The sequence below is a fragment of the Aquarana catesbeiana genome, linkage group LG06 (genome assembly GCF_042186555.1).
Source record: "Aquarana catesbeiana isolate 2022-GZ linkage group LG06, ASM4218655v1, whole genome shotgun sequence".
Lineage (NCBI taxonomy): Eukaryota > Metazoa > Chordata > Amphibia > Anura > Ranidae > Aquarana > Aquarana catesbeiana.
In genome coordinates, this window is record NC_133329.1 from 98,260,944 (window position 1) to 98,382,839 (window position 121,896).

Below are 121,896 nucleotides of genomic sequence, written 5' to 3' on the forward strand. Positions count from 1 at the left end.
GGTTAATTCTCCTTTAAGGGGGTGTGGCAGGGGGCGTGTCCTATGCCTACATACATTTGCTAGTATGTGTCTTTCCTTCCCATCTCAAAATGTTGGGAGGTATGCAAATGCAGGGAACATGCTACAAACATGCTTCAAACGCACTGCACCACGTTTCTTTAGCCAAGCCCAAAAAACATATAGAAAAATGCATTGAAAATGCAGCCCAAAATGCATGCAAAAACGCGTCAAGCACATTTTAAATGCATGTAAACATGCAGTGAAAAACGTGCAGTTATGTGCAGATTCTGGTGTGAATGGGCCCTTTAAATGTTCAAAGTGTCATAACTTTTTCCTAATTTTGTTTCTATTTTCTGTCTACCTCTAAACGCATCTTACTGTCTACCCCCTAAACGCAGCAAGAGAGCTGCAGAGATCAAAAGGCTCTTTATAGTTCAGGAAAACATAGAACTGTCTCTCCTTTCTCTTGTTTGGTTGCCTGTACAGTTAAAAGAAAAAATTGCTGCATATAAAGTAGACCCCATGCTGCTTCCAATAGCACATGCTAGCATTAGTTTTAGTAAAATAATCTTATAGCACAAGGCTTGAACAAAATTGTGACATCATACAGATGTGTTTGCCATGGCATGATGATCAAAGAACTGTGGACTGAATGTTTCTTTTCCCATGGCGGGGGGAGGTCTGTGCCCGCACTGCATGGGTTAAGCGCTCGTTTTGTTCAGGAGCTCAAGGAAAGCTATACTTATCCGATCCTTCGATCCCCTAGAAAACCGTGCTCCCCCCCGTCCAGCGGTGGACTGTTCCTGCCGTCCTCATGTCCAGAGCCAGTCTATGGGTGTGAAGATATCAGGAACAGTCCATTCACAAGGCCACTAGCATGTGGGGGGGGGGGGGGGGGCAGAGGTGGCAGGGAACAGTCTTGCGCTTGGAGCTAAGTATGTCTCCACTCTGCAGTACCCTAGACAAAAACAAGCAGTTAACTCATGCAGTGCGAGCAAAGCCCCACTGCATGGGAAAATAAAAATGTTGCCCGGAGTTCTTCTTTACATACAGCCCTGGGAGTGTGTTCTCAATCCAGAGCACTAAGCCCTTGGTACAGTGTGTTCTGCAGAAATTATTTAGAGGTTTTACGGCACCACGGATTGGATTTCCATCACTGAATCCTGGTGCTCAAAGTAACAATCCCTCTGCTAAGTTCACCCTGTTGCCCAGAACATTCACCCAAAAGGGAAGTTCTGCTTGTTTGCATCCCCCCTCCACTGCCACATTTGGCATTTTTTGGGGGGGCGGAGGGAACGGGTACCTGGTTTTGACAGGTACTTGCTGCCACTTCTGGTCGGATCGCTGTAGTTTCCTTGAAATAAGGAAACTACAGGATTTGTTTTGGACTTTGTGACATCAGAACACCTTCTGCTGCCATTAGTAAACACGGAGCCCCGTAAAGCCTACCTGACAGGGATACCCCCACCCCCCGAATTACAAAAATTACCATTAATTAATTATAATTTAAAAAAATATTTGTATTTATTTATTACATTTTTTTTACAACACTGTTTGTGGGGTGGGGGGCTGGGGGGGGGGGGGGTGTTGGAGGAAATATCAGGGGTCTAAAGAGACCCCTAACATCTCACCTTTAAGACAGAGAAAGGAATTGAGGATCCCGATTCTTCAATTCCTCTCACTGAAGATGAATGAATAAGAGACAGAGGCTCCTGTTAATTCATAAACTGAAGCATAGTAAACACCGTTTGCTATGCATAATTATGAATGGACACAGGAGTGATCCATACCGATCATTCAGTGTCCAATTCAGAAAAAGAAGGCCCAGTAAATGACATGCTTTATTCATTTGCCCCTTCCCCCACTCTCCATCTGCCTGTGTGTCCACAGCAGCTGGCGGGAGAGGGAAGCCGACAGTGCTGCAGGGGGACGAGGTGGAGCGTACAGGCGGGAATCAAATGTGGGCAGCACAGGGAGGGGGATCTGTCTGGTGGGACAGGAGGACAATTACAGAACAATGCACTGTGATAGGGAGGCTACTGATAGGGGGGTACCACTGGGCCTTTATAGGGGGCCTGAATAGCAGGGGAATTAGTGTGACAGGATAGGAGGGCAATTACAGAATGATGCACTGTGCCTGTGTCTCTATCTCCAGCAGCTGAAAGATACTGGAGAGAGAGGAGGAAGCCGGCTTTTAGCTGCTGGAGACACGGACACAACGCATCATTCTGTAATTGTCTTCCCATCCCACCACACCGATCCCCCTGCTGTCCGGGCACCCCTGTGTGCCCGGGCCCCCTACAAGAGGCCTGGTGGTACCCCCTATTGGCGGCCCTGCCTTCTCTTAGAAGAAGTTAATGCTTTATTTGGAAGGATCTTAAGGGATGCTCCAAGAGCTGTACATGTCAAGAAAAGTATCTGAAATGTGAAAATCTGTTCATTTAGGTTTAAAGAAATGTCCAAAAATATATAACAATGATTATCTGGAATCTCAGAAAACTGCTGTAGTTAAAGTATATTAATTTTGCATAAAGTAGAGAATGCTTGAAACCCCTAGAAGGTCTTCATTTTGCTGTCTGTGCTTCTTTGGAGAGAGTTGTCTTCAATTCAATGTCTAGAGACAGAACAACGAGGAGGAGAACACTCCAAAAGAAGTTTGGAAGGTTAGAGAGGAAATCTATTAGAAACATAAAAGACAGATTGCCAAGAAACACCAAGTGGTCCATTGAGTCTGCCATTTTTATGCCTCAGAACAGACCTATAATCCCACACATACTTAAAGTCGTACTGTATTTAAGAGCCCTTGCACACTGGGGCGGGGGTGGCGTCGGCGGTAAAACGCCGCTATTATTAGCGGCGTTTTACCGTCGGTATGCGGCCGCTAGCGGGGCGGTTTTACCCCCCGCTAGCGGCCGAGAAAGGGTTAAATACCACCGCAAAGCGGTATAGCCGCGCCGTCCCATTGATTTCAGTGGGCAGGAGCGGTAAAGGAACGGTATACACACCGCTCCTTCACCGCTCCGAAGATGCTGCTAGCAGGACTTTTTTTACCGTCCTGCCAGCGCATCGCTCCAGTGTGCAAGCCCTCGGGGCTTGCACACTGGAATGAAAGCAGCGGCACTTTCGGGGCGGTTTGCAGGCGCTATTATTAGCGCAATAGCGCCTGCAAACCGCCCCAGTGTGCAAGGGCTCTAACCCAAAAGCAAGCATTTATTATATTGCAGCTTACCAATTCTTTGATGTGGTGACTGCACCAGTTTTCTTTTTATGCATTCTTTCTTTTATTTTCACCTAGTGATCCAACCAGTAAAGCTGGCCACACATGGATCGAAATTTGGAGGGACCGGCTGCATTTTGATCCATGTATGGGCAGGCTGGTTGTACACAAGTAAAATCTAGCAATGACCTAGACTAGCTCAATCTCACTTTATCCGAAATGGCAAAAAAATTACTTCTGGCTTTCAGTAACTTTTTAGCAGCTAGTAAAATATGGCAATGAACATTAACATAGAAATTGGAGTTCACATGTGTCTTTTGCTGTTGCTGCAGATGACATTTCAGGATGAACAGATGAGCTGTGCCCCACGTGAGATTAGCACTACCAGCGACTCAATGGGCAGCAGTGAAGACGGGAGTTCCCTCACCTATTCATCAGTGTCTGATCACATCCCACCACCACCTCCCAGCCCCCCTCCGCCTCCTCCACCACCACACCACCCCAGGGGAGAACTCAAGAGGGAGATCTCTAAAGGAGCACCCCCTCCCTACTCCCAGGCTTTGGGGAGCTGTATACACCCCTTACCCCCAGCCCCTCCTCCTCTGCCTATTCCTCCTGTTCCTCCCGTTCCTCCTGCACCACCTTTAGAGCCCCTGGCACGTCGCAGCATGCACCGGCGGAGTGAATCCAGCCATATGAGTGTGAAACGGCTACGTTGGGAGCAAGTGGAAAATTCTGAAGGAACAATATGGGGCCAGGTTGGTACTAACAAATTTCATCTTTCTATTTCAATAATATATGATGGGAAGGCTAATATTGCAGGTGTGTTACTGTACTAGTAGTCCTGAGTCTTTCCCATCTGCTGGTCCTTAGTACTACTGCTCAGTTCATGCTACAGTGCACACCTGCCCTTGTCAAGAGTGCTTAAATAGACTTTGGCACAATCAGCTTGTACATTGTTAAGGGTTCTGTCTGATATTTGTTTGGCCACCCTGCTATTTGGATTGCTTTCTGTTTATGACTTGGACTGTATTCAGGCTTTGCTTCTGCCTGCCTTCTACCTTGGCCTTTAGCATGTCTTCTGACCTCATTTGCCGGCCACCTGCCTCAACCATCTGCTTATTTGTATATGAAGCTGGCTAAGGCTCCTGGTAACAGATGAGTTCCACCAAACTAGAGTTAGATGAGGAAAAAAAAAACACAGTACATAAAGAATATATGCTGTAATTACTAACACTTCTAGTGTGAAGTTGAAGCCTTATTTAGAGAAGAGTAACACCAGAAATGTCAAAGGGCAAAAATTTGCAAAATTGGCAAAGATTCTTAGCAGCCTTGGAATAGCGGCATTACCATGTTAAAAAAAGGCATTGCTTGACAAGAGTGTTGGCAATTCATGTGATCCTTTTGGAACGTGATTGGGCCACTTAGTTGATTCCTCCACACCTAAATGCCTAAGTTTCAGTAAAGTGTAAGTTTGTGAAGAATCCTAGTTATAGTCTTACTGAGAAAAGTATATATAAAGCAAAACTTTAAAAAAAAAAATTTTAAAGTAGGAAGGAGCTAAAACTCACCTCTTTGGGGGAATTAAATTCACTTACATCTCCCCCGAACACAACAGGAAGAACTATGTTTTCAGCAGTGGAGTGGAATGGTGCTATGCCTGGGGAAAAAAAATTGAAACCCTGAGCAAGTAGACTGTGCTCTATGTATGCCTTTCAGGGTTTACTGTTATCACTGACCGGAATCTAACCCCACATCATAAAAAAACTATCAATAAATGCCGTATTACTGTACATGCTGTTCATACTCACTCAGTCACTATGAGATTTGTCTTCTGTATTCTGCAAAATACCTGGTTGATCCTGCTTTTCTTTATCTCCCCCTTCTGCTCATTTTCCCAATTCAGCTAGGGATTTTGCAGAGCAGTGTTGGCAGCTCTGCACATGCTCAGATTTCAGTGAGTTTCTATGCTGAGCATCTCCTCCCTATCACATCTGAGCAGCCCATGTGGCTATAGAGTCACACATGTGGGCGTATACACCTTGATAAATAACAGCCCACTCCATCCCTCCTCCTTCAGCTGACTAACCAGCTAAACACAATAGGGGTGGGATATTACATGTAGATTAATGGAGGCTTCACCTCCCTTTTATTCTAAGACACAGGCTGGAGGAGCGTGACACAGCCTGTGACTGGGAGAAATCCACCCACACCATGTTATTGCCAAAAAACAATAAAGATTTGATTTTTAAATATATAAGGTACTTGTATGACAATTTAAAATAGTTAATGATAGGAAGTATTTATTTTTACTCTGTATTCCAAAGGATTTTCTATTTTATTTATTTTAAACATTTGACCAGCAGCAGAGGACTAGAAGTTCCTCCTGCTTATGTTTCCCTGCAGACAGGCTGGGAGAGAGCTGGGTCATGTGAAAGCTAGACGTGTGCGGTTCATTTCATTATGAATCGAAATTCGGACAAATTTTTTGTTATTCGGAAAGTCAGATGTAACCAAATTACAATAGTTAAAAATTTAAACAAATCTGAAAAAACTAAATTAAATTCAAATTCAAAAACTAGAATAGAATAACAATTCATAGAAAATATAGGAATAGATTAGAGAAGAATAGAATATAGTAAAACAGAACAGAATAGATAATATAAATATAAAACAAAAGAATAGAAAAAATATAATAAAGAAATAGAATAAAAAAGAATAGAATAGAAAATAAAATAATAGAATAGCATAAAAAAGAATATAATAAAATAGAAAAGAATAGAAGATTTTATAGATAGTATAAAATAGAATAGAAATTAAAAGAATAGAATAGAAAATAATGGATTAGAATTGAGTACAACAGAATAGAACAGCAAATAAAAGAATATAATAAAAAATAATAGCAAATAAAAGAATAGCGTAAAGCAGAACAGAATAGAAAATAAAAGAATAGCATAAAATAGAATCGAAAAGCATAGAATAGAAAAAAACAATAAAATAGAATAAAATAGAATATAACAATCTTCCAAAATTCAAATTTCAAATAGAATTAATTCGAATTTGAATGCCAATTCACATCAAATAGAATTAGAAAATGCTTAAAAGAAACTAAACAAGTTCCGAAAACAAATTAAAACAAATTTAACTAAACAAAATGATTTAAGTAATGAACTGAAATGAAACAAAACACATTTTTGCATGTCTAGCTGCGTGTTTAGTATCTCTTTAGGGTACAACTCAAGCAAAAGCATTTTTTAGATTAGAATAGTGGTGAAAAGTTAGAACCTCTCTTAGATTTTTATAGCTTCCCATTGGGGAGATTTCCCTTTACTTTCTTTTTTCAGATAGACAACAAGGAGTAAGTAGAAATCTTACTAAAGTGAGGACAAAGTCAATCTTTGACAGTTGTCCCCACTGGAAGATTTCCCTTCAATTCATGTTCCAATGGTCACCGTGATAATATAGGTTAGGTGACCTCATCATTACAAGAACGACCAGCTTAACATCATCACATAGCACCACCTAAAGGATAACTTTCTACTCTTCTCTGCAGCTGGGGGAGGATTCGGACTATGAAAAACTGAGCGATATGGTGAAGTATTTGGACTTGGAGCTGCATTTTGGAACACAGAAACCTACACGTAAGTTTGACCCATATATTTATTCAGACCAGAAACCTTCCGGTGTGTCAGTTTTGAGATTACTTGAGATCGGAAATAATATTTTATTGGAGCAGAAGTCTTTTGTATGGGGGGGGCACCCTGCCTGCCCCACCCTGCCCCATTTCGCTGCATAGAAATTGTCCATAAAAGACTGGACTTCCTCCAGACCAACTGGTCAGCATCCTGAAAGAACGGTGGGACTCTGCTGGGCACACATAGATGTAAGGGGGTACTTTGATGTTTACTTCTGGTAGTAGGGGGGTGCTGTTTGTATTGTAGAGATGGGGGGGCACCGTAAATTCCTTCTACTATAAGGCTGACGAGAGTAGTAACAGTGGCATCACTACTTCTGTCAGCTCAGCACTGGAAGCGGCAAGGAGAGGAGGAGAGAGGTGAGAGGAGGTACGGGCTGTGTTCTCTCTCCTCCTCCTCAAAAGTTTGCACATAATGGGGGGGGCGCAAATTGGCATCTTTGCCCTGGGCACTGGATGGTCTTGTCCCAGCACTAGATTTAAGGTAGATATTAAGGCAAAAAACATATTTCTTAAAATCTCCTGTGTTGCGCTGTGCAGCAGAGCTGTGTAAATCTCAGGACTGGCTAGGCAGAAATGCAAATGCTTTGGCAGGTAAACCATCTCTGAACTATGGATTTTATTTGTGTATTTAGCTGTTGCCTGGGGTTCCGATTTAAAAGGGTATATTCAGAAAGCACATATTTTGTTTTTTTTTAATTGCAGTCTTTGCAATAATTTTTGTTGTGACTTTGAGATTTTTACATGCTAACTTACCTTTATTTTATTATCATAATAAATATAGAAAGTTGTAGATTAACCCTTTGCAGGAGCTTTGGCTCCCAGTGCTTAAAGTGTTACTAAACCCACAACAGTAAAATCGGTGTGTATATGCAGTAAAGCATGCTTGTTATACTCACTGTAGAACCTCTGCATTGTGTAAAAGGCTGTTTGATCCTGTCTTCTCTGATCCTCCCCTTCTTTTGCTGTCCCCAATCCATCTCCTGATAGGACAGAGCCTTGGGGACAATCTGCACATGCTCAGTTTGGTGTGTATTGTTAGAGATTTATTTTTTGGGGGGGAGGTGCATGTGATGATCAGCACAGGACCAATCAGCACTGTCCAGAGGGTCATGGGTTCCTGCATCCTCATAGGACAATCCGAGTAGAATGAAAACTCCTCCTATAAGCTTTAATCAGACACTGATAGAAGTCACAAGACTGCTATATACTGCTGATGAGAAAGGTATTTAACAGTTTACATTTGCTAAAACGGTTGCATTTCCATGTTCTGTGTACTGTGGGAGACCACATATAGTGAATGAAGGCTCCTAAGTTTAGTAACACTTTAAATGAAGGTTCCCTGAGCCCCATGAGTTAAGTAGAAGAGGCCAGGTATATTTACACATTTTTGGGAGCAGGTGGAGTAAGCCTTCATGCTGGAGCATATGACAATTCAATTAAAGGTCCGGGTCTCTTCTTCTGTATCTATCCAAGGGGACAGACCAGAACTTGAATTAATTTGATAGGACCTCAGCAGTAATCCTCCATGCTACAGCTCCTGACAAATAAGTTAAAGTTGTGGCCTGTCCTGTTGAATTGATAGAGAAGAAAAGGCACAGACCTTTAAAATGGTTGTAAACCCCTTACCCAGTGACTGACCTCAGGTGATATACAGAGATCCTCCTACTTAAGTTGTGCCTGTTTATCTGCAGTGGTCTCTTTTCTACATCTGTTCAAAGTCCAGAATTTATAAAGGTTGTTTGAGCCTCCAGAAAGCAGGGGGCGGAGAGCTGAATTCACACTCTGCAGAGCTCAGTAAGGAGACCTCTGAGAGCTCATTGGAGGTAAGGGACACACCCGCCTCCACACAGCACACAGGAACAGAGCTGAGTCACTCAGCTGGAGCTCCTTCCCTGTCACCTTTTTTCTCTTGGTGTCAAGAAAACTTGTCAGAAGTGACTCATACAGATACTCTTGCTGATAGAAGAGTAACAAAGCAGCATACAGAAATGACACTTAGAGCTCCTAATAGAGACAAGTACACACTATAGAGGGATATGCTTTGTACATTTTTTTATGTCTGAGGTTTAAAACCACCTTTAATTTAATTGTTGGGTGTCACAACATGGAAGCTTATTCAGCATGCTCCTGAAAATTAGTAAATAGTTACCTCTCTATACCCAACCCCCTCTTCTGAACTGATGGGGTCCAGGCCATGGCATACGTAGGGAGGTGTCAGGGGGCAGTTTCATTTTTGTGTTGCTGTCCGACAGGCAGAAACGGTGCTGCATTGCTGCGCTGTCAGCCAGGCTGTATGGGACCCCATGATTTCTAATGGCAGCCTTGGCTGTAAAGGACATGCTGTAAGTGCATTCGACAATAAACTGGATATTGATCACTCCTTGTGCTGTAGACTCATTATGAATTGTCGAAGCCATTTTATTCCAGCCTCTCCAAAGCCTCCTCATTATCTTCGATCTACACTGAGCAGCATAACACACTTTATGTGACAAGGCTTTGTTTAACAGGTTGGTATGCTTCTAAAACTATAGCAAAATATGAATCTGTTCAAATAGCTTTCATTTGGGGGGCTGCATAGCACAATCACCTAAGAACCGAGCCTCTTTTTAAGATGTGTTGTTTACAAGTTAAAAACAGTTTTTTTTGCTAGAAAATTACTTAGAACCCCCAAACATTATACATTTTTTTTCTAACACCCTAGAGAATAAAATGGCGGCCGTTGCAATACTTTCTGCCACATCGTATTTGCGCAGCGGTCTTACAAGCTCACTTTTTTTGTAAAAATTTTTTTTTAATTAAAAAAATAAGACAACAGTAAAGTTAACCCAATTTTTTTATAATGTGAAAGATAATGTTACGCCGAGTAAATTGATACCCAACAAGTCATGCTTCAAAATTGCGCTTGCTTGTGGAAACTTTTACCCTTAAAAATCTCCATAGGCGACGTTTAAAAAATTCTACAGGTTGCATGTTTTAAGTTACAGAGGAGGTCTAGGGCTAGAATTATTGCTCTCACTTTGGTTTCAAACGGTTTGAACACCGTTTTCATATGCGGGTGCTACTCACGTATGCGCTCACTTCTGCACGTGAAACTCGGCGGGACAGGGCGCGTTTAAAAATTGTTTTTTTCTTTTTTATTTTAACCTTTAATTTTTTTATTTTTACACTGTTTTTTTAAAGAAAAATAGTGTCTTTTATTCCTATTACAAGGAATGTAAACATTTCTTATAATAGAAAAAAAGCATGACAGGTCCTCTTAAATATGAGATCTGGGGTCAAAAAGACCTCTGATCCCATATTTACACTAAAATGCAATTTAAAAAAAATAAAAATAAATTTGTCATTTAAAAAAATAATAAATAAAAAATGGCCCTTTAAGAGCTCTGGGCGGAAGTGATGTTTTGACGTCGCTTCCGCCCTGCAATGTTATGCACAGCAAGGGTGAAGATCCGATCGCCTCCGCCGCTGCCGACGGCTCCGGTAAGCGGTGGAGGGCACCGGAGCATGGCGGGAGGGGGGCCCCTCTCCTGCCGCCAATAAAAGTGATCTTGCGGCGAATCTGCCACAGAGACCACTCTTATCGGAAAGCGGACCGCCGGCCGAAAAAGAGGATACCGGGGTTATGGCAGCTAGCTGCTGCCATAACAACGATATTCCTCTTCAAAGTAAGGACGTATATTGGCGTGCAGCGGTCCGGAAGTGGGTGACACTATACTAGATGATTAAACATGCAGGTGTTAAGGTGGCAGAAAAAAAACTGCTGACTGGCATGGTGCATTTCGTCAGCGACTACTTTCTAAACCGTCCACATTATTAACACAGATGCAGATTTACACAGCTTTGTATTCATAAATACATAATTAAATTAACTATTTTTTTTTAATGAAAGACCTGGTATCAGCCTCTTGCAATTCTGTACAGCAGAGCTCAGAGTGGGAGAGGAAGAAGCAGCACAAGGAGCCATCTGTTCAGATGCTGACAAAGAGTGTGCTTATAGGAGGAGAAAGCAAAGCAGTGTGATAGAGATGGCCTTATCACGGTGCTGCTACTTCTTTATTGTCCAATCACAGGCTGTGGGTGGAGTCATGACAGCCTGAGCCTTAAGAGAGCGGGTTGGTTCAGCCCGCAAGACTGAGTAAAGTAACAGAAAAAAAAAGTAATGTGACAGTAAAAAAAAAGCTGTTGGGGATAGCTCAAGTCCGATCATAGATATTGCAGCAAAAGCTGTTTTATTTTATGTTGTTACACAGTTACAGTTACTAGGTGAGGTTGAAAAAAATACACAAGTCCATCAAGTCCAACCTATGTGTGTGATTATATGTCAGTATTACATTGTATATCCCTGAATGTTGTGGTCGTTCAGGTGCTTATCTAATAGTTTTTTTAAATTAGCGATGCTCCCCGCTAAAACCACTGCCTGCGAAAAGGAATTCCACGTCCTTACCGCTCTTACAGTAAAGAACCCTCTACGCAGCTTAAGGTTAAACCACTTTTCTTCTAATTTTAGTGATTAGCCACGTGTCTTATTAGATTCCCTTTCGCTGAAAAGTTTTATACCTATTGTGGGGTCACCAGTACGCATAGCTCCCAACTGTCCCTGATTTTGAGGGACTGTCCCTGATTTGGAACAGAGTCCCTCTGTCCCTCTTTCCTCCTCATTTGTCCCTCATTTGGGTCTGACAAATACAGTTATAAAATACACTATTTACCTTTCAAAAAGTGTTTCCCAGCTAAAACTTTTATCCATTTATTTCTAAATTGCTGCGTTTGTAAATGTCAGAAGCTAGTATAAAGGAATAGAAATGGTAAAAAAAAAAGGGTTTAATGAATCTTTTTTTTAAATTTTCCTTTAAGGGGGGCGTGGCAGGGGGCGTGCCCTATGCCTACATACTTTTGCTAATAGGTGTCCCTCATTCCCATCTCAAAAAGTTGGGAGGTATGAGTACGGTATTTGTTCACTGAAATCATATCCCCTCTCAAGGGTAAATGGCTATCATTTTTATTTTTGGAGTCCTCCTTTAAAGTGTTACTAAACTCAGGACCCTGCATTCACCATATCTAGTCTCCTACAGTACACAGAACATGGACATGCAATAGTTTTAGTAAATATAAACTGATAAATACCTTTTCTCATCAGCAGTATATAGCAGTCTTGTCACTTCCATAAGTACCTGGTTATAGCTTGTAGGAGGAGTTTTCATACTGCACTGAGCCATCCTATCAGGATGCAGGACCCTTGACCCTTGGTCTGGACAGTGCTGATTGGCCCTGAGCTGATCACATGCACTCTCCCAAGGAAAAAAACTCTCTAGCTGTACACATCAAACTGAGCATGTGTAGCCTGACTCCAAAGGCTCTGCCTTTACCGACCTGTTCTGGAGTCGGTGGAAGAAGGGGAGGATCAGAAAAAACAGGATCAAACAGCCTTTTACACAATGCAGAGGTTTCACGGTGAGTATAACAAGCATGCTTTACTGCATATACAGACTGATTTTACTGTTGTGGGTTTAAGAACACTTTAAGTTTATTTTGCTTCTCACTGGGAAGATTCACCCTTTGTATTCATCCTGATGGGCATTGTGCCCTGGGGGGGGGGGGGGGGGGGATGTAATGGGAAACCTAAAAGTTATAGATCCCATTTTTTAACATTAACTCCCTCCTGCTTAGCCCTGGTGTCCCTTTCATAGGGTCTGCATTCCCGGGGTTAAGGAGGCATCGGTGATCATGTGACCACTGTGATTGGCTGTCACAGTGGTCACATGATCGGAAACCGGTCCTGATAGTGGGGACTGAGAGCTATCTTTGACAGCTTGGTCTCTGTGCTGGGAGTGTGCAATGAGTGCACTCTCAGCACAGAAATGTTGCTTACCCTGTGACGCATATGTGCGAATGTGGGCATTAACGCCCACCCTTTTGCAATTGCACATACTGTATGTGTTATGCAGGTGGCAACTGGTTAAGGAAGAGTTAGAGCTACCAGTTTTAAATAAAAGTATTGATTGGTGCTGTGCTTTAAGTTATATAAACTGTCTCTAAATACTGCAATATATTTTACAAATGTAAGCAGGAAGGGATTTTTGTTTGCAACTACAGTTCCATTTTAACTGTAATCAGACCATCTCAAGCTAAATATGCAAACTTTCAATATATTTTGGTATGTCTTTTTATCTTTTATTAGCTGAAAGGAAATGAAGATTTCAGCTAATATTTATAGTTTTCCATCATTAGAAGAAACACAAGATTAAAATGTATTTGTAATGTGTGTTCAGTGTTTCCTTCCTGTGTGTATGTTGCAAGTTTTGGAAATTTGTCTTTACTTTTTAGCATCATTTCTCTTCCTCTCTTTTTCAGTTCTTCCAGTATTGCCAGAATCCCTGAAAAACAAAGGTTCGGTCCAAATATTGTCACACAAGAAAGCCTATAACACAGGTACGAGGTGTCCATTCACTGCTTTGAGTTTAAACTTGTAGTACTAAATTATATCACCCCCATACTGTCCTTTTAATAGCATTATTATTATTCTTATTCGGGATTTATATAGCACTAACGTTTGTGCAGTGCTTTACAATATAAAGTGAGACGGTACAGTGACAATACATTTCAATAGTAGAGGGTTAGAAGGGCCCTGCTCCTGAGAGCTAACAATCTAACAGGGATGGGCAAGTGAAACAAATGGTAATAACTGTGGGGCTTGAGCTGATTGGAAAAATAAAAGATTTGGGTGATAGATGATAGGTAGGATAGGCTTTCCTGAAGAGATGAGTGTGATGGAACTGTCCAGCACCCAGCTTGGGTGCCTCCGTCAGGATATAACTACCCCCAGTTTGGAGCCAGGAACCAGGTATTATAGCTGAGCACCCAAGACTAGATGACACTAGCTTAGATGAAAACTGGAACTCTTTATTGTAAATTCACACAGAATATATATCGTGCAAGGTCAAATAAGAGTTTGATCACATTACTCTAACAATACAAACTGTAAACAGGAATATAATTGGCATAGCTAAGGAACAGCCAACATAAACATCAATTGAATTAAAATACCAGGCATCTACACAAGCCTAGGTGACTCAGTGCCCATCCAGATAATGCTTTAAATAATCAGAGATCCCACCCCAGCTCAGACTGTCCGGCACCATACTACACAAAGTACATTACACATTATCATAAGCATAAGCACATAACATCGCAAAATGGTTTGATAACAAGGTAAAGTGGACACAATATTAATCATATAGATAAAAAGATTTGCTGGACAGATTCTAGGGACAGAATGTCACGTCCACATCCCTATTGGATCAATAGAAAAGATAAGAGAGATGATCGCTCTCTCATGGGGTGATGGGATTTTAACGGATATGTTTGTCTGTCACTGAGGTAAGCAAAACCACAAGGGTATTAATAAAATTAAATTTATTACAAGGTATACAAAATATAAAAATGATGCATTAACCTCCCTGGCGGTATGATTATTTCAGATTGTTGTGTCTCAAAGCGGCACAATTATTTTGCATAGAAATTTGGCGTTTTATATTGTAGGCCTGTAATTCTTAGCAATAACACACTTAAAGAGGGAGTCCACCTAAACCGCCTAAAAAAAAAAATATTAAAAGCCAGCAGCTACAAATACTGCAGCTGCTGACTTTTAATAAATGGCCACTTACCTGTCCAGGGTCCAGCGATGTAAGCAGCCAACGCCGAGAACCCGCTCGGTTCTCGGCAGCTGCCGCCGCCATCCTAGGTGAGGGAATCAGAAAGTGAAGCGTTGCGGCTTCACTTCCCGGTTCCCTACTGCGCATGCGCGAGTCGCACTGCACATCGTTACTGGTCCCCGCTATCTCCTGGGAGCTGTGTGTTTCCCAGGAGACAGCGCGGAGGGACAGGAAGAGGCATAGACTCCCATGGGAGTCTATGCCGGAAGTGGGTGCAAATACCTGTCTTAGACAGGTATCTGCACCCCCCTCCCCCCTGAAAGGTGCCAAATGTGACACCGGAGGGGGGGAGGGTTCCGAAAAGCGGAAGTTCCATTTTTGTGTGGAACTCCGCTTTAAATCTGTCCACCAAGAGTCTAGTAGATATCCCGGGTATGTTGAAGTTTGAAACACAAAATCATCAATTATAATATAATAAATAAATATAAATGATTATAAAAAATAATAATATAATAATAATAAAATAAATTTCCCCACGATTCACTATCGCTTAATTCTGCAAGTGTTCTAATTTACTATCGCTGTTTTCTAGCTGGTCTAAAACCACTTTTGACGTAAAAGGACACTTTTTGGTTGCTACGGACAATCTCCAGTTTCCAGGCAGAAAGAACAGTATATATAATATAAAACTGCATGCAGGGCACTGGACAAAGCACTGGGGACAAAAGGAATGTGAAATGATTTCATACAATAATGTAATCTGTAAGATTACAGTGTACTGTATGTGTTATGTATTTTCACTTTTTTGAATTTGCCGCCAGGCTCTGCCCCCTGTGCGTCGCGCCGCTCGCAGGGAACGGAGCCCGGCACACAGGACATCGGGGCGGAGGACACAGCCCGCAGACACAGCGGGGGGACAACGCTGGATCCTGGGGACAAGGTAAGTACACTGCACCAGGATCCTGAGATGTAATCCCGAGTGTGGCTCGGGGTTACCGCTAATGGTGCTGAAATTTAACCCTGAGCCACACTCGGGAAAACCGCCAGGGAGGTTAAAAAAATTCCATTATATACACATTTGACCACAGTTCTATATCAATGTCTAAGTTACAAAAAATAATAACATTAGTATTAATATTGAATAGATTTATTTACATTTTTAGCAATATATGTACAGTTACTATGGGTGCTCACCAAAACTTTTTGATACTGACAATAAAACGTCTGCAACATCAGAGAGAGCAGAGGCGAGTCACCATCCAGTGATATAGATTATGGCTTAAGCCCCAGATAGATTAAATTGCATAGTACATAGAGTCATATCATAAACCATAGAGGGGCAAGGACGGTCATCATATAGCTAACCATTCAATATCCCCATGTATTTAAGGTTTAACATATAGGGCTGTAGCATAGGTCATAAATAATTATTTATGACCTATGCTACAGCCCTATATGTTAAACCTTCTATGGTTTGTGATATGACTCTATGTACTATGCACTTTAATCTATCTGGGGCTTAAACCATATGGTTGCATGCTTCATCTATATTGATATATGCCATCATGCTAACATATTGATAATACTACTGCTATATTCGCTCCTCAAATATGTGGTGATGTAAAGTGTTGTGCATCTGAACACAAATGTTTGGTATTTTTAGAATACTATTGGTTCAAACAATCGCGCCTTTCATATGGTCCGACGTCCATCAGGCCAAAGCTGGTGATTCTGACATCACCGCTATATCACCCATAGTAACTGTACAAATATTGCTAAAAATGTAAATAAATCTATTCGACATTGATACTAATGTTATTATTTTTTGTAACTTGGACATTGATATAGATGCATGTTGAGCTGTCCCGAAGAAACAGATAATCAGTCTGAGAAACGCGTTGGCTATCCGCATATACAAGCATCTGTTCAAGCTTTCTGGACTGAGTATCAACTGTGGTCAAGTGTGTATATGACTGAATGTTATTAATGCATCATCTTTATATTTTCTATACCTTGTAATAAATGTATATTTTATTAATACCCTTGTGGTTGAGCTTACCTCAGTGAAAGACAAACATATCCGTTAAAATCCTATCACCCCATGAGAGAGCGATCCTCTCTCTTATCCTTTTTCTAACAATATTATTTATATCTCCAAGAGATGAGCAGACAGACAGAAACAATAGGTGACTGGATTAACAATAGGAATTCACACCTGGGAGGCACACAATGGGAGAGACATACTTAACACTAAACACATAACACCTTAATAAACATACTACAGCAGGAGACATATTTTTTAATTCATTTTTTAAATTGACCTTGTCCCAGGAGCCTCTCTAAACATTTTGGGCCAAACGGTGCTTACATCAGGTGCAAAAAGGGAATTGACATTCCTCTGTCCACACGGTTTAGCATGGATGGAACAATCAATACATTTTAAATTTAAAGTGTGCACGCCCAGCTTCAGTGCCCAAGTCTAGCAACTTACAGATGCAGGGTGCAAATGCTAGGTGCCAGGGTGAATATGGATGTGTGGGAGTTATGTTATTCAAGCCCAGCCAATCAAAGTGGTTGAAGACTCAAGATCAGAGAAGAAATGGAAGCACCAGCGACGTGTGAGAACATGGACATTGCAGCACTGGAGGGGGAGCACTTTACATGTAAGTTATTCATGGTATAATGGTGACCATATAGAACAAGTGGGGCAAAGGTCCACTTACCAGTTCAATGTGGACTAGAGTGGCACTGTCCCTCCAACAGAAAGACTTTGTTTCAAGAGATTCCCGCTTTTAAGGCTACCAGGATGAGCATCTCTAACATCTGTGGGACATTACTGTCCTAATAAGGAAATTCTCTACTATATTCTATTTTACTATTAGGTCAGTGAAGTCATAGACAGAAAGGAATCTTGTCCCATAAGCCCAGTAAGCTGAAACAGGGATCCTTATTGCATTCCATCAGGTTATGTACAGGCTTTCTGTTTGGGGCACCCACTGTTCAATGTGAACACTGGGAATGAGTTGGTAAGTGTTTTTTTGGACCATTCTGCCTGCGTGAATTGGATTTGCTGATGAAGCTGATTGCTGCTTTCTGACTTGCACCAAACTAGCCTGATTCTCTGTAGGTACTACAAATTTCAATCCAAGCGCAATCTAGAGAAGCCATATCTATAGACATGGGATGCTGTTTTCTTTTGCAGCTATCCTTATAGCGCACTTGAAGCTCACGCACCAGGAATTGCGCCACATCCTGATGACAATGGAGAATGAGCGTCTGGAGCCCTCACACATCAAACAGCTGCTGCTCTACGCACCGGATGAGGAGGAGAAGAAAATGTTTCAGGCCTACACTGGAAGTCCCACCAAGCTCAATGAGCCTGATCAGTTTGCTTTGCAGGTATGGAAGGAAGGCAGATATTTAATAAAGCAGGGTAGATATGTACCAAAGTACAGTCAGATGAAGAAGTAAGTACACCCCATGGAAACGGTTGACTTTTTCAACATATTTGAACAGGTAAACATTAGATCATTCAAATGGTACATACAGATACTGTAAAACTGATACATTAAAGTACGTGAATTATAGCACAATGATAATTTGCCGATGCAATGGTGTACTGTGGAAGTGAGCATACATTTGGCCTCAGAAGCTGCTATTGCCCCCACCCCTTTGCAGAAATAGCATACTTAGTAAGCATTTTGCAGAACTGCGTACCAGTGCATATTGATTTTGTGAAATTTTTGACAATGCCAAAATTCTTTCAGTTACAAAATGTTCATGGGTTTCCATGCATGAACTGCCACATTCAAATCCCTGCACAAAATGTCAATGGGATTCAAATCAGGGCTTTGACTAGGCCAGTCCATGACCTTCCATTTCTTTTTGTGAACCATTCTTTTGTGGATGTTCTATTGTTATGTTAAAAGACCCATTTCCAGTTTAATTTCACCTCCCAATAACAGTTTTACCATCACATTCTCATCAAGCAGTGTTCAAATAAAGAAAAAATAAATATATATTGCACTCTCATGGCATCAAGTAAAAGAAAGTCAGATCAGTGATGGCGAACCTTGGCATTTGTTTTGGAACTGCATTTCCCATGATGCTCATGCATTCTGCAGTGTAGATGAGCATCATGGGAAATGTAGTTCCAAAACATCTGGGGTGCCAAGGTTTGCCATCACTGGTCTAGATTTAGGGAGAACCAACAGAAAATTCCAAGGTTATCTCCCTGTGGTTGTCAGTCTTAATGCAACCAAAAAAGTAGAATGGTATGGACCACTGTGCAGCAAGTGATCTTGGCTCCTCCGTTTCCAAGGTCGGTAACCAGTTGAAAGGCATTTTAAGGGACAAAATGCGTCCAGACAGATTACCAAACCTGGAGGAGCCAAGGTTGCTCTTTGCACTGCCACTCTTTATTCTCAGCCTCAGTGCAGAATAGGTTGTGACATTAACCAACACCAAGAATGTAAAGTGGTCCACTGTGCAACTCCTGCACATGTGTCCTCATTGAATGATTTCCCGTTACCTTCTATTCTATTCTATTCCTTCAGGGACAACTATAAAATTGTGAATGTCCTACAACTGTCTGTTCTGTTGACAATGATCAGTAAATGACAATTAATGTTTAAAGCAGGAATAAGACTATAGCTACATTCTGATATTCTCATACACTAACAGTAATGCCGCGTACACACGGTCAGATTTTCCGACGGTAAATGTTTGATGTGAGCCTGTTGTCGGAAAGTCTGACCGTGTGTATGCTCCATCGGACATTTGCTGTTGAATTTTCCGCCCACAAATGTTTGATAGCAGGTTCTCAAATTTTCCGCCAACAAAACTTTGTTGTCGGAAAGTCCGATCGTGTGTACACAAGTCTGCGCACAAAAGTTCACGCATGCTCGGAATCAAGTACGAGCCGGAAGCGCTCGGCCTTGTAAAACTAGTGTTCGTAATGGAGATATCACCTGACTATTGAACTTCCTTTTTATCGGTATGTCGCACGTGTTGTACGTTACCGTGTTTTCACGTTCGGAATTGTTGGCCAACATTTGTCTGACCGTGTGTATGCAAGACAAGTTTGAGCCAACAATCTTCAGACAAAAATCCACGGTTTTGTTGTCGGAAAGTCCGATCGTGTGTACGGGGCATTAATTAGTTTTTTACTCGGAATATCTACTGTATGAGAAAACTGCATTGGATGACCCTCTTTTCTGTATATGATGTGTCGTTATAAAAATAATCCAGTTTTATGAAAGGAGAAGACGTGTCCTGTTATTAGAAGTTGCTGTTGTTACAGCTGAGTGCAGTATGATTCTGAGGGCACTATGTAATGTATGTTGAGCTCTCTTTCTACATCCTGCAGATGATGTTGGTCCCGGAGTATAAGATGCGCCTACGAAGTCTGCTATTTAAGAGCACCCTGCAGGAGAAGACTGAGGAAATTCGGGCCAGCTGTGACTGTGTCCTAAAGGCCTCAGTTGACCTCAGAAACAGCAAGAAACTTGCCAAGATCCTTGAGGTTTGTAGACTCAGAAATCTCATATAACCTATGAAGCATGCCATAGCTATGCAGATTGAACAGTAAATATTTATATTAAAATACAACTTCACCCTTGAAAACTGTGCAACCTGTGCCATTTATGTTGAAGGGTGGGCAATGGTTCGGATGTAGTACAATACCATTTATGTTGAAGGGTGGGCAATGGTTCGGATGTAGTACAATACCATTTATGTTGAAGGGTGGGCAATGGTTCGGATGTAGTACAATACCATTTATGTTGAAGGGTGGGCAATGGTTCGGATGTAGTACAATACCATTTAAGTTGATGGGTGGGCAATGGTTCGGATGTAGTACAATACCATTTATGTTGAAGGGTGGGCAATGGTTCGGATGTAGTACAATACCATTTAAGTTGATGGGTGGACACAGTGCCAGATTCAACTCTGTGGAGGCCCCTAGGCAGTCAAAAACTTGGGACCCCCCCCCTCAGGTTTCTGGAGGTTTCTCGTGTGGGCGGTCTAGTGGGATAACCAGGGCTTTTTTTTCTCAGAGAATAGGTGCAGGAACTCTCCCCTTCTGAGTCAACCTTCGTCTCTGCCCCCTACCCACCTCTGAGCCTGTCTCTAGGCTCCACCCCAACCCACCTCCCTTTTAGAGAAAACAGAACCAAGTATCATTGTGTGCTACTAAATAATTTGTATGGAATTTGATATACCCCACCCCAGCAACAACAGACCCCCTAGCAACAACAGACCCACCACAGCAACAATAGACCCACCACAGCAACAATAGACCCACCACAGCAGCAATAGATTCCCCACATAAAGACAGACCTCCCCCACCCCAGCAACAATGGGCCCTGCGCAACAAAAGACCCTCAGCAGCAACAACAGATCTCCAAGCAGCCATTATTAATAGACCCTCCAGCAGCCAGAAACAATAGACCTCTCCCTCCACAAAAGATCCTTCCCAGCAACAACTGACCCTCCAGCAACATAGGAATCCTCAGCCAACAAAAATAGACCTACACAGCAACAAAAGACCCCCACAAAAAATACATCCCCACCAGTGACAACAGATCCCCCAGCAGCCAACATCAATAGACCCACCAGCCAGGGCCGGGACAAGGGTTGGGCGAGAGGGTCGAATGCCCTGGGTACAATGGTTTACTGTAGGGATGGGGGGCCTTCCTTCTGTTGCAAGGCTGCCAGGTGTAGTGATAGCAGGAGTGATTTTGACTAGTGAGTGACTGCTGAGCAGATTATCCTCTAAGCTTGCACATAAACGGGAGGGGGGGGGGGGGCGCAGTTTGCAATGTTTGCCCTGGGCGCTGGATGATTTTGTAATTACGATCAGTGTTGGAGCTGCTGGAACTGTGTTCCCACTGAAAAAAAGTCCCGGGGATAACATTGAACGAAGTAGTGTGCATGTTAGCCACTAGATGGAGATGATCATCAGTACCGTAGATTACATGTATGTACTGTACACAGACAGATGTAAAAATCATGGATTTTTACAAACTGTCTGTGAATTTACTGAAGGTTGCCAACTCTGGTTCCCTCTAGGATTACTCTCTCTATTAAAGAGGAAGTAAACGCTGCCTCTCCTTTTTTTTTTTTTCTGACCGGCAAAGTAAAGGCGTAATGTGCTAGTATGCATCGCATACTAGCACATTATGTCAAATTTAGCTGCAAACGAAGCCCTCCATCGATGCGTTGTCACCACTGGTGACCGCATCCAACTTCTCTCGTCTTCCTTACGGGTCAGCTTCCTGCCAGCTCCTCCTAGTGGCCATGATCTGCCTGCATTGTATAGAGGAGAACAGAAAACCAGTAATGACATCACTGGGTCTAAATGAAGGCATGTAATGAAAACAGAGCGTTTTATGGAACATTTTCATTAACATTTTTTCACTAGTATGATGATGAGGAGAGGGGACTTATCTGTTCAAGTTACTGCAATGAAAATATCCATTTGCGCAGTGTCTTTTGGCTTCTTACAACACGTTTATATTTTATTTCCATTGCATCAGAAATTCCAGCTTGGTGTTTTTTTTTCAATCCCGTTTTAATAAGGCTGTTAAGCTTGTGTAGAAGATAATTGCTTGCTTTTACTGGATGGTCCTGGAAGTTCTTTTTGTTCCAGCAGTGGGAGTTCATAAAAATCCATTAACTGCTGTTTAATGCTCTGCTCCATAAAAGTGTATCGATTTTATCCAGAGTAAGAAAACAAATGCTGAATGTGCCATTATTATGAAGTTAACTTCAAGAAAAGTTAGAGGAGGAATGTTCATAGAGCAAATGATATTGGAAACAGCCTTACATTTATAATAGCTTTACAAAGGAAACTATAAAAAAAGAAGACACCCAAACCATAACATTTGTAAGTTTTGAAGCTAAACTCTTGCATGTATATGTGTGTGTGTGTGTGTGTGTGTGTGTGTATATATATATATATCTATAGCTATCTCTAGAGATATAGCTATAGATATCTATAGATATATCTACATATATCTATAGATATATAGATATCTATAGATATATATATCTATCTATATATATGTATATAGATAGATATATATCTATATATATATATAGATATATATCCTGTATATACAGTATCTCACAAAAGTGAGTACACCCCTCACATTTTTGTAAATATTTTATTCTAGCATTTCATGTGACAACACTGAAGAAATGACACTTTGCTACAATGTAAAGTAGTGAGTGTACAGCTTGTATAACAGTGTACATTTGCTGTCCCCTCAAAATAACTCAACACACAGCCAATAATGTCTAAACCGCTGGCAACAAAAGTAAGTACACCCCTAAGTGAAAATGTCCAAATTGGGCCCAAAGTGTCAATATTTTGTGTGGCCACCATTATTTTCCAGCACTACCTTAACCCTCTTTGGCATGGAGTTCACCAGAGCTTCACAGGTTACCACTGGAGTCCTCTTCCACTCCTCCATGACCACATCACGGAGCTGGTGGATGTTAGAGACCTTGCGCTCCTCCACCTTCCATTTGAGGATGCCCCACAGATGATCAATAGGGTTTAGGTCTGGAGATATGCTTGGCCAGTCCATCACCTTTACCCTCAGCTTCTTTAGCAAGGCAGTGGTGGTCTTGGAGGTTTGGGGTTGTTATCATGTTGGAATACTGCCCTGCGGTCCAGTCTCCAAAGGGAGGGGATTATGCTCTGCTTCAGTATGTCACAGTACATGTTGGCATTTATGGTTCCCTCAATGAACTGTAGCTCCCCAGCACTCATGCAGCCCCAGACCATGACACTCCCACCACCATGCTTGACTGTAGGAAAGACACACTTGTCTTTGTACTCTTCACCTGGTTGCCGCCACACACGCTTGACACCTTCTGAACCAAATAAGTTTATCTTGGTCTCATCAGACCACAGAACATGGTTCCAGTAATCCATGTCCTTAGTCTGCTTGTCTTCAGCAAACTGTTTGTGGGCTTTCTTGTGCATCATCTTTAGACGAGGCTTCCTTCTGGGACAACAGCCATGCAGACTAATTTGATGCAGTGTGCGGCATTTGGTCTGAGCACTGACAGGCTGACCCCCCACCCCTTCAACCTCTGCAGCAATGCTGGCAGCACTCATACGTCTATTTCCCAAAGACAACCTCTGGATATGACGCTGAGTTCTTTGCCATGAGGTGCTATGTTGAACTTCCAGCGACCAGTATGAGAGAGTGAGAGCGATAACACCTTCTCCCCATTCACACCTGAGACCTTGTAACACTAATGAGTCACATGACACTGGGAAGGGAAAATGGCTAAATGGTCTCAATTTGGACATTTTTACTTAGGGGGTGTACTTACTTTTGTTGCCAGCGGTTTAGACATTAATGGCTGTGTGTTGAGTTATTTTGAGGGGACAGCAAATTTACACTGTTATACAAGCTGTACATTGTAGCAAAGTGTAATTTCTTCAGTGTTGTCACATGAAACATGAATATATATATTTAGACAATGATGGGGATCCTGCGAGTCACAGAAAACTTAGTAAAGCACTACTCAGCTGCGTGCGTTAAACACGTCTCATATGCGTGCAAAATGACAAATGTAAAAAGGATTACGCTGCACTAGAGTGTGTTAGACATGCTGCTAAATTATAGCATGATAGAACAACTGTGTCTAAATAAACGCATGTGGATGTGGGAAACACAATACCTCTACAAGGTAAGCGGACCTAATAATAGATAAATACTCTGAATACAAATGTGAAAATTGACAAATGCATTTAAACGCATCAAAGTATAAATGCAAATTCAAATATGAAATATGACAGATTAACGCATCAAAGTGCACAGGTACCAATAAGCATAACTGAATCACAGCATTACTAGATGCAATGAATAAATGAATGTAAACGCATCAAAGTGCAAATGTGCCAATATGCATAACTAAATGACAATATTGCTCAAATGTGCAAAATATAAACGCATAAAGGGCAAATGTGCAAATAAACATACTTATTACAATATAAATATATATATGAGCATGTAAAAAGTGCTAAGTGCAAAAAATACAAAACAAAAAGTAATTTGGTGTCACACAGTTCATGTGCAAAAAAGTCCTCAATGCAGCCAAAAAATATAGTTCACTATGAAGTCCCACAAAAGGTATAAAGGTGCCTAAACGTGATGTCCACTGGTGATACAATCAACTTGCTAGTAACTCTCAAAGTGTCACAGACCATGCAATGGTCGATTCAGTGACCCCAAAGGTAATGCGCTCACCTCAGAGCATGTGACCAAGTCGCCTAGACAAAGTCAAACCACGCTTGTGAACCACCCCGGGTTCTAAGTAGATCACAGGATCCCAGGCTCCAATGCAGTAAAGAGTATATAGATGGGAAGAAAAAAAAACGACATAGTATAATACCGTTTTCAAATTTATTAAAAGATATAGATACTCTCCCCAAAAGGAGTACTCACAATATATAGGTGCGTCAGTGCACCGCTCTAAACATTGCAAGTATGATATTTTTCGTGAGGGTATTGTGTGCGTCTCCTCAATAGGCAGCTCAGCTGTCTCTCGCTCCATCCTTTTGGGGAGAGTATCTATATCTTTTAATAAATTTTAAAACGGTATTATACTATGTAGTTTTCTCTTCCCATCTATATACTCATTACTGCATTGGAGCCTGGGATCTTGTGATCTACTTAGAACCCGGGGTGGTTCACAAGCGTGATTTGACTTTGTCTAGCGACTTGGTCACACGCTCTGAGGTGAGAGCATTACCTTTGGGGTCACCGAATCGCACCATTGCATGGTCTGTGGCACTTTGAGAGTTACTGGCACTGTAGCGCAGCGTAATCCTTTTTACAAGAATATATATATTGTGAGATACTGTGTGTGTATGTGTGTGTGTGTATATATATATATATATATATATATATATATATATATATATATATATATATATATATATATATATCACACTACACCCAGCAGTCAGAGGCAGCAGTGCCTTAGATGGTCTCCACTTCAGATATGAGGCTACAGAACAGGAGTGTCTAAGCATTAGGAGTGAACTGATGTTTTCAGTAGGCAAAAGGTAAATCATTCAGGATACTGCCTGGTTGCAATTAACCTTTCTAAATGTACAAACCTTCACTTCTTGAGTGCATATCTATTTTATGCCACGCTGAATTATAGCATCTTTTGTCCGGCCTGCGTAACTTTCTCAATGCAATGATGTAATTCCTCTTATTAATAAAATGGCCTTTTGTATGACCAGTTGCGTGCCAGCTTATATATTAGGTGAGATCTTGGGCATGCCATTGTGCTGCAGTGTGATGCTGAGTACCTTAAAAATTATTAATAACAAGCTTGGGGATGTTGCTGAGCGAGCACAATAGAAGACAGGGCCTAGCAGGTAACAATTAACTGGTAGACTGGGGAGTAGATGGAAACATTCCTGTTTAATGAGTCTTATCTCACAAGTCAGCACATTCTGAGTAGGAGTTGACACCTCGTCCTCTCACCTTTTTTTGCAGCTCCTGTATACAAAGACATAACGCAACAAGGGAAACTGATATTTTTCAGTTTTCCATAGTTTAGGAGTCAAAAAACATGACACCCCTCCATGTACAATAACTCATCCCCTGTCCACTTATCAGTGTGACTTGTTAGCATTTGTATGCCATTTTATTTTCAAATATATGGCAAAAAATACATTAATACATGTTAGCTTAAACTAAAATATTTAGTGACTTAAATTTGCTATTACTGTATGTGGTTGAAACCATTAAAATTCAGATTTAGAATACTTTATTAATCCCAAAGGGAAATTATTATCAAACGGTTACCTTCAACAAAGATGATACAAGATCACAATAATCAACAGAACAAGACACAATGACAATAACATTACCAATAACCGCAATTAGCACTAAATAAAACAAATTAAAACTATTCTCTATTAAACCATCCATACTATTAAAATACAACATAGAATAAATAACAGAGATTGAAAAATAACAGAAAATCAACCAAAATGCAAATAGTACACCACTTTCTCTAGCAATACCCCAACTAATAAATAAAGGGGTTGTAAAGGTAAGTTTTTTTTTAAATAACAAACATGTTATACTTACCTTCACTGTGCAGCTCGTTCTGCACAGAGTGGCCCCGAACCTGCTCTTCTGGGGTCCCTCGGCGGCTGTTTCGGCTCCTTCCCGCAAGGACTCACCACCTTAATGCGAGCTCCCTTGCATGGTGGTTAGTTCTTGCGGGCACATTCCCGTGATACAGCCGGCGGCTATAGCCGCTCACTGTATCACTCGGCCCCGCCCCCCCGGCGTGCTGTGTCATTGGATGTGATTGACAGCAGCGTGAGCCAATGGCTGCGCTGCTTTCAATCCATCCACTGTAGTCAATCAGCGGCCAGGCTGAGCGTCGAAATCGATGTCGGGAGCGAGCGGGGGACTTCCGAGGGGTCAGGTAAGTAAAACGGGGGGGGGGGGCTGGGGGCGGCGGTATTGTCGGAAGTTTTTTCACCTTAATGCATAGAATGCATTAAGGTGAAAAAACTTTTACCTTTACAACCCCTTTAACATAATACCAACATACTTTAAAAAACTGCATAAAAATCCTGATCATAAACCAGATTAAATCTTCCTAATCTGATAAAATGCCAAGGAAAGTAGTATCTGCCTCTTCAGAATTAAAGGATACATAATAACTTAATTTATTATTACAATTAAGAAGAACCTATTTTCTAATATTGGACTTAATGCATAATAATATTGTTCAGTCTTCTGTCCAGCTAGCAGGTGGAGCTCTAGTCTCCTTTTTACATCATTTTACTTAATGTTATTGGTTTTGAACTGTGCTAAAAGAGGCTCATAGCAGGGCTTCCTACATGTCTAAACCAAAGACCCAAAAAAGGAACTTGTTTCTGTCATTGGAAAATTGTTACTATCATGACCTAATACTTTGTTTGTGCCTACCTTAAAGAGAGCTTTATGAAAATGATCAGGGAATCCACCACTCACCTCTGCACCTCTTGTCCACCACTTACCCTTGCACCCCACTTCTACCACTCCTCATCTCTACATAGGGTTGCCACCTGTCCAGTTTTGACCCGGACGGTCTGGGTTTTGAATGATGTACCCGGGTTTCCTTCTGCCTGAGACCCGGACACCAGTGCTGCTGACAGGGGGTACCGGCCTTCTGTAGGGGGCCCCAGCACACAGGGGGACCCGGACAGCAAGGGGACCAGAGCGGCAGTGTGGGAACAATTACAGAGGAGACAGAAGGGAAGGAGAAATAGATGCCAGGTAGCCGCTGGTGCAGTAGTTTTTCTTAAATTAAATGTTTAAAAACAATCTGTATTGCACTCACACAGTGTGACAGAGTGGTAGGCATAGATCACAGTCTGTGAAGTCCACTGCCAGCCTTCTCCTGATCCAGGCTGTTGTGATCACTGAATCACTGAAGGATGCCGCTATAAGGATACAGAGAGCCACGGGAAACTCCAGTGAACTGTCAGATAGCCTGGGACGCTGTGACCAATCAGAGCGTTTCAGAGGCTTAACCACGCCTCCATAATCAGAGGCTGACAGCTCACTGGAGTTTCCCGTGGCTCAATTTGGCCACACTTACTGTTCATTGTGGCGCACTGAGCTGCATTACTACTCTCCTTGGGGCACCCAAAAGTATCCCAGGTCTTTTACATCTTATAGTGTATACCAAAAAAATAAAAAAACACGCTGTGCGCCACTAAAGTGTTCAGGTTTGGCCTGAAAAAAAAGATGGCAACCCTACCTCTACAACTCTTTTACACTGCTCACTTTTGCATCTCCCCCCAGCAATTCCTCTTACACTAATTACCTCTCCATCCCCCTGCATCATTTTTAAACTGATCACCACTGCACCCTTCTTACACTGATCACCTTTGCAACTCCCACACCCCTCATACATTGATCAGCCCTGCTTCCCTCTTACACTGATCACTTCTGCACCCTTCGAACACTGCTCTCTCTTTGTTCTAAGCTAGGCGATGCTAAGCCGGGTATTAGAAAATGCCATCACATTAGCTGTTTACTGCAGCCAAGCTATCTATGTCACTGGACTGCCTGTAACACCGTCAGGATGCTATGCTAGGGGGCAACTCATGCAAAACAGGTTCTTGACCCAATTTTTGTTGGGAACCATTCCTAAGTTTTGCCCTGGAGCTGCCTATGTGTTAGCCCAATATGAAAGCAGTGGGTATCCAAACCCTAATGCCCCGTACACACGGTCGGACATTGATCGGACATTCCGACAACAAAATCCATGGATTTTTTCAGACGGATGTTGGCTCAAACTTGTCTTGCATACACACGGTCACACAAAGTTGTCGGAAAATCCGATCATTCTGAACGCGGTGACGTAAAACACGTACGTCAGGACTATAAACGGGGCAGTAGCCAATAGCTTTCATCTCTTTATTTATTCTGAGCATGCGTGGCACTTTGTGCGTCGGATTTGTGTACACACGATCGGAAATTCCGACAAAGGATTTTGTTGTCGGAAAATTTTATATCCTGCTCTCAAACTTTGTGTGTCGGAAAATCCGATGGAAAATGTGTGATGGAGCCTACACAAGGTCGGAATTTCCGACAACAAGGTCCTATCACACATTTTCCGTTGGAAAATCTGACCGTGTGTACGGGGCATAATAGGGATTCTTCAGTCAAGGAGCAACTTCAGTACCTACAACAGTAACTAAGAATCCGGTTGATGGTGGTGCTTCCCTTGTGCCTTACTATATTTATTAAAAAAACTAAATATTTTATAACAGTTTTATTGTATAAAGTTTTCCCCTATGTATTGTGTTTTTGAACAACCCAAGTTCTTCTCCATATTGTAATTAGTAATTGTACACATTGATAAATTGGAGGCTTTTTATAATTGATATCAAACGTGTTTCTAGTTTGTTTTAGCTATGGGGAATTATCTGAACGATGGACAGCCCAAAACGAATAGAACGACAGGTTTCAAGATCAACTTCTTGACAGAGGTATGTACCACACACCATTATTTTAGCCATGGGTTTGCATTGCGACCAGAAATGGTGCTCCCTAGCAGGAGTACAAGAAGAAACTTCTAAATCCAGAATTATAATATTGACGTGCCTGTTTGTCAGACTTATGAATGGAAAGGGACATCACTATTTCTAAATTGGATATAGACAAGAAATAGAATCTCAATAACTGTGAGAGAGTGTTAGCTACTGAAAAACTCTATGGAACCTTTCAGTACATGCATACAAGACATGCATAAAAGGTCTAATGGATGTCCCATAAGCACCTTCTTCAGCCTTTGAAGAAAAGAAAAAATTGTATTGAGATAAATATGTAGGCTGCCATTGCTAACTTTATTTTGTAAATGATAGTTGTATGGCTGTTTGTGAGCCTAACACTTAAAGGAGAAGTACAGCTAAAGCTTGTTGGGCTGTACTTCTCCTGTGCATCACAGGAGTGCAGTTACTTTTGCACTCCTGTGACCCATTTTCAGCTGACAGTGGGTTGAAGCCTGCTGTTGGCTGACGTCACAGAGCCTGACCAGGCTCAGGCAAGATCGTGACAGTGAAGTCCGGACCCACCCTCATACCTGGAGCGGCATCCAGCTAAGCCTCTCAGCAAGCCACTGAGAGCCTGAGCTGGCAGCTCCCGCCCCCTCTACAACCCAGCGAGGTGGGGGGGGGGCAGAGCAGAGAGCCGGTGACAGACAGTCACCAGCTCTCGGCTCAGGGAGCCCTGAGAACCGAGCGATCTGCGTTGTTTGATAGTTTCTCACCTTCAGAGCTGGCGGGGGACAGATGCAGCATCCACCAACATAAGTATGAATCTGAAAAAAAAAAAGTCCATACTTCTCTTTTAACTGAATCACTGACCCAGAACCAGTGTGCACATCAGGAGTTCATCTGTTTCAAGTTCTAGGTTCAAAGTTGGGTTGAAAAAAAAAAGACAAAATTTGTTCCAGTGGGGGAAAATTTAATTCCTTCCTGATCCCCCAGAAATCAATCTGGATATTCCTCATTTAAAGAAAGCATTATAGTCAGAGCAAGCCTGAAAAACTGCATTTTCAAAAAGAGACCAGCAGTAGAAGACTCCATGTTTCACTCAGTATAGGTTTCCTTTTAAATTGACATCTAGATTGTGAGAACCACTACCTAACCCCTGACCTCCCTGTGCCCCTGTTTCCTGCACTATATCCCTTTTTTCAATGGTTGGTGATGTCATGGGTCTTTCCTGCTTCCCTCCAGTGGTTTGTAGCCTTTAAGCCTAGTACACATGGGCTGAAAATCTTGTGACATCGGCCAATTAAAAAAAAAAAACAACAACATTAAGCCCAGTGTATGGCAGCCGGTCCAACAGAAGCTGGCCATTCGGACCTGCATGCTGGAAAACCAGCAGCCGACCTGCTCCGATCAGTGCTCTCAGCTAATGGCAGAGAGCGCTGACCCGTGTGTGCTGGTGAGAGGAATAGTGCCCCATCATTGGTGTCTGTGAGAGAGATAGTGTCCCATCATTGGTGTCAGTGGGAGGAACAGTACCCCATCATTGGTGTCAGTGGGAGGAATAGTGCCCCATCATTGGTGTCAGTTGGAGGAATGGTACCCCATCATTGGTGCCAGTGGGAGCAATAGCGCCCCATGATTGGTGTCCATAAAAGGCATAGCCCCCATCATTGATGTCTGTGATAGGAATAGTGCCCCATTGTTGGTGTCAGTGTGAAGAATAGTGCCCCATCATTGGTGTCCATAAGAGGAATAGTCTCCCATCATTGTTGTCCGTGAGAGGAATAGTGCCCCAACATTGGTATCAGTGGGAGGAATAGTGCCCCATCATTGGTGTCAGTGGGAGCAATAGCGCCCCATCATTGGTGTCCGTAAGAGGAATAGTCCCCCATCATTGGTGTCCGTGAGAGAAATAGTGCCCCATTGATGGTGTCTGTGAGAGGAATAGTGCCCCTTTGTTGATGTCAGTGGGAGGAATAGTGCCCCAAGGGCCACATCTGCCCTCCCTCGCCGCAGTTTGGTGAGAAAGGAATTCCTGTAGCGGACAACTCAGGAGTGAAAGCGAGTATTGCAATGAAAGCTGCTTTGTTTGTTTTTGCAAGTCTTGGACTTTGTATTTTTTTTTTTAACTAAACCTCCACTTTAATTCATTGCTTCTTCTCTTTCCGCAAGTGAGAGCTCTAAGCCTGTTGTGCTGTATTTAAATACATTGGTGGTTATATGGGCCACACTTACCCAGCTGCAAAATAAGTTTGTGAATACTCAAAGTTTGGGTGCATTGTAAGCGTCTCTAAATTGGTATGTTTGGATGTGTATTACAGCTCAATACCACCAAGACTGTGGATGGGAAGTCTACTTTTTTGCACATACTTGCCAAATCCCTCCGCCTGCATTTTCCTGAGCTGCTAAGCTTTGCCAAGGATCTTCCTACTGTGCCTCTTGCTGCCAAAGGTAATCTGCCAGTCTAGTGCCCATTTTAAAGCAGTGCTTGCTAAACTTGTCCTACAGAGGCACCAACCATGTATTGCAGGTAACCTCACATATGAGTAGGTAATTAGTATCTCAGCATTACTGATTAATATTTGTGTGACTAACCACAAAAAAATAAAATACCTAAAGCATGGGTGTCAAACTCATTTTTATTGCAGGTCGCATCAAACTGTGCCTGTCTGATATGGTTCTATGCTTGTGTAAACTAGGTCTAATGCTAAATCAATACTTTCAACTGCTGTTCTGATGCAGTGGGAAAAATTACAGACACAAGAAGAGGAATCGGCCGGATGATCTGTTGTCAGATTTCAGTTAGGTTGGCTATACACAGGCAAATTGGACCACCAAACTCTTTGATTATCTTAGCTGAGGCAAGCAGATTTATGTATTTGTCATAAACTGGGATGGCCATTTTGGACAGATACAGGAATATGGCTGGTGTGTTAAAGTCCTATATTGTGTGGAGGATAGTTTAAACAATTGTACAAGATCCTACCACTGCATCCTTTTTAGAGACATCCAGTATCTGAAACGATATGGCCTTAAAAGTTAAAAGGATATGTAAAGGTTCTTTTTTTTTAAAACAAAATGTCATACTTACCTCCTCTGTTCAGTTGGTTTTGCACAGAGTGGCCCCAATCCTCCTCTTCTGGGGTCCCTCAGTGGTGCTGCTGGCTCCTCCTCTTCTCAAGTGCCCCGTTGGAGAGCCGCTCTCCTTTAGGGCACTCGTGCGGGCTCGATCCCTTGTCCTGCTGCTGTGTCCATTGACACAGACAGCAGGACTCGGCCCTGCTCCTGGCTCCCGCGTCAATGAATTTGATTGACAGCAATGGGAGCCAATGGCTGCGCTGCTATCAATCTATCCAATCAGGACCCGAGACAGCGGCTGGAGCTGGTGTGCTCGTCCCCGTCACTGGAAAGATCGGGTTCAGGTAAGTAAAAGGGGGGCTCTGGGGGGCTGCTGCATCACAGGAGGTTTTTTACCTTAATGCATAGAATGCATCAAAGTGATTGTAAGGGTTAGTTTTTTAATTTTTTTAAAATAACAAACATGTCATACTTACCTCCACTGTGCAGCTCGTTTTGCACAGAGTGGCCCTGAACCTCGTCTTCTGGGGTCCCCCGGCGGCTCTCGCACCTCCTCCCCACATCAGATAACCCCCTAGGAGAAGCGCTCTCCCAAGGGGGTTACCTTGCGAGCGCGCTCCTGAGTCCAGTATTCGGCGTCCATAGCCGAATGTATGACTCGACCCCGCCCCCCGGCGCCCGTGTCATTGGATTTGTTTGACAGCAGCGGGAGCCAATGGCTGCGCTGCTATCAATCTATCCATTCAAGAGCCGAGAACCCCCTGCAGAGAGACATTGCATCCCCGCCGGGTCAAGTTTCAGGGCTCAGGTAAGTAAAACGGGGGGGCTGGGGGGGCCGGTCACTGCCAGGTGTTTTTTCACCTTATTGCATAGGATGCATTAAGGTGAAAAAACCCAAAGGTTTACAACCCCTTTAATGTGAAAAACCCTGAGGGTTTACAACCCCTTTAAATGTGGCCCTGTTATTTTTAACCAGCGTTTCTCAACCTTTTTTTCAGTCGTGGCAGGCTTTAAAAGTATACAACTTATCAAGGCACCACAGTCTAAAATGTAAAAAACTTAAATGTTACTTATTATTTGGATGCCTGGGCCAATGCACACAACAAACTTGATGAAAATAAACGTCACTTCAGAGGTTCTCCCTTCATGTCATTAGTGTTTATTTTGTCAACGAAATTAACACTATTTTAGTCAACTAAAATACAACTAAATCTAAAACAATTTAGATGACTATAATAAAACTAAAACATAAAATGACATTTTAGTCAAAAGACCATTGCCCCGTACACACGATCGGAAATTCGGCCAGCAAAAGAACGATGGGAGCTTTTGGTCGGAAAATGCGACTGTGTGTATGCTCCATCGGACTTTTGCTGGTGGAATTCCAGCCAGCAAAAGATTCAGAGCATGTTCTCAATTTTTTGGTCGGAAAAAGTTCAGATCGGAAATTCCGATCGTCTGTACCAATTCTGACACGCAAAATTCCTACGCATGCTCGGAAACAATTTGACGCATGCTCGGAAGCATTGGACTTAATTTTCTCGGCTCATCGTAGTATTGTACGTCACCGCATTCTTGACGGTCGAAAGTTCAGCGAACTTTTGTGTGACCGTGTGTATGTAAGCCAAGCTTGAGCGGAATTCCATCGGAAAAACCATCCAAGATTTTTCCGACAGAAATTCCGCTCATGTGTACGCGGCATATGACTAAAACTGAATTGAAATTTTACGTCAAAATTAACATTGGTTATATATATCAGAACGGCTTAATCTGTGTCTGTAGTGCATGTTCAAACCATCAATAAAAAACATGTTATTAGATTTTTACTCCAGAAGTATAAAATGAGTTTGGAAATTCCAGATAAATGTTTAAATAATGTATTCAAATTTCACTAAACTCATTAGATTTTAGTCGACTAAAATGTAAGAGATTTTAGTCGAAAGACTATGACTAAAACTACGTTGAAATTTGATGTCAAAATTAACATTGCATGTCATAGTTCCCCCAATACACGAGAGCCTCCTATCACATTAGAGTTGCCCCAATCATCTAGTCTCCTCTCCACATCAGAGCCCTACCTTTTGACATGAAAAAAAGGAGGTTGAAGAGGTGGACTTCTGTCTTCTCGCTACATGCTGCCTCAAGCCATCCCTCATCACCAGTGCAAAGAATGAAACTGTGCGTCCTGGCCCTAGAGAGTCATTGGTTGTTATGAGGCTGGCAGTCAGCCCACCCACACCTTGGCAACTCATGACACTGATCCAGGGCAAACTGGGTCCTATGATCGCGACACCCCAGGGGAAACCAGACAGCACCCGACGGTGCCACAGCACCCTTTTTGCAAAAAAACGCTGTTTCAAAGCAATGTTCTGGCCCCATGTATGGACATGTTTGGACATAAATCCTCATGGCTTCTTAGTCCACTGTAAACTGATAGCACAAGTCCAAGGAAATGTGAGAGTATTTAAAACAAACCTGGTATTGGCTATGCAGAGCAAACTGAGAGTCAGCCCCTCTAAGTGCACATACCCACACCCCTCCTCTGCTTGCGTCTTCTGCCTTGAGTGATGAAAAATATCAGCAGTATGTAGTGATTCATTTGAACATGACAGCACCCATACATGGTGGTTGGCCACTTCAAACACACAGTGGTGTTATTTAGGGTGGGGGTCACAACTGGGAGCTTATACAAGGCCCCCTCGCTTTCCTCTTCAGATAAGTATTATGCCCCGTGCACACGATCGGACTTTCCGACAACAAAACCGTGGATTTTTGTTCGAAGGGTGTTGGCTCCAACTTGTCTTACATACACATGGCCAACAATTACGAACGTGGTGACGTACAACACGCACGACGATCCAATAAAAAGGAAGTTTAATAGTCATGTGATATCTCCATTACGAACGCTAGTTTTACAGGACCGAGCTCTTCCGGCTCATACTTGATTCCGAGCATGCGTGGACTTTTGTGTGACGGACTTGTGTACACACGATCGGAAAGTCTGACAACGAAAAATTTAAGAACCTGCTAGCCATTTGTTGGCGGAATGTCAGACAACAAATGTTCGATGGAGCATACACACGGTCGGACTTACTGCCAACAAGCTCACAGCCAACATTTGTTGTCGGAAAATCCGATCGTGTGTATGCGGCATAGGAGGTGTGTCTAAAAAGTTTAGTGAATGGTATCAGAAAACAAACACAACAGAAGATACAGTCTCATCCCCTGTGACAACGGTTCGCAGAAAGGATAGATTCTGGTCACACATGATAATGAAATCCCCAGACGTTTCCATCCGTTTTCCTTTCTTTTCATCTGTCCGCTTGTGCGGCACAAACCAGGAACAGATCTTCCGCTTACCCAAATCTTTGCAGGCGATGGTGCGCACCGTTTTCTTGCTAATGCCCAATTCCTCCGCAATCAATCGTAGAGTCAGTGGCCGAGATCTCATGCCAGCATTTGTCGCTCTCGCTTGATCGTGTCTGGGGTTCTGCTTGTGGAAGGCCGACCTGAACCCGAACGTGGCTATCCTCAGTCGTTTCCTTCCCGTCGTGAAAGCTTTTGAACTCATCGTAAATACATTTTCTGCTCACGGCTTCCATTCCGTACACTTGCACCAACATTTCATGCGTTTCCGTCTGTGTTTTCTCCAATTTGTAGCAGAACTTGATGTTCACTTGTTGCTCCATTGTACTGTGACCCTACCTCTCACACTGACTATGTTTGACTGCCTGCAGCGGGTTTACCCCAATGGTCACATGTACTCCACGCTAGGTGACGCTTCCTAAAGTGTCTCTGGATAGCCATGTGCATGCCCTCACACCTGGGCCATGTTGCCGTTGAGATATCGGACCATTTACCCAAATATTTTAGACACACCTCGTAAGCAGCTGACATTAACATGGACCTGTTGCTTTGCCCTGCACTGGAAAAGCATAGCTTCCCATTTTCCCAAGATACAAGATACAAAACAAAGCCTCCACGATATTTAACATGATTCCAAATGGACCCAAGATAATTTATCCAGCTTTCTTTCCTTTTGCTTATCTTGAATGGCCTTTTATGATTTGTGCAATTATTAATCAGCGTTGGTTAAGATCAAAAGATGGCCGGATCCCCTGGTGTTGGTAACTCTTTATTGCCAGATGCTTGTGGCTTCATCTGTGTTAGGATTGATAAAACACAATGGGATCAATATTCGGAAATGCAAATGCTTTTGGCTAAAGTGGGATAATTACTATAGATTACATCAAGGGTGCTAAACCATTTGAAGAGTAAGGGTGACTTCAGTGATTTTGGTAACCGGTCGTGGGCTACAATGAACTGTAGGGGTTTACCGCCCACCAAACTGCAAATGTAAACAAGCCCTTACTGTCCTGAGCCCCTTATAAATCTGCTTTTACACTTATGCACTGCGGTTTACAGCAAAGTACATCTGCAGATTTTCCTGTGGATTAGCTACACTGAGCCTTAAGCCTCGTACACATGATCAGATTGTTGGCAAGGGATTGTCTGTTGACAGACTGTTGTCCTAAAATCTTACTATTAGTACGCTCCTTTTGACAATTGTTGTCCAACTTTCTGCCAACAAATGTTGGATGACATGCTAGTAAATTTGCGGCGGACAACAGTTTGGTGTCAGATTTTCTAATGGTTGGTACACATGTCCGTCACACAAAAGTTGAAAGTACAAACACGCTTGCTCAGAATCAATGCTCACTAAACACGAAATTAGCAGAAGGGGCCCAAAGGGTGGCGCTCAAGAGCTGAAATTCCTCGTAGTACGTCATTACATTCGTGTTTGTTGGTCGACAATTGTGTACTGTTAGTATGCAAGACAATATCCAGGCACACGCCCTTTTGACAAAAATCAGAGGCTCGGTTGGCCAACAATCGCATTGTGTGTACGAGGCTTTAGATGTATATTACATCTTGCAGGTGCACACCAAATCCACAGGATATAATAGAAGTCTATGACTCGGTGCAGCTAACCTGCAGGTGCACTGTGCTGCATATGCGGATCAGTGTGAAAGCAGCCTAATAACCCTTTTTTATAGGTGCTAAAATATGCCCATTTCAAAACTGCAGCGTATATGATGTTTAATACACTGACTTTTTCCTCTTCCAGCTTCTGCTGGCATCACTCTCCAGGCTTCTAGAAAAGTCCCAGGCGAAGTGCACTTTGTAGCACTCCGCCTTGGGATAGGAGCCGGCACAACAGAGGAAGCAGCGGCTTATGCGGCTCTTACTCCCTCCATCTGCTTCCTCCACTGCCGGCACAAGCTCCATGCATTCTGATGTTCTGGGATCACGATCTGGGCTTGCTGACCCACCATTCCAGAATATGGGTCTGGTTTGAGGTTGCAGGCCACATCAAATGGCTCCATGGGCCACGGGTTGAGCACCCCTGGATTAAAAAAAAAAGGTCTGCTCAACTTTTACTGATACTACTATTGTGTAAGTGTCTTGTCTGACCAAGAACTGTGCAATGTACAATTTGTTTCTCTTCCAGTGAATCAGAGGTCACTTACCACCGACCTGAGTGACTTACATGTGACTATCCAGGAGATCAAAAATACCTGCAGCCGTATGACCAGCTCGTCTGAAGATAAGTTCTCCCTCACTATGAGTGTATCTTTTGCCACCGCATTCATGTTTGTGTGTATATGGACCATTTTCCCACTAAAAGTAACAGATCTCATGTTGCTAGTTTTTGCCTTTGCTGTAGTTCCAACCATGGTTCCACTTCCAGGTTGCCATGCTCCTGTCTACTTAGCATCTCCATGTATGATCCTTATCCGATTGCTCAGACATTTCTGGAGAACACTTTCCCCTGTATGCAGAGCCTGGACACCCTGCAGCATCGGGCGATGGAAGATTTCTTTAAAGTCTGTTCCTACTTTGGAGAGGATCCCAAGGGCTCCACCACTGAGGCTTTTTTTGGAATATTTGCTGACTTTATTAGCAAGTTTGAGGTAATGAATTGTGACCATTGTTATAAACTAGGCATGTCAAACTGGAATAAATTTAACAGGAGCAAGACCTTAAGGACCGGGTCTCTTTCTGAGATTTGTCGTTTACAAACAGTTTTTCATGCTAGAAAATTACTTAGAACCCCCAAACATTATACATTTTTTTTTGAACACCCTAGAGAATAAAACGGTGGTTGTGCAATACTTTCTGTCACACCGTATTTGCTCAGTGGTCTTACAGTAAAGTCAGCCCAATTTTTTTTTTTATATTATGAAAGATAATGTTACGCCGAGTAAATTGATACCCAACATGTCAAGCTTCAAAATTGTGCCCGCTTGTGGAATGGCAACAAACTTTTACCCTTAAAAATCTCCATAGGCGACATTTAAAAAATTCTACAGGTTGCATGTTTTAAGTTACAGAGGAGGTCTAGGGATAGAATTATTGCTGTCGCTCTACTGATCGCGGCGTGTGTGGTTTAAACACCGTTTTCATATGCGGGCACTACTCAAGTATGCGTTCGCTTCTGCATGCGAGCTTGTCGAGACGGGGCACGTGTAAAAAATGTTTTTTTCTTATTTATTTTACCTTTTATTTTTTATTTTTACAGTGTTTTTTTTTTTTTTTTATTTGTAATTTTTATTCCTAATACAAGGAATGTAAACATCCCTTGTAATAGAAAAAAAGCATGATAGACCTCTTAAATATGAGATCTGGGGTCAAAAAGACTTCAGATCTCATATTTAGACTAAAATGCAATTTAAAAAAAAAATGTCATTAAAAAAATGATTTAAAAAAATGGCCCCTTAAGAGCTGTGGGCGGAAGTGACGTCGCTTCCACCCAGCAATTGTATGGAGATGGGTGGGGGCCATCTTCCCCTCACTCGTCTCCATACCCAGCAAGTGACAGGAAGTGATTGCCTCCGCCACTGCCGACGGCTCCGGTAAGCGGCGGAGGGCACCGGATCGCGGTGGGAGGGGGGGCCCCTCTCCCTCCACTGATAAAAGTGATCTCGCGGCAAGTCCACTGCAGGGACCACTTTTATCTTGTAGCGGACCGCCCGCTGAAGAAGAGGATACCGGGGTTATGGCAGCTTGCTGCTGCCATAACAACAATATCCTCCTTCAAACAGCCAACGTAAAACTGCGGCAGGAGGTCTGTAAGTGATTTTAAAGAGACCCCTGCATCCAGGCCATTAATTTCAAGAGCACCTCTCATAAGATTGTGGCCATGCCCCCGTAGAGGTTGCTGATTACTGTGGTTCACCTGACACCCTGCCCAGCCAGAGAGGTGGTGAACAAAGCTGATGCGTTTCAAGGGGTGTCCCCTCTTCAGGGCTGGACACCTCTCGAAGCGCATCAACTTTGTCTGGACTTTTCATTCCATGACTGATACTGGTCAGCGGACCATGCTGAGTGCAGCATCTGGTGGACTTTATATATTTTGCTTGCCACATTCATTCCATTTGTAAGTATAATGTATACATTTTTTAAAGAATAAATTGTCGGAAAGGTAATGCGCTAGGCTGGTGTGCTCTCTGTTCCTTTCGTTTTCTGTTCCAGCATGAAGTCCCTGTGCATAAAGCCAGCAACGTAAAGACATGGTCTGATGAGTTTGGTCTAGACGCAGGGGTCTCCAAACTATGGCTCTCCAGTTGTTCAGGAACAACAATTCCCATCATGCCTAGTCTGTGAACGGCAGAGATATACAATGCTTAATGGGATGTGTGGTTCTGCAACAGCAGGAGGACCATAGTTTGAAGATCCCTGGTCTAGAGGAACTCAAGTGTCCTGTACAGATTTCTGACCTTAACCCTACTGAACACATTTGGGATGAATTGGAACTCAGATAAAGTGTGAGGTCTTCTCATCCAACATCGGTACCTGACCTTGCAAATGCACTATTGACTAAATGGGCACAAATTCCCATAGACACACTCCAAAATCTTTTGGAAAGCCTTCCCAAAACAGCGGAGGCTGTTATAGCCGCAAAGAGAGGCTAAGCCTAAATTAAGGGCCATGGTTTTGGAATGAGATGTCCAGCAAACTCAAATAGGTGTGATGGTCAGGTGTCTAAAAACCTTAGTCCGTACAGTATATTCTGAGTCATTTGTATATCTTCCTTCCCTACCTTCTGCATGACTTCACAGATCACAGGGCATATGAAAAAAAAAGACATCCCGCACAGTTCATAGTATGATGCCTTGTAGTTGGGGATAGTTGTTCCAGTTGGAGAAGCACACTATCATTAGCACTTATGTCCTCTGTGGAGCAGCTGTACTTGAAGAATTTATTTAAAGCTGTTTAGATCTCATTTTCGCTGAATGTTTAATGGCACAAACATAATCTGACTGTGAAATGATAATTCCTGTCTTTCTGGACTTTGGTTTATTACGTAATTAAACCTTAACCTCTTTCTAGGCAAGTACCATGTATATTATTATTGTTGTTATTATTGTTGTTATTACAGGTACTTTCTATAGCACAGACAATTTTACACTTTGGATACTGTACATTCATATCAGTCCCTGTCCTTACAATCTAAGGTCCCTATCTCACATTCATACATTCACATACTGGGGAAAATTTAAACAACAGCCAATTAACCTACCAACAGGTCTTTGGAGCGTGGGAACAAACCTACTATAAACAATCCTGAGCCTCGGTTCACACCAGAGGCGGCACGACTTGCAGGTCGCCTCACCGAGGCAACCTGCACACGACTGCCCGGGCGACTTGCAAAACGACTTCTGTATAGAAGTCTATGCAAGTCGCCCCCGAAGTCGTACAGGAACCTTTTTCTAAGTCGGAGCGACTTGCGTCGCTCCCCTTAGAACGGTTCCATTGTACTGAGCGGGACGCTACTTGTCAGGCGACCTAGGTCGCCTGACAAGTCGTCCCAGTGTGAACCGAGGCTAAAGGATTTTTCTTTTTAAATAACAAACATCTCTATGCTCAAGTATGGTAACAATGGAATTGCACAGAGCGGCCCCGTATCTCCTCTTCTCGGGTCCCCTGCTGGCTATCCTGGCTTCTCCTCTCTGTCCAGTGCCCCCACGGGAAGCCCCAAAGCTTTGCCCAATCTGGGCGCAGAATGCACTGTGCAGCACGCAGGGCATTCTGTGGGGCAAACGCCCGCGAATACCCTGCAAATTCGGGTGTTCCCCCGAAGCGGGCGAACAGCCAATGTTCAGCCCAACCTCATGCTCAGGCCAAACTGTTCCCAACACTACACACCACCAAAGACCAAAAGTTGCTATTGCAGTATTTTCAGTAGCACAGACCACAGCAATGCAGGTGCACTGGGAAGGTGTTGTAGGATGTTATTCTGAATTAATGGCACCACATTGCATCAACATATGTAATGGTGCCCTAAGTGCTTAAAGCGGTAGTAACGTTTTTTTTTTTTTTTTTATTTGTACTTACAGGTAAACCTATAATAACACTTACCTATAGGTATAGTAAATAGCTCCTAAATGTGCACAGTTTAGGAGATATTTACTTTAGTAGCAGCCAGTGATGTCACCAATGCATGCACTCTCAATTGGCGGTATGCTGTCCATGGAGAGAGTTGTGCCGCGGCCCTGACTCCTACATGCATGTACTGGAGTGACGTTGATGGGGCTCAGCCATTCAAATGGCCAGAGCCCACAAACCGGGAAGACCAGGTGAAGATGCAAGCCCTGTCAGTGGTGACAGTGCGCTGCTGGAGGGCTTTGTTTTAAGGTAAGTCTTTCATAATGTGCTAGTATGTAATGCATACTAGTTCACTCTTGTCATTTGATTGGTAATCTGGTGATCCCGGACTCCTTCTAGTGATGCACAAGTGTTGTCTCTCACATACATGTGGGGTTGATTTATGAAAGGCAAATAGACTGTGCACATTGCAAAATGCAGTTGCACTTTGCAAGTGCAGTTGCTCCAGAGCTTAGTAAATGAGCAGAAGCTCTGCTGACTTCCATCATCCAATCATGTGCAAGTAAAAATGCTGTTTTTTTTTTTTATTATTATTTTCCTTGCACATGATTGGGTATTCTTTGCAAAGTGCAGCCTTACCTCATTTACTAAGCTCTGGAGCAACTGCAAAGTGCACAGTCTATTTGCCTTTAGAAAATCCACCTCATAGAGTGTGTCAATGAATAAAAAAATGGACAAATCACATCAATGCATCACACAGATGTGAACTAGCACCTTATAAAACAATGACAAACCATTCCCAGCTCTTTCCAGAACAGCAAACATACCAGTTGATCCTGCCAGAAATCTTAATAGCTTATCACTTCCTGTGCTGTGGTGCCCCTGCTAAGCCCTGTGGTTTCGCCCACCAACTGCTACTTCACTACTGTGTCTTGTAGTGAGGTAGTTGGCAGTGGAAGGTACCACAGAACCCAGTGGGGTACACACTTTCCATTGTACCTCTAAGTATCAGATAACTACGGTGGCCATACTGTAGCTCATGAACAGAGCAAAGATCGGAGTTACCAATTGCTGGGCAGGTAAGTATTAATTAATTAATAAGTATTAATAAGTATTAATAACTGTTTTTTGCAGTGTGCCTCTATCTCAGGGGTCTTCAAACTGCGGCCCTCCAGGTGTTCAGGAACTACCCATCATGCCTACTGATGTCTGTTAATGTCAGAGTTTTACAATGCCTCTTGGAATGTGTAGTTCTGCAACAGCTGGAGGGCCGTAGTTTGAGGATCCCTGCTCTATCTGATTTTCATTATCATAGTGACAGTAGAACTTTTAATGGTAGAATGTTTGCGCGAGGTAGCCATGCCCTATAGATGAGTTCACCTTTTCTTTATGTGTTTCCTCTGTCTAGAAAGCCTTCAGTGACCTTCAGACAGGTGACGCTCAGTTGGCTCCTGGGAATCCACCTCCTCCGGTATGGTAACACACGATGTGCAATAGAGGACAGTGTTACAGCAATGGCGGTTCAGCCGTCATACCATCACCATATTGTGTGCTTTCTGCATTGAAGAACAGGAGCCAATGATGACAGCACAAAGTTGAGCAAGATATGGGAACAAACTGGCCTCTCAGAGGGCTGCCACCATTTTGGTTGCTCAACAGCAGGGAGGGCCAGATTTTGGAAACAAGTTCCTAAATTGTTGATGATATAAGGAACATTTTATAGAAAAGGAAACATTCTCACTAGCCAGGAACTATATGAAGTTTGTCTTAATTCTGTTATATTCCCCCCGTGTATTATTGGACCACAGTGCCCGTTTTCTGTGGATGTCTTGGATCTTGTCAAATGTTGATAAGTTGCCCTGACATCAGCTTCTTCCCTTTTGACCAATCAAACTTCCTTGTTTTTACCAAGCCTACACAATGCAGTATTTTATCCAGCAAGAGAACTTGATTCTTTGATGCCATTGATAATGTGGTGTCCATATCCGATCAGTTACAGTTCATGACAAAATCTGTAGTAGTTACCGACTCTTCCAGCATAGCCTTCCTAAAGCTGAATTCCAGGCAGATATACATAAAACAACAATCAAAACAGTTATGCAATCATTTAAAATGTAAATTATTTTTAAATGCAAATAGTGTAAGTACATTTGTCCTGATAACAAGCCTTGTAAAATTTTATGCATAGCAGCACTCGGTTTGGGAGAGTACGGGACAGCACGAGGGGCCAATTAGGCTCTGCTGCATACACATGTGCTAAGAGGCGCAGGAAGCAGGGTGATGATGTCATCAGCATGCTGTTGCTTTTTTGTTGTCCAATCAGCATGATAGGGGGCGTGTTCAGGACCAAACTGTGCTGTTGTTTCAGTGGATGTCCAGGATCTAGTTTTGCCCTTTGTCAAGGAATGGTGGAAGTGGCTGAACAAAGTTACAAATAATCTGGCAGGTAAAATATTGAGCCATTTCCATGATATATATTTAAAATGTAGGATCTATCTGTGCTATAAACCAGCAGTTCTGGATTCACAGTGAGTTTCTAGAATATAGAGGAATATATAATGTGAATGGCTCCAACCACTGTACCTAAATATTACCTATTTGTGATGGAAGGGATGACAGGTGAATGTCTTCTTTTTCAGTGAAGCAATGCCATACTAGACATTATTTTGATGGAGGGCTTTTTGGCCCACTTTAGCAAATTTGCTCTTAACACATTGACTTAATATAATTTTTTTATGCTGTTTAAGCATAGCAAGTATGTTTTTTTTTTTTTTCCAGAATCATACTTACCTAGGTGAATGCAGCATTGGTCTGTCCCCCGCTGGTTCTAACGCTGAGAACTGAGCGATCAAACACCGCTGATCTCTCGGTTCTCAGTGCTCCCTTAACAGAGAGCTGGTGACTGTCGGTCACCGCTGTCTGCTCTGACCCCCCCCCCCCACTGGAGCGCTGGGCTGTGGAGGGGCTGGAGCAGCCAGCTCAGGCTTTCAGCGGCTCACTGAGAGCCTGAGCTGGGTGCCGGTCCAGGAATGTGGGTGAATCCTGACTTCATTGTCGCGATATTGTCTGAGCCTGGACCGGCTCTGTGATGTCAGCCGACAGCAGGCTTTAACCCACTGTCTGCTGAAAACGGAAACAGAACAAACTGCACTCCTGTGATCCACAGGGGAAGTACAGCCAAACAAGCGTTGACTGTACTTCTCCTTTAAAGAAAAATTACAGGTATGAATATTTTTACATATTTACATTGGTGCAGCTGGTGGATCAATGTACAGTATCTCACAAAAGTGAGTACATGCCTCACATTTTTGAAAATATTTTATATTTTTATTTTATTATATCTTTTCATGTGACAACACTGAAGAAATGACACTTTGCTACAATGTAAAGTAGTGAGTGTACAGCTTGTATAACAGTGTACATTTTCTGTCCCCTCAAAATAACTCAACTAACAGCCATTAATGTCTAAACCTCTGGCAACAAAAGTGAGTACACCCCTAAGTGAAAATGTCCAAATTGGGCCCAATTAGCCATTTTCCCTCCCCGGTGTCATGTGACTCGTTAGTGTTACAAGGTCTAAGGTCTGAATGGGGAGCAGGTGTGTTACATTTGGTGTTATCGCTCTCACACACTCATACTGGTCACTGCAAGTTCAACATGACACCTAATGGCAAAGAACTCTCTGAGGATCTGAAAAAAAGAATTGTTGCTCTACATAAAGATGGCCTAGGATATAAGAAGATTGCCAAGACCCTGAAACTGAGCTGCAGCACGGTGGCCAAGTCCATACAGCAGTTTACCAGGACAGGTTCCACTCAGAACAGGCTTCGCCATGGTCGACCAAAGAAGTTGAGTGCACATGCTCAGCGTCATATCCAGAGGTTGTCTTTGGGAAAAAGATGTATAAGTGCTGCCAGCATTGCTCAGCCTGTCAGTGCTCAGACCATACGCCACACACTGCATCAGTTGATCTGCATGGCTGTCATCCCAGAAGGAAGCCTCTTCTAAAGATGATGCACAGGAAAGCCCGCAAATAGTTTGCTGAAGACAAACAGACTCAGGACATGGTTTACTGGAACCATGTCCTGTGGTCTGATGAGACCAAGATAAACTTATTTGGTTCAGACGGTGTCAAGCATGTGTGGCGGCAACCAGGTGAGGAGTACAAAGACAAGTGTGTTTTGCCTACGGTCAAGCATGGTGGTGGGAGTGTCATGGTCTGGTGATGGATGAGTGCTGCCGTCACTGAGGAGCTACAGTTCATGGAGGGAACCATGAATGCCAACATGTACTGTGACATACTGAAGCAGAGCATGATCCCCTCCCTTCGGAGACTGGACCGCAGGGCAGTATTCCAACATAACGACCCCAAACACACCTCCAAGACAACCACTGCCTTGCTAAAGAAGCTGAGGGTAAAGGTGATGGCCTGGCCAAGCATGTCTCCAGACCTAAACCCTATTAAGCATCTGTGGGGCATCCTCAAATGGAAGGTGGAGGAGCGCAAAGTCTCTAACATCCACCAGCTCCGTGATGTTGTCATGGAGGAGTGGAAGAGGACTCCGGTGGCAACAGGTGAAGCTCTGGTGAACTCCATGCCCAAGAAGTTTAAGGCAGTGCTGGAAAATAATGGTGGCCACACAAAATATTGATGCTTTGGGACCAATTTGGACATTTTCACTTAGGGGTGTACTCACTTTTGTTGCCAGCGCTTTAGACACTGTTGGCTGTGTGTTGAGTTATTTTGAGAGGACAGCAAATGTACACTGTTGTACAAGCTGTGCACTCACTACTTTACATTGTAGCAAAGTGTAATTTCTTCAATGTTGTCACATGAAAAGATATAATAAAATATTTACAAAAGTGTGAGGGGTGTACTCACTTTTGTGAGATATTGTAACTATGCATATACAGTGTAACCTTAACAAATAATGCGGTTAACGAGCGTTTTGAAAGACGAGCAACTTTTGAAAAAAAATCCTGACTCGGTTTGTGAGTGTTGTCTCGCAAAACGAGCAGAATACAAGCTAATGTGGTGTGCAGTACCGCATTTGGCCAGAGGTGTGGGGGCGCCTGCGACACTCTGAACAGTTCGGAGCCATTCGGAAATACTCGGAACCACTCGGAAATACTCGGAAACACTCGGAAATACTCTGTTCCCGAGTGTTTCCGAGCCTTTACGAGGGTTTCCGAGTTCAGCCGAGTTGTTCCCGAGTATTTCCGAGGCTCTCCGGTGCCCCCCCCACCTCTGGCCACATGCGGTATTGCATGCAATAGAAGTCAATGTGGAACAAAATATCTTCGTTTCCATTGACTTCTATGGGGAAACTCGCTTTGATATGCGAGTGCTTTGGATTACAAGCATTATCCTGGAACGGATTATGCTCGTAATCCAAGGTTCCTCTGTATCATATTTGGCCGATCCCCATGGAAACTTGAAATCACTGTAGTAGGCACCACTACTCCAGTGATCTCCACTAGTTTCCTATGCTTTGTTGGGCATAGGCACTATTCAGAGATCACTTTGCATTTTCTCAGTAAATCCCAAGCGTTCTCTGGCTGGATTAGGTGGAGATTCAGAGCAGTGATATTGCAATTTCCACCTCATCCAATGAGAGAGCGATTTTCATTTATTGATAAAATGCTAAGTATTCTGTGAATGGCACCGGTGCCGAGCAAGAGAGCTCCTGTGTTCACCAGATGAGGCAGCCTCTCAGCACCGGACCCAGAAGTTAATGGAGGTAAATGTACTAGAGGTGCTTATTGCAGCTATTCCACTGATTTCCAACTTCCAGAGGGATCAGCCAGGTATGGTCTATGCATAATTACATTGATCCAAGCAGGACTGATTTAACTCTGTAAAAATATTTATTCCTGGGATTCATCTTAAAGCAAGGAATGCATAAAAAACCCAAATCAACCTTTCTTAGGAAAATATTTGAAAACTAAAAGGCCTGATCAGGCTTGCAATAAGAATTCCTACTTTGTAATCTAAAAGGCCGGGGGGGGGGGGGGGGGGGGGGTGGTACTTGGTTAAGCTTATGGTAGGGAATTGCTCAGGGTGGTCATCACCAGTGAGTGATGCTCATTAGTAGTCCAAAGAGCAGGTAGTCATCCAGGCAGGGGCACAGAGCCTGCAGAACTGTTGTCATTTCTTTACAAATGTTTTGGCAAGCAAAGCAGTGTCTACATGTGTGTTCTATCCGTGTATTTAGTTGTCTGGCTTTGTACACTGGAAAAAAAATAACCTTTCCACCTTAAGAACCACAAAGAGAATGTGATTGGTAATATTTCCTATTAGGCCAGTATAGGATTTAATGAATGCTGATGTTCTGCTCTCACTGTCAAATTCAACATTTCAACCAGCTTTAAATCACAAAAACAACCAACCCTATCAGTGCAGTCCTCGTCCAACATCATAGATCATTTGGCCTGAAAACTGATTGAGTGAAGTGGCACTATAGAAGGGTTTCATTGATTTCCACCACCATATTTATCATTTGGAGATCTTAACCTGAGAGACAAAAGACAATGGGGTTGATTTACTAAAACTGGAGAGTTTGCACTCTCCAGTTTTAGTAAATCAACCCCAATATTTCATTCAGGGTCTGAATGCAATCATGCAACCTCCTTGAATGATGCGGTGCCCATAAGTAGCCCATGCAAGAACTAAATAATGCCATGTGAGGTGGTGGAGAATGTCATCAAACCTGTGTAGGCTCCAAAACCATCCAACACCAAGCTTGAACAAGATTCGACTCCTGGCTCCATCAGAGGAACAAAGTGATGGGTTGGAGGTGGGTTAGCGAAAGATTAGACCACTTTGCCCGTTCTGCCTCTTTAAACCTTGTGTGCAGATTACTGTGTTAGAATGCCAATAACAGATCCACACAGATCTCCTTTCCTACCAACATAGCAGTTTTTGAAAGAGTTTATCTAAATGTTCCCCACTTACTCTTTTGTAAGCCTCAGATGGGATTATGTCAAATCCTAACTATACTTAAAGCAGATCTTCACCCTCTTAATGAAGTTCCCTCCACTCCACCCTTCTTCCCGTCCTGTATGAATAGTGCTGTTTTTCTTTTTTTGTTTACTTTTTTAAAAAGAAAAGTGGCCACCCCCATCCCCCCATGCACGTCACTCGCCTAGGTAAATGACGTGCACAGTGCCTGTGAAGCTCCTGGGATATGCATGTCACATATCTCAGTAGGCATAGTCTTTAATTTACAAAGGAGGAGGGAGGGCAGGTTTAGCGGCGTTTCATCAGAAGGCGTGCCTGTTGAACCCGGAAGGTGGCCCTCTTGATAATTTCAAAAACAACATGGCCGCGTGGGACCAAGCTGTGGCAGGGGATCGGAGGATCTTAGTCGGACAGCGCTGGATCTACTGGGTGAGCGAGTATCTAAAATGTGCAGAACCCACCTCTTGGTAAACAGGGGTAAAAAAAAAGGGGTTGATTGGGTATATGAAGAACCGCTTTAAACCTGCCCCCCCCCATTCTAAACCTGTACTAACTACCCTGTCTATACTTACCTATGCTGAGGGAGCTCCGGTCTGGTTACATGATCTCTCCAGTGGCTGGTTTCAATGGCAAGATCGCCAACAATGGCTGCAATGCCAATGTAGTGATGTCACCCAGGGGCGTATTTACTGAGCGGCAAACAAGGTGTTTGCCTGGGGCGGCATTTTTTAGTGGGGGCAGCATCTGTACCAGGATGATACCTGCAGCTGCAGGCATCACCCCAGTATTGTTTTTTAGAGCCGAAGGTCAGCTTTATTGTAAAAGCAATTGGAGTGACTTACTAGCCACTCGATTGCTATTACAAGCAGCGGAAGGGAACACCCCCCCCCCCTCCCATCGCCTTCCGCAGCTCTCTTGGACTCTCATGTCCCTCGTTCCCCCTCATTTGTCCCTCATTTTGGTCTTATCTATATAGTTGTATATAAAATGCACTTTTTATTTTTCAAAAAGTGTTTCCCAGTGCTAAACCTTTCATCCAAATTCTAAATTCTAAAAGAGCGAGAATTTGGAAAAAAACGCATAATTTTTTACTTTTTGCTATAATAAATATCCCCCAAAAATATAAAAAAACATTTTTTTCCCTCAGTTTAGGCCGATATGTAGTCTTCTACATATTTTTGGTAAAAAAAAAATCGCAATAAGCGTATATTGATTGGTTTGCACAAAGGTTATAGGGTCTACAAAATAAGGGATATATTTATAGCATTTTTATTATTATTTTTTTTTTACTAGTAATGGCGGTGATCTGCGAACTTTATCGTGACTGCAACATTATGGCGGACACATCGGACAATTTTGACACATTTTTGGAACTATTGGCATTAATACAGCGATCAGTGCGATTAAAAATGCATTGATTACTGTAAAAATGTCACTGGTAGTGAAGGGGTTAACACTAGGGGGCGATCGAGGGGTTAACTGTGTTCCCTGGGAGGTGATTCTAACTGAAGGGGGAGGGACTAACTACAGGAAGTGAGAGATCGTGGTTCCTAGCTAATAGGAACACAGGATCTGTCACTCCTGTCAGAACAGAACAGGGAAGTGTGTGTTTACACACACTCGTCCCTGTTCTGTGTCTCCCAGTCATGATCGCTCGTGGCTGGTGGTCATCGCGATCGTCAGCCAGGAGCATTGGCATTCCCGCTGTGCAGCGCGCGCGCGCGTGTGCCTGTTATCCGGACCCGCGAGCCCACGTACAGTAACGTGGTTTCGCGCAGGGGAGCCAACCTGCCGCAGTATAACTGCAGCGGCTGGTCCGGAAGCGTGTCCTATGCCTACATATGTTTACTAGTAGGTGTCCCTCATTCCCATCTCAAAATGTTGGGAGGTATGGGTATAGTTAGGATTTGAAGGAACTTCCATTTTAAGCTGGCAATACCCGGCTCAAATTTTGTTCAATTCCAGCTAAATTTGGTAATAATCAAACCATGCATGGCCTTGTTGGCAGCACACGCTTTGACTAAAATATTGAAGTAGCCATCTGAACAACTGTCAGCCGAACAGCAACTGCCTCCTCTTAGAAGCAGTTACTGTTCAGGTAATCATGCAGCCACGAGTGCTGCAGCTGCTTTAATACCATATCCGGTAGCGGGGATTTCTCCATCCACAGGCTGAACAAGAGGAATCTGTGTGTGTATGCCTAGCCTTATGCCGCATACACACGAGCAGACTTTTCGACCGGACTGGTCCGACAGACATTTTTAGGCAGACTTTCGACGGACTTTTGACGGACTTCCGACTGACTTTTTAACGAACTGACTTGCCTACACACGATCACACCAAAGTCCGACGGATTCGTACGTGATGATGTACACCGGATTAAAATAAGGAAGTTGATAGCCAGTAGCCAATAGCTACCCTAGCGTCGGTTTTTGTCCATCAGACTAGCATACAGACGAGCGGATTTCTGGGTCCGGCAGAGTTACAACGTAAAGATTTGAAGCATGTTCCAAATCTAAAGTCCGTCAGATTTACGACTGGAAAAGTCCGCTGAAGGTCCGATGAAGCCCACACACGATCGGATTGTCCGCCGGATTTGGTCCGTCGGCGTCCGTCGGACCAGTCTGGTCGAAAAAGTCAGACTGTGTGTACGCGGCATAGGATTTAGGGCTCGCCATGGGGATGATTTTTTTGATGATATCATATGATTGAACATGAAAGGATAGATTTTGGCAAATAGGGAGAAACCTTTCTGTCTAAAGATTTTGTGAAAAGATTTGCTGGCAGAGTAAAGTTCCAGAGAAAAATGTCATTTCTAACACATACACACTAAAGAATATTCCCATCAATTCAAATCATTGCAAACTAGACCCACGCCTAGCTTTAGACACGGCAAAATCACAGATGCTAAAAGCCCCTCTAACACGTCTGTCACCACGCCTGTACTCTCCAACACCCCGAGGAATCTACATATGAATATATTGTGTAATTTTACACAGAAATTGTCAATGCTTTCTTGTAAGCTTCAGAATTTAACTGTTCAAATAAAGAGAATTATGGGTATTTATTACGTTTGAAACGTTGTCTGTGTCTTCTTTGTCATCTCTGGTTCATCGTTAAAGTTCACATAAATATTATCCCCTAGGCCCGGTTCACACTGATGTGACAATCGCTCCGACTTTGGAGCACTTGTCGCATCAGAAGTTGGACCCCATCCTGTGCAATGGAACTGTTCTAATCGGTGCGACCAAAGCCTCGTACACACGATCGGACTTTCCGGCGGGAAATGTGTGATGACAGGCTGTTGGCGGTAAATCCGACCGTGTGTACGCTCCATCAGACAATGTTGTCGGACTTTTCGTGAACAAATGTTGGATGGCAGGTTTTTTTCCGCGGACAAATTTGTCGGATTTTCCAAGCATGTGTACACTAGTCCAGTTTTAGAAAACCAACCCAAAAGGGACAGTCCACCAATGGAGAATGAAGGAAGCGCCGCCTGCCGGGGGGGTGGAAGATCACGTAAGTAAAAAACACTTTTACTTAGAATAAACAATCAATTATCCCTCCCAATGCAGGTAAGTCCTGTAAACCCAGGTTCACACTGCAGAATTCAGCATGACTTGCATGCGATGTCTTTTAACAGAAGTCAATGAAAGAAGTACCAAAGTAGTGCAGGAACTTTTTTCTAAAGCCTCGTACACACGATCGGATTGTTCGCCAACAAAACCGTGGAATTTTGTCCGATAGGTGTTGGCCCAAACTTGTCTTGCATACACACGGCCACACAATTGTTGGCCAACAATGTTAATTCTCCGTTACAAACGCTAGTTTACGAGACCGACTGCTTCTGGCTCGTCCTTGCTTCCAAGCATGCGTGTTTTTACTTTGGACTTTTGTCTGACGGACTTGTGAACACACGATCGGAAAATTCGAAACAGACATTTGTCTGCGGAAAATTTTAAAGACTGCCATCCAACATTTGTCCGCGGAAAATCCGACAACAATTGTATACAAACGGTCGGATTTTCCGCCAACAGCCTGACATCACACATTTCCCGTCGGAAAATCTGATCGTGTGTGCGCGGCTTTAGGATAGCCATACACACTATAATCTTAATTTTCAATCTTTGTACAATCTCAACTCAAAATATTCCAATCAATTTGTATCCAATCGCACAGGACCTTACATTACATAGTTGTTAGTAGTTCTAAAGGAGATTGTACAATCACAATCTATAGTGTACGGCCAGCTTTGGGCAACATCCAGGTTGATATAATGTAAATGAATAATACTTAATCTTCTTTTGTTTTATCACCTTTATCATCATGTAAACTGGACTCAACGCATGGCTGGTAGTTTTTTTGTTTGTTTTTTACTAGTAACAATTTGCACATTTGTTAAAGAAGAATTTTTTTTTCTCAGCAAGTATGGCAACGATTGGCTAAGTATTTGGCCGCTGTGGGGCATGCCTGGAAGAAGACATAGAAGGAATCCCCTGGTTTTCTCCCAACTCAGATCATTTACATAGAAAATATTATCTTTGGCACCTCTTGGATTTCCTGCAGATTGCTTTCTTTAGGGTTATTCATTGTAGCTTTTACTTGGCCTGTCTGAGAAGTCAAAGATGCCAACTGTCCGGACTCCAAAGACAGTCTGGACAGTCTCAGCACTTATTTAACGTGGATGGCACAAGTCACAATATATAGGAATAGTATCATTTTTCAAAAAAGCTCCATCTTTTTGTAGGAAAAAGGTCACCCTTGAGCTTCAGGCAGTGACTTTTCCTGGGATGATGTCATCACTCGTTGCAGCTGGAGGAAGCATTTCCTCAGTCCTACTCCAGTGGTCAATGTGAAATATTGTAAATTTGTAGCAAATCATATGGTGAGAGGCTGCAGCAGGGGCAGATCTGTGTCAGACAGATGCCCAAATGGGCTCATTTGCAGTTTCCTTGTACTTTATAGCAGTGGTTGCCAACTAAGTGGTATAGGGGGCCTCAACTGTGGCCCAACATCACGAAAGGGTCACACGTAATGTTCAGTATACAGTGCATCCAGAAATTATTCACAGCACTTTAATTTTTCCACATTTTGTTATGTTACGGCCTTATTCCAAAATGCATTAAATTCATCATTTTACTCAAAATTTTGCAAACAATACCCCATAAGGACAATGTGAAAGAAGTTTGAAATCTTTGCAAATTTATTAAGTATAAAAATTGAAAAATATCCCATGTATATACAGTAAGTATTCACATCCTTTGCTCAATACTTTGTTAAAGCACCTTTGGCACCAATTACAGACTCAATACTTTTTGAGTACGATGCTACAAGCTTGGCACACCTATTTTTGGGCAGGTTCTCCCATTCTTCTTTGCAGGACCTCTCAAGGTCCATCAGGTTGGATGGGGAGTGTCGGTGCACAGCCATTTTCAGATCTCCCCAGAGATATTCAATCGGGTTTAAATTTGGGCTTTGGCTGGGCCACTCAAGGACATTCACAGAGATGTCCTGTAGCCACTCCTTTGTTATCTTGGCTGTGTACTTAGGGTTTGTTGTCCTGTTGGAAGAGGAACCTTCGCCCCAGTCTGAGGTCCAGAGCGCTCTGGAGCAGGTTTTTATCAAGGATGTCTCTGTACATTGCTGCATTCATCTTTCCCTCAATCCTGACTAGTCTCCCAGTTCCTGCCGCTGAAAAACATCCCCACAGCATGATGCTGCCACCACCATGCTTCACTATAGGGATGGATTTGGCCAGGTGATGAGCAGTGCTTGGTTTCCTCCAGACATGACGCTTGCCATTCAGGCCAAAGAGTTCAATCTTCGTTTCATCAGACCACAGAATTTTGTTTCTCATGGTCTGAGAGTTCTCAGGTGCCTTTTGGCAAACTCCAAGTGGAGTGGATGATGGAGGCCAATGTGCTCATTGGGACCTTCAACGCTGCAGAAATGTTTCTTCTACATTTCCCCAGATCTGTGCCTCGATACAATCCTGTCTTTGAGGCCTACAGACAATTCTGTGGACTTCATGGCTTGGTTTGTGCTCTGACATGCACTGTTAACTGTGGGACCTTATATAGACAGGTGTGTGCCTTTCCAAATAGGGTTGCCACCTGTCTAGGATTCACCTGGACAGTTCGGGTTTTGAATCATGTGTCCGGGTTTCAGTCCACCAGAAACCCGGACACATTATTCAGACCAGGCTTTGGCTCCCCAAGTAACGGAGATAGTCATACACATATCAGTTGCCGTCTGGGAGCTGCGGGCAGCTGTTTGGGGGCAGGTTTAACTGAAGGGTGGGGTGATAATGTCAGAAAGAGAAACGGGTGACCCCGCCCCCCCTCTGACAACACGCAGAAAGCCATAGGGAAGTCCCCGTGTGTCAGAGGGGGGCGGGGTCACAGGGAAGACTCTCAGTGAGGCGGATCATGCGGAGGAAGAAGCGGGGGAAGAAGAAGAAGAACACCGAGGGAGGACCAGAAGAAAGAAGATGGAAGAAGAAGCGGGGAAAGAAGAAATAATTAATAAAGGAATTGTCAAAAACAGTCTCTTGTCTTTTTTAACCTTTTTGACACTTTTTTTGTGAAATGGTAGGGGTACATTTGTACCCCATTACCCCGCCCGCAGACCCCCACAACCACCAGGCAAGGGTTGTGGGGATGAGGCCCCTCTCCCCATCAACATGGGGACAAGGTGCTTTGGGGGGGCCACTACCCCAAAGCACCCTCCCAATGTTGAGGGGATGTGGCCTGGTACGGTTCAGGAGGGGGGGAACTCTCTCGTCCCCCCTCTTTTCCTGCGGCCAGCCAGGTTGCGTGCTCGGATAAGGGTCTGGTATGGATTTTTGGGGGGACCCCATGCCTTTTTTTTATTTTGGCGCGGGGTTCCCCTTAAAATCCACACCAGACCCTTCAGGTCTGGTATGGATTTTGAGGGGGACCCCCACGCCATTTTTTTTTTATTTTGGCGCCGGGTTCCCCTTAATATGGGCCTGGTATGGAATTTGGGGGGACCCCCACGCAGTTTTTTTTTAAATTTTGGTTCGGGGTTCCCCTGTGGGGAAACCCCATGCCATTTTTATCAATGAACTTTTATTTGTATTGCCGGACCGACAATTCATTATAGCCGGCGCTAGCGCTAGTACTTTTAAATGACTTTTTTCCTTTAGAAATGTCATTTTGCACTCGGACTGTTCTAAACACGGGAAACATGCGCCACTTTACAGACATACTATAGACACCCCCCAGGTACGAAATTTAAGGGAATATTACACTCATATTGTTTCACTTTAAGCATTATTAAAATCACTGCTCCTGAAAAAACAGCCGTTTTAAAACTTTTTTTTGCACTGATACACGTCCCCTGGGGCAGGACCCGGGACCCCAAACACTTTTTCTGACAATAACTTGCATATTAACCCTTAAAATTAGCACTTTTAATTTCTTGCATAGACAATTTACTATAGCCGACAATTCACTATAGCCGCTATTACGTCATTACTTTTTTTTCCCTTTAGAAATGTCATTTTGCTGTCAGACTATTCTAAACAAGGGAAAAAAAGCGCCACTTTACAGGCATAATATAGACACCCCCCAGGTACGAAATTTAAAGGAATATTTCACTTTTATTGTTTCACTTTAAGCTTCATTAAAATCACTGCTCCCGAAAAAAACGGCCATTTTTAAAACTTTTTTTGCACTGATCCATGTCCCCTGGGACAGGACCCGGGTCCCCAAACACTTTTTATGACAATAACTTGCATATAAGCCTTTAAAATTAGCACTTTTGATTTCTCCCATAGACTTTTAAAGGGTGTCCTGCGGCTTTCGAATTTTCTGCGAACACCCCAAATTGTTTGCTATTCGGTGAACAGCCAATGTTCGAGTCGAACTCATGTTCGACCCGAACATAAAGCCCATCCCAATCCAAGGGCCACACAACAAGAACCCAAGGGACACAGGTTGGGCTCTAGGGCTTTAGCTAAAGTTTTGGTAACACATTCCACTTACAACTGAGGGTCAACCAATAAGGAAGTAGTAAGAGGGCTGCATAAGCCCCAGCACTGGAAGGACAGTTTACCTTTTGGATTGGACTATTTTACTTGCGATGGCTCACTAGCTACCCACAACATACAGACGTTGTTTAAGATGAATTTAACATCAACAAATGGCATATGTCAGCAACAGTGGAGGTTTGATGTACATTTACATTGTGTATAAATCTAAGAAGCCAGCTGTTGGTTGTCAAATGTAAAGCCCTGTACACACGATCAGATTTTCCGACAGGAAATGTTTGATGTCAGGCTGTTGGAGGAAATTCCGACCATGTGTATGCTCCATCGGACAATTGATGTTGGCTAGCATGTCTTCAAATTTTTCGCCAACAAATGTGTGTTGTCGGATTTTCCGATCGTGTGTACACAAGTCTGTCGGACAAAAGTCCAAAGTACAAACACGCATGCTCGGAAGCAAGGACGAGCCAGAAGCGGTCGGTCTTGTAAACTAGCGTTTGTAATGGAGAATTAACATTCGTGACGCGGCAAATTATGAAATCTCGAAATGCAGCGCACAATTCTCTTCTTCTTTAATAGGATAATAATGAAGCTGCTTTGCTGGTGATACTGATGGAGTTATTGCAAACAAGGCTTTTTTTTCTAGTGATATCAAGAATATTACTATGCTTTTTTTTTATTATTTGGGCAAGTTACCACAACACCATTATCCTGTAGTTTTTAAGATCAAAGATACAACTATGTTGGTGTCCCTTGTTAATTTTACATTGTATTTTTTTAAATGTAACTTCCTACTCCCAAACTGTCATTTGAAGTAAAACACACAGCCAAGTATTATTCTACACAATTATTTTATTGTGCATTAAAAAAAAAAAAAATTAGGCTATCTGCCAATTAACCAAAAAGTGCATTCTATGCATCCAAAAATATAGAAAATATACCAAATCAAATCATTATTCAACCAAAAAAATAATGTGAAAACAATAACTCCAAGGCCAATAATAAATAGCACGTTATCTCCCCCGATTCCGCAACATGGCTGGTTGACGAACGGCCGTTCAGAAACAAACTGAAAAGCGCTAAATGAAAAACACGAAAAGAATAGCGCGATTCGACACTCGCCAAACTTCTACTAACACGAAATTAGCAGAAGGAGCCCAAAGGGTGGCGCTAAAGAGCTGAAAAACCATGTAGTACGTCTAGTACGTCACTACGTTCGTAATTGTTGGCGAACATTTGTGTGACCGTGTGTATGCAAGACAAGTTTGAACCAACGCCCTTGGGACAAAATTCCACGGTTTTGTTGTCGGAAAGTCAGATCGTGTGTACGAGGCATAAGCGATCGGTCCCCCTGCACTCCAGTCAGTGGACCTGTGAACCAAAATGGCACATAGCGAGGGCTGCCAGGTAGAGGGGAGGGAGACCAATGAACGTCTGTTCGCCGATTTCCCCTACTTAGTAAGAACCTGGAAGTAATGTGTAAAATGTCACTTCCAGTTTTTGCTTTCACTTTTCCTGGCCACTGTGGCTGGGGATGAAGCTGATGAAGCACAATCTGCTCTCCATTAGCTTCAAAGGCATCAGTGAGAGCAGTAATTCTAGGCCCATTATTCATGGTTACCTCTAAACTGATGACCTGTAGGGGCTTTTAAAGTATTGCCTATGGAAAATATAGGGTGCTGAAGTTTTACATCATTTTACAGGAATGTGCCATTTTAAATGTTGTCATATTGGGTATCTATCTACATTATTTACTGAGCCCAACTTCCCCTCTTATATTTTACCCCCCTTCCCCCCAAAAAAGGGGAATATATTGTATAATATACTGTAAAAAAAGCCCCTTTTTAACTGTAGTGCATTTTTACTGAAATGATGCATTTGATAAACCATTGCTACATCCAAAAATCAGAACTACCACCATTCGGGCCAAAAATGTTTTTTAAAAGTATACTGAGAAACCACAAAAATGGCTCTGGCAGCGAAAGGGATAAACAAATCTGTTTGCTTAGTTATGATTGAATTTTGGCAACTGTATAACAAGCAGTTGCAACATCAAGCCATTCCCTTATTATCCTAATAATTTAAGTGTGAATAAGTCACCACCCCCTTCCCTGTGTCACCTGGCTGGGTTGGTTTTCCTGGCAGCAGAAGGTGAGACTCAGGGCTCCGTGTTCCACTTGTTCATTGATCTGAAGAAATGCAGAGTCGCTGCCAATGGACAGTGGAGCAGAGATCGCACTCCTCCATTCTTACAGTTTAACTAGGAACTCACACTTTGGAGTTTGACCCCAGATGCTGGATGTCTCTAAGCCAAGGGAATTCTCCTTCAAGTCTCCTTATTCACCTCACCTGTCATTGGGAAGAGACAGCCCTCTGGAACTGGGTAAGCTTACCTTAGCACACAAATATGCTGATCCTGACTGCGCAAAAGATACGGGTACAGGAAGTACAGATCACCTGGGCTGGGACTTGTAGTGCCCTTAGAACAAGAAGATGTCAGATCAATACCCCAAGGCTGATATACTCATACTCAAAAAAAATTACAACTTTTTTTACACATACTAAAGGAAGCAGCGGAACACCTATTTTTCTGCCTGTTGGCTTGGCATGTGGCCTGTGCCATGGTATTGCCCAGATGGTCTCTGTTCAAGAGACTTGAGGGACTGAGTTAGCCAGTCAAAGTCTTTGCCTGAACAATAATCCTTTCCTATTGCCTATTGCTGTGGCATACCTCCCAACTTTCTGAGATGGGAACGAGGGACACCTATTAGCAAAAGTATGTTGGCATAGGACACACCCCCTGTCACGCCCCTTTTAAAGGTGAATTATACACACAAAAAAATTGTTAAACCCACAGGTGCTTTTTTTTTTACCACTACTATTTCTTTATATTGGCTTTTGAAATACAAATGCAGCAATTTAGAAATTGGATGAAAGATTTAGCACTGGGAAACACTTTTTGATAGATAAAAAGTGCATTTTATGTACAACTATATAGATCAGACCAACATGAGGGACAAATGAGGAGAAAAGAGGGACAGAGGGACAAATGAGGAGAAAAGAGGGACAGAGGGACATTGCTCAAAATCAGGGACAGTCCCTCGAAATCAGGGACAGTTGGGAGGTCTGCTGTCGTTATGTTATTGTCCCTTGGAGGGACCCCGAAATAACAGGGAACTTCTTTAACCACTTGCTTACTGGGCACCTAAACCCCCGTCTTGCCCAGACCAATTTTCAGCTTTCAGCGCTGACGTACTTTGAATGACAATTGCGCAGTCATACAACACGGTACCCAAATTAAATTTTTATCATTTTTTTCCCACAAATAGAGCTTTCTTTTGGTGGTATTTAATCACAGCTGGGATTTTTATTTTTTTCACTAAACAAACAAAAATAGATGTAAAATTTTGAAAAAAAAAATCATGTTTCATAGTTTGTTATAACATTTTGCAAACAGGTAATTTTTCTTCTTCATTGATATGCGCTGATGAGGCGGCACTGGTGGGCACTGATAGGCTGCACTGATGGGCACGGATAGGCACAGTTAAGGCGGCACTGATAGGCACAGTTAAGGTGGCACTGATGGGCACAGTTAAGGTGGCACTGATAGGCACAGATAAGGCGGCACTGATGGGGACAGATAAGGCGGTACTGATGGGCACAGATAAGGCGCCACTGATGGGTGGCACTGATGGGAGGCACGGATGGGTGGCACAGATGAGTGGCACTGATGGGCACTGATAGGTACCACTGATAGGTGGCCACTGATGGGCAGCACTGATGGGCACTGATGGGCGGCACTTATGGGCACTGGTAGGTGACACTAATGGGCACTGATAGGTGGCACTGATGTGCAGCACTGTTGTTGAGGCACTGATTGTGGGTACTGATGGGTGGCACTGTGGGCACTGATGGGTGGCACTGTGGGCACTAATGGGTGGTGCTGGTGGGCACTGGTAGGCGGCACTGCTGCCTATTGCTAGGTGGCACTGGCAGGGGGCACTGGTGGGCACTGTGGATCTTTAGCAGCTTGCTGATGTCCCTCTCACGGCCGCCGGTGCTCGGCTTTTTTTTCCTCCTCACACTGTCAGCGCAGGGAGAAAAAATAGCCGATTACCGGCTCTGTTGACATCACATGATCAGCTGTCATTGGCTGACAGCTGATCATGTGGTAAGGGTCGGGATCGACCCCTTACTCCGATCTGTGATCAGGAGAGTCTCATAGACTCAGTGATCACAGAGCGCTCAGCGCGCGCTCTGCAGGGGGCGCGCAGGCTGCGCGTGCACGGGACGACGTCAATGGACGTAGTCCCGGCAAAGCAGGTCCGCACTGTAGCCGTCATTCGGCTATAGCTTGGCTCTCAAGTGGTTAAAGCTGGGTTCACACCTACGTGAATTGGATGCTGATTTCTCCGCGTCCAATTCGTATAGCAGGAGAATGTGACCAGCTCTCTATGGTTCACATATCTCCGGGACGGCTGCGGAGCGCTCTTCACAGAAACGCTGTGCGTCTTTAGCTCCATTTCAGGGCTGAATTCTGGCAAAGATTCGGCCCTGATTCATCCCTGAACCAGGGAATGGGGACGCACAGCGGTTCTAGTGTGAACCGAGCCTTAATGTGTAGTTATTTATTACAGATACAGTGATACCTCGGTTCGCAAACAGAAGAGTTCACAAATACTTGCTTCAGTACGTGAACTCCGCTTCGGTTCATGAACACGAGCCGCGGCCATCTTCCCTGCTCTGTCACGTTCATACTGAGAAGAGCAGTGAAAGATGAGAGTCTTAGGAGAACCTGTCCACTCAGATTGGGGTTTCTGCCCCCTGACTACCACGAGGGTGGGCTCACTTGATTGGGAATCATGGAAAAACAGTTCATATGAATTCTACAACTTTATGATGCCCTCAGATGATCTTTTCCTGGATGCACAGCGCTGTTTTCTGGCCCCTAGATTAGTCATTTAAATTGGGGTTTGGGATTGTTTCAAACAAGGATTAAAGAGGGGTTATAGTTTTTTTTGTTTTTTTTTTTTTCTTTTTAGATGTACACATGAAAGAGGTCAGCTTAATGTAAAAGACCGCATGTAATATATGTTTAAAATACTTTTTTTGTACATACATTTCATATTTTTTTATATATATACAAAAAAAAAAGTTCAGAACGGATGAACATGATTTGCATTAAACCCTATGGGAAAATTTGCCACGGTTCGCAACCAATTCGGTTTTGCGACCAGAGTTGCTTCACAAATTAAGTTCTTGAACCGAGGTATCAGTGTACATTATATTGTCAGAAAGTATTGGGACGCCTGCCTTTACACACACACATGAACTTTAATGGCATCCCAGTCTAAAGCCCCATACACACACACACATCAGATTTTCTGCTGAGTTTTTCCTTCAGATTTACCAAAACCATGTAGTGCAAGGGCCTGTCTGATTGCATACAAATTGAAACTCCTAAGGTTTGACCTCATATTATATGGCTTTGGTAAATCTGAAGGAAAAACTCAGCAGAAAATCTGATAGTGTGTATGGGGCTTTAGTCCGTAGGGTTCAATATTGAGTTGGCCCAACCTGTGCAGCTATAACAGCTTCAACTCTTCTGGGAAGGCTGTCCACAAGGTTTAGGAGTGTGTCTATGGGAATGTTTGACCGTTCTTCCAGAAGCGCATTTGTGAGGTCAGGCACTGATGTTGGACTGGCTCGCGGTCTCTGTTCTAATTCATCTTAAAGGTGCTCTATCGGGTTGAGGTCAGGACTCTGTACAGGCCAGTCAAGTTCTTCCACCCCAAACTCGCTCATCCATGTCTTTATGGACCTTGCTTTGTGCACTGGTCCAAATCATTTGGTGGAGGGGGGATTATGGTGTGGGGTTGGTTCTCAGGGGTTGGGCTTGGCCCCTTAGTTCCAGTGAAGGGAACTCTTAAGGTGTCAGCATACCAAGACATTTTGGACATCCATATGCTCCAAACTTTGTGGGAACAGTTTGGGGATGGCCCCTTCCAGTTCCAACATGACTGCGCACCAGTGCACAAAGCAAGGTCCATAAAGACATTTTACATATTGTACATCAGTCCCTGCCCTCAAGGAGCTTACTATATAAGGTCTCTGTCTCACATACTCCATGCAGGTGTCCACATTTCCAGTAATAAGCTGGATGGTTACATTAAAGCTTAGTCCTACATGCAGATAAGATCTGGCTCTCTTTGGATATCGGCACAAATATGAACGCTTGGCTCAGCTGCATATTCCAGTTTATGTCTATGAAGAGGGGTCACCCTCATTTTTGTTTTTTAAATCTTACTGACCCCCAAAAGTGCATGTTTTCTAGACCTTTTATAAAAAAAACAGATAAAAAAAGTGTTTGTCATTATATAAAGTTGAAAGTCTGAAAAACATGCACTGTTGACACTGAAGTAGTACTATGACGTTAATACAAATGACACATTACTGGTAGGTTCATTCTATGCCGCCTACGTGCAATATCAGCTGTGCAAGTAAACAAAGAGCTTTCCGTAATCTTCCTGTCACATCCACTGGTATTCTTGAATAATGAAATGTTAAGTAGAGGCTTTTGCAATATTGCTGCAGTAAGTAAATCTCCTCAAAATGATGGTGATTGCCTGGCTACAATGCTGATATGATGACTTAAATACTTGTCCCAGCCCCATGTTTTCCTCGGCATTGGTGTCCTTTAGAGAAGAACTATGGAAAGTGTGCCCAAGAAATGTAAGCAGAAACCAAATGATTAGATTTGATTTCTGCTTAGGCACAAGTAATGTTTCTAGATGTTCAGTATAATTTAGCCAATCTTAACACCTTCCTGCCCGGCTTATAGCAAAATTACGTCCGGGAGGGTTTTATTGTTCTGACTGGACATCATATGACGCCCTTCAGAACAAGCCACTCGTGTGTGCCCCCGGGAGTGCAGCGAGGCGATCAGTGGTGTGGTGTGTTGCACGGAGACACCACATCTCCCATCACGGTAAAGAGCCTATGACATAGGCTCTTTACCATGTGATCAGATGTGTCCAATCACAGTTGATCACAGTGTAAATAGGAAGTGCCAGTTATCGGCAGTTATCGGCATTCCTTTACTCACGCTGACATCATGTGAGTAGAGGAGAGCCGATAAGTGACTTTCCTGACAGGGGGTATCTGCACTGATAATTAGTGCATTGATGCCTACCAGTGCCCACCAGGGATGTCTACCTGTGCTCATCGGTGATGCCAATCAGTGCCCATCGGTGCTGCCTTTTAGAGCCCATCAGTTATGCCTGTCAGTGCCTCCTCATCAGTGCCATCAGTGCTGCTTATCAGAGCCCATCATTGCCTTCTATCAGTGCCCATCAGTGCTGCCTATTAGTGCTACGGTTGCTACCTCATCCCTTTAATCCAGGACACATATGAATTACACAGGTTCTGAGGCTGATTTAATGCAGATAAGGCACCAAGTGAGTTTAATTACCACCTTAATCGGCCACAGAACCTGTGTAATTAATATGTGTCCTGGATTAAAGGGATGATGTGGCAACCTTAATCAGTGCTCATTAGTGCTCTATATCAGTGGCACCTATCAGTGCTGCATATTAGTGCCTCCTCATCAGTGCTGCCTCATCAGTGCCCCCTCATCAGTGCCCATCATTGCCATCTATCTGTGCCCATCAGTGCCCATAAAGGTTGCCCATCAGTGCCACATATCAGTGCCCATCAGTGCTGCATATCAGTGCCTCCTCATCAGTGCCACCTCATCAGTGCTGCCTTATAAGTGCCCATCAGTGCAGCCTCATTAGTGCCACCTCATGTGTTCTTATTAGTGCAGCCTCATCAGCACACATCAGTGAAGTAGAAAAATTATTTATTTACCAAATTTTGTAACAGAAACTAAGAAAACTTTTTTATTTTTTTAATTCTCTGTCTTTTTTTATTTGTTTAGCAAAAAATAAAAAACCCAGTGGTGATCAAATACCACCAAAGAAAGCTCTAATGACAAAAATGTCATATAGGCACAGTGTTGCATGACCGTGCAATTGTCATTCCAAGTGTGACAGCGCTGAAAGTTGAAAATTGGCTTGGGCAGGAAGGGGGTGAAAGTGCCCGGTATTGGGTATTGGCGCCTAGCAGTAAAAAGGGTCGCTGGTTCGAATCCCAACCATGACACTAACTCAGTTTGCATGTTCTCCCTGTGCCTGCGTGGGTTTCCTCCGGGTACTCCACTTTCCTCCCACACTCCAAAGACATGCTGGTAGGTTGACTTCTGTCTAAATTGCACCTAGTATATGAATGTGAGTTAGGGACCTTAGATTGTAAGCTCCTTGAGTGAAGGGACTGATGTGAATGTACAATGTATATATGTAAAGCGCTGCATAAAATTGACAGCGCTATACAAGTACCTTAAATAATAATAATATTGAAGTGGTTAACTTTTTCAGTTCAGGTCTATTTTAATAAGAAGCAATTAGTTTAAACTGTAACAGCTGTCAACACATTGTCACTGTGTACTACTAAGGGGATCTCTGCGACCCCGACACACACACATATGAAAACACTGAATCATTTGGATTTAAATTGTCTGAATATAAGAGAGAAAATTTGTTTGGTTGGCAGAGAGTTGCACAATTCCCTCCCGGCTATCAGGATTAAAGTGTTACTCTAGTCAGGGGTCTCCAAACTTTTCATTATGAGGGCCACTTCGTATATTTTACAAATATTAACAGGTCAAAAAAAAAATCAGTTTTACAAATACAGTGGAACCTTGGATTGCGAGTAACGCGGTTAACGAGCGTTTCGCAATACGAGCACTGTATTTCTAAAAATCCTAACTCGGGTTGCGAGTGTTGTCTCGCAAAACTAACAGGATTCAGGCAAAAGCGGTGTGCAGTACTGCTTTTGGAAATGAAAAAAATGTAGCGCATAGGATAATAAATATGTATTAGTCCAAAGGGCCAATACCTATCCACAGAGTGATGTGAAAATAGCATGCAAGGATGACAATCCGTGAAGGAAAGTAAATGAAAAACAAACAAAAATATATATAAATATATAAAGACCAGAGTCTCTGCAAAATAAGCATAAACAAAGTCTCTCAGCAATGGTGGATATTCTGAATGTTGAAAGGAGACTTGCGGGGGATTTGGAAAAATCACTCCGTAGACACCTCCTCTCTTTTCAATGGCATCTAAACAGATAATGGTAGGCGTAAACTCTTACCAGATCCAGTGGACTCCCCTGTCTCAGACATGGAGTCATGAAGGCATGGTGCCACCCTGGGCGTGCGTAGCGATATCCAGACGGTCTGGATGAGCAGGTGAATGGTCCACCGAGTTGACCTGGTAGCCGGATGAGTATTCTCAATGGATGTAGGTGAAAAGATGTTGACTGGAATGCACCGCATAAGATGGAGTTCAGGCACTCATTTCTTTTATGCAAAGAGAAAAATAAAGCCCCTCCATGGTGCAGATAAAAAAAGGATGTCTTTTATTGCTAAAAAATGGTACAAGTAAAAACAGTGATCACAAATGTAGTATAGGGCAACTTCAGAGATGGTGTGGAAGCCCGACGCGTTTCGACCCATAGGTCTTCTACTGGGGCATGTCCCAGTAGACACTAACTCACTGCCTGGAGTTTGCCATTACCATTATCCTGAAGTTTTTAGGATCAAAGATACAACTATGTTGGTGTCCCTTGTCAATTTTACATTGTATTTTTTTAAATGTAACTGCCTACTCCCAAACTGTCATTTGAAGTAAAACACATAGCCAAGTATTATTCTACACAATTTTTTTATTGTGCATTAAAAAAAAGAAAAAAAAGAAAATTAGACATGCTATCTGCCAATAGAACTTAACCAAAAAGTGCATTCTATGCATACAAAAATATAGAAAATATACCAAATCAAATCATTATTCAACCAAAATAATAATGTCAAAGCAATAACTCCAAGGCCAATAATAAATAACACGTTATTTCCTCCGATTCCGCAACATGGCTGGTTGACGAACAGCCGTTCAGAAACGAACTGAAAAGCACAAAATGAAAAGTGCGAAATGAAAAAGTGTGAAATGAAAAGTGTGAATCAACACTCACCAAACTTCTACTAACACGAAATTAGCAGAAGGAGCCCAAAGGGTGGCGCTAAAGAGCTGAAAAACAAACGTAGTACGTCACTACGTTTGTATTTGTTGGCCAACAATTGTATGGCCGTGTGTATGCAAGACAAGTTTGGGCCAACACCCTTCGGACAAAATTCTACGGTTTTGTTGGCCAACAATCCGATCGTGTGTACGAGGCTTTAGAAAGCTGTCATTAAAACAGGTGTCCCCATTTGCCCTCATCACCATTGCTGAGAGGGTGCATCTTTCTAGTGGGGACACAGACAGCAAAAAAAAAAAAAAAATTGACAGGGTTTTCATCTATTAGCTACACTATCCAAAAACTAAAATACTATTTTAAAAGTTAAATGTCAAAAAGATAAAAGTAATAGGATACAATAGAAAAAAAAAGATACAAAAAATGAGCTTTATTTATTAGTTTATGAGCAGCTGGGGTAAAGAAAAATGATTACTGATTTGTTGGCTTGCTTGTGTTAATAAAAATTGTTTGGAATAACCGTTACCTTTCTGCCATGCTGGTTAGATCAGGTGGCATGAATGTATCATAAATTAAATGACATTATACAGCATTTATTGTATTGTGTCCAATGACTCCAATGAATCATCTAAGATGACAGATGTACTTTCACTGACATTAGAGGAACAGGAAAGCACAATCATTATTGAATGTGCTATACAGTTCATGCAAATGGTTACAAGCAAATGCTGCTCAAATGCACATAAATGATTGCAAAATATACACTCACCGGCCACTTTATTAGGTACACCTGTTCAATTGCTTGGTAACACAAATTCAGCCAATCACATGGCAGCAACTCAATCCATTTAGGCATCTAGATGTAGTAAAGACGACTTGCTGAAGTTCAAACGCAGCATCAGAATAGGGAAGAAAGGGGGATTTAAGTCACTTTGAACGTGGCATGGTTGTTGGTCCCAGACGGGCTGGTCTATTTCAAAAACTGCTGATCTACTGGGATTTTCACGCACAACCATCTCTAGGGATTACAGAGAATGGTCCAAAAAAGAGAAAATATCCAGAGAGCGGCAGTTGTGTGGAGGAAAATGCCTTGTTGATGTCAGAGGTCAGAGTAGAATGGGCAGACAATGAGATGATAGAAAGGTAACAGTAACTCAAATAACCCCTTGTTACAACCAAGGTATGCAGAATACCATCTCTGAATGCACAACACATGGACCCTTGAAGCAGACAGCAGAAGAAGACCACACAGATGCCACTCCTGTCAGCTAAGAACAGGAAACTGAGGCTACAATTCGCACAGGATCACCAAAATTGGACAATAGAAGATTGGAAAAACGTTGCCTGGTTTGATGAGTCTCGATTTCAGCTGCGACATTCAGATGGGAGGGTCAGAATTTGGCATAAACATCATGAAAGCATGGATCCATCCTGTGTTGTATCAACGGTTCAGGCTGGTGGTGGTGTAATGGTGTGGGGAATATTTTCTTGGTACACTTTGGGCCTCTTGGTACTAATTGAGCATTGTTTAACCACTGGGCACTTAAACCCCCTTCCTAACCAGACCAATTTTCAGGTTTCGGTGCTCTCACACTTTGAATGACAATTACGCAGTCATGCAACACTGTACCTATGAAATTTATGTCCTTTTTTTCACACAAATAGAGCTTTCTTTTGGTGGTATTTAATCACCGCTGGGTTTTTTATTTTTTGCGCTATAAATCTATAAATCTTTGTTTCTGTTAAAATTTATTGCAGAGTATTGGCTAGTATTGGCAGAGTATTGGCTAGTATTGGCAGAGTATTGGCAGAGTATTGGCAGAGTATTGTTAGAGTATTGGTGAGTATTGGCAGAGTTTTGCAGTGTTGCAGAGTATTGGCAGAGTATTGCACAGTGTTGCAGAGTATAGCACAGTGATGCAGAGTATTGCAGTGTTGCCATTATTTATATTGAGCAGCGCTGTGGGCACTAAATATCCAGCCCACAGCGCTGTCATCTCTCCCCCTCTCCCCCTGCACTGTGCCGATCGGTACAGAGAGGGGAGGGAGGAACCGGCATCATGACGTGACGCCGGTTTGTTTACATGTGATCGCTCTGTCATTTGATGGAACGATCACGTGGTAAACGGCTGCGATCGGCAGCTATTTACCGTGATGTTCCCGAGTGCACGCCCCAGGGAGCGCACGGGAGCAACATTCTGGAATGACGTCCATGGACGTCCACCCAGAACTAGCCGACCGCGCTGTTGCTATCTTTCGGCAATGGCCCGGTCGGCAAGTGGTTAAACACCGCGGCCTACCTGAGTATTGCTGACCATGTCCATCCCTTTATGACTACAGTGTACCCATCTTCTGATGACTCCTTCCAGCAGGATAATGAACCATGTCACAAAGCTCAAATCATCTCACCACTGGTTTCTTGAACATGACAATGAGGTCACTGTACTCCAATGTTCTCCACAGTCACCAGATCTTAATCCAATAGAGCACCTTTGGGATGTGGTGGAACGAGAGATTCGCATCATGGATGGGCAGCCGACAATTCTGCAGCAACTGCGTGATGCTATCATGTTAATATGAACCAAAATCTCTAAGGAATGTCTCCAACACCTTGTTGAATCTATGTCATGAAGAATGAAGGCAGTTCTGAAGGCAAAAGGGGGTCCAACCCGGTACTAGCAAGGTGTACCTAATAAAGTGGCCGATCAGTGTATATCACATATATCATTGCAAAATATATATTGAAACAACATTTAGGACATTTAACACTTTCATTTTTTTTTTTTTACTTCTCTTAAATTAGAACTAAAGGCAAAACTTTTTTTTTTTCATTTTGGATTTGAAAAAACCACCATTTGATTCTCCGGGGCCTCTGCTTTCAGAAAATAAATCATGTTTGGGGTTCTAAGTAATTTTCCAGCAACAAAATTCAGATTTTAACATGTGTATGGGACAATTAAAAATTTTCCCAGATGTAAAGTGGTTAATTAAACCCAATAAAGTTGAGTACAGTAAAACCTTGGCTTGAGAGTAACTTGGTCTGAGAGCGTTTTGCAAGACAAGCAACATTTTTTTAATACATTTTGACTTGATATACAAGTAGCGTCATGTCACAACAGAGTATAAAAGAGAAGAGAGGCGCCTCTAATGCCGCGTACACACGATCGGACTTCTCGTCGGAAAAAGGTATGACGGCTTTTCCGACGGGATTCCGCTCAAGCTTGGCTTGAATACATACGGTCACACCAAAGTTTGCTGAACTTTCAACCGTCAAGAACGCGGTGACGTCGAATTGTTTCCGAACATGCGTAGGAATTTTGCGCTTCGGAATTGCCACAGACGATCGCATTTTCGGTTAGGAACTTTTTCCGAACGAAAAATTAAGAACATGCTCTCAATCTTTTGCTGGCTGGAATTCGCCCCGCAAAAGACCGATGGAGCATACACACCGTGGCATTTTCCGACGAAAAGTTCTCATCGGTCTTTTGCTGGCCAAAATTTAGATCGTGTGTACGCGGCATAAGTGTAGCAATATGGTTACATGTAATGAAGGTACAACATTTAGCAACTCACATGGTTGATGATTAAAACGGGCACATCTAAGTATGCAGACATCCGGGGTAAAAATGTCCACATAGACCATCCTCCGCACCGCCATCGACGTCATTTCTTCCACGCTGCGCTTCACGAGCTCTCCAAGCCTCGCTTTCAAATTGCTCTACTGCAGGGTCCTGGTCATGATTGCAGACTGACAGCGGGGAGAGCCGGCGGTGTGGAGGACGGTTTATGAGGTCAGCTTGACCCCGGATGTCTGCATACTTAGATGTGCCTCTTTTAATCATCAACCATGTGAGTTGCTAAATGTTGGACCTTCATTACATGTAACCATATTGCTACACTTAGAGGCTCCTCTCTTCTCTTTTAGGCTGCTTTCACACTGGGGCGGTAGGGGGCGTCGGCGGTACAACAGCTCTATTTTTAGCGCTGCTTTACCGCGGTATTCGGCCGCTAGCGGTGCGGTTTTAACCCCCCGCTGGCAGCCGAAAAAGGGTTAAAACAGCTTGTATAGCGCGGCTAAAGCCGCGGTATTGCCGTGGTATAGCCGCGCTGTCCCATTGATTTCAATGAGCAGGAGCTGTTTAGGAGCGGTGAATACACCGCTCCTTCACCGCTCCAAAGATGCGGCTTGCAGGAGTTTTTTTCTTCTCCTGCCAGTGCACCGCTTCAGTGTGAAAGCCCTCGGGCTTTCACACTGAACAAACAGCAGCGGCTGTTTTGGGTCGGTTTGCAGGCGCTATTTTTAGCGCAATAACGCCTGCAAACCGCCCCAGTGTGAAAGGGGTCTTATACGCTGTGGCTATTGCTGGATTTTGCTTCTAATTCCCTTGTGGAGACTTCCATTTGTGGATGGACATTTTATGGTTACACAACCAATCACATTGCTATAATTTCTTTATATGGACTATAAACTGAAGGACCTATGAATAAATGGTTGTGGAACGAATCGTCTGAGTTTCCATTATTTCTTATGGGGAAATTTGCTTTGATATATAAGTGCTTTGGATTACAAGCATGTTTCCGGAACTAATTATGCTCGCAATCCAAGGTTTTACTGTACTTTGAATATTTGGCCCCACTGAACAGTAAACTTTATATCTCGTTACATAGCCGCTGTCATAAAACACAGTGAATCATTTTCTTCATACTTTCACAACATTGTCTTGGCTTCATTTATAAACAGCAATAAGCTCATGATGTAATCGTCTCAGTCACACCTATCGACTTACTTTCACCTTGTATTGCTTCACCAAAAGATAATATTATTTTAAATTGTCACCATCAGCTTGTACCTGCTGAGAGCAATCATGAACTGTCTCCATTCACATGTCTTGCAGAGTCGGCCTATCTTGCACCTTGGAAAAGCAGAAAGACGAAAATGTCCAGCAATAAGAACTCCGCAAAGGCATCTCTGGAGGTGGTGGACATCGTGGTGCTAGTCCTTTACTTTGTGTTTGTCATGGCAGTTGGACTATGGGTAAGTACAGGATAGGAGTTCTTTGTTGCATGATGTGTCTGTATAGAAGGGATATTTACATAAAGGGGAGTTCCCCAGTCAGATTGCAGATCTTAAGCAAACCATACATTGTCGAATTTCTAACGAATTTTCTTTTCAAAATCAGAAAGTTCGTTTTTTCGTGATCTGATGATGTCACCATTGATTTTTGAAATTCGGCCGACCAAGCCTTCAATTTCACCTCATGTTGCTACAGAAAAGGATTTTCGTGGCCGGGAATCTTCTTTTCTCTCCGTAAATTTTCTTTTCTTATTACATTTCTCGCATGATTCTCCCATCATTGATTAGAAAATCCTTTTTCTAAAAATTTCCAACATGTCCGATTCCTCAAATTTGGTTGCCGCACGAAAATCGGTCGTTGCTGCAGCCAACTAATGGTGCGAAATTAGTCAGAAAATTCTTAGATACACTTTTCGAAAGAAAATTCTTTCAAAATTCGAACCGTGTATGGCCGGCTTTATTCTGTAGTGACTCTACTATCATAATGACAATCAGGGCCGCCATCAGGGGGGTACAGGCAGTACTCATGTAAGGGGTCCAAGTGTCCCTAGGGGCCCGCCAGGGCCCGCTCCCCACTACAGCAGAACATGAAATTCATCTGGTACCAACTCCGCCGCTAATCTGCGTGTCGCTGCAGAGAAGCATAAACAAGACAAGCCTACGCGCCTACTTTCACTTTCACCTATGCGGAGCATTTTTTAAGTATTCTGCACACAGTAATGAAATTTAACAAGCCCGCTACCCGAGCACCAGCCGACGCCATCTTTCAGACTGGCAACATCCCCAGCAGCAGGTGATCGTGGCCAGCGCTCGCTCGCACGCTTCTCATTCATTCTCTGCTTGAGGCAGAGCCTGCTGGCTGCTGCTGGGTTTGCTTGCAATGTGATTGGCCGGCACAGGGGCAGGGGGAGTGGCCAGCTCATCGATGGTGCACGTGGATACAGCAATAACAGGTGCATGCAGATAGATCCGAGTGTGCAGCATGGAGGGTAAGTCGCAAAAATGTAATGTGTGCTGCTGACTGTGCCCCCTGTGCTGCCTGTAGATTTTATTTGGATTTTATTTATCCCCTTATTTACACAGGCCTAAAGCTGTGTAAGGGGCCTCAAAATTTCTGATGGCTGCCCTGATGACAATACATGAAAAATATATAGGACAAGGATTGCTTCACCATCGTCTGTCTGTCGTAACAAAAGTCTCCTTTATCTGGTATATTTATTATTTTAGATGATCACAGCATGTGATAGGGCTCAGTGCCTGCTTAGCATGCACCTTGTGTACCATCTGGATCACTATCTCACTTCAGAGCTGCCATACTGCAAAACTTTAAATGGATACATCCATGAGGTGCTGGGACTTCATTAAGTAGTAAAGGGAAAAAGAAAGTCATTTGAAGAGCTCACTGGCCAGGGCTACTATCCTATGAGTCCCCAGGAACGTCACTCATTGAGCCAGCAAAAGAAGCACAAATCCAAATTCATAAAGAAGTTCAAAACATTCATAATGATTCAAAAATCAACCAGCGCGTTTCAGATCAAAACATGCTCTACCTTTTCAAGGCTCAGTAATGTTTGCAGGTGTTGAAATGGATTCAGGGAGGCAAAAGCCAGAGAACTCTTCAAGGAGAAGTAGGGCCAAAGCTCTTTTGGCCATATTTCTGCTATGGATCATAGGAGTGCTTTTTCGTTTTACACTCCTGTGACCTGTCTTCATCCGACAGCAAGCTAAAGTCTGCTGTCAGCTGAAGTCACTCAGCCGGTCCAGGCCCTTAATTGATCCCGACCTTACAGTTGGGATCCACCCAGATGCCTGGACCGGCAGCTGGCTCAGCCTCTGCGAGGCGCTGGGAGCCTGAGCCTGCTGCTCCTGTGCCCTCCACAGCCCAGCACTCCAGTGAGTGCTGAAAGGGCAAACCAGAGAGCAGGTGACTGACAGTCACCAGTCTTTGCTCAGAGTAGAGGGGAGAACTGAGCGATCAGCGGTGTTTGATCGCTCAGTTCTCAGTGTAGAGGCAGCGAGGGACAGATGCAGAATCAGATCGCTGCTGCATCCACCTAGGTGAGTATACATTTTTTTTTAAACCCTATACTTCTCTTTTAAACTTTCTGCTGGGTTTGTTGCATCCACTTTACTGGCATAATTCTGCACCATCTGATTCCTTACAAGCAGTAAGTCTATGTTTTCCCTGTTTTGGACTCCTATATGAATTTGATCTGGGATGACTTCTGTTGGTTCATACTCTGAATACTACAAGAACTCTGCAAAAGAAGGATGATAGAAGTGTATAACATACTTTATCTTTTGCTCCGCACTGAATGGCCCCAGGGACTATAAAGAAAATTGTAATATGGGTGTCACATACATCTATAAATGGGACTATTAACAAAGCAAAAGGAGAAACTCTTATGTTTTAAATTATTTTCCTATTTCGGGTCAAATGCAGCACAGGAATGCCCCGCCCTATTTCACTCCTCAGAGGTGTTGACAGCAGCAGGAGAAATGGTTGTAAGTCTAGGATGAGGAGAGAGAGGGACTGCAGCCAGGACAGTGCTGGATTGATGAGAGGATCCAGGTAACTGTGTAAGGATGGGGGGAAACAAGTAGTATTGGGGAATTCTTTACCTTAATGTGGGTAATGCAACTACTTGAAGACCAAGCCTTTTCTTGCACTTTTTGTTTACAAGTTTAAATCATTATAACCCCCAAACATCATATATAAAAGAAGGCCAGTATGGTGGCCTGAAATTATGAAAGGAACCCAGGGGGGTATTTAAAGCACACCACTCACCTATGGTCCTTGTCGGTTCCGGTTCGTGATACCATCCCTCCCATTCCCCTTTTCAGGGCACTTCTCAGCACATTTCTTCCACAATCATTTATTACTTATCTTGGGTATGCCCCCTTTTAGGCATACCGTCCAGCCGACCAAGGCACACTTCAGGTCTACTTTATGTCGTTAATCTTGTGGCGTGTTTATGTGGTTGACATCTCTCCCGGTTATAGGGCTCCGGCCATAAATATATATATCTATATATATCTATACCCCAATTTTTTGTATAGTATGAAAGATGATGTTATGCCGAGTAAATAGTTACCTAACATGTCACGCTTTAAAATTGTGCAAGCTCGTGGAATGGCAACAAACCTTGGTACTTAAAAATTTCCATTGGCGACACTTTACATGCCTTTACAGGTTACCTGTTTAGAGTTAAAGAAGAGGTATAGTGTTCGAATTATTGCTTTCCCTTTAATGATCGCAGTGATACCTCACATGTGTGGTGCAAACATCATTTACATGTGTGGCCGACTTATGTGTGCATTCGCTTCTGCGGAGTGATGGGGGCGCTTAAAATTCTTTTTATTCTTATTTATTTTATTTTTTATTTTTACACCGTTGTTTAACCACTTGCCGACCGCCTCACGACGATATACGTCGGCAGAATGGCACGGGCAGGCAGAATCACGTACCCGTACGTGATCTGCCTTCTGCGGGCGGGGGGTCCAATCGGACCCACCCCGGTGCCCGAGGCGGTCGGCTTTTGTCCAGCGGCGATCGGAGGTGAGGGGGAGGCCATCCATTCGTGGCCCCCCCTCGCGATCGCCGCCGGCCAATGAAATCATTCCTATGCTGCTGTATGGTAAACAGCAGCAAAGGAAATGATGTCATCTCTCCTCGGCTCGGCAGTTTCCATCCCGGCGGCGAGGAGAGAAGACTGTAATGTGAGTGAAAACACACACACAGTAGAACATGCCAGGCACACAAAACACCCCCGATCCCCCCGATTACCCCCCCCGATCACCCCCCAATCACCCCTCCCCCCCCCCCCCCGTCACACTGACACCAAGCAGTTTTTTTTTTTTTCTGATTACTGCATGGTGTCAGTTTGTGACAGTTAGTGTGTTAGGGCAGTTAGGGTTAGCCCCCTTTAGGTCTAGGGTACCCCACTAACCCCCCCTAATAAAGTTTTAACCCCTTGATCACCCCCCGTCGCCAGTGTCACTAAGCAATCATTTTCCTGATCGCTGTATTAGTGTCGCTGGTGACACTAGTTAGGGAGGTAAATATTTAGGTTCACCGTCAGCGTTTTATAGCGTCGGGGACCCCCATATACTACCTAATAAATGTTTTAACCCCTTGATTGCCCCCTAGTTAACCCTTTCACCACTGATCACCGTATAACTGTTACGGGTGACGCTGGTTGGTTCGTTTATTTTTTATAGTGTCAGGGCACCCGCCGTTTATTACCGAATAAAGGTTTAGCCCCCCGATCGCCCGGCGGTGATATGCGTCGCCCCAGGCAGCGTCAGATTAGCGCCAGTACCGCTAACACCCACGCACGCAGCATACGCCTCCCTTAGTGGTATAGTATCTGAACGGATCAATATCTGATCCGATCAGATCTATACTAGCGTCCCCAGCAGTTTAGGGTTCCCAAAAACGCAGTGTTAGCGGGATCAGCCCAGATACCTGCAGCACCTGCGTTTTGCCCCTCCGCCCAGCCCAGCCCACCCAAGTGCAGTATCGATCGATCACTGACACTTACAAAACACTAAACGCATAACTGCAGCGTTCGCAGAGTCAGGCCTGATCCCTGCGATCGCTAACAGTTTTTTTGGTAGCGTTTTGGTGAACTGGCAAGCACCAGCCCTGGGCAGCGTCAGGTTAGCGCCAGTAGCGCTAACACCCACGCACGCACCGTACACCTCCCTTAGTGGCATAGTATCTGAACGGATCAATATCTGATCCGATCAGATCTATACTAGCGTCCCCAGCAGTTTAGGGTTCCCAAAAACGCAGTGTTAGCGGAATCAGCCCAGATACCTGCTAGCACCTGCGTTTTGCCCCTCCGCCCGACCCAGCCCACCCAAGTGCAGTATCGATCGATCTCTGACACTTACAAAACACTAAACACATAACTGCAGCGTTCACAGAGTCAGGCCTGACCCCTGCGATCGCTAACAGTTTTTTTGGTGAACTGGCAAGCACCAGCGGCCTAGTACACCCCGGTCATAGTCGAACCAGCACTGCAGTAACACTTGGTGACGTGGCGAGTCCCATAAGTGCAGTTCAAGCTGGTGAGGTGGCAAGCACAAGTAGTGTCCCGCTGCCACCAAGAAGAAGACAAACAGGCCCGTCGTGCCCATAGTGCCCTTCCTGCTGCATTCGCCAATCCTAATTGGGAACCCACCACTTCTGCAGCGCCCGTAATTCCCCCATTCACATCCCCAACCAAATGCAGTCGGCTGCATGAGAGGCATTTTCTATATGTCCTCCCGAGTACCCCTACCCAACGAACCCCCCCCAAAAAAGATGTTGTGTCTGCAGCAAGCGCGGATATAGGCGTGACACCCGCTATTATTGTCCCTCCTGTCCTGATAATCCTGGTCTTTGCATTGGTGAATGTTTTGAACGCTACCATTCACTAGTTGAGTATTAGCGTAGGGTACAGCATTGCACAGACTAGGCACACTTTCACAGGGTCTCCCAAGATGCCATCGCATTTTGAGAGACCTGAACCTGGAACCGGTTACAGTTATAAAAGTTAGTTACAAAAAAAAGTGTAAAAAAATAAATAAATAAATAATATATAAAATTTTAAAAAATAGTTGTCGTTTTATTGTTCTCTCTCTCTCTCTATTCTCTCTCTATTGTTCTGCTCTTTTTTACTGTATTCTATTCTGCAATGTTTTATTGTTATTATGTTTTATCATGTTTGTTTTTCAGGTATGCAATTTTTTATACTTTACCGTTTACTGTGTTTTATTGTTAACCATTTTTTTGTCTTCAGGTACGCCATTCACGACTTTGAGTGGTTATACCAGAATGATGCCTGCAGGTGTAGGTATCATCTTGGTATCATTCTTTTCAGCCAGCGGTTGGCTTTCATGTAAAAGCAATCCTAGCGGCTAATTAGCCTCTAGACTGCTTTTACAAGCAGTGGGAGGGAATGCCCCCCCCCTACCGTCTTCCGTGTTTTTCTCTGGCTCTCCTGTCTCAACAGGGAACCTGAGAATGCGGCTGGTTATTCAGCCAGCTGACCATAGAGCTGATCAGAGACCAGAGTGGCTCCAAACATCTCTATGGCCTAAGAAACCAGAAGCTACGAGCATTTCATGATTTAGATTTCGCCAGATGTAAACAGCGCCATTGGGAAATTGGGAAAGCATTTTATCACACCGATCTTGGTGTCGTCAGATGCTTTGAGGGCAGAGGAGAGATCTAGGGTCTAATAGACCCCAATTTTTTCAAAAGAGAGTATCTGTCATTACCTATTGCTATTATAGGGGATATTTACATTCCCTGAGATAACAATAAAAATGATTTAAAAAAATGAAAGGAACAGTTTAAAAATAAGATAAAAAAGCAAAAAAAAAATAAATCAAAAAAAAAAAAAAAAAAAAAGCACCCCTGTCGCCCCCTGCTCTCGCGCTAAGGCGAACGCAAGCGTCGGTCTGGCGTCAAATGTAAACAGCAATTGCACCATGCATGTGAGGTATCACTGCGAAGGTCAGATCGAGGGCAGTAATTTTGGCAGTAGACCTTCTCTGTAAATCTAAAGTGGTAACCTGTAAAGGCTTTTAAAAGCTTTTAAAAATGTATTTATTTTGTTGCCACTGCACGTTTGTGCGCAATTGTAAAGTATGTCATGTTTGGTATCCATGTACTCGGCCTAAGATCATTTTTTTTATTTCATCAAACATTTGGGCAATATAGTGTGTTTTAGTGCATTAAAATTTAAAAAAGTGTGTTTTTTCCCCAAAAAATGCGTTTGAAAAATCGCTGCGCAAATACTGTGTGAAAAAAAAATGAAACACCCACCATTTTAATCTGTATGGCATTTGCTTTAAAAAAATATATAATGTTTGGGGGTTCAAAGTAATTTTCTTGCAAAAAAAAATAATTTTTTCATGTAAACAAAAAGTGTCAGAAAGGGCTTTGTCTTCAAGTGGTTAGAAGAGTGGGTGATGTGTGACATAAGCTTCTAAATGTTGTGCATAAAATGCCAGGACAGTTCAAAATCCCCTCCAAATGACCCCATTTTGGAAAGTAGACACCCCAAGCTATTTGTTGAGAGGCATGTCGAGTCCATGGAATATTTTATATTGTGACACAAGTTGCGGGAAAGAGACAAATTTTTTATTTTTTTTTTTGCACAAAGTTGTCACTAAATGATATATTGCTCAAACATGCCATGGGAATATGTGAAATTACACCCCAAAATACATTCTGTTGCTTCTCCTGAGTACGGGGATACCACATGTGTGAGACTTTTTTGGGAGCCTAGGCGCGTACGGGACCCCGAAACCCAAGCACTGCCTTCAGGCTTTCTAAGGGCGTAAATTTTTGATTTCACTCTTCACTGCCTATCACAGTTTCGGAGGCCATGGAATGCCCAGGTAGCACAAAACCCCCCCAAATGACCCCATTTTGGAAAGTAGACACCCCAAGCTATTTGCTGAGAGGTATAGTGAGTATTTTGCAGACCTCACTTTTTGTCACAAAGTTTTGAAAATTGGAAAAAAAATGTTTTTTCTTGTCTTTCTTCATTTTCAAAAACAAATGAGAGCTGCAAAATATTCACCATGCCTCTCAGCAAATAGCTTGGGGTGTCTACTTTCCAAAATGGGGCCATTTGGGGGGGTTTTGTGCCACCTGGGCATTCCATGGCCTCCGAAACTGTGATAAGCAGTGAAGAGTGAAATGAAAAATTTACACCCTTAGAAATCCTGAAGGCGGTGATTGGTTTTCGAGGCCCCGTACGCGGCTAGGCTCCCAAAAAGTCCCACACATGTAGTATCCCCATACTCAGGAGAAGCAGCTAAATGTATTTTGGGGTGCAATTCCACATATGCCCATGGCCTGTGTGAGCAATATATCATTTAGTGACAACTTTGTGCAAAAAAAAAAAAAAATTGTCACTTTCCTGCAACTTGTGTCAAAATATAAAATATTCCATGGACTCAACATGCCTCTCAGCAAATAGCTTGGGGTGTCTACTTTCCAAAATTGAGTCATTTGGGGGGGTTTTGTGCCATCTGGGCATTTTATGGCCTTCAAAACTGTGATAGGTAGTGAGAAGTGAAATCAAAAATTTACGCCCTTAGAAATCCTGAAGGCGGTGATTGGTTTTCGGGGCCCCGTATGTGGCTAGGCTCCCAAAAAGTCCCACACATGTGGTATCCCCGTACTCAGGAGAAGCAGCTGAATGTATTTTGGGGTGCAATTCCACATATGCCCATGGCCTGTGTGAGCAATATATCATTTAGTGACAACTTTTTGTAATTTTTTTTTTTTTTTTTTGGTTATTCAATCACTTGGGACAAAAAAATTAATATTCAATGGGCTCAACATGCCTCTCAGCAATTTCCTTGGGGTGTCTACTTTCCAAAATGGGGTCATTTGGGGGGGTTTTGTACTGCCCTGCCATTTTAGCACCTCAAGAAATGACATAGGCCGTCATAAACTAAAAGCTGTGTAAATTCCAGAAAATGTACCCTAGTTTGTAGACGCTATAACTTTTGCGCAAACCAATAAATAACGCTTATTGACATTTTTTTTACCAAAGACTTGTGGCCGAATATATTTTGGCCTAAATGTATGACTAAAATTGAGTTTATTGGATTTTTTTTATAACAAAAAGTAGAAAATATCATTTTTTTTCAAAATTTTCGGTCTTTTTCCATTTATAGCGCAAAAAATAAAAACAGCAGAGGTGATCAAATACCATCAAAAGAAAGCTCTATTTGTGGGAAGAAAGGGACGCAAATTTCGTTTGGGTACAGCATTGCATGACCGCGCAATTAGCAGTTAAAGCAACGCAGTGCCAAATTGTAAAAAGTGCTCTGGTCAGGAAGGGGGTAAATCCTTCCGGGGCTGAAGTGGTTAACCACTTGCTGCCCGCCCACCGTCATGTGATGGCGGGACGGTGTAACTGTTATCCTGGGCCGCCGTCATACGATGACACGGCCTTCCAGGCCCCCCAGGGGGCGCGTCACTCGGGTCCCGATGCACGTGCCTGGCGGCCACGATGTCTGCCTGGCGCACGCGATTGCCCGGTAACCGAGCAGGACACAGATCCACGTCCTGTCAGATGGGAGGAGACCGATGGTGTGTTCCTTGTACACCAATAGGTCTCCTCCCCTTGTGAGTCCCCTCCCCCCACAGTTAGAATCACTCCCTAGGAACATAACACCTACAGCGCCCCCTCCTGGTTTACCCCTTCATTGCCAGTCACATTTATACAGTAATCAATGCATTTTTATAGCACGGATCGCTGTATAAATGTGAATGGTCCCAAAAATGTGTCAAAATTGTCCGATGTGTCCGCTGCAACATCGCAGTCACGATAAAAATCGCAGATCGCCGCCATTACTAGTGAAAAAAAAAAAATAAATAAAAATGCTATAAATCTATCCCCTTATTTTGTAGACGCTATAACTTTTGCGCAAACCAATAAATATATGCTTATTGCGATATTTTTTACCAAAAATATGTAGAAGAATACGTATCGACCTAAAGTTTTTTGTTTTTTTTTTTAATTTGGATATTTATTATAGCAAAAAGTAAATATTGTGTTTTTTTCAAACTTGTCACTCTTGTTTTGTTTATAGCGCAATAAATAAAAACCGCAGGGGTGATCAAATACCACCAAAAGAAAGCTCTATTAGTGGTGAAAAAAATGATAAAATTTTAATTTTGGTACAATGTTGTATGACCGTGCAATTGTTATTCAAAATGTGACAGCGCTGAAAGCTGAAAATTGGCTTGGGCAGGAAGAGGGTGAAAATGCCCTGTATGGAAGTGGTTAATATTTTTTGTTTCTTTGGATCACTTTTATTCCTATTACAAGGCATGTAAACATCCTTTGTGATAGAAATAAGGATGACAGATCCTCTTTATGGAGAGATATGGAATCAAAAAGAACCCAAATCTCTTCATTACCTTTAAAAGCAAAAGATCAAAAAAAAAGTTTTTTTGCTCTTTTGCTTTAAAAAGAAAAACATTGTTTACTTCCACCCTGGACTGGAAGTCATGACGTCGCTCCAGTCCTTTAAGGCCATACCGTCAGATTGTTTCTCAGGTGAGCCAGCGGAAACTGTAAGCCTGAGAAACACCGAAGGGCCTGGTATGGATTTGGGGGGGACGCAGTTTTTTCTCCCAAATTTTTTTGCTGGCAATTCATTTTTTTACATTCAGCTGTCAGTGGGGAACCTCGCTGACAGCTGATGGCTCATCAGTTAAGGGCGTGGCGGCTGGCTTCCCGGCCGGCTCCTTTGCAACCAGCTGTATACCGTGTGTTTAAGGAGAGAAAAAAAAACGTGCAAAATGCATCATAAACGCAGGTTTAAAAATGCAAAATGCACACAAAACGTGCCTGAAAAACGCATCAACCACAGCCGCATTAATGTGAACCTCGACTTAAATATGAAGGAAAACTGATTAATAATAAAATCTAATCGATTACCATCTAATGACTGGTAAGCTGCAATATGTTACATTTTTTGTTTTTGGGTTTAGATACACTTTAAAGGACATTTCTTGGCTTAAATCCCAGCTACTAGGTTGGGAGTGGCTGGTATGGCCCAATACAGGTGCGGAAAGAGTTCTGGCCTTTTGCCACTTTACAAATGAATGTAGACTATTGTGTGAAGTTGAAGTTGCATTCATCCTGTGATCAAATAACTTCTCTAGGTGAATCCCATACCAAAGAAAACATTAGGGTGGCCAAAGTAAAGGAAACTTGTGCCTCCATTGAATTTCTGGTCTTCATACTTGTTCCAGATTAGAGACTCAAATGGTTTGGAAGCCTTTGAATCCATTTAATGACTAGTCTATAAGCATTAAAAAAAAGAGAGAGAGAGTTTATCAAGAGGCCTAATGCCTAGTACACACAATGAGAAAATCAGCCGAAAAAATGCATTCCAAGTGATCGTCCAATAATCTATTCATTAGTACACAGCTTTCTAGAGCCGATCATGACACTTCACGTTAAAATATCCGAAGGGACAAGCACAAGCATTTTTCTCGAAAGATAACAGAATGAATGATTTTCGTGTAATTAGTATTGTATTTGTATGAAAAAAATCGAGTGACCAAGACAGCGCATGCTTGGAAGCTAAAGAATCAGTGGTGGAACTACCAAGGCCACAAAGGTCCCATTTGTGACAAGGCCCTGGTGTTCCACCACTTTTACAGAGTAGCACAGGCTTTGATCAATAGCCAAATGCTTCCTCAGGGCTACCACCGTCCTGCTTGTTTGGAGAATATCAGGCAATCAGTGCTAGCTGACAGCCCCAGTCCTCCTCTAGCTATCCCCCGTTTGTATGGAGCAGCGCCGGCTTTTTACCATAGCCGGTTGCTCACTCTGTGCTACAGCCGAACTCTCAGTCTGGAGAGCGGCCCCTTCACTCTTCCCTGTGTCATCTCCCGCCTGTCTGTTACCAGCTTCGGGGAGTGTAAAGAAAGCCATACCAACAGACCATCCATCCGGTGCACAGAAGGGATCTCAGGAGACTCGGGTCTGGTGAAAAATTATTGATGGGCTTGAAACAAAGTGCATTTTTTGTGAGTGCATTGGATATGTTTTTTAAATGTCCCTAAAAGAGAATTTCACCCAAAAGGGGAAGTTCCGCTTTAAGTCCTCCTCCCCCTATTCCTCTGGAGCATTTTTTTTGGTCGGGGGGGGGGTACCTAGTTTTGTCTTCTGGAACATGTCACAGGTCCCTGAGGACTGCGGGACCATTCACAAAGTGCTGCACAACTCATGCATGGGCATCTTCATAGTTTCTTGCACAGGGCCCTGAAGGTTCTAGTTACGCCTCTGGAAAGGATACATTACAAAACAATACAATACATTACATCAGGGCTTCACAAATTTGCTTTGAATCAAGGAGCCATCTGAAAACAAGGAGCCAGTTTTTTTTAAACTAATAAATCTTGCGGGGGGGGGGGACATGTAACATGTTCCCGAAGGTGAACTTCTCCTTTAACCCTTTCGCTGCCAGAGGTGTTTTTGTATTTTTTGCACACATTTAAAAAATCATTGTAGGCCTGAAGATTACATAAAAGACTCTGCATGTCTCCTCTGTGCTCCACTGAATGTAATGCAATGCACATTGTACTGCATTACATTCTTTCCTGGCCTTGATGGCAGAGAAATCTGTCAACGGGGACCAGGAACTGACATTGCATGTCACTTCTGGCTCAACTAAAAGGGGGGGGAGAACGGATGTATGTACGCTCTCCTCCCCCCCCCACCCCCTCTACCCAGCGGCACCTACTGTGCTGATCCCGGGTCCACAGATGGGCAAGCGGAGCCTGGGATACATAGCGGGGGCTAAGCGCAGGGTGTTGGGAGCATTTGGGAGGCAGCCCAGGCGCCAAGTCGAAATTTCTGGTCACAATGTCAACCTGGCACCTGGGGTTTGTCGAGCCTTGCATTACATCACTTCCTAAGATGTATTCTGTCTAACAAAATTTTTGTAACTTTACTAAGCTATTCGTTTTCGATATGAGACTAGCATGCAAAAAAAAACTAGACGTTCATTTGTCTGCTATTCTCATTGTGTGTACGAGGCTTTAGTGTTTTCTTTGAACAGGTTTGTTTTAAATACCAATTCCAGTTTTGACATAAAAAAAAAAAAAAATAATAGTGCCCTATCCCTGATGCTTTTTACTAAATGCTCAGCAACTCACCGATCCCGCACTGCTCTTCTCCTGGCTTGGAAAGCGCCAAGCGTTATGAAACCCAATTCTTGTGAGCTCTGGGGCATTATGGCCAATCGGGGCTCCAATGCCTAGGGGGAAAATGCTTACAGGAGTAAAGAGCAAAATGATGACTTGTTCTGTGTATTGCTTCTCTTTCATTGTCCAATCGCAGGCTGAAGAGGGTCTAAGACTGGGCTGTATTGCTGAAAGACAGTGTAGTACTTATAAAGATCCGGGACTTGAAAAGGGTGCTGAACAAAGTTACAAATCCTTTGGTAGATAAAAAATGCCACATACAGTAAATATGTATTTAAATTGTGTAATTGTGTTTGCCTGGAGTTCTAAAAAAAATGTGTATGCTCACAGCATAGACTTTAACTTTATCACAGCAGCAGTGTAATAGCAATAAAACAATAACTATTTCTCACAATCTAATAGAAGCTTACTTTAAAAATGTCCTTTCTTATTGTGAGTGCTGCCTGTGTCCTGGACATCTCCTTCCACAACTTCCTGAATTTCCTACAATGCTTTGAAGCTTCTTCTCTGCTGTTTACTTTCAATGTCTAAGGACTACATATCCCATGGTATCTTGCTTCCCGCAAGCAGTGATTCCTTTACTGACTCCGCCTCCTAAAACTCCTCCTCTCAAAACCTCTGTAGTTTAGAAGGCAGACTCTGTGAAATGTGTGACACAGCAGTGCCTTTTCACAGTGCATAGTGATTAGGTGTCACAGAATTCTAGGAAGTAAATGTGTGGGGAACTTCATAAAGTAAGTTTACAAACTTCAGATTAATAGAAGTAGGCTGCAATTATTAAAATACAATGTTAAAATAAATACATGATTTTACAGTTTGACCACAGATACACTTTAACACTGATTTTCTTTCTGACAGTCTATGTGGCGCACAAAAAGGAGCACAGTAAAGGGCTATTTTCTCGCAGGAAGGAACATGGTGTGGTGGCCTGTAAGTATCAGAATTTAGCGTCTTGTTCTTTAAATATCCCTTAGTGATAGATACTTTAAGATTGGCTCATCTGAGGATTAATGAAGATGTACACTTCATTAGACTAGTTACTGAACCACAATGCTTTACTGCAGCAGATGAAGTGTCCAAATCAAAATGATACAATCACTGCTTTATCACAGTAAGCCCAAGTCAAGCAGATCTATAGTCCACATGTACGTAATTCCAAATGGTTGCTCACTTTGGGGCTAGGAAGATGCTCAAGTGTTTGCTAGGCTTGATGACCAATAGCTGTTTCTGCTTTGACCCAGCCAACCCAGCCTGGACTTTTGCTTGCAAGGAGTAGTTCCCCATCAAGCGCATGACTTCTACAGCTATTAAGTATAAGAAAAAAAAGAGTAATAGTGTATCTTTGGTCCAAAAGACTCATATTAGAGAAGTTGCCTGGCCTGATCACTCCTTGGTCTGTCTGGTGCTCTCTAGTTCAGGAGGACCTGAAGGGCCTTTTCATTGCCGATTAAATGAATTGCTCCTTAGTTATCCTGTGCAGTGCATAGAATTTGAAAGGGCTATATGGGAATATTTCCAGTTGAATGATTTGGATTATGTTTTCCCCGCCACTTTGTGGGCTGCCCATAAAGCCACCATTAGAGGAAAGCACATTAAAATATCCACTCAACTTAAGGGAGCATTGGGTGGACCCGGAGAGATTGGATACAGAACTACAATCTTTATGTAGAGCCCATAAACAAAAAAACCTAATTCTGAGATGCTTGCCAGAATTGAGTCAACCAAACTGGCTCTTAATGTAGCCTTTACCACTATTGCTGAGAAAATTTGTGGTGGAGTAGTGCTTGCTTTTAATATCAGCGAGATAGAATCAGCCCGATGTTAGCTTCTAAGTTGACTCCAAAGGCTCGAACCTTCGCGTTGCCAAGCATACATGCTTCTGGAGGTTTGGCGCAAAATCCACAAAGGATTATGGAAGAATTCCATACTTTTTATTCTCAGCTCTATCAGTTGGGCGCCTCAGTTGATTGGAAAAAAGTGGAAGCCTTCTTGGAGGGCTTACCTATCCCTAACCTGAAGAGGGCCCACCAGAACTGACTAAAAGCTCCGATCTCTACCAAGGAAGTGCTTGAGGCGATTAAGCGGTCAAAGGGGGGTTTGGCTCCTGGGCCAGATGGGTTTTCTGCCTTTTACTATAAGAAATTTGCTGCCTCTCTCTTTCCGTACTTGGCCCACTTTTTTAACTCTCTACAAACTGGGGGTAATTTGGCTTCCACTCTGAACTCCGTGTTTTTTACAGTAATTCCTAAACCCTTGAAGGTCCCTGGGGAATTTAGTAATTACGGACCGATCTCGCTAATCAATAATGACTTAAAACTTATGACTAAAATATTAGCGAACCGTATTTCCTCATGTATTAATTTGTACATACAGTACATACATAAAGGTTGGCTTTATCACGGGTAGGCAGGATCCTGACCAAATTCGATACTCAGGGTTGTGGTTGGTACCTTCTATGGTCCTTGGTTGGAAGCTCTGAGCTGACTGTTCACCATCCTTATATCCCATCCAATACAAGCTGTGTACATTGTGTATTGTTCCATAGTCATTGGCTCAGATTACAGTTTTTTTACATCACATGTAATCTGTTGGTATGGACCATGTACCTGGGGATAATGTTTCCCTCTCTTGTTATGTTTATGCACCTTTGATGTATTGCTGTTGTTTTGAGGTTATATACTTCATTTTGATAAAAAGTAATACATATATTGAAAGTAAGAAAAAGGAGTATTAAAGCTGACATTTAGGCATGGTATTTTTGCAGTTACATTGATCCAACTTGGACCAATGTAGGTATACATGTGCCATACCTGGCCAGTCCCTCTGGAATCTGGAAATCATGGACTGCCGCTATTATATGATTCTTGTGCCATGAATCCAAGGCTTTTTCTGAATGGACGAAGTGGAGATCATGACGTCAATGCCAGCCTCTCCACCTTGTCCAGTCAGAGAATTAATTCAGAAAAATGCAAAGTATTTCCTTAATAGTGCCTGTGTGTTTGCTATGCAGCAGGCCAGCTGCTGGGCATTGGGCCAAGAAAATAGTAGCAATCACAGTGTAGAACAAGTTCCTACTACAGTGATTTCCAGAGGCACATGCATACTTACTTTGATCCAAGCCGGTCTGATGTAACTATGCAAAAAAAAGCCATATCTAAACTTTAGCAGTATCCTAAAAAGTTATCATAGAGCTCCAGTCCAGTCATTTGATGTAGGATGAGATTATGTAATCGGTGTGCTTTAGATGAAGGAAGCCATATCTCAGTCTCCTCTTCCTCAGTAATCAGGCTGCAACATTGTGATGTTTTAGCAATTCAAAAGGTGAAAGGCTGCAACACGGGCTAATCAAGAATTGCACAGGCCACAAGATTTCCATACGTGTGTCATCTATGAGTTGGCATCTCAGTTCAGGAAGTACATGGTGACCCTGAATGATGCCTGAACAAACATGGTTGTGTCCTTCTGGAGAGGAAAGCAGAAAAAAGGCATTGTAATGAGAAGCACCGTGACCTCTGTGAGGGGTAGTAAATACCTATTATTAAACTTACACATTACTTACCACGTATTGACTTTAAGTGGACCTAAAATCAGATATACTAACTGCATACATGCTTAGTAATGTGTGACTTGTAAAGTTAATGAAAAGTCCATTTAAAAAAAAATAAGCATGGCTGCTAGGTCTGAGTTGCAGACTGCAATGTCAATTCAAGGCATTACCAAGAGTAGCTAGATCAAGGTTTCTCAATTAGTAGGTTGAGCACAGCAGCTGTAAAATGACCCTAAAATTGGTTTTAATGTTAGCGATTCCTTTAATCACTTTCATCCAATCCTGTGCTGTGTCTGTCTGTAGGTCGGAGCCTCTTTGTTTTCCAGCAATGTGGGCAGTGGTCACTTCATCGGCTTGGCAGGATCTGGGGCGGCCTCAGGGATAGCTGTGACTGCCTATGAATGGAATGTAAGTAGAGTGCGCTCACTGCCCTTCCCTATGCCAGGACCATTGTCATTGTCCCTACTCAGCTGGTCAAGTGTGCCAAGCAAGGATAGGATGGCAACAATCCAGCATTACAACATAAAGATGTTTGCAATGTGCTTCACATTATTCCTTTATCTTTGTCTTCACTCTAAGTAAATAGCAGATTGGTTGTATGGGGAAATCTACACTGAGCAAAATTATAAAAGCAACACTTTTGTGTTTGCCCCTATTTATCATGAGCTGAACTCAAAGATCTACAACTTTTTCTATGTACTCAAAAGGCCTATTTCCCTCAAATATTGTTCACAAATCTGTCTAAATCTGTGTTAGTGAGCACTTCTCCTTTGCTGAGATAATCCATCCACCTCACAGGGGTGGCATATCAAGATGCTGATTAGACAGCATGATTATTGCACAGGTGTGCCTTAGGCTGGCCACAATAAAAGGCCACTCTAAAATGTGCAGTTTTATCACACAGCACAATGCCAGAGATGTTGCAAGTTTTGAGGGAGCGTGCAATTGGCATGCTGACTGCAGGAATGTCCACCAGAGCTGTTGACCTTGAATTGAATGTTCATTTCTCTACCATAAGTCGTCTCCAAAGGCGTTTTAGAGAATTTGGCAGTACATCCAACTGGCCTCACAACCGCAGACCACATGCAACCACACCAGCGTGACATCATTTTGGCCTAGGCCAGAAACCAGGAAGCAACTGAAGAAAAGAAAAAAAAAAAGTTTAGAACAAGAACATAAACTATACCCTCCTGTCTATTTACTAATGTTAGCAGCATAAGGATTAAAAATAGTTCATGTTGATTGAGAGAGTTTAGTTCTGCTTTAGGGCTGCCATAAACTGCTTGAATTGTGGCTGATTCTTGCTGAATTGGCTGAAATTCAAGCCGTGGTTGGTCCTGTCGATACCACCCGGCTCACCAAAAAAAAAAAAATGTTGTTGAAGGAGCTGGTTGAAAATTGTTGGCTTAACAGCCAAGTATTCTTATGCCGTGTACACACGAGCGGACTTTACAGCAGACTTTGCCCGGCGGACTTTTCGATGGACTTTGCGACGGACTTTCTGAATGAACGGACTTGCCTACACACAATCCACCAAAGTCCATCGAATTCATACGTGATGACGTACACCGGACTTAAATAAGGAAGTTGATAGCCAGTAGCCAATACCTGCCCTAGCGTGGCTTTTTGTCCGTCGGACTAGCATACAGACGAGCGGACTTTTCGACCGGACTCGAGTCCATCGGATAGATTTAAAACATGTTTCAAATCTAAGTCTGTCCAACTTTTAAGAAAACAAAGTTCGCTGGAGCCCTCACACGATCGAATTGTCCGACGAAATCCGGTACGCCGGACCAAGTCTGCCGCAAAGTCTGCTCGTGTGTACGCGGCATAACAGCCGCAGGTTCAGGGAAAGCCTATTGGTAAAGAAGGGGTCATGGAATTTCAGTGAGTTCTCTGATGTGAAGGTGGAGGATCACGGGTGGTGTTTTTATTAATCCCTGGAAGAGGATTTTGCACAAGAGAACAGAAGAGATAGTGCACAATGCTATAAGTGTTTGGAGCACCGGACACTTTTTTTTTTATATATATATTGAGGCACTTTCATGTTGGACAGTATTTACTATTCAAGCACGTTTGTATGTGTATTTATTCGATACTTATTTAGCATTATGTTATATTTGTCATGATAGCTGCAGCCAAGACAGCATATGGGAGTTGAAAATAACTGTTATGGATGAAAATAAAGACCTTTCTGCCAAGTAACACATGCTGTACAGCTTAGTAAATTGGTTGATTTACTAAAAATATAGGGTGCAAAAGCGGGTGCAGCTCTGCATAGAACCCAATCAGCTTCCAGTTTTTTGTCAAAGCTTAACCACTTGCTGATCGCACTATAGCCGAATGGCGGCTATAGTGCGGTCGGCAAGTGGTTAAGCTTTGACAAAAAACTGGAAGCTGATTGGTTTCTATGCAGAGCTGCACCGGCTTTTGCACTCTGTATTTTTAGTAAATCAATCAATTTACTAAGCTGTGTCCAATCACAGCTGATCAGGTAAACAGAAGCTGGTTATCAGCCCTCCTTTCCTCATGCTGACAGCATGAGGAGAGAAAAAGAGAGTCGATAACCGGCTTGTGTAAAAGGGACATGTACCCTGATAATCACGGATTATCAGTGTCCTGATTATCAGTGCAGTCCCAACAGTGCCCATCAGTGCTGCCAATCAGTGCCCACCAGTGCTGCCAGCTAATCAGTGCCTATCAGTGATGCCACTCAGTGCCCATCAGTGCCACCTCATCAGTGTCACCTATCAGTGCCGCCTATCAGTGCCCATCAGTGCCACCTATCAATGCCGCCTATCAGTTCCGCCTATCATTGCAGCCACATCAGTGCCCACCAGTGCTGCCTCAACAATGCCCATCAGTGCAGCCTACCAATGCCAATCAATGCCCAACAGTGCCGCTTATTGGTGCCCATCAGTGCCACCTCAGCGGTGCACAAAATTTAATAACAAACTATGAAAAAGGTTTTCACTTCAAAGTTTTTGGGCTTTATTTGTTTATTTAGCAAAAAAAAAAACCCAGAGGTGATTAAATACCACCAAAAGAAATCTCTATTTGTGTAAAAAAAATGATAAAAATGTAGTCTGGGTACAGTGTTTCATGACCGTGCAATTGTCATTTAAAGTGCGACAGCACTGAAAGCTGAAGATTGGCCTGGGCAGGAAGAGGGTATAAGTGCCCAATAGGTAAGTAGTTAATTGAACAAGCTGAAGTTAGAAGCTGAATGGCTATCATGCACAGCTGCACCAGATTTTGCACTCTCCAGTTTTAGTAAATCAACCCCAGTGTGACAAATACATGTTATAAATGAAATTGATTGCTGATTACAGTGGGAGGGTATATATAACTACAAAAAATATGTTGGAAGGAGGGGTCTTCTTGTTTGAGGAGGTGAATGTTTTTGTCAATGTCTGTGATCTAATTTTTTTTTTTTTTTTGCAGGGCCTGTTCTGTGTGCTGGTCCTGGCCTGGTTATTTCTCCCGATCTACCTTACCGCTGGGGTAAGACAAAAGGCATCATGTACTCGGTCTGTCCATTATCTGAGGAAGCACAGTGACATTCTTCTGTTCTCTACAGGTGACCACCATGCCTGAATACCTGCGGAAACGTTTTGGAGGAAAGAGGATCCAGATATATCTTGCCATCCTGTACTTGTTCATCTACATATTTACCAAGATCTCCGTAAGGTTTAAGACACATTCTGAGGGCATTTTCAGATAATTATAAAGGGACCATCAAACAAAAAATTGCAATCTGCTGTATTTAAAGTGCCTCTATGTCACCAAATTATCAGTAGCAGCTTCTGGACTTTTGGCCCCATCCATGCAATGTCACTAGGGTTGGGGGTATCCTATTATATCCCATTAGCCTAGGGCTGCAAGCACTTCAAGTTGCAATGCCCTCTGCTTGGCTCATTTTAAGGTTCTTTCATCTGGCATGAGACAGCTGACCTAAAGGGATCTGAAGTCCCTGTGTTCTCAGGAAAAAAAGTGATCAGCCAGGTTGGAATCCCTTGCCTGTGTGACTGCTTTCACCGGAGATACCATTGCACAGCTCCCCTCCTGCGCTTAAGTGGGTATAGAGCAGCTTGAGACACTATAAAAGTTTCTATGCAAATACTGTACATCTATCAGCAAAGTCAGTATTTGTATGACCACACTCTAACTGCTGAGGGTTGCGGAAGGGTGCACCTAATCTCCCTATAAGGATTAAAGGAAAGAAATTGGAACAGTATATTCTAGAATTGGGACTTGGCACAAAGGAACTTGGCACAGAAGAGATAAATATGCAAATAAGAGGTAAGTTTACATTGGGGATGATTAGTGTGATGGTTTGGGGTACAGGAAGGGTTAGTGTGAGGGTAGGGCAGGACTTTCAGTGCCAAGAACGCTATGCCACAATCTATTCATGTCTATCTCCCAGTGCTGACACCTTATGTATCAACAAATTCTGGTCTCTTATGCTGCCCATTATCTTTATGTTAGCTTTATTATTATTATTATTATTATTATTATATTATTATTATACAGGATTTATATAGCACCAACAGTTTGTGCAGCGCTTTACAACATGAGGGCAGACAGTACAGTTACAAAAACAATTCAATACAGGAGGAATCAGAGGACCCCTGATGTAGAAAATAAAAGAATAGTTGTTAGGTGTGGGCAGGATAGTCTTCTCTGAAGTGGAGGGTTTTCAGAGTCAATTTAAAAGCAAACAGAGTAGGAGATAATTGGACAGATTGGGGTAGGGAGTTCCATAGAATGGGAGAGGCTCGGGAAAAGTCTTGGGAGGAACAAAGAGAATGATTAGGTTGGTATTTTGAGACAAGGTTAGTGATGTAGGTGGGGGCTGAGTTGTGGGTGGCTTTGTAAAATGTTGTTAGTATTTTGAATGTAATTTGTTGGGTGAGCGGAAGCCAATGGAAGGCTTGACAGAGAGGGGTGGCAGACACTGCCTATCAGTGCCATCTATCAGTGCCCATCAGTGCCACCTATCAGTTCCCGTCAATGCCGCCTATTAGTGCCCATTAGTGCCCATCAGTGCCATCTATCAGTACCCATCAGCCACCTATCAGTGCCCATCAGTGCTGTATATCAGTGCCGCCTGTCAGTGCTGCATATCAGTGCCGCCTATCAGTGCTGCCTATTAGTGCCTCCTCATCAGTGCCACCTTATCAGTGCCACCTCATCAGTGCCCATCAGTACAGCCTAATCAGTGCCCATCAGTGAAGGAGAAAACTTACTTATTTACAACATTTTAGAACAGAAACAAAAAAAAACTTTTTTTTTTTTTTTTCAAAAACGTTGCCTTTTTTTTATTTGTTTAGCGAAAAATAAAAAACCCAGTGGTGATCAAAAACAACCAAAAGAAAGCTCTATTTGTGGAAAAAAATGATAATACATTGTAGCATGACCCACAATTGTCATTCAAGGTGTGGGTTTGTAATCAATGTCTCCGGCAACTACTACAGGGAGCATTAACACATCTGTATATTGAATACTGTAATCAAAATAAGATTAGGGTTATATTAAAACGTACTTCCAGGTAAATATTAAGATAATAACTTAAAATGCGTATCTCATAAAAATAAACAACAAACAGTAACATACAATATATTCAAATATCTCATGTGTTATGATGGTGATAGGACCATAGATTTTAGTGAAATGACTTGAATGTAGTGAGCCCTGACATGTCTCCAGGGACCGATCTAACACACTTTTATCTCCTCGCCTACAGGTGGATATATATGCCGGGGCCCTTTTTATCCAGCAGGCACTACGCTGGGATCTCTATATAGCTGTGATTGGATTACTGGCGATCACTGCAATCTATACAGTAGCTGGTGAGTTCTACATCTGTGACTCCCGGGGGAGGAGGTAAAATTGTTGAAAACCTTTTTGTTTCTTTGAAAAGAGTGTTAAGGTTAGAACTTTTGTCAGTTTTTTTTTGTCTGTAACCACTAGTTTTCCCCTGGCTTTGTGTCCCTGTGACACCAGGGCAAGAAATTAGAGTTTGGGGGTCACAGAGACAAAAAGGCACAGACAGAAATAACAACTATACAGATGTTTTATTCATTTTCCTCTGTACTAGAAAATGTGTTAATTGGAGATTTTCACATTGCTTCCTGTCCTACTGTCCTCCTGTCACCAGGACAGGAAATGAGGAGGAAACTCCAAAGAGCAAGTCTAACCCTTCTCCATGCTATTTGTCTGGAGTAGTTCTTTAATGGGGCCATGTGGCTTGATAGCACCCCATACTGTGAAAGGGAGTCTAGAGACCATCCAATATTGTTCTGTTACTTGTGGAGGCTTCTGACAACTCTTGTGTGAGACCTCCAGGATATGTACAGTAATGGCCCAACCTACCTTATGGTTTCAGATTTTCATATAGGTATACCTGCAGTGCTCTTGAGTTCATTCCACTCCCGTTTTACAGTAATCAGGTGATCTGAGAACTCCCTGTTGTGATCCAGGAGAGCAATTTCCAAACAGGATCCCTGCTGTCCCTCACCTATGGAAGGCATAAATTATGTGACTATGTTCCCAATGGTCGGAAGCTTCTCATAACCAGTGGTTTAACTAGGTGGGTAGGAGGTGGTCTGCTCCAAGTACAGCCATGTTGATGGTGCTTTAGGACCACATACCCTACTGGTTGCACATTGCCACATTACTTGCCCCCTGCAGTACCTAAGCTCCTTCTAGGCTCTGATGTGTCACATGACACCGCCAGGTAGAAGCTTAGGAGGACTTCTCTTGCTTTACTGGGTGCCACTGTATGTTTTGTTGGGGAAGGGTTTTCTCTGTGGAGGGGAGGATTTTTGCTGATCATCCTCTTTTTTTTTTTTTTTATCCTGGCACACTATGTATAAATACAGTAAAACCTTGGTTTGAGAGTAACTTGGTTTGAAAGCGTTTTGCAAGACAAGCAAAATTTTTAAACAAACTTTGACTTGATATACAAGCGATGTCTTGATATACAAGTAGCGTCAAGTAACAACTGAGTATAAAAAGAAGAGAGGCGCCTCTAAGTGTAGCAATATGGTTACATTTAATGAAAGTACAACATTTAGCAACTCACATGGTTGATGATTAAAAGAGGCACATCTAAGTATGCAAGCATCCGGGGTAAAGCTGTCCACATTGACCATCCTCCACACCGCCATTGACGTCATCCCTTACAAGCTGCGCTCCACAAGTGATTCAAGCCTCGCTTTCAGATCGCTCTACTGCAGGGTAGTCTTCCCGGTCACAATTGCTGACTGACAGCGGTGTAGGAGTCGGCAGCGCGGAGGATGGGCCATGTGGACAGCTTTACCCCGGATGTCTACATACTTAGCTGTGTCTGTTTTAATCATCAAGCATGTGAGTTGCTAAATGTTGTACCTTCATTAAAAGTAACTGTATTGCTACACTTAGAGAGGCCTCTCTTCTCTTTTATACTCTGTAGCTCCTTCTGGATTTTGCTTCTTATCCCCTTGTGGAGGCTGCCATTTGCGAATGGACATTTTTACATTGCTATAATCTTTTTGTATGGACTATAAACCGAAGGACTTATGAATAAATGGTTGTGGAATGAAGTGCTTTGGATTGGATTACAAGCATGTTTCCGGAACAAATTATGCTCGCAATCCAAGATTTTATTGTAATAAAACTACTTTTTTTTTTAATATAAAACATTCATATAAAGAAAATCTTCATTGCTTCCATTTTTTTCTGCCCATTTTTAGTATATATCTTATTTCATGATTACTGCTGAAAATAATGTTGATGTATAGAGCAGCCTTGGGAGGGTTAAAAAATAATCAGCTAGGAGTGTCAACTATGCTAGGTAGGCCACTGCTCACAGCCACTTGTTTGACTATGATTGGTGATATTATAACATATTGATCTGCTGTTAACTCCCACTCAGTGTAGTCTAATTTTCTAATCTCTTGCATTATACACCTGCTTATATCTACTGTTATTTATTCTACTCTTCCATGTAGCAGTGACAGCCGGTTTGTGTTTCAGGTGGTCTGGCAGCAGTTATCTACACTGACACACTGCAGACAATCATAATGATCATAGGAGCCCTGATTCTCATGGTCTTCAGTGAGTATGTGTTATGTGTGATTTCCTCACCCTGTCTGATGTTAAACAATCCCGAAACCTTATTGTAGTTGTGGTGATGAATTTGCAGGCTCATTCAACACTGTCCATTTAGTAGGTCAGCATTGAATGGCATGTAGCCCTGGTAAATTCTGGCATACTGTGCAGTTAAATAGTATGGTTCGCTTATTCAGTGAGGGCACTCAACCCCATCCTATTTCACTGCAATGTCAAAAAACACCTGTACAGGAAAAAAAATTGATAATATCAGTAATTACCTTATCCCCATGGTGACCAGAAGAGGGTGACATCACCATCCTTCCACTGAGATCCTGGAGAATGCTGGGTAGCCCAAAAGAAGATGCTTCCTTACTGTGCCTTAGCACCTTCTAATGAGAATTTTGGGTATTTGGCATTCCCCAGCAATTAAATCAGATACCTCCTTCTACAGTATTGTTCCTTTTGCTAGCTGCTTTGGTGAGGAAATGCTACGCCTTTGCACCTTTACTGATCATTTTAGTTAGTGATATAGCAATGTGCTATGAGCAGTTAAGTGTTCTATTTTGTTAAATTTTCTATTCTGTACTGGCAAATTGCCTCCAGCAACAGAGTTGCTAGTATAGGCCTTAACACTGTGAAGAAGGGAAGGGCCATGATCTACAGTTGATTGGAATTGATTGGACAAGGTTTCCTAACCTCCGTTCAGCCTTTTCTTTTTTAGGAGACTGTATTGTGGCTTACTAAAAAACATTGCTCCTTTGCTCACAGGGCCCAAATATCCCTCTGTCCCTCTTGGGTTTTCTTCTCTTTGGTCTGTTCTCACTGAGCTTGCTTGGGTTTCTTCCCAGTCTCCAAAAATATGCAGTTGGTTAATTGGTTCTTGTCTAAATGGGCTATGCACATGTGTTATCACATTCTGCATGCTGGGCCCAAGCAATTGGGGAGGGTTGAGGAAAGACCTGGTGGCCTACCTTGTAAATACATTATCAGGAACATTCTAAACAATATAAAAGACAGTGTAGTGCTGGACTAATAAGAAAAACGCATATGTTAGTATATGCGATTATGTCAGAACCCACAAAATTATGGGTAAGTGAGTGATATAGAACAAAAAATCTGTGTGGCACTAATCTAAAGTAATCAGGTGCACATATATAGATATATAAATCATTGTGACACTAATTTAAAATAATCAAGTGCACATATATGTGTTTGAGGATGATAAGTGATATAAACCACTAAATGAAACGCAGGGCTGAATATATGACTTGAGTGAATTGTGTAAACCAATATATCAGCACAAAGATAAAAATCAATAAAGTGATAATTTTCAATATCCACATGTAGTGAGGAACTATGTCAACCAATATAACGTTGATCGATCCTTAAACATAATATCCTTAAAAAATTAAATACAAGAGGAAAATTAATTAGGACAGTCCCAAAAATTATTATGTTATAAATTAAAGTCCCAAAGCGTGGTGAAATTCCAACATGAATCCTGGTTCAGTGTTCCACCGCAGGTGTTGCCCACCACCAAGGGAATAAAGCTGGAGGCTTACCGGACAGCCTGCGACCGCCCTTATTCAGGGGGGGTCAGAACAGGCTCAGTAGGGATGTATGGATCCACAAGATATCTCCCAAGAAAGCTCTATAGAAGTTCTGCCAGTTGCACAGGAAGATTTGCCTGTAGTCTCCAGATATTCTCCGGGAACGCTCCTCTTATGGCAAACCAGAGATGCTTCCGAGCAAGGTGCAGCAAAGATTCTGTGGGAAAGGTTCAAGAATATCAAACATGGTTCCCAGACATCTGGCCCATAGAATGACAGAGAGTCGGATACACCTGAGCAGATATATACATACATGCATTGCCCTCTATTAAAACATGTATTATTTAATATCAAATGTTTCATCCAACATTGAAATTATGCATTTATTATTTTGAAAAGCCAATATAAAGGAAGTGTTAAAAAAAGGAAACATTTTTCTAACCAGTCATTTTAATTATTTGTGGTCTATGTAACTGGGAGGGATGTGTCTTTTGCCTACATAATTTTGACCAAAATGTGTCCCTTTTTCCTACTTTAAAGTTGGGACGTATGTTTGCAGATTAAATTAGTTCTATTTTACTAAAGGCTTGTTACAGTGAGTAGACCATTGGTTCATATTTCATTCTTTTGTATGTAGGTTTCATAAAAATTGGTGGACTTGGTGCTTTGGAGGAAAGGTATTTTGCTGCCATCCCATCCAATCGAACAAGCAACAGCAGCTGTGGCATTCCTAGAGAAGATGCTTTCCATTTATTTCGAGATCCTGTGACCTCTGACCTTCCATGGCCTGGTGTGTTGGTGGGAATGACCATCCCATCTATCTGGTATTGGTGCACTGACCAGGTAAATGCAATTCAGATGACAATGAAGGTGTTTTTTTTTTATAAAGAGAAAAAACAAACAAATGTGGAAGAGTTGTTCATAGTGATCATTCACGTTTCATTTTGCTCTCTAGAAATATGAAACAAGTAATCCAAACAACATCTCATTTTCCTTCATTTTCCTTTCTAAGGGTATCTGTTAATGGGTGCCAAAGTGTACCTGTTACTCATCTACAATAGTAAATTGCAAGTGGGCTGGACAGTGATGGCATACAACGAGCAGTGATTCAAAGCATCCAGAAACATCTCATAGTAGATCTGACTACAGTAAATTGGCATAAAATCGGTTGCTTTAGACCACTGTTCTCCAAACTTTGGCCTGTGGGATGAATGTGGCCCTTTGCTCTCCTGTGTGTGGCCCTTAGGGCACTGTTACCCACACTGATACAAGGCACTATTTCTTCCACTGCCACAATGATGGGGCACTATTCCTCCCATTAATACCAATGATGGAACACCATCCCTCCCACTGACACCAATGATGGGGCATTTTTCCTCCCACTGATACCAATGATTGGGCACCATTCCTCCCACTAATGCCAATGATGGGGCACTATACTTCCTCCTACTGACACCAATGTTGGGGCACTATTCCTCCCATTAATACCAAAGATGGGGCACCATTCCTCCCACTGATACCAATGTTGGTGCACCATTCTTTCCACTAATACCAATGATGGGGGACTACTCCACCTCCTACTGATGATGCCCTATATATTTTTTTTTCTGCCACTGACCACCAAACCTGAGACATTGTCTACACCCACTGACACTGGGGCATATTCTACCTCACTTGGCCACAGTCTGGAGGCCCTAAAGTCTGAAGGAAATAAAACTTGACCTTTGTTTAGAAAGTTTGGAGTCCCCTGCTTTAGATCTTTACAATTTTCAATTCTTTAATGGATAAGGCTGAATATGGGACAAGCTACAGATCAGTCCAAACGACACAGCAACAATGGTTACAGAAACCATTTACAGAAACAACTCTATCTGTAAGCTACACTTGCAATACCTAAATGCCCTCCCCACTGTCACTGTAAGTCAACAGGCACACTTATGTGCAGCCTCTTTCTGGAGGTATGTTTTATACCATGCTTTCCTTCCCTCTAATTGGCTAACAAAACTGTTATTTAGTAGGTGGGAGTGCATTGTACATTTTCAAGCATTAAAAGGGAATATGAATACGATGACACCTGAAGGTTGCCAAAGATGTGATGTTGATAATGGAAAGGAAGGGGGCCTAGAAACAACCCTGCAGAAGGGCTCATAGAAAAATACTGCTCTATTGGACCAGACTGACTGTAATGTTAATCCAATAACTTCAATACTTTCCAAAGGAACAAGTGTACAGATCAGACTGTTAGACTTTCTAATCTTCATGATTGTCCCAGCCAGTGATTAAAAAGGTACTGAAGCCAGTGAAATCCAGGGAAAGTGATCTGCAATGACAGCCCCCTGGTCCTCTTTAAAGGTTTTTGCATACTGCAATAATATTTGCTAAAGTCAGATGTCCAACATAAGAAGTGATCAATATTCCTGAAGAACAGACACGTTACTGTTACTGTTAAAGCATATAGGCTTTATTTTACAGTCTACACTGACTTATTAAATGAAATGGAGACTTGCAAAATATAGCTGTCCAAGTTTGGCGTCTCGCTAAAGAGAAAAGCTGAAATTGACTTTGTGCCCATGCAAAAGCCCACAATTTGATGAAAGCGGCAAATTAACAAGATTAAACCCACTACAGATTTGCCCCAATTCTGATAGAGATTGGCCATCTCTTATTGGACATCACATATATTGTTGTAGGGAGAGCTCTTTTCCCAGAATTCATTGTACATGGTTGCTATTACATTTTAGTCATCAATGACGCATGAACTGTATGTTTGTAGATATCACTGTCTATGAAATGATAGTTTATTTACACTATTTGGACACAATTATTGAATTTAGGTACTGTCTCTGAAGGGTAATGTTAATTACATCATACAAAGATATTTTAGCTTCTTCCAACCTTGTGACATTTGTGGAAGACATTTTTCTGTTTCAATATGGCTGTGCCCCTGTGTACAAAGCCAGCTCCATAAAGATGTGGTTTGGTAAGTCTGGTGTGGAGGAAACTGAGTGGCCTATATCTCAAACCTATTGAACACCCTTGGAATGAATAGTAAGCTACTGTAGCTGATTGCAAGCTAGTTCATCGTGCATTAGTACCCGACCTCACAAATGCTCTTTTGGATTATTAGGTACAAATTCCTACAGAAACACTCTAAAAAACTTATGGAAGTCCTTTTCAGAAAACTTGAATGTGGTATAGCCACAAAGTGAGAGTCAACTCCATCTAATGCCCATGGTTTTGGATTGGGATGTCCACCAAGCCCTTATAGGTGTGATTGTCAGTTGTCCCTGAAGTCTGACCATATCGTGTACCTATAACCCATCTCTCTGCTATCCACAGGTGATTGTTCAGAGATCTTTGTCTGCCAAAAACCTCTCTCATGCTAAAGGTGGCTCGCTACTTGCAGCTTACCTCAAGGTGTTGCCATTCTTTATGATGGTTCTTCCTGGGATGATCAGCAGAGTTCTCTTCACAGGTAATGTCCTTTAAGGAGTATTGACTGATTAAATTTTTTGTGTAGTAACTAGGGGTGCACCGAATGGAAATTGTGGTGCTTAAAACGAAACCGAAAATTAAGGATGTACTAGGCCAAAAGCCAAAACTGATACCAAAAATGACAGTTTTTAAAAAATATTTATATTTTTATATACAATTGTATTATATTCAACTTTATAATTAATATCATCAATTTGAAATGAATATGAATTTATTGTTGCCCATTATTGGCACCTTTAGTGCCAGAAAAGCTCAAGAAAAATGCAGTCTGCATTACAACCATCTCTTGTATCGTGTCCTCAGTCTTTAACCATCTCTTGTATCATGTCTGAACTCTCTTACTTAAACACACTGCTAATAGTATTAGCAAAATTTCCATGTGGTGCACCTCTAGCAGACATGATACAGGAGATGTCAGAGACTGCAGACATGATACAGGAGATGATCAGAGACTGCAGACATGATACAGGAGATGATAAGAGACTGCAGACATGACACAGTAGATGGTCAGAGACTGCAGACATGATACAGGAGATGGTCAGAGACTGCAGACATGATACAGTAGATGGTCAGAGACTGCAGACATGACACAGTAGATGGTCAAACTGATTCAATGTCCCGCCATTGGATCAGTGTGCCACCTGTCACAGGAGGTGGGACATTGTTACTGCGGTCCGTGCAATTCAGCTCCGTGACACATGGAGATCGCCGCTCTGTGGAAGGGAGGAGAGGAGGAGAGGAGGGGGGAGGACTGGTTCCTGCCAGGATGACACCCCCGCAGTGGGTGGCACCAGGGTGGGATGGCACCAGGGGCGGGACCCCACTCGGACCCTATCCCATTTTCGGCTCCATTATCGGCAAGAGTTTCCTTTCAGCAATTTGCGGAAAATGTCATTTTCTGAAGTTTTTTTTTGGCCACCGAAATGTTGGTGCATCCCTGGTAGTAACCAGCCACAGTGATTTCATATTAATGCAAAATCATGCCCAAATGTTACATAGTTACATAGTCGGTAAGGCCGAAAAAAGATAATAGTTCATCTAGTTCAACCTGTGTTGGTGTACGTGTATCAGTGTATTGATTTCCCATATCCCTGTATGTTGTGTCCTTTAAGATGTACATCTAAGAGTCTTTTAAAAATATCTATACTCCCTGCAGCCACCACCAATTGTGGGAGAGAGTTCCACATCCTTATAGCCGTAACAGTGAAGAACCCCGTACACAGTTTAAGGTTAAACTGCTTCTCCTCCAGTCTCATTGTGTGCCCGTGTCCTTTTACACTCCCTGGGACTGAATTGTCTATTTCCTATGCTGGGATTTCCCCTGAGATATTTGTAGATCGCTATCATGTCCCCTCTCAAGTGTCTTATCACCAGTGAGAATAAATTGCGTGTTTGCAACCGTTCCTCGTAATTGAGATCCTCCAGCTCCCTTATTAGTTTTGTTGCCCTTCTTTGAACTCTCTCCAGCTCAAGCACATCCCTTCAGAGGACTGGTGACCAGAACTGGACGGAAAACTCCAGCTGAGGCCTAACCAGAGTTTTATAAAGTGTCATTAAATGTCATTAATAAGGTATTACTGACATATGACCATACTATTATTTTGGCTAGTTTCATATTTTAAAAAACTGGGACAAGTATGAACTGTGACTGACAGGACATTCTGGTAGTTGCAGATCCAAAAATGTTGGAAATCCATGGGTGGTGTTAGCGTGTATACATGTGTAATCAATGTAGTTTATTCCACTGCCTATGTGAATAATAGTTTCATGCAACCTCTAACAGATGACGTGGCTTGTGCAGATCCCGAAATCTGCAGGTCAATCTGTGGCAACCCTTCCGGATGTTCTGATATCGCATACCCCAGACTTGTTATCGAATTACTGCCAACAGGTAACACAAATTTGCCAATATATAAATTTTCTCTCTCAAATACGTACAATGATTGAAGGTTTGTGAAGTAAACCTGACATAAAACTGTCAATATTTCCCACAAAACTTCAATTAGAATCAAACTGCCTCTTGACGCCAAGGCTAAAAAAGACACAGAGCCATATGGCCCAACAATGAACACGCTAGCAATCACTAAAGCATTTGCATTACTTGGCACAATCACTGACTTAGTTGAATGTTTTCATGCGGCAAACAAAAAAAAAAAGGTTGGTTAAAGAAAAATAGTTTGATTATTCAACATATGCGAAAGCCACGCTGAAAACTTCATGGCCCTCTTACATCCCCTCAGTTTGACCTATGGGGGTCTATTCAGAGCTTTTTTTCCTCAAACAATAGGTGCTGGAACTCAACCACGACCCCCCCCCCCCAAACCCCATCAAATAGTGGGTGTGGTCATATTTCACAAACAATAGAAGTGTCTTAAAGGGGCATTAAATATCAGGATTGCATTGCATACAGAGTGCAGAGCTCATGGGGGTTACACACAGAGTGCAGAGCTTTCACTTGTAAACACAGAAACCAGACTTCTGTGTTTACAAGTGATTGTGGTGAGCAGGCACCAACGGGTCTGAACCAGAGGTGGTGGAACTGAGTTCCACCAAGTTCCCCCTGAAAAAAAGCCCTGGGTCTATTTATAAAACATTTGTTGCATGCATGTCAGAGGCATTTATGTAAGATGAACGAAATGTCCCATATTTTTTCTTAGTGAACAATTTATGTGTTATCAGCTCCATCTAGCGGCCAAAATGTGGTATAGTTTTCTAATAGAGGTATTTCGGAACATTAGATGGAGCTGTCAATACAGGCATTAATCTTCTAGAATAGTGGTCTCCAAACTGCAGCCCTGGAGTCTGATGTGGCCTTTTAATTTCTTTTATCTGGCCCTTGGAGCTCTATTCCATCCACTGACCCCAACAAAGGGGCACAATTATTCCCAATGACACCAATGTGATGAGACACTATTCTTCCCAATGACACAGACCATGGGAAACAAATCCTCTCACTGACACCAATGATGGGGCACTATTCCTCCCACTGATACCAATGATGGGGCACTATTCCTCCTACTGATACCAATGATGGGGCACTATTCCTCCCCAGTGGCGGCTGGTGCTCAAATTTTTTTTGGGAGGTACAAACAAACTGAAAAATACTGAAAAAAAACCCCACCAATTGGAGCCTCACTGTGCCCATCAAATGCAGCCATTGTGCCATTAATTGCAGCCATTGTGCCCATAAGATGCAGCCATTATGCCCATCATATGCAGCCACTGTGCCCATCATATGGATCCACTTTTGCCCATCATATGCAGCAACTTGTGCCCATCATAAGCAGCCACTTGTGCCCCTCATATGCATCCATTTGTGCCCATAAAATGCAGCCACTTGTGCCCATCATATGCAGACACTGTGCCCATCATATGCAGCCACTTGTGCCCCATCATATGCAGCCACTTGTGCCCCATCATATGCAGCCACTTGTGCCCGTCATATGCAGGCAATTGTGCCCCATCATATACAGCCACTTGTGCCCATCATATGCAGCCACTTGTGCCCATCAAATGCACTGTGACACCCGCTGTCTGCCTGGGACTTACCTCATCTTAGTGGCAGGTCAGGCAGCGGGTGACGGCGGCGAGTTGTGGGACGGCTCCCATGTCCTCCATGCTTCCCCCTCCTCTGTTGGTCAGTTTTGCTAGGCGTCCAATTGGAGCGCCTCTGCCTTCAGCCAGTCAGGTAATGGGTATTAGACCCGCACTACCTGATTGGCGGAGAGGCAGTTCAGTGTTAGAAAAGCAAATATTCATTAGCTTTTCTAACACATCTGGGTGGACTGCGAGCGAAATGCTCTGCGCTCTGAGTCCACCTTTTTTGAAGCCTATTAGAGCCTATGGCTCTAATCAGGTGCTTAAAAAAACACCCCCGCCGCTAGAGTTCAGGTGCCTGGCGTCCGAAAATTGTCCGGACGCCTGAAATGGGGGTGACAGCAGCGGCCATGGATAGATTCATAGAGGCGGGTGGTGGGAGAGAGGGTGCGGCGCCCGTGCGCCTGAATGGATGAGCCGCCCCTGTTCCTCCCAATAATACCAGTGATGGAACACTATCCCTCCCACTGATACCAATGACGGGGCACTATTCCTCCCACTGATACCAATGATGGGGCACTATTCCTCCCACTGATACCAATGATGGGGCACTATTCCTCCCACTGATACCAATGATGGAACACTATTCCTCCCACTGATACCAATGATGGGGCACTATTCCTCCCACTGATACCAATGATGGGGCACTATTCCTCCCACTGATACCAATGATGGAGCACTATCCCTCCCACTGATACCAATGATGGGGCACTATTTCTCCCACTGATACCAATGATGACAACACTATCCCTCCCACTGATACCAATGATGGGGCACTATTCCTCCCACTGATACCAATGATGACAACACTATCCCTCCCACTGATACCAATGATGGGGCACTATTCCTCCCACTGATACCAATGATGGAACACTATCCCTCCCACTGATACCAATGATGGGACACTATTCCTTCCACTGATACCAATGATGGAACATTATCCCTTCCACTAATACCAATGATAGGGTAATATTCATCCCACTGATACCAATGATGGTGCACTCTTCCTTCCACTAATACCAATGATGGAACACTATCCCTCCCACTGAGATTGATGATGGGGCACTATTCCTCCCAATGACACCAATGATGGAACTCTAATCCCTCCCACTGAGACTAATGATGGGGCAGTATTCCTCCCACTTACACCAGGACATTTTCTACTCCCAGTTACTAAAGTCCGGCCCCCCTAAAGTTTGAAGGACAATAAACTGCCCCTTTGTTTATAAAGTTTGGAGACTCCTGTCCTAGAAAAATGATGGGACATTTCATCCAACTTGCACAAATGCTTCTGACATTCATGCAACAAATATTTTAATAATAGACTTAAAGTGTATGTCCAGCCAAAAAACTTTTGTTTACCCTCACTTCTTGTCCTGCTGTGTTTCCCCAGACAAAAAGTAATAGAACATCTGAAACAGACACCACCTAAAATAGAATCTGACCCAAGTTCTACTCTTCCCCTACTCCACTAAAGAAAAGCATTTTTATTTCTGTCTTTGTTCCTGTTTGAGTGTTATCCTCACTGCCTGCCTGGAAAAATGTTTCAAACAAGACAGGTAGTGATTCTAATAGAATCTCAGATAGCAGTAAAAAAATGACAGAGGTTCTAACCCTTCCCCACTCCATCCAAAACAGAGAAAAAAAATAGTACACTTTAAAGAGGAATTTATACTTTGCCCATGCAAAGTCTCCTTCTATACGGCCCCATGTCCCTTATCCTTACCTTGTCTCCTTTTTATATCGACACTACCCGGTGCCCCCTACTCCCCTGTGACAGTGCTGGGGCTTAGCAGTCATTTGCTAGATCCAATCACAATTGCATAACTAAAGGAGTAACATAAATGCTCCCCCCTCCCCCCCCAGTGTGCCAACACCATTGATGTCAGCAACAGGATTGGAGGGTGGTCAGGGGGGCACTTTGCAGAGACATCATCACTTTTTTTCTGCATGAGCAAGGTGACAGCATCTTTTTAAAAATCATTAAAGAGTGATCAGCAGAATGCCCACGTGTGCTTTTTAGCTACAATCAGCATTTCCAATTTCGAATGATCAGACTGAAACATGTGGGCACCACAAGAGATTTTATAATGTGCTATTTTTTACAGAATACAAATTTAGAAGGGAAAACTGGATGCTGGAACTGAACACATACAGAGAAGTGTATGAATTGATGTACACATTTATCAAAGCCTATATTTTTATTTATAACACATTTGTCATCAGCAGAGAAGTGAGGAGACCTTTCATTGGGTGACTGTGAAGATGTCTAACTGTCCGACTCTCCATTTGCCTTCACTTTTAGGGTTAAGAGGTCTAATGATGTCAGTTATGATTGCTGCTCTCATGTCCTCACTGACTTCCATTTTTAATAGTGCAAGCACCATTTTTACCATGGATCTGTGGCGCCACATCCGCCCGCGCTCTACCGAGTTTGAGCTCATGATCGTGGGAAGGTAGGGTCTAGCTACATACCTATTTGTTCATTACTAAAGGGTAACTCCGTCTTTCTAATACAGTATAACCAGAGGCAAAACTTTTTTTTGTTTTGGAAAAAGCAGATTAGAACCCCCTGACAGTTTTTTTATTGCTCTCTTTGTCCCCGTTAGGGAGATTCATCCTCTCTAGACATGTGCGGTTTGTTTTGTTCCGAATGAATATTCAGACTAATTTTTCATTATTCGAATATATCCGAATACCCAAATTACAGTATAAACAAAGTTTATCGAATGCTCCGAATAATTTAATTTGTCTGAATTTCCGAAATTCTAAGTGAAATTCGAATTGAATTTTACATCGAATTCCATTCGAATTCGAACTGTAAACATGTTTCTGAAATGAAAGACTGTGTGTTATTAGAGTGCCATTTCGAAATAATGCTGTTTTTGTTAAGCTAAAGGTGATTTAAAGTCATTGTAATCATTTGATAAAGATTTTTGCTTTTGTTTGTTCACTTTGCCGCATTTGAATAGAAAAAATATCTAAACTTTTCACTTCGACCGATTTTTAAATTTATCGATTCAAACATTTCGAATCGGTAAATTTGAAAAAAAATTCGAAATAATTGAACGAGTCAACCGAAATTAACTAAACTAAATAACTAGCTTATCGAATCTAAACAAAACTAATCAAATTTTTTCATCATGCATATGTCTAATCCTCTTTATTTGACCTGTTTACTATTATTATTGAAAGTGAAAGTAAAGGAAAATCCCAAATTTTGGGTTGTTCCCAGAAAAGTAATAGAGGGGAAATGTTCCAATGGGGACACTAGTGCAGATGACCTGGGGGGCAAATAATTCCCTTAATTAGAAGGGATTTCTTCTCACTTTCTATTTCAGTGGTTCTCAACTCCAGTCCTCAAGACCCACCAACAGGCCAGGTTTTGTGTATTACCTTGGGCAAATGATATCACCTGTGATGTATTTCAGTTATCTTGCAAACCTGGCCTGTTAGTGGGTCCTGAGGACAGGAGTTGAGAACCACTGTTCTATTTGGTTATGGGACAGGAAGTGAAGGGAAATCTCTGCAATGAGATACAGATGGCAAAATAAAATACAGGTCAACATCCAATCTGGTACCATACCATGATTAATCGTACACAATTTAGGCACAATATGTAAGCAGAAGAATGTCTGGGGTGTCAAAACCCCTAAGGGGTACGAGAAGCCACAACCATCAGCAGAATGTGAAACAGGAACTAAAAAAAAAACCCTGGACAGGACCCCGGGAAGGTAAATCTTACACCAAATATAGAGCAGTTACAGATAGCTGTCAACCATACCCAACAAGTGACCCATACTGACTCCTAATAGTTGACTGTGGAAAATGCTAGGCCCTTCCTGCTTTAAACACCAAGCTGCATCCGGCTACAAAAAACAGGGGAGGGAAAAAAAGGGCAAGAAAAGTAAGGAAAGAAAGAAAGCGGTAGGGGAACTGCCCAGTCCAATGGAACATTCCATCAGAAAGAGAGGGCACCATCCCTCCCGCAGGGAGCCAGGCAAGGGGGCACATACCATGGTTCCAATGACTTAGAAATCACCAAGGTGGTGACCTCCATCCTCCCCGCACGGCTGAACCACTACTCATATAACCTTTAACATTCAAATCCTATCATTATTTTCTAGGAATGTTGGAATGTTAAATGTTGGATTTTGTTTAAAGTGATACCTGGTCATCGTGCTCCCGTTTTAGAGTATCACATCTTCCACTTTTGCTTCTGCATTGTTACCCCGTTATATGCACCTCTGGTGGAGGATACAAGCAGTCATGCTGACACACATTGGGCAGGCATGATCCACTATTGTCAGGAAGTCTGTCCAGACTGGTGATGCCAATATTGGAGCAAGCACATATAGACAAGAAGTGGCTGGAAGAGATAAGCAGCACTGAGAAACGTAAAATAATAAAAGACCAGTAAAAACAGTATTTTTAGAGAAAAAAAAAAACATGACAATCGCTTATCATACACAATGATAGCAAACAAAAACTGGATTAGAACACTTTTAAAATGCTTATCCCTACTTGGTGTGAGTTACTGCCCTATATATGTATTCGGTTTAAAATTGTTTTCCATGTTTGTGTTATTCACTTTCAGAGTGTTTGTGCTGGTGTTGGTTGTGGTGTCCATTCTGTGGATCCCTCTAGTGCAGGCCAGCCAAGGTGGCCAACTCTTCATATATATCCAGTCCATCAGCTCCTACCTGCAACCTCCTGTGGCCGTGGTCTTCATAGCTGGCTGTTTTTGGAAACGTACTAATGAGAAGGTAACATCACATATTAAATAATGAAACTGGTTTAATATGAGGTGAAAATAGACATCTATTTCACTACTACAATGGAAAGTAAAGGGAAATAACCAGCTTGATAAAAATGCAGCATGCAGTTTTGCTCACAAATGATAAAAACATAGTATTTGTTGCAGGATGTTGCAATTTTCTTCAAAAATATTTGTGTCCGCTTAAGTCTGTTTGTTCTCTACGTGCAATCACAAATTTTAATAAGCTGTTTTTGTGTTCCATCCAGGGTGCATTTTGGGGGTTGACCATAGGCTTAGTTGTTGGCCTCATCCGTATGGTGCTGGATTTCGTATACCCAGCACCACAGTGTGACCAGCCTGATGGGAGGCCAGGAGTGGTGAAATACGTCCACTATCTCTACCTGTCCATGATATTGGCACTGCTGACCTTCATCGTGGTGGTGGTTGTCAGCCTATACACAGAGCCTCCTACTAAAGAAATGGTAAGAAGGTATATTTAGGTGCTATCTTCTGTTAGTCCCATCTGCTAGTCCTATTAATCCCACCTGTTAGTCCTATTTGCAGTTAGGAGTATCTCCTAGATGGCAACCAGTCATACACTATATGGTCTAAAGTTTATGGTCACCTGACGATCACATTTACCTATATGGGTAAAAGTATATGGACAGGCTTTGAAATTATGAAGTTAAGAAGTATCCAGTGAAGGGTACTGTTAATGCTATATTATTCAAAGACATTTTAGATAATGAGCTCCTCCAATCTTGACCTCAACACAGTTTAACACCTTTTGGATGAATTGGAAAGCTGATTGTGTCTTCTTGTCCAACATCAGTACCTGACCTCACTGATGCTGTTTTGGCTGAATGGGCATACAGAAGAGTGCAGGCTGGTATAACCACCGATATAGAGGAAATCCCTAATAATGCTCATGGCTCCAACATGGGATGTCCAACAAGCTTATATAGGTGTGATGGTCAGGTGTCCACAAACTTTTGGCTATATGGTATACAAGCTGTTTTTTGTAAAAACAAATTATACATTTGTACGTTTTTATGAGTTTGATGAGAAAATAATATATAGTGGTGTAGAGACCAAAGTGTTTCTATACAAGTTGCTTGTCTTATAAATTCATAGAACACACAAACTGCCGCTTGGGTTAACAGCTGTGAACCTTTCATCTTTGGTGATAATTTGGACATACTGTACATCAGCAGGTGTGCTGGGACGCCATATTACACTCATTAAAGCAAGTTATTAGAGCAGGCAGACCAGAGCGACTGGTGACATTTTAAAGACATGAAGCTGTATAGTTGTTTCATGAAATTTTCCTGCTTCCTCTCAGATCAGTCGTCTTACTTGGTTCACACGTTACGATGAGATAGAAAATGTCCAGGAGGTGACATCTATTGAGACCTCTTCCCAGAAAAGAGACAGTGTAGTGGAGAACAATGTGGATAAAGCTGATTTAAATTCCTCCGATGGGATCATCGATGATTCAGCAGGTATGTCTAAGGGAAATACATTTTTTAAAAGAATATGTATTTTTACGAGAAATACAGCTGCTACTTTAGGAGTCTGTCCATCCTAAAGCAGTTTTATTTTGGGTGAAAATTGGTTTATTTTTTCCACTACCAACCAACCAAGTGTATCTCAAGCTGAAACTTAAAATGGACCTGTAGCCAGGCCATGGACAGACAAGTATTTACACATTACTAACAAACAATAAATGGGTTTTAAAACAAGTCTTCAGTTACCTCTATAGCTGCAGGTATGGTGGAGCAATTCATTGTCAAAGCTCAAAAGAGAAACAGTGAAGTCCTCTATGCATAATCTCTGGGCAGCCGTATCTCCCTTTGCTCTAATATTTCTGCTTTCCTGCTGTTTGCATTGCATATTAGAAGGCTAGAATGCTGCTGAGCCACTGCTGGGAGGGTTAGCTGGGAGGGTGAGCATGGGGTAGATGAGCTGCTTTAGAAATAGTAAAAGTGCTTCTGCTGTAATTTTTTATAATGAATTTCTCCACTGTACCTGCAGCTAAAGAGGTCAATGAGAGTTTGTTGTAAAGTTAATTTACTGTTTTCTAAGAACATGTGGATAATTGAATGCCCATCTTTACATTTTGGGTTAGGGGAAATGTTAAATCCTCTGTCAGCTATTTATTTCTATTAGTGGTACCAATTGGGAGACTTCTACCTACTTCCTGTACTAGTGACAATATTGCCTGGGAATAGAAGTGAAGGGAAATCTCCACAACAGAAAAAAACCTTTGAGGAAAGGCTGAAACCTCTGTGCTTTTTATTGCGTTGTGTGTCCCCATGGGAGATTTCTCCTTACTTCCTGACCTAGTGCCACAGAGACAAAAAGTTTGGTAAAATCTCCCAAAAAGGTTCAAGGCAGCAATGGAAAGCTAATCCTTCTCCTCTCTAAATAAATATTTTTGGCTTGAGTTACACATTAGGACAGATTCATATTATTGTCAAGCTTATAGTGCAGGGGTATGCAATTAGCGGACCTCCAGCTGTTGCAAAACTACAAGTCCCATCATGCCTCTGCCTCTGGTTGTCATGCTTGTGGCTGTCAGAGTCTTGCTATGCCTCATGGGACTTGTAGTTCTGCAACAGCTGGAGGTCCGCTAATTACATATCCCTGTTATAGTGCATTCACCATGTGCTAATCACTTTATATCCCCTGCACTGGCTCTCTGTACCTAAAAGTAAAGATGAGTAAATGATTCTCTCTATGCAAAATATTCCACAGATGTGACCAATTTGCCACCATTAATTTGCAGAATCTGCCCAGTTATTACTTTTATCCTTAGAAAATATAGGAATTGCTAACAAAGTCTCAAAGACAAGACATGGAAAATAACTGCTGATGTTAACTGGGAATGTTGGGTATTGATGTATCATGATGCTGTAATGTATTATGCTTGTATACAAAGAAAATCAGCCATAATTTGGTTTTATATTGTTTTATTGGTTTGTACTAAAATAAAGATAAACATACATGTCTTTTAAGACAGCTTTTAATGCATTGCTTTCAAAGTCCCAATTGGGGGAATTCCTATATTAACTTCAGATAATTTCTTAAAACCTTTTGGCTTCATCCTTAGAAAATATTCTTGTGAGATAAACTGGGATACCAACCCATACAAGGTCAAGTATAAAGCATACTATTAATGGGTCATGTATGGCCAGTCACATGCTAAGCACCTTGCCCAAGGTATACTAGTAAAAATCTGGAAAATGTACCCGATTATCACGCCTATAAAATACAGTCAAAAGTATGTGAATACCATTCCAGTTAGGTTCAGGTGTTTTCAGTGAAGGATACTGTTAATGTTAAAGCATGTGAAGGCATTTTGGATAATTGTGCATTTTAGCCTTGCAGCAAATTTGGGGAAGGCCCTTTTCTGTTCAGCATGACTTTGCCCCACCCCCATGCACAAAGCCGGCTATATGAAGACATGCTTTCAAGGGCTCGAAAAAACTCAAAGAGCCCTGACCTCAACCCTACTGATCACCTATGACATTAATTGGAATGGAAATTGCAAGACAAAATTTAAATTGAATGTCGAACATGCTCATATAGGTGTGATGGGCAGGTGTCCAGAAGTTCTGTCTATATATTGTGTTTTTCCAGTAAGCAGCAAGTACAAAGCCCGAGTTCATAGTTCTATATTATATAGTATGGTCAATCTGACATTCTCACTTTACATCTTGTTTACATCAGAAGAGATTTGTAGCAGGGAACAACACAGTTGCGTATGGTCTGTTACATTATGCATAGCCGGGACCCAGAGTTTCAATGTGTAGATTTCTTTAGGCCACCAGGTGCAATGTTCTAGGACCCTGTATTGATTGTTCTCTACCTGCATAAAACTGGTAATCTAGCCTTTCTGACAACCCCTCTCTTGCAGATGATCAATCATGTGTTTCCCGTCTGAAAAAAGCCATCTTCTGGCTTTGTGGGATGGAACGGAAGGATGTCCAAGAAGAACAAGCCCCTGCTCCTCCTTTAGAGTCACCAAAAGTTTTGTTGTCTGAGCGACCCTTAATAACACATGTCCTGAACATCAACCTCATCCTGTGTATGAGTGGAGCCATATTCCTTTGGGGTTACTTTGGCTAGAGGAAGATACTTCTTTGTGGTTGTATTCCTTGGACAAAGGACATCACGGGTGCCAAAATATTGTAGAAGGCATAATCCGAATACCGTTCTGCACAAAAATTGTGTGCAACCTGTTGTCTTCTACAAGGGAAAGCTAGGACAGTGAGCTCCCAATGGGCTTCCTTCTTATTGACTAAAAGAAGTTGTGATGATTCCTCAGCGGGACTGTATCCATCATTAAACAGAAGGAGATGTCAAATACAATACATTTTTCATGGATTTATAAAAACTTTTCATTTTTCAGGATGTGAAATAAAAAAATAAATAAAAAATATACGTGAAACTAAAGACCTGCTATATCTTCTTCTGAAGTACCAACTTGGCACACATACCGTATTTAAAAAAACAAACAAAAAAAATACATAATTTCAGAGACTATAGACCTAGATAATAAGTACAGTATCTCACAAAAGTACACCTCTCACATTTCTGTAAATATTTTATTCTATCTTTTCATATGACAACACTGAAGAAATTACACTTTGCTACAATGTAAAGTAAAGAGTGTACAGCTTGTATAACAGTGTAAATTTGCTGTCCCATTAATGTCTAAACGACTGGCAACAAAAGTGAGTACACCCCTAAGTGAAAATGTCCAAATTGGGCCCATTTAGCCATTTTCCCTCCTCGGTGTCATGCGACTTGTTAGTGTTACAAGGTCTCAGGTGTGAATGGGAAGCAGGTGTGTTACATTTGGTGTTATCGCTCTCATACTGGTCACTGGAAGTTCAACATGGCACCTCATGCAAAGAACTCTCAGAGGATCTGAAAAAAAGAATTGTTGCTCTACATAAAGATGGCCTAGGCTATAAAAAGATTGCTAAGACCCTGAAACTGAGCTGCAGCATGGTGGCCAAGACCATAGAGCGGTTTAACAGGACAGGTTCCTCTCAGAACAGGCCTCGTCATGGTCAACCAAAGGAGTTGAGTGCACGTGCTCAGCGTCATATCCAGAGGTTGTCTTTGGGAAATAGACGTATGATTGCTGCCAGCATTGCTACAGAGGCTGAAGGGGTGGGAGGGGTCAGCCTGTCAGTGCTCAGACCATACGCCACACACTGCATCAAATTGGTCTGCATGACCATCATCCCAGAAGGAAGCCTCTTCTAAAGATGATGCACAAGAAAGCCCGCAAACAGTTTGCTGAAGACAAGAAGACTAAGGACATGGATTACTGGAACCATGTTCTGTGGTCTGATGAGACCAAGATAAATTTATTTGGTTCAGATGGTGTCAAGCTTGTGTGGTGGCAACCAGGTGAGGAGTACAAAGACAAGTGTGTCTTGCCTACAGTCAAGCATGGTGGTGGGAGTGTCATGGTCTAGGGCTGCATGAGTGCTACCAGCACTGGGGAGCTAAAGTTCATTGAGGGAACCATGAATGCCAACATGTACTGTGACATACTGAAGCCAAGCATGATCCCCTCCCTTCGGAGACTGGGCCGCAGGGCAGTATTCCAACATGATAACGACCCCAATCACACCTCCAAGAAGACCACTGCCTTGCTAAAGAAGCTGAGGGTAAAGGTGGTGGACTAGCCAAGCATGTCTCCAGACCTAAACCTTATTGAGCATCTGTGGGGCATCCTCAAATGGAAAATTGAGGAGCGCAAGGTCTCTAACATTTACCAGCTCTGTGATGTCATCATGAAGGAGTGGAAAAGGACTCCAATGGCAACCTGTGAAGCTCTGGTGAACTCCATGCCCATGAGAGTTAAGGCAGTGCTGAAAAATAATGGTGGCCACACAAAATATTGACACTTTGGGCCCAATTTGGACATTTTCACTTAGGGGTGTACTCACTTTTGTTGCCAGCGGTTTATAAATGAATGGCTGTGTGTTGAGTTATTTTGGGGGGGACAGCAAATTTACACTGTTATACAAGCTGTACACTGTCTACTTTACACGCAAAGTGTCATTTCTTCAAGTGAAAAAATATAATAAAATATTTACAAAAATGTGAGGGGTGTACTAATTTTTGTGAGATACTGTATGTGTGGCCACATCTACAAAATGCCAGTTATCTCAGGTTTATTTTGTTATTGGTACACGTGCAGAACGAAAAAAAAATGTTTTGTTTCGGATGGATTCGTTAAGTTACTAATTTCGTTTAGTTACAATCGTAACAAAATTTGTTTAGTTTTGTTTAATTTTGTTTATTTAGTTTTTGACTGGATTCCAATTTTCACAATGGATTAGAAGTATTCAAATCAAAAATATTGAATCGATTCAAATTCATTGTGAAGAATAGCTGGTTCTATTCTATTCGAAATTCAAACATCGGAAGACGGCTATATTCTTTCTATTTTATTTCATTTTATTCTATCCTATTCTATTCTATCCTTTTATTTTCTATTCAATTCTTTTCTATTCTAGTTTTTTATTTTGAATTCATTTCTATTCTATTCCTTTATTTTCTATTCTGTCCTATTCCTTTATTTTCTATTGTATTTTTTTTCCATTCTATTCTTTTCTATGCTATTATTTTCCACTCTATATTATTCTATTTTTTATTCTATTTAGCTTTTTTATTGTTTTTGTATTCTATTATGTTTTAATCTATTCTATTCTATTCTATAAAGCAGCCTAAGTAGGAGTCATCTTATTTCGCTTTTTTATTTTACTGTATTTATTGCAATATGTTGCTATTTCAAATTCAAATTAATTTTCAAATGCATATTCATTTTCAAATTCATTTTTGAATTCGGATAATTCATTTTGTTTTAATTCATTTCGGATTAGTTGAAATTCGTTACTATTGTGATTCGGAAATTTGGATACATCCGGATCTCTGAATAACAAACATTTGTCCAAATCTTGATTCGTAACTAAACAAATTGCATATGTCTAGTGATTGTACCTTAAAGAGGAGTTCCACCCAGGGGGTCCATTAAAAAAAAAAAAAAAAATTAAAAGTCAGCAGCTACAAATACTGCAGCTGCTGACTTTTAATTAGACACTTACCTGTCCCTGGGTCCAGCAATGCGGGGGATCGAAGCCCCGCTCGTCCCCCCCCCTCCGCTCATCGGCGCCGGCATTTCAACTGTGGGCGCCGGGCTGTGGCTTCACAGCCTGGCACCCATTGCGCATGCGCGAGCGGCGCCGCGCGCCGTGATTGGCCGCTCGATCACCTGGGACCTGTAATGGGTCCCAGATGATTGACAGGAGGGAGGGAGCAGAGCGGAGCCCTTCCTGTGCCGAGGGGGAAGTGATGTCACCAGCCCAGGCAAAGGAAGAGGCAGACGAGGGACCACCTAGCAACAGGCATTTAGAGGTAAGTAAAAAAAATAAATATCCAAATGTTTTTTTTTTGTTTTTTTTTAGAATTTTTCAGGTATTTTTGTTTTTTTTGCGTGGAACCCCACTTTAAGGTGTATGCACTGTTGTAATTTTATAACCATATTTGACCAAACCAGGTTTGCTTTTCCAACCAATACCCTACATATTACACTGCCATTTTATGTAATTAAAATGGATTCCTGATGGGCTAATTCTAATTCCACATCCTTGCTGCTCTTACAGAAAAGAACCCTCTACGTAGTTTAAGGTTAAACCTCTTTTCTTCTAATTTTAATGAGTGGCCATGTGTCTTGTTAAACTCCCTTCTGCGAAAAAGTTTTATCCCTATTGTGGGGTCACCAGCAGTGGAGGCCGGTGCTCAAAATTTTTTGGGGGGGCACAAAAAATTTTGAAAAAAAAGTATCAATTGTAGCCACTGTGCCATCAATTGCTGCCACTGTGCCCATCATTTGCAGCCACTGTGCCCATCAATTGCAGCCACTGTGCCCATCAATTGCAGCCACTGTGCCATCAAAAGCTGCCACTGTGCCCATCAAATGCAGCCACTGTGCCAAACACTGCCTCTGTGGCCATCAAACACTGCCACTGTGCCCACCAAATGCTGCCAGTGTGCCCATCAAATGCTGCCAGTGGACCCATCAAATGCTGTCAGTGTGCCCATCAAATGCTGCCAGTGTGCCCTTGAGTGCCACCAGTGTGACCCCCGCCTGCTCACCGTCTGCCAGGCACTTACCCTGTCTTGGTGGGGCAGCGGGGTCCTTCATGCATCTCCTGCCATCCTCATCTCCCGTCCTCTCCTCCTGATTGGCTGAAACGACAGGTGCCGTTATTGGACACCTAGCAGGTGACAGGTAACAGACCCAAGCACCTGATTGGCGGATAGTCGGTTCAGTGTTAGGAAAGTGAATATTCATTTTTTGATGCCTATTAGAGCCTATGGCTCTAATCGGGTGCTTCAAAAAAATACCCCGTCGCTGTAATTCAGCCGCCCGAAAAGGGGCCGGACGCCTGAATAGGGGAGTGGCAGCGGCGGCCATGGATAGATTCATGCAATGCATGAATCTATCCATTGGGCATAGAGGGGTGGCGGAGAGAGGGGGCGGTACCCATGCGCCCTTTTTGGATGCACTGTCACTGATGTAGAGTCAGTCTGGGAGGACTGTGGAGAAGTAGCCAGAAGGGCTAGTGAAATGGAGAGCTGCATCCAGACAGGCTGGCAGTGCCTGAAGAGATGGTACTGGGAGCAGTAGCCACAGGAATAGGACAGCTAAGCACTAAAGGACCGCCTGCAATGGGCATTTGCTTTAAATCTGACTGAGTCTGTGTTGGATCAATGTGTCAGTGCTAGCTGGTCCTGGGAGATGTAGTTCTGCAAGCAAGATTGTGCTGTTCTATGATGATGCTGTACTCAACTGGTGACAGCATGTAAAAGAAATTGTCAGCAAGTTTTTTTTTTTTAATTTCTTTATTTTCCAAAAAAGTGTGGCAAAAAATTACAACTTCAAAAAACACGCCATGCCTCTTACTAAATACCTTGGACTGTCTACTTTTCAGATAGGTATTGTCCTGGCATTTTAGGGCCTCAAGAAATGAGAAATGGCCGTCGGTACATCAGGATTGATCTATTTTCAGATATATACCATAGTTTGTTATAACTTTCTTATAGACTCAATAATATACACTGATTTGGGTTATTTTCACCAAAGAAATGTAGCAGAATACATTTTGGACTACATTCATAAAGATTATTTATTTATTTGCAAAATGTTATAACAGAAACAAATAAAAACGTGTTTGTTTTTTCAACATTTTCTGTCTTTTTTTTTTAGTTTATTTAGAAAAAATTAAAAAACCCAGTGGTGTCTAAATAACACCAAAAGAAAGTGATAAAAATGTAGTTAGGATAGAGTGTTGCATAACTGCGCAATTGTCATTCAAAGTGCGACAGCGCTGAAAGCTGAAAATTGTCCTGGGCAGGAAGGGGGTAAAAGTGCCGGTATTGAAGCGATTAAACAAGAGTAGAGTTCAGGGATCGGTTACTGCTGTTTTAAAGGATAAGGGCTCATTCATTACACCCATCCTCTGTGCAGAGCCTCTGGCAGATGCGTGTACATCCACCTCGGAGCTGCATGTAGGCAGCCCTCAAAAATGGGTGCACAGGCAGCGCTGGCACAGACACAACCGCATGTCAAAGTTTGACATGTGGGCAGGAATGGGTGCACCAATACGAATGCATTTCACAATTTTAAGGCTTGATGTGTTGGGTTTCTATTTACTCGGTAAAACCTCGTCTTTTATATTTGACCGGAAATTGAGTTAAATAAATATTGCAAATGTGCAGCGCTGTGCTACCATTATATACTCTACAAATATATGATCAATGATGTATAAATAATTACTGTTTACATAAGATAAAATTCAAGTGCTCCACCCAAAACTGAAATTGCACCAGGGAATATAGTCTGTGTGGGGAGTCACATGAAATGGAGGACGATGTGGGCTGAGAATGTTTATAACCACCTGAATCTAATATGGAGCCTTTCCCCTCGGGGTAACTCTACATGTCCATCTTCACATGTTCCATTTTCCTGTCAGAGTCAGGATGTGATGTCCCCCATCAAGGCTGACCGTTCTGTCAGAGCTCAGGAGTCATTAAATGACATTCTGTTGGGGTTGCTGGTGGAAAGCCAACCAGTAAAATAACAAAGGCGGCCATTTTATTTCTTGTAATTATGACAGAAACTTTCTTATATGAGTTTCTGTCATCAGAACTGAACTCAGGCAGGAGAAAGGACAGCCTTACAGCTGGAAACGTCTGCTCTGATGCAGAAATACAAGTAAATAATAGAAAGCCTAGGGATGGTGTGATGTGTTGTTACAATGCATCGCAATATTTACTTTTTAACTTTATTGAAGTGACACAAAATGACACTTTATATATGTCTAATGTACCACAGCACGATGTAACATTCAGTGATGCAGTGACAAGCCGTGCAATGAGTTGGTATGTGTAAAAAATGCATGCTACATTATGCATCGAACCGCAACCCACCTCAACACAGCATTGTGGTGTTAACAGGGTGAATATATAACAATTGTTTTATTATGCCCTTGCATCGGGCCTGCATTTAAGTATTAAGAATAATTTAAGTAGTGTATAGTATATGTATATATACAGTATGATTCAAAAAGGATGGTGCAAAAATAAAGCTGATTTATTCATATTAATATGAAAAGACACATTAACTGTCCAAAACTGTGTTTGTGTTTTATTTTTGAGACTTTTTTTGGTGAATAAGTAGGGGTACCCCTACTCGTTCACGTGGGGGGGGGGGGACCTGGATCTGGGGGCCCCTTTGGTAAAGGGGGCTTACAGATTCTGATAAGCCCCCTGCTCACAGACTCCCACAACCACCGCCCTGGGTTGTGTGGTAGAGGCCCTTGTCTCATCAACATGGGGGGATGCTACTCTGCCCCAAAGCATCCCCCCATGTTGAGGGCATGTGGCCTGGTATGGTTCTGCAGGTGGGGGGACACTGACGTGCCCCCCCCCTTTCTTAGCCTGCCAGGCTGCATGCTCAGATAAGGGTCTGGTATGGATTTTGGGGGAACCCACACCATTTTAAACATCTTCACATATCTTCAGCCAGATCAGATGAAACAGCGGTGACTCACACTGGTCCTCACTTGGCTGCAGCGCTGCTCTGCCCGAGTCTCTCTCTGTCTCATCAGCCAATCAGCGGCGCAGAGAGAGAGACTCTAATGTGTAATTACGCAGGGCGGACCAGGAGGAGCCTGGAGGTGGGTGGAGCTGCGCCATTGGCTTGGCAACCCTGCACTCATTGCTAGCGCCTGGGCCGCCTGACGTCTAGCAACGAGTGACGTCATTGAGTCAGTCACGTCAGACTCGGAGTCTCAGACTCAGAGCTGATGTGACCGTGACAGGAGCTGCCTGGAGCAGAGGAGCCTGCCTAAGTGTATCTGTCATTCCTGGGCTAATAAGCAGTTGTTGCTGCAGTCTGGCACTATGTGGCAGAGGCCAGCAATCTTCCTCTTCCGCGTCGCCCATGAGTGTATTGGCCCTCCTACCGGCAACACTTCCTCCATCTTGTCCATACAGTCACTCACACTAACTGTAGAACTCCGCCCCTGGTGAGTGCTGGATCCACCCACCTCCTCCCTCCATCTTGCCCACCTTGCAGTCCGCAGAGCGGCGTGGATACAAGAAGTAGAAGGCTGCGGACACTGACAGTGAAATTACTGGACCCAACCAACTGGACTCCGTTGCTCCTGCATGGGAGCCCCTCCCCCACCAGAGCACCGAATTAATTGACTAAAAGTGAGTAAAAAAAAAAAAGAATGAATTCATATGTCAAGTCAAAAAGCAAAATACATGTGTGCCATTATGTATGAAAAAAA

The 121,896-nt window shown here is 42.7% G+C and overlaps 2 protein-coding genes across 4 annotated transcripts in view; both read left to right on the forward strand.

Annotated features, from left to right (window-relative positions):
- GRID2IP (Grid2 interacting protein) overlaps positions 1–44,216 on the forward strand; it is a 211,705-nt gene extending 167,489 nt beyond the window's left edge. For all 3 annotated transcript variants that reach the window (XM_073636502.1, XM_073636501.1, XM_073636500.1), the window contains 10 exons: positions 3,550–3,975; positions 6,771–6,858; positions 13,266–13,343; positions 17,769–17,965; positions 19,935–20,090; positions 29,523–29,609; positions 31,934–32,063; positions 38,203–38,321; positions 38,501–38,665; positions 43,489–44,216. In XM_073636502.1, coding sequence (XP_073492603.1) covers positions 3,550–3,975; positions 6,771–6,858; positions 13,266–13,343; positions 17,769–17,965; positions 19,935–20,090; positions 29,523–29,609; positions 31,934–32,063; positions 38,203–38,321; positions 38,501–38,665; positions 43,489–43,560 — 1,518 coding nt within the window. In that variant the 3' untranslated portion in view covers positions 43,561–44,216. The remainder of the gene's footprint in view (positions 1–3,549; positions 3,976–6,770; positions 6,859–13,265; positions 13,344–17,768; positions 17,966–19,934; positions 20,091–29,522; positions 29,610–31,933; positions 32,064–38,202; positions 38,322–38,500; positions 38,666–43,488) is intronic.
- A 14,939-nt stretch (positions 44,217–59,155) lies between these two features.
- On the forward strand, positions 59,156–114,569 carry SLC5A11 (solute carrier family 5 member 11). Its single transcript, XM_073636503.1, has 16 exons — positions 59,156–59,435; positions 72,040–72,179; positions 85,822–85,893; positions 88,814–88,918; positions 91,955–92,014; positions 92,091–92,195; positions 94,257–94,362; positions 96,530–96,610; positions 98,795–99,000; positions 101,497–101,632; positions 103,436–103,543; positions 107,555–107,705; positions 109,847–110,015; positions 110,275–110,490; positions 111,351–111,510; positions 113,928–114,569. Exons 1-16 carry the CDS (start codon positions 59,345–59,347, stop codon positions 114,137–114,139), a joined length of 2,118 nt encoding a protein of 705 aa, XP_073492604.1. The 5' UTR covers positions 59,156–59,344; the 3' UTR covers positions 114,140–114,569.
- Positions 114,570–121,896: the final 7,327 nt, after the last annotated feature.

What these genes read in the sequence shown, in the direction of transcription:
- SLC5A11 (XM_073636503.1), top strand. Translation starts at nt 59,345, where the DNA reads ATGCTGGATGTCTCTAAGCCAAGGGAATTCTCCTTCAAGTCTCCTTAT. An exon ending in CGATCTACCTTACCGCTGGG is followed by an intron (nt 92,015 to 92,090) that starts GTAAGACAAAAG and finishes TGTTCTCTACAG; the next exon opens with GTGACCACCATGCCTGAATA. An exon ending in TGCAATCTATACAGTAGCTG is followed by an intron (nt 94,363 to 96,529) that starts GTGAGTTCTACA and finishes TTTGTGTTTCAG; the next exon opens with GTGGTCTGGCAGCAGTTATC.